This window comes from Prionailurus viverrinus, chromosome D1 (assembly GCF_022837055.1).
Source record: "Prionailurus viverrinus isolate Anna chromosome D1, UM_Priviv_1.0, whole genome shotgun sequence".
In the NCBI taxonomy this organism is placed as follows: domain Eukaryota; kingdom Metazoa; phylum Chordata; class Mammalia; order Carnivora; family Felidae; genus Prionailurus; species Prionailurus viverrinus.
Window position 1 is genome coordinate 94,224,583 of NC_062570.1, and position 144,179 is coordinate 94,368,761.

At 37.4% G+C, this 144,179-nt stretch overlaps 1 long non-coding RNA gene and 1 pseudogene across 1 annotated transcript; one reads left to right on the top strand and one right to left on the bottom strand.

The window, feature by feature from the left end:
- Window positions 1-14,569: 14,569 nt before the first annotated feature.
- Window positions 14,570-74,726, bottom strand: LOC125176994 (uncharacterized). The gene is made up of 3 exons (XR_007156453.1): window positions 74,657-74,726; window positions 16,944-17,029; window positions 14,570-14,972 (listed from the first exon to the last, which is right to left on the bottom strand). It is a non-coding gene; the product is annotated as an uncharacterized LOC125176994 (long non-coding RNA).
- LOC125147265 (uncharacterized) lies at window positions 67,462-67,561 on the top strand (annotated as a pseudogene).
- Window positions 74,727-144,179: the final 69,453 nt, after the last annotated feature.

Genomic DNA, 144,179 nt, shown 5'->3' on the forward strand with positions numbered 1-144,179 from the left:
TTTTGAGTCCTTTATCCTTTGTGGTCAAATTATACAACTAACCCCTACTCCTCTGTACAGTAATAACTCTCTTTTCTGATCTCCCACAGCATTTTATCAACAGATCACCCACACAGCACATTCCCCTCTCATCTTTGTACTGAGACTTGTACTAACACTTATCTTTATCCCGGTCATATTTTTCTTCTGGCTACTAAAATAATTGTCAGGAAAAAAAATTACCTGGCAACAAAATAAATACATTTTTAACCTTCTCTTCTAAAGATGTAGATACTAAAAACTAACATTCATGAAAAGGAAGGTGAATGAGCAGATGAATAAATTCCAATTTGAATAAGCGAGCAGTGTGGGAAAGGGGAAATGTTCTAAGACTTTAAGTTTAGCTTTAATTCCTTTCATTTATTTATTTATTTTTTCACCTTGAAATAGTTCTTGAAATTTCCTAGCATATAATAACTAACTAGTTATTACTGTATAACTAACTGTATATAACTAACAAGTTACCTGTATAATAACTAACAAGTTACCTGGAGACAGTTTGTCTTTTTATTCATCTCGAAAGCTCTCTGGTATCATTTTGTGATGACTACAGATTTATAGTAAGGATTTAAAATCCTGAACTTTTGTTCCTTCACACTGCACATATAAATCAAGTACCTTCTATGTGTGAGACATTGTACTGGGTGCCATGGACACTAAAGTGAACTCTTCAGAGGGAACATGGATCCTCCTGGGGGAAGAATACCCCAGTCAGAGGAAATAAGTCCAAAGCTCTGAAAAGGGACTTGGCTTGATGCATCATAAATAAAGAAGCTGGAATGACTGAAAAATTGCAGGCAATAGGGAAACTATTTTGTAATGAGTTTGAAGAGTTGGGTGCTGGAATTGGGTTGGGTTTGGGAGGCCATTGTAAGCAGTATTGAGTTTTATGCAAAGAACAATGGGAATCTATGGAAGGGATTGAAGAAGTGACATACCCTGAGCCAATTTAGGCTTTGGAAATTCAATTCCATTAACTCAGACTACTGCCATGTAGGAAACACTTTGGGCAGAAGCAAAAGTGTAATCGGAGAGAGTGGCTGGTAGGATATTGTTTTAATTCAGGTGAGAGATAATGGTGGCTTGTACCAAGTGGAAGTGTAGGAGAAGTATATAGCTATAAGATGTATTTTGTGTTTAGAAGTAACAGAATTTCTCTGTCACTTACTAAGAGAGAAAAATGCTCTTTGATGGGCACTAACATTATGTTTATGTGGCTCTGAATAGTATCACGGACACTAAGACTGAGAATCCAGTGACCTAGATGGCAGCTTTCCATGACAGAGAGGCTATAAATGCATTGTGCAAAGTTCCAGAAGGTATGGACTTTATCTCACTGGTCTGTCCAGTATTCGTAACAGTGTTTGGTATATAGTTGACACTCAATAAGCCTTTGTTTAATCAATAAAACAGAGTTTACCAATGACCCATGAGAACATGGGTTAACTCATCAGATGGGATATGGGATTAAGACATCAGATGGGAGGGGCGCCTGGGTGGCTCAGTTGGTTAAGCCTCAGACTTCAGCTCAGGTCATGATCTCATGGTTTGTGAGTTTGAGTCTAGCATCGGGCTCTGTGCTGACAGCTCAGAGCCTGGAGCCTGCTTCAGATTCTGTGTCTCCCTCTCTCTCTGCCCCTCCCCTGCTTGTGCTCTGTCCCTTTCTATCTCTCAAAAAATAAACATAAAAAAAAAAAAGACATCAGATGGGATACTGTATTATCTGGAGTTGTCAGATAACTCCAAATGTACTTATATTAGCAGTTAGTGTCAGGGAGGCATTCTGGGTGGCATCAAATTATAGGGGGGATACAGTGTTTGGAAGCAGTCAAAAATAATTTTGAGTAATAATTTTATCACTTAATATCTCTGTAGCCATGAAAAGTTTACTGAACCTCTCTCAGCTTGCATAGTCATCTGTAAATTGAATATACTATTACAATCTTTGAACACATATAGTGAGGTCCAATTGCATGTAGATACATGAAAAATGCCAAGTATAGCAGCACTTAATAAATCATGGTTCTTAAAATGAGTTCTAGAATCCTTGCCTACAAAGAAAGCTGCAACTAAAGAATTACTTCCAGACTAATTTCAGGTATTTCCTCTAAGACAATGTCTCTCAGAAATGAGCCTTTGACTACTTTCATTAGACTCACCCTGAGAGTTTGTAATAATTTTACACTCTAGAGTTTCTCCCAGCTTAATGAGTCAGAATCTCTGGACCCCTCTTTGCATAAAAAAAATAAAAAGATTTCCAACCTCCCACAAAATATCATGCATCCTGAAGCTTGGGACCATGGTTTCTTGAGCTGTTAATAAAAATCTACATCCTCAGTTCCAAAAGTCCTCTATTGTTCTACCTCATAAAGATCTCTTGAGACAGTTAACATGTAAACGTTGGTATTTTACTGTTAGAGATAATCTTTCACTAGGTAATGGTACACTTCCTTGCATGTTTGGATTACAAAGAAGTGAACAATGAATACAATATCAAGTATTTTATCATTACGATTAGACTTACTAAATCCTATTCCAACTCATACAGAAATGGAAGAAAGGTAATTCCACTTTTACTCTAACTTCTAAATCCCTGAAGCAATCACATGAATCACCCAACTATTTCTATCACAAATGATTCAGTTTACCAAAGAGCACATCTGGAAGGTAGCCCCTCTAAGAATTTCAGGGCAGGAAAAAACAATCAATTATATTCTAATAACCTGTTTTGTTTTGTTTTTATTTTTTAGCTGGCACCTACAATACCTTCTCAAGCCATGCTCTTCAGAGACAGTCTGAATTCCATTCTCGTCTTTATTCTTTTATGATGATCAGCTTTTAGATGTTGTGATTCTATGATTCTCTTACCTCTTTTCTCCCAGGACAGTTTCTCTAGCTGTGTTTCTCTGGCCTGCCTGGATCTCTTTGTTAACTGTCACTTTGTCTTTCTCATTTACTCTAAACCATTGGTCTCTTCATCACTGAATCTTTCTCCTCTTTCTTCCCTTAGGCCAATAGCATAGCATGCTCTAGTATCCAACAAAATATACATTAAAAGCAAAGAAAGTTAAATTAATCTTTCTAAGATTATCGTGTGTTAATTGTAGCTCAATAAGTTTTTTAAATTACATTACACAGAGACAGAGGAAATTATAATTAATTAAACAATTTTCAATCCTTAAAATACTTATTCAAATCCTCTAGACTCTACTTTGTATTGGGAAAGAACATCAGAAACCACATATACCTTGGACCAAATATTGTCTCTGAGCACCCACCTACCCAGCCTTTGTCTTCTGTCTACCCTACCCACTATGAGTAATACAAACAATTACAACAATTAAAAGGGTAAAAAAGGAGAATAATGGAGAGGTCTGAAGGAATATTACTTCCTCTGTTTAAAATACATAGCTTAAAATTCTATAAAACTGTAAGTAACATGAGTCCTTCACAGAATAACTTATGGGCTAAATTCTGATTGAGTTCAAGTGCAAGAAAAAAAAAATCTCTTCTCAGTTAGAGTCACACATTCTCTTATCCTAACTTGTCATCTGCATAAGGAAACTTGATGGCCAAAGACCTTAGAGCCAAATTCAGTGCCCTACTTTCTGCTCATTTCTTTTTGGCATCTGGTATCATCTATTCCATCTGTTTCCTTTAATGGTCTCTGTTCACTTTCATATCTAAAAGTTTCATTTTGCTCAGTATTTAAGTTGTAAATCTAGTCAATTTCTTTAGTTCTAAGCATGTTTCACTTCTTAAATTATTAAAAGAAAAAAATCTCATTTCTACACTATGCTAGTTCTCAAATGCCAATCTGAAAAATGGTGAAGAACAGAGACTAACTTTTCACCACTCTGTAGTGGAAAGAGAGAAACAAAAATCTGTAATTTTAAAATAAAAGTATATTTGTTAAAAAGGGGTATTCATTATTCTGAGATTTTGTCCTTTTTATTTGGTGTTTGATCATTCTGTTTAAGAAACTACACTAGCTTTTTGTTTTTCTTGTACATATTTTTTAGTGAAATAAAAGTTGGCAATCCTATATGAGTTCATTTTTCTTTTTTTCTCTCTTCTCAACCAAATTTTACCAATCCATGAAATCTAATTCTAGTTACTTCTAGAAACACACATTTTTAATTGAAAATTTGCCCCTCTGAAAATCAAGCAACATGTTTTTGGCTCTATTGGTTCAGAGCCATAAACCAGGCAAAGACACTGATTATTGTTTCATGGACCAAGCGTGGCAGAAGCCTGTAAGATGACTGTTAGTTTTCTCTACCTCCGGGTACATACACCTTTATGTCACTTCTCTCCTTGAGTGTGGGCAGGACTGTAAGTTTGCTCCTAATCAATATATTATGGCAAAAGTGAAGTGACATCACTCCCCCAATTTCATTATGCAAGATTAAATGCTCCTCTTAGTAGGACACTCTCCCTTGCTGATTCTGATGGATCAAGTGGCCATGATGAAGAGGCCCCAATGGCAAGGAACTGAGGGCAGCACCTGGCCAACAGCACAAAATTGAGACCCTCAGCCCTAAAGATGTCAAGAACTGAATTCTACCAATAACTGTGTGAGCTTTGGAGAGGATCGTTCCCTAGCCAAAGCCATATGAAACTCCTGACCTAGCTGATGCCTTCCTTGCATCCTTGTGAAACTCTGAAACACAAGACATGGCTAAACCAAGCCTGGAGTCCTGACCTGGAAAAATGGGGACATAATAAATGTATGTTTTCTAAATTTCTAAGTTCGTGGTAATGCTGTTGTACAGTAATAGTAAGTAGAAACTGAATGAATTGCAGTGACTTGGAAAGCCCTGAAGAAGTTCTAGAATAGAAAGCACTGTATTACTCAACTCAACAAAAGTTTAGGTTGAGGTGATTTTAAAAGGAGTTAATACAGGGCACCTGGGTGGCTCAGTGGGTTAAGTGTCCCACTTCGGCTCAGGTCATGATCTCTGGGTCAATGATTTCAAGCCCCGAATTGGGCTCTGTGCTGACAGCTCGGAGCCTGGAGCCTGCTTCAGATTCTGTGTCTCCCTCTCTGGGCCCTTTCCCTACTCACACTCTGTCTGTCTCTCTATCTCTCTCGCTTGCTCACTCTCATAAATAAATAAATAAATAAATAAATAAATAAATAAATAAATGAGTTATTATGTTTCTTTTTATATGTTTCCTATTTACAACATTCAAGTCTTCACAGTCTTAATAATGTTAACTCCAAAGAATATTTAGTGCATTTTAACTGAAATGGTTTTAAGCACAATAATTTCTGCTTGTCTCCTGTGTTGTGGGAAATACTTTGGTAATCCCAGTGTTGGGGAATTCTAGAACTTAATTGTCATGTTAAGTCATCTGCACTGTTCACTGAGTCATATAATAGCGTGACTGGAGCTACTCATTAGTTAAGATCAGAACAGTCATCAGACAAAAATGCGTGATCACAAGTATGAACTGCTAATCCAGTTTTGAATCATAGGTCTGAATCAAATCTCTTCCTATGCATTTTCTGATCCTCATTTGTTTTGGAACCATTATGAATGATTGATTATTCACCCCCAGTTACCCATTCCCTCATAATGACTTTTGACTAGAAGAGAAAGGAAAGCTATTATTTCTTATATTTTTGAGATGAGTAATATGACAATTGTCTGCAGAGAAAGAGATTCAATTCAATTTGATAAACATTTACCAGACAACTTATAAGTACATGGGAGGGAAGGTAGAAAACTTAACAGAGAACTTAATAAAACTTGCTCCTTATCAGACAAAAGATATTCAGAGAAAGGAGTTTTCAAGGAAACTTTTCCTGGTTCCTTAACTAATAAATCAAAAGCTTTTGAAAATGCTAAATATCCAGGGGTGGTGTTGGAAGATACTCAAATGTAACTATTTCTCACACCTCTACAGAGTCCACAATGCCAAAGTTGATGATTAAAATATGACCCAAAGAAACTACTTCATTTTCAATCCAAAGCCCTAAATAACTTGTGGTTTTAACTTGTAGCCAATGATCCAGCATCAAATCAATTAAAGTTATTTGATTGATTGTCTCTTCTTCTTTACATTCTAATAGAGATTTTGAACCTCTATTGTTTTTAGTATTTATTGTTTTAATCAAGGCCACTTTCTAATCTATAAGTAAAGGAGCCAAACTAAATTACTCTCAGTAGATACATGATTTGGGGTGACTTTATCTGTCAAGATGTGTGAAGAATAGCAAATAAAACATACTTTTAAGAAGACTGAAAATCTGCAGAAAAGCCCAATTAAAGAACTACTTTAAGGGAATTTGAAGTTGGTGTTTTTCTACTGTAATTTGGAAAGCAACTTGTCTTTTGGATTGATTGATTCATCTGGGAGGGAAGCCTGCCTTTTGGGATCAACAATGTGACTCAGTTAAATTTAACTCCATAAAACATATGGTTATCTTTTACATGCCAGACCCCGTGCTGAACACTAGGGATGTGGCCATGGACAGACCAGCATAGACCCTGTCCTATGGAGTGTATAGTTCAGAAGGATGGCAGATATAAAAATAATTACAAGTGTGATAAGTGTTGTAAAAAGAGAAGCACAAGATATTATGGGAGTGTGTTGGAAGGACATGTCACATGCTCTCATGTGTGAGGGAAACCCCACAAGGGAATGGCGAGTTTTGTTCATTTACTGAAAAGTCTGTCAGTGTAGGTACCATTCCAAAGACAAGGCTTCCTGTGGACACCACTAGACTTCCCATGCACCATCAGCACAGAGGGAATGTAATATTTTAGTTCAGGCCTTTTGTTTGTGAATCTAACTTTTCTCTTACCCCTTTTTAATTGTTATCAACTTTCCATCTCAGCCATCCCTTGTAGGCGTGGGACTATTAAACTGTACTGTGGGTATTCTTGGTGAGGAGCTACTGTAGATGAGAAAACTACAAATATGGAGCACGAATAAAAATTTATTTTTCCCAACTTGGATAGATGTTTTAGAATTTGGGACAGAGTCAGAGACTGATGCAGCTTGTAATTTTGCATTACATTTGCATGTGTGGAAAAAATAATGCAAAAGAAAAGGTATGAACAATAAATCTTGGAACCAATCTCCACTATATATTACCTGATCTGGCATCCAGTCACTCCTGACCCCTCTCCTAAAATCTATGATTTGATATACTTTTATTCATTGAACAGATAATTATTGTATGCCCACCATATGCTTCTAATTATACTGGGTGCTAGGAATAGCATGGATAATAAAAGAGACATAACTCCTGTCATCAAGGTACTTATACTCTAGAAAAAAAACATAGCTACTTTTAGGCTGGACAAGGACCTGGGATGACATAAGGGGATTCAAGTATTAGGTAAGTGAAAGAGCTTCATCAGGTGTTATAAAGTTTCCTCAGACCTAAAGATTCTATAGTTCTATGAAAATAAATCAACATTGATAATAAGGTAGATATAAATTAATAATATAGAAGGAGAAATGTGCTTCGGTTTTCCAAAGTGATTGGAAATACCCCAAATTTGACTCAGAATACCTTCTTGTTATTAATATATTCTTACGGTGCTTTAAGAGTATTACACAGAAATTAAGTGTTGAATTACATGGTTTCCTATGGGGAGAAATTAAGCTGTCATGTGACAAGTTGCTCTAATTGGTGTATTGTCTTTTCCTTCATATGATGAAAGTTTCTGTTACATATTTTAATGCAAATGCATTCTTTCTTTAACTGCTTGCCCACCAAAGCTTTTCCCAAAAGAATACATCAAAATTTATTGCACTAAATCCATGAAATCACTCAGCTAGGTACTGTGGAAGTACAATGATAAGCAGAAATCCATGGCCCCTGCACTCAAAGAATTTATAATATTAAGGGCAGCAGCCAGTATTGGGTTGAATAGAGTGTCCTTTAAAAAATCCTATGTGCCCAGAACCTCAGAATGAGACTTGGTTTGAAAATCCAGTCTTTGCATATGTAACTAATTAAGATGAAGTCAGGCTGAATTTGGATGGGACATGACCCCAATGGCTGGTGCTCTTATAAGAAGATAAAACAAAGGTAAACACACACAGACGGAAGATGGTCACATGAGTATAGAGGCAGAGATTAGAAGGCTGGTGCTACAAACCACAGAACTCCAAAGATTGTTGGCAACCACAGGAAGATGGGAAAAGGTAAGAAACGATCATCCTGCAGAGCCTTCAGAGAGAGATCAAGGGCCTATTGACACCATAACTTCAGACTTCAAGACTTGAAAACTATGAGATAATAAATTTGTCATTTTAATCCATCCAAGTTTGTGGCAATTTATTATGATGCCTCAAGAAAACCAATATGTAGCCCATAGCAATAGTTTAAAGCAGAATATATTCCCATATTTAAGAGGTCAGAAAAGGGGAATTAATCCTTGATGAGCACATCAGTGCTGTGTCAGGGAGTATGCCAGGCACATCATTTAAACAATCCTGCAAAGTAGACATTTCCCCCTTTTACATGAGAGATATTATTTACTCAGCAAATAACACTGCTAGGCATTGTTCTCAGTGGTGGGGATATAATACGAAACAAAATAAACATTATCCTTGCCTTAACTGAGCTAAGGATCTAGCTGAGAGTGTGAGAGGCAAATAAATAAGGATTCTTTCTTTTACTCATAAGTGCTAAGGAGCAAATCAAGTAATATGATAGGGAGTGATGGCTAGCATGCTATATCTCAGGGAGCAGGCCTGACAGATAGAACGGCCATTGAAATAAGCACCTTAGAGTGTGAGAACACCTGCCATTTTGAAGAACTAGGGAGGAATGCTCCAATTAGAAAGGAAAGGTAGGGGAAAGGCCCAGAAGAAAGCATAATCTTAGTACATTTTAGAAACAGAAGGACACCAACGTGGCCCAGTGGAGTAAATGAAAAGAGAATAGTGTCCAGTGAGGTCAGAGAATTAGTCAGGGAACAGCTTTGGAAGTCAAGGTAAAGAATTTGGTTTCTTTTTAATTCTATTAATGACCATTGGAAAACCATATGCAGGGAAAGAACATGATTGGAATTATATTTCAAAAAATTGTTCTGGCTGCCATGTAGAGGATGATCTAGGAAAGATCAACCATGTGATGGTAAGCGGAGGAAGAGCTGCTACTACCTTCGATTATAGTCATGGCTGTGGACAATGGGTGGGTTTGCAGATAGAATTGGCAGCTTTTGTGATGGACTAGAGATGGGTAGTGTGGGAAGGGTGTAATCAAGATGGCACTCTATATTATATAGTTGAAAAGACAATTCTCTGATTTATACCCAGTTGGTTTTAATTTTTAAGTCTCATGCTTTGTCTACATCCCTGCAGAATGCTCTTGAGGAAAAAAACAGTGTTTCGTAATTCTCAGGTGCTCAAACCAACAAAAATTGTTTTGTTTCTTTACTAATTCACCCAGACAGTCACCCAACATGCTGTAACATAACACTCATTATGAATACTGACAATGCTACAGTTCAGTCTTGAATATCATTACTTCTTGATATTTGAGAATAATCTATTCTATTTATTCAAACTCCATTCTTCTGGCTTAGGACAAAATCTCTGTTCTCTATTAAGCCTTCACTAAATTCCTATATTTCATCTGTTTTGGTTCATTGTGTACCTTTGAAATGTAAAGTAGCTCATTTGTGCTTGATAAATAGGAAATGGTAACAATATAAGAAAAAGTAATATTGGTCCATACGTGCTTCTTCCTGGCATGCTCATATTTGGAAGAGTACATTGGCAAAGCAGAATGTAGCAAGGCATGGAGGACTGTAGCAGTGCTGTGGATGTCTGTTTATTCCTCATGCTTCCTCTTGGCTTAGTTGACCACATGCTCTGGGATGGAAGTGCTTACTATATAACTCTCCCTGATTGTTATTCATTTTTCCTTAGTCTCCATAACTGCACAGCCTCACTCTTCCTTATATTTCTTTCTATCGAACAACTCCCAAACACTCACCTTCCTGCATGCTCCACATAAAATGTACAGTCCTGTATTTCCTATTACATTTGTTGAAAAGAAATCAAACATATTACAACCATTCTGATAATTTTTATTAGGATTGTTACTGTTTTTATGAAGTACTTTGATTATAGAATTGTTTGCCATTAGTTCTATGTTTTAACTACCCATAAATAGATTGAAAGCTTGTAGATCTTTAAGTAAAAAAAAAATGGACTGTATTATATGTACTTTGTAATTCTCACCATTTCTTCCCTTTCTCCCACTGTTTGCCCTTGGTGCCACCCTGGTATAGTATTGAGCATACAATAAGGGGCTTAAGAATATTTATTAAATGGAATTGAATAGTCCTGCCTCCAACACACTCATAATAAATAAGACCCATGGTATCTTGCTTTGTTCTGGTAATAAAACTTTTGCAGGGTATGTGAACACCTGTCCCATGGCATATGATTTTATTTAAAAAATACTACTTCAGTCATAAATAATGTTTAAAATATTACTAGAATTATTTCAGATCAGCTATCATTGATAACAAATTGCCAGGATTTTCTTTGACCTCAGCCCCATGTCTTAAAAATATATTATTTATGTTTTAAAAAGAAACGTCACAAGATCAAGAATCCTAGAGTGCTAATAACTAAAACCTCTCTTCGTTAAGAGACAATACATTTACTAACCACAGAGGCATGAAGGATGATAGATTTATATTTAATATGTGACTCTTCTTAAAACTCCTGAATAAAATATAAACAGAGATTGCTTCATTTTAAGGGAGCTCCTTATTCTTTTTTTTTTTTTTTTAAATTTTTTTTTCAACGTTTATTTATTTTTGGGACAGAGAGAGACAGAGCATGAACGGGGGAGGGGCAGAGAGAGAGGGAGACACAGAATCGGAAACAGGCTCCAGGCTCTGAGCCATCAGCCCAGAGCCCGACGCGGGGCTCGAACTCACGGACCGCGAGATCGTGACCTGGCTGAAGTCGGACGCTTAACCGACTGCGCCATCCAGGCGCCCCATGGAGCTCCTTATTCTTAATGAAATCATTTGCCTTGCCATTCTAGGCATGCAGGGATTATCTGCACTTGATTGTTCGTATTAAAATAAAGACTCCCAATTACTTCTCCTTAGCATTTACTCAGTCTTCCCCAAAGAAGAGCAAACCCTGTTTCACTTTCAACTCGTTTCTTAAATAAACAAGACATTTCATTTCCAACACTTACTGCCCTTACCACAGTCCATCAGAGGATGCAGATATTATAGGCAGAGCGTTGAGCTCAAAAGGCTTGACAAAATAATCAGTGCTTAGAGGAAATTGCCAGAAAGAACAGGGGAAATAGGCCATTTTAAATCCTTTCTGACTTACTGAAATACCAGTTTGGAATTACAGCTGGAGTTCATAGAAAGTCCTTGAAAACTCTGCAATTTCACAACCAACTCTCTGCTTGTCCATCAGCAATGACCTTCATTATGGAGTAGCATGATTTTAAACTCACAACCTTGCAGGTTAAGCTCATTTCAGGCACGGTTGTCCACAAACTGGACCAACAAACAAAAGACTTATAATGAAAGCCAATTCCCAAAATGGGCTTCAATAGACATGGAAATCCAAGTCTGGCCTTGGAGAAGAGAATTGTGCTGAGTGCTCCAGAATCTGTCTCTCCCCTCCATCAATTGTCAGTGAAGCCATGGGGATGCCAGTTTGCAGGAGGTATTTAGGCTCAAGAGTCACTTTGCTACAGGCTGTTCTCTTTACATTTCCTCCTTGAGAGAATCCATACCAGCAGTGAAGGTGAGAGTGACAACTGCCAATGGCTCTCATAAGTTTCTTCCACATATTTTCAACAACTTCAATTTTCAGTAAGAAAATATTGTTTTAATAAATTTACAGGAATGTGAATAAATAAAATGTGCATTTCCAGATGATAATGATAACAGCCAGGCTTTATTAACCTCTACGACGAGCCATTCATTCTCTCCCCTTTTTATCTTTTCAACTTTACCTACATGTAACACTAACAACATTACTGCCAAGTAAATATTATCATTACCTATTCACCCAGGGGCTTCTTTTCTGCAACTGTCCCTTTTAATTACACAATCACATTTTCAGGCTCCCCTGAACCATCATTAATATGCTATATGTTCCATCAAACATATTCATACCTGTTCAAAACTTGTCAAAAATCTCAAATCTCCCACAAGTCCACATTTCCTTCTAGCCACCATCTATTCAACTTTTTCCCCCCTCTCTATAGCAAAATCCTCCAAAAATTGTCTATATGCATCATCTGTCCTTGGTTCCCTAACATTCAGCCTTGCATGCACTCTAGTCAGGGTTTCAGCTTAAAGTTCTCAAAATTTTTCTTTTGTTAAGGCCACCAGCTTACCAACTCAATGGTTAAATATTGGTCAAAATCTTACTAAACATCTTAGCAACTTTTGAGTAAGTCATTCTTACCTTGTAGAATCACTCTTCTTGACTTGGGTTCAGGAACACAAGTCTCTCCTCATTCTCCTGTACACTTACTGCTCCATCCCAGCATCCTATCCTCTTGTCCTGATCCCTCAACATTGAAGCATCCTAGGGGGTAGTTTGAGGATCTCCTCTCTCCAAACTTGTGGGTGTAAATAGCGTCTATGCCACATTCAATCTGCAGTCTGAATCTAATGCCTAAGCTTCAAATTCTGATCTTTAAGTTCATACTCAACATGTCTACTGGAATATCTAATACACATTTGCAAAAAACATGTCTGAAACCAAACTCTCAATTTGCCCTTTGTTCCAAATTGACTTTCTACAACAGTGCCCATCTGAGGTATTGGCAACTCCATCTTTCTAGTAGATGAAGGGGAAAAAAAAACTTTTTTTCCCTCTCACATGCTATCTACAGTCCATAAGCAAATACTGCAGGCTGTATCCCCCACTATATTTCCAAAAGCTGACCAATTCCCACAACTTCTATTGCTAATAGACACATGTGTACAAACCACCATTATCCCTTGCCTGCCTGAATGCAGTCACCTCCCACTTAGCTTCTTGGCCCCCAGTATTTTTTCTCCTAGACAGTGAATTCTCCACTTGTCATCCAAGGTGATACTTCCAAAATATATGTTAGAGATCATTTCTTTCTCCCTATTCAAAACCCCCAACTAACTCCCCGACTTGCCAGAAATAAAACCCAACATCTTTACATGGTCTAAAAGGCCCATATGTTTGGCCATAAGCTATCTCCCTCAATTCATTTCCTCCTACCACATTTTGGTTATGTAGACACTTTGGTTATGTAGACACTTGTTTTAGAGTTGCAAGGAGACTCAATTATATATTTCCTAGAAAATAGCAGTATCTCCCTGAGAGAAAAAAGTGAGAGTGACCAGTCATGAAGGCAAAAGTTCAGAGTTTGGGCAGAAATAAGGTCCAAATATATGAAGGAATAGATATGTTTAATACTTAATTTTAAATTGTATTGTTCAACTATTTGCTAATTGAAGATTAAAAAAAATTCACAAATGTGTGGTCTACAGAAGAAAATGCCTTATGTGGGTGGTTTGTATAGAATATAAGGGCAAAATGATATGGAGCAATATCTGAATAGGTAAGTTCAGAAAAATGATTCCAAGTCTCTATCACTGAGCTATTCTCTACGAGTGAATAAACATTGTGAAGAGATCAGACCTAAGTAAACTAGAAAAATGCAATTTCCACCTCTTCCCAAAACTCTAGGGATATTGAGAAGGTCACTCAGTTCCCTCTACCCACAAATGAGATTGGGTTTGTATCCATTTCTTTTCAATGTATTGACCTGTTATCATTACCATCATCATCATCACATAATCATACTCATAGTGGACGTCATAGTGACTTCTGGTGTTCAGGGTTTATAACTGTAACTTTCTGTTTTGTTAATACTATATCCAAAATGATTCCAGAAGTTAACTTTAAAAGTGAGTTTATCATAAAGACAACACAATGATGTTAAGTTTTAGCAAGAAACAGTTTCATTGCTGATGATTCCCTTATAAATGATTATATTACCTTCATGTAAAAAATTACTATATAGGGGCACCTGGGTGGCTCAGTCAGTTAAGGGTCCAACTTCGACTCAGGTCATGGTCTTACAGTTCGTGAGTTCGAGCCCTGCTTCAGGCTCTGTGCTGATACCTTGGAGCCTAGAGGCTGCTTCGGATTCTGTGTCTCCTTCTCTCTCTGCCCCAACCCTGCTTGTGCCCTGTCTCTCTCTCTCAAAACTAAATAAACATGAAAAAAAGATATAAAAAAATTACTATATATATATACAGAGAGAGAGAGAGTGTGTGTATGTATATGTGTGTGTGTATATATACATAATTTTAAGGTATTTTCCTCTAAAATTATTATAATATTTTTAAACTATAATATTAAAGTTATAAATATATTAAAAAAAGTAAGTTTATGTCTGTAAATGCTACTGTGGAGCATTTATAAACCGCATTTCCAAAGCACCTTCTAAGGAACATATTACAGCTATCTCTATTCCTTTATTCTAGGTGGGGAAACTGAGGAGACAGGTAGAGTAAGTGACTAAACCAAATATCATAGTTCTATGACCATACTTGGCCCTCAAAATTTCTGAGAAGTGATCATCATCACCAAGTAAGGCTAGACCAGGAAGTGTTTGATTTTCTGCTCGTATTTGAGCTGTGACTTAGACAAATGTCTTTGCATTTAGAGGTATACTCCCCCCTATTGGCATTTCTTCGCATTTCCCCCTATTTTTTTCATGGCCAAATACTTCAAAAATTTTTTTTTTCGTTGTCTCCTTAGACAAAAATGTGACAACTTCTGAAGCTCTGCATCATTTCATCTTAATGACACATTATTTGCAACGTCTATGAGGCAGTAATACATGAATCCTCTTCCAAGTACCTTGGACACAGTTGCATTTTCTGAGGATTCCTGAAAGTAGTAATCATATCCTAAAATGAAACCAGAGGTCAAATCATCAGACCCTCAGCTTATTTGCAGACTCACAGGAAAGATACATTATTATCTCTGAATTATTGTATTTATCAGTCAAGTTTCTAAGTGGGAAGTTGTAATTAGCTATCAAATGAATCATTAATTCAAATGTGTCACCAAAAAAAGCAAGAAAGTGACCTTTGAACCAGAATACATGTGACGAATTCCATAGGAAACAGACCGCACTTAAAACTGCATTATTTTAATGGAGACAATATACATCTGCATGGAAAGAGATAATTGTTTTTATTTTACATAGACAAGATGACGCTGAATGAAAAGGTCCCACAAAAACACAGCAGAGAATCCACACTCAGCTATCCTCACCTCATACCAGCACATCCAAGCATAGAGATTACTTGCAGGTTTCAAAAGGCATGAATATCTGAGGAGCCATTTATGCCCGCGGAGCTTCTGGTTCTCTCTATGGCACATGCCACAGGGTAAGGAGAACAATCATGATTTCAGTTCACCTTATTATCTAACTATTGTAGGGAGACTTTGGCTTAAAATAATTGCCAAAGGGTTTTGTACCATTGTGATTCTCAATGTTTTTTTACAAAAATAAGTTGCACTTAATAGGCCTATGCAGAATAAAATAAAGCAATAAACAAAATGTGTTTTCATACACACACACACACACACACACACACACCATAGCGTATAGGTTCATAATTGTACACTATTTATTCTGAAGCTAAGACACACAAAAGTAACTGTAGAATCTGTCATTATAATTCAGCCAAGCTACTAGCTACCACTCAGTGTTAATTATGCATAAAAACCAAAGGGTGTTATTTATGGCTGCTCTGGGATAGATGTATTTATTCTGTACAGTCAGGGTCTCCCTATGGGCAGCTGTTTCATCAGTGTTCATTGAATTTAAAAGGCACTCTCCAGATTTATTTCAGGTGGGGGCCTCTGAACCCAAGGGCCACCTTGATTGAACTGGTCTCAATGGTCGCTGTCTCATCCCTTCAGAAGCCGCTGGCTTTGAGCTTGATTAGGCTCTGATTGATGTGTGCACCTTAAATCAGCTCCCAGGAAGTCCACGGAGAATGAAATGCCACAAAGCTACATGAGCTCAGATAAATGCATATAGTGGATTCAGTTCTCATGGAGATTCAGAGGCATGGTACATAGGATGTTGACGGGTGGGTCAGGCCGTTCCCCTGCTTGGCTTCTAAATATGCAATTGGAACAATATTAACATAAAGTTAGAGACTGGTTGAGGGGTTAGCAGCACTTGGGATAGCTGACCCTGAATGATCTTACAGACCGCAGTGTCTGCCAATCTACCACTCCCGATAACTCTCATGTCCTTCCTTTTCTAGAGAAAGTTAAATCTTACAGAAAGTTCCCATTGATGGAGTAGTGACTTTGTGCCAGGCATTGAACTAAGTTATACGTATGTGTGTACGTGTGTGTGTATATATATAAACACACACACATAACACCACTGAATTTTCACAATGGCATGAAACACTAGCAGGGATTATCACTAACATTTTGCGATGAGGAAAATAACATGAAATAATTTGCCCAAGGTCATATAACTAGCAAGTGACATAGCTAGCAATTCAGTGCAGGTGAGTCTGCTCCAAAGTTTGTGCTCTTACCTACTGCTTTATATATTTCTTCCCTGTTTATCCTTTGTGTTACTGTTCTGCTTTTTCTTCTTTGGTTTTCATATTCTGATATGGTTTCTTGTAATTTTTTTTTCTCTTTCCCTTTGACCTATTGCTGAATTTCTCCACGCCTTTCTCCCATTAAATATTCTCCTTGAACCAGAGGTCTCAAAAAATAGCTAGGTTAGGTGCTTATTATAGTGATAATATGTTTGAACAAAAGATAAAATCCCTTTTCACCAATGAGTGGTTTGGCTGCTAAATTATATGTTTTCTCTTTTGAATACAAAATGCCCATACCTCGTGTCTCAGAGCATCAAAATCGAACAAAGCATGAGAGAAAAGTCACATTGGTCTGCTGATGTTAGGGCACTTTTTTTCACCAGCTGTGCAAAATATAAAGAAATATGATATTTCTAAGCAAATTTTAAATGCAGTAACTATGTAGCAGTCTACAAAGAAAATCTTAAAGAGTTGACAATATCTGACAAAGAAATGCTGGCTACCCCACAAAGTGCTCTTGATCTGATTCTATTAGTCACTTTATTGCTCAACCTATAATTGCAAGCAGATTGGGAAGAGAAATATTTTATAGAAAGTGGTCAAATGCAATTTACATATCCACTAGCAGGTATGTTTGGAAATTATTTATCAAGGGAATTGTCATTGGTACCTTTCCCATGAAAAACTAAGCTTATAGATGAAATGTGATTAAGAATGTAGCACGGATGACAAATGTTTCACTGGCTTTAACTTACACTCATCAGCCCACCCGAAACGGTGCTTCCCAGTACCACATACTACATTTATGGAATCCTGCAGCATTCTCACACTCATTTTAAATAAGCAGCTCTGAAGGAAGATGCACTCTTTCCTATCATATTTCTGATTTATTCTTGGACCACCATGATGGCAAAATGAGACTTCTGTCTGGGTGGTGTGGTGGTCAATATACAACCTCTTAACGAGATACGATTATACCGTCAGGTTCCAAAGCATTGGACCATATGGACATTGTAGAGACCCCAATGGTACCAGAATTTTGACAAACCATATTAAAGCAGAGATAACAGCCATGTTTTTCCTACTTGCCTATTGTGACAAGATGGCAAGAGAGATTATAGACTGTCCAATTTTGGAATGGTGGGATGCATGCCAGGGGGAAAATGTAAGAGAATAAAATACGTACTTTTATTCAGTGAATCTGTAGAGAATATTTAAATTTGCAAGGTTCCTCACTCTCATGTGCTTTTGATGTTTGCAGGGTTGTAAACTCCTGAATATGTGTCCACATTTTCTTTGTGTAACCTCTCACGTATTCAGTGCAATAACTCACATATTAATTGATATGTACTGAATAACATTTTCCAAAGGAAAACATGGGGCTTGATGTGAGCTCATGCCTGTAGGGACTCCGTGGGTTGCCAAGGAACAAACATTATCAAGGGATCATCTCAAGACAAGAAACAGAGGGACCAGTAACAGCAAAGAGAGAATTAACCCCTTCTAAATGTGAACTAAAAGCACACACCATCTGGTGTAGTGATTAAGAAAAAGAACTTTGGAGTCAAAGCGATCTGGTTTCAAACCCTGGCTCTTCTTATTACTAGCTGTGTGATCTTGGACAAATTACTTAATCTCTGTGAGCCTGTGTCCTTGGCGGTCTCATAAAGACACAAATAGTTCCTGTCTCTTAAAGTTGTAAGGATTAAAAATCCTATATTATATTAGTGCTAAACATATTGCTTGGCAAATACACATCCTTAATATCACTGTTTTATTTCTGCTGTTGATACTTCCAGCCTTCTTCTATCTAAATTTTATATAATCCAAAATCAAAGTTTTTTTTTTCTAATTTATTTATAGCTTAAAAATAAAAACAGATTTTATCATTTGATTTAATCCTCATTTAAGTAGTTGAAACCTAAGCTTTTGAAAGGTTATTTAGAATTCCACACCAAAATGCTTAGCATACTGGTGAATAATCGTTAAAGTCCCAATGTTAGCAAAGATCAACTCAGTCATTTTATTTGCCTGCATAACACCCCAGACTTTAGCTTACCAGTCCAGTGTAATTATACCCTTTTAACTTTCAAGCGAGTGATGCTCAGGAATATTTCCACATGCACAAATGTAAATCAAGGTATCTATCCAATGCTCAAGAATGAGAACAACAAATACATTCTTAATTTTCAACTCCTCCTGAGCACTGATGAATATTTGGGGCAGGAAAAATATAAATGTCACATCATCTTCATCCCGGGCTCTCATGCTTGGCCCTCCAGCCAATCACCTTTGGACTTTTGGGGTGGGGGAAAGTTTCCATAACTAATCTCTGCCTTTTTTATATAAGTGTATCCCCCCTGCAATACTAGTACAAGTATTAATGGTGATGGTGGTTTCAATCAGAAGAGCTGATGTTGACTGACTGCTTTCTGTGTGCCACACATTCTTCTATAAGCTTTATATGCACAGGCTCAGATAATCTTCACCACAGTGCCATGATAGCAATTTATCATAACCAGGAAGGTAAGTCCTGCATATCAATATAGTATGAAGTGACCCAGTAGTTCCAAGTTTTTGTTGTAGAAGAGAAACTATTGGACGTCCTAACATGTATCATATCCATAGACAAAACAGTACTGTTATATTTTATCTTTTTTAAGATTGATGTCATTTTTTATACCTTAACATCTCTAAAATTAGTAAGCATTTTGGGGTACCTATGTGGCTCATTCATTTAAGCACCTGACTTGTGATTTCAGCTCAGGCCACAGTCTCTGTGCTGTCAACGCAGAGCCCAACATGGGGCTCAATCTCACAAACCATGAGATCATGACCTGAGTCAAAATCAAGAATTAGATGCATAACCGACTGAGCTACTTGGATGCCCCATAATAGTGTATCTTAAATTGATGATGTCTTGCTCTATATAAAATATAGTATGAACTTAGTAACATTTTGAAATTTAAATAAATAACATGTTCTGTAAGCATATAAGAAGCAGCAATATATTTATGTGAAGGATATTAGTCTGTCTATAGATAATACTTGGTGGTGCATAAGTCACAAAACTTTTACCATAACTCTAAGCACACAGTGATGACAAAATATTGAGAACTATTTATCTAGTAGGAATTTCACCAGACTTCTTTAAAGAGTAGGATTCTATGCCCAAGTTGACCACTTGTAAGCTGTGTTGCCCTGAAACAGTCATTCCCGTCTTTGTGTTCACTGTGTTTAGAGGATATTTAAAGGCCATTTCTTAAACCTATGATTCCATGTGCTCTTGTTCCTAAAATTTGCTTGAAGTAGAATTTATGAGTATAGGGATGCACTAAGGTGCAGTCACCTTCCAGAAAACCCAGGAGTCACCAGAGCCAGTATTTTCTCAACCTAAATTATTAAAGAGAATGTATCCTGAGTGACTTTAATTTTAAAACAAACAAAACCAACAACAACAAATACTTTAAACAGATTCATAAGATCACTGAAATATGGGCACCTGAACATAAAAAAAAGTACTTCAAAGTTCATTTTTCTTTCTAAAATACACATTTTAACACAGGATTGGAAACAAATTTATCATAATCCTCTTAAGCACAAATGAATGCAAAGTTGTAAATAATTTGTGTTTTCTAATAACCATTGTGAATGAATTATCTTAAGGAAACTCAGCTTCCAGAAGTGTTTTGTAGAAAGCAGGTAAGGAACAAAGCTGAATCATCATTTTTCAATGGTAGTTGAAAGGAATAATTCCTTTACAGAACCACAAAAAGGCCTGTGCCAATCACATATTTATTATATATATGAACATATAAAAATACACACACTTTTTTTGTTGTTAAAATTCGAGAGCGAACCATCTCAAAGTCCAAATCCTAGCAAAAAACAGTAACAACTCTGAAGTTCAAAGAGGCAAGAAGACCTGAATATAAATAAACAAATAAACAAAATATAAACATCACCATAAATATAAAGGGGAGTCTCAAGTGAAATTTCAACATTCCAAAATATCAAAAATACCAGTTTCCTTTAAAAAACACAGAAGGGATGGGACGCCTGGGTGGCTCAGTCGGTTGGGTGTCCGACTTCAGCTAATTTCATGATCTCATAGCTCGTGAGTTTGAGCCCCATGTCTGGCTCTGTGCTGACAGCTCAGAGTCTGGAGCCTGCTTCAAATTCTGTGTCTCCCTCTCTCTCTGTCCCTTCCCTGATCATGCTCTGTCCCTGTCTCTCTCTCAAAAAACAAACAAACAAAACCACACACACACACACACACACACACACACAGAGGGGCACCTGCATGGCTCAGTCATTTGAGAGTCTAACTCTTGGGTTCAACTCATGTCATGATCTCAGGGTTTGTGAGTTCCAGTCCCATGTTGGGCTCTGTGCTGACAGCATGGAGCCTGCTTGGGATTCTCTCTCTCCTTCTCTCTCTGCCCCTCCCCACCCTCAAAAATAAATAAACATGCAAAGAAATCTAAAACAAAGAAACACATGTCATAGCTGCCAATTAGTAGAGAGGTAAGTGTGACTATCCAGTTAAGAAAAAAGAAGCCATAAAGCAGAAGCATTGATAGAACTTAAAAGTCTTAAATTCAGAGATCTAGATCCATATTCTGGCTCTACCTTCTACTAGTTGTGTGTTTCAGGGAAAGCTATTTAACTTCTCTATGCCATCTAGAAAATGTAGGTAACTGAGTGCCTTTCATACAGTGTTGTTAAGAGGATCAAATCACATGTTACCTTGCAATGAGCACCAGAGTGCCTAATAGAGGCCACTGTTGCTCATAGCTATTACTATTATGCTCCAGGAACTGGAGTTGGCTGAGGCTCTGAATGCTGGGGAATATTTCCAGGAGAGCAAGGATTACCTCCCTGTGGAACTCAATGATGATCAGCAAACCCTGGGCTTAAGAGATTGTATCTCTACCCCATGTACTTTGTACCAGATTGCTAGCAGACTGTCTAGCTACAGAGAGTAGATGGTGGAACACAGACAAGCCCTTGAGAATATTTAGACAACATTAGACAACTGGCAATCTCAGTACAAAGTTGACTTCCTGTTTCATTATTGTCAAGTTACCTCGGAGGAAGGGAATCTTTTCCTTCAGAAGAGATATTTTAGGACACACCAAACAAAATGTAAACATGTCATTCAATTTTTTTACTACTTCTAAATTAAAAAAAAATGTTTCTCTGCTTTGTAAACTAAAAGACCCATTCTCCTCCAAACCAACAGTTTCTGAATCTTTGTATATCAAATCCCAAATTCCCCATGAAAGGAGTAAAACAGCATTTCGATTTCATTTTTCAATATATCAAAATGAACCATACACACAAACTAAGGCTTAGGTCTGATTTTCAATCTTTTGAAGAACGACAAATAGATAAATATCCATGATAAAATAAGTCTGCATTCCTCAAGTAAAATATCAAAGTTATTTGATTTGGCTGAAATTATATTACTAGTGTGCTAATAAAATACCATTGTGTTCATTAACATTCTGTTGGACACTAATGTGTTATTTGATAAAAGAACAGTAAAATCAAGCTGTTCCTACCTAATAAAAGTAGTTCTTCCAAAAAACAAACACTTGTGAGTCATGGGATTTACCAGTGAGAAAATGTGCTTAAACATTGTTATATGAGTTTTCAGAACTCAATTAAAAAAAAAAAAACTTTCAGGCCATATTTTATATAGAGTGCTACCTCAATTTAAATTATTTTTTTTCAACGTTTATTTTATTTTTGGGACAGAGAGAGACAGAGCATGAACGGGGGAGGGGCAGAGAGAGAGGGAGACACAGAATCGGAAACAGGCTCCAGGCTCTGAGCCATCAGCCCAGAGCCTGATGCGGGGCTCGAACTCATGGACTGCGACATCGTGACCTGGCTGAAGTCGGACGCTTAGCCGACTGCACCACCCAGGCGCCCCTTAAATTATTTTTTAAAAGTAAGCTTTATTTTAATTGGCTTTTTAGTGATTGGAAATATTTAGTTTAACTAATGATGAGAATAGTTACATATTCTGCGAGTGGATTATTTTTTCCCTTTGTGCTTTCTTAATCTGTTGACTTTATCTGTAGTTCTGAATCTATTTTAAGACAAACAGAATGAAGTTCAAAGCAGTTAAAAGCTACTATTTTGAATTCCATTCCCTCCATGAAAGAGTAACTTCACAAGATGTTATTAAAAGATTTTTTTAAAAAAAGAAAAAGGATGACTCTTAAATGCTCATCACTGGTGATGTGCAGAAAAAGCCAAACAAGATTAGTGAGTCTCCAGGGAAATAGAGATCAGTCTTTCTTGATCAGTATTATGAAACTCGCCAACACAGTTTGATCAGAAAAAAATGTTGCATTCAGTTTTTAAGACAGCGATAGGGGTACAAAATTCTCAGCACAATTCTACTCCTTTATTAAGGAGTCATTCCTTTGTCCAGAATATGTATCTCTGAACTATATACTCCATGAATACAGAAGAAATGGTATCAACATCAAACTACTTTCTCGAATCAGAAATATGGATGTTACTCTCCACTCGTTCCCTCCTCTCACTTCCAATATTAATCATCACTATTTCTTGAATCTTCCTCTCAAATGTCAGTCCCATTTTTGCATTTCTTTCCATCCCCACCACCATTGCCTAAACTGACACCGTGGCCATTACAACTTTACTTATGTACTATTCGACTAATGGGTCCCTGAACATCTAGACATGCTTGCACTTTAAACCATTCTCTACTCAGCAGTCAGAATGATTTTTTAAATGAAAATCTAATGTAGCTACTGTGCCCTCCCCTGCCTAGAACATTCAAACACACCCATCGACATCCCCAATGTTTCTACCTCATCCTAATACCTTGTGTATCTACTTCATCTTTATTAGAATCTCAATTTACTCTATGCTTAATGAGCATTTTAATAAATGTCTTCTTAGTGGTTTAACTGTTGCACCAGATCATCTGATTTCAAATGCTGTCTGAACTACAGTTCTATATAAATCCTCAAAAACTCAGTTTTCTCATTACAGAAAACGGAGAGTAATTCCTAATACATAAATGATTATTGACATCAAATATCACATTTCCAAATATCATTGGAAAAACTCTTAGATGCCTGACACATGGAAAATTATCAATAAAAATTAGCTATCTGTTATTTGGCTATAAGTTGACTGGGGGCATATTATTTTTTGCTCACATCAGTGAACAGGTAAGTGAAATAACTTATTTATAATATGGCTCTACCAAGTTGTCAGAAGGGTTCAGTTACCAAGAACAGAATTCACACTAGCCAGTTTTTAAGTAGTATTACATTATTACAAGTTGTTAAATGGCTTATAGAATCACTGGAAAAGTGTAAGAAATAGACCCCTTATGCTGTAAGAAATTACTCCTAAAGCTAGAACACAGAATCTGGACTTCAAGGATGCTTCTGAATGTTTAATAATCAAGAAGCTGCTTGTGAAATTGGGAAGTTCCTACTACAGCTGCTAGCTCCTGAAACACACAATCACTGCTATCATTGGATGTCGCTGATAATCAAAAAGATACCACAATCCTAAAGGAGCCACCACCAAGGAAGCTGCCATTATTCAGTGAACTGCAGCTGCTGATGTCAAACTACTGCAGTCTACATCCACAAAATGAATCCTCTACACCTATACCACCACTCAGTGCACAGTAGGACTAATGTCTCACTCTTCCCTTACAAACCTAATTGGAAAAATCTAAAACCACATCCAGTAATATTAAGGGAGTTATATAAAATCAGATATCCCAGATGACAGTTGGGATTTTTTTTTTTATTAGAGGAGTGGGTAAGTTGTTTGAATAGTAAAGGAATCAAAAGGTGAACCCAAATAGATGGTTGAAGGGATGGGTATGTAACTAAATGCTGAGTAGTGATCTGCAGCAATCATTCTTTCCTTCTATAGTAGAGAATACCTCCCCCCCACCCTTTTTCTAAAGGCTACATGGCTTCCTGGGAAAATTAAAAAGGCACACCTCAGCTTCTCTTTCACCTAAGGTCACAGTGTGATGTTGATGGTCATGAATCGAAGATCACAATGTGATGTGAGAAAAACGAATGTGCAGCTTTCAGGCAATATTGTTAAATTGAAGGGATTTATACTTCTTTCCTGCTACCAAGAATGTGTGTGAAATGATAAGCCATCATCAACCATATGTGGATGGCAATATCCTAGGAAAGATGGACCGAGATTGGAAGAATCTAGGATTCTAACTTCAGGAACCTGACCCTGCCTGGCCTAAACCACTATGTGAGATCGAAAACAAATTTTTATTTTAAGTCAGTTATTTGGCATTTCTAGTGCAACAGCTCAAACTTTTACCTTCACTAACAAGGTTGACAGTACACCAGTAGTTCTGTGGTAGAACTTCAAAATACTCAGGATATTTCAAAGACATCCATATGGCCAACCTATACCAAATCCTTCCCTCTTTCTTTAACACTCTAATTTGCTTAACAGATTTGTCTCTGAAGTGACTGAATTTCCGACTTCTGATTGAAAGTCTCTTGGAGCTTGCGAAACAACTTATTTTGAGAATACGTCTGTTCCCTCACATACCAGTTGTGAATTCCTAGCATTGACTTTCCACACTATTGAACTCCACCTCTCTTTTATCTTGCTTAGTAATTGGATAGCATTTGAAGTAATTATTGGTCCCTCCATTTGCCACAGTCTCCAAAATTAAGTGATAATGCTTCTCTATTACCAATGTTCCCTTGTGTTAGTAAAGAGCTCAATAAGAGTAACTGAAGGAGGTGACAGAACAAGCCATAAATAATCTTATGGGATAGGTAAATTTGTCTAATTCTAATAGCAAACCCATTGGGACTTCAATAATTACGCCTTTATAAAGTAAAACACAGACTTTATAAGTAATAAAGATAGCAATCTGGCTTCCACATTCTGCCTTTGCCTGATTTCTCAATTGGTTCTGAAACAGGTTAGAAGGAGAAGAGATAATTATTTAATCATTCAAAGGCACTAATAATCTTCTCCTTTCTTCTGTCTCCATTTATCCCCTCTATCTTGTTAACTAATGTTCAGTGGGTTTTTTTATCACACACCCCACTGTGCTTCACCCCACCCCAATCCACTCCTATTCTCTTTACTGCCCTGGAAGTTTGCCATTGCCTGCCAGATGTACTGCCTAAAGCTTCAGAGAGGTTGTGTGTGTGTGGCCTGTTTGGAAAGCCTGGTGATCCCTGAACCAAGGTGTGTTGGGGATCCCTAAGACCTTCCCCAAGTCTCATCATTTATTGGGACTCCTGGGACTCAGCATGTAGTCATACTCATGGCTATGATTCACTACAGTGAAAGGATACAAAGCACAATCAGCAAAGGGAAAAGGCACATGGGGCCAAGTCCAAAGGGAATAAGGGAGAACTTCCCAGCATCCTCTTCTAATAGATTCACACAGTATGTACTTAAATCACCTAGCAATATACGCTTGAGAAATGCTGTCTACCTGGGAAGCTCATCATAGCCTCAGTGCTCAGGGTTTTTACTGGGAAGATGATCACTTAGGTTCTCTCTCTCTCTCTCTCTCTCTCTCTCTGTCTCTCTCTCTCTACCTGGTATGTACTGAAATTCCAGACTCTCAACAAGAAAGCAGGTGTTCAGCATAAGCCACATTACTTGTGCAAACAGTGTAGGCACAATGAGACATTCCTCACAATTCTGAGAATGGTGGAAATTCTCCTGAAATCTGAGTTCAGGTGCCAGTGAGGAGTTAAATTCTCAAGTAAGCCTGCTGGGGACAGCAGTTCTCAATTCTGTTAACTCTTCTCTGCACACAGGATTTCTGTAGTCTAGAGAGACACATTTACTTTATTTATTTATTTATTTGTTTATTTATTTATTTATTTATTTATTTTTAAAGAGAACCTTCTAAAAGCTCTTAATCATAATTATTTAGTGAACACTTAATATCTTAGGACTGTGTTAGCCATACTAGAAAAACAAAGAAATTGAGAGACATCATTTCATTATCTTAGAGGGAAAAGTTGATCACTTAAGAAGCAGAAAATCATAGGAAGAAACAATTTTTTATATACTGATTTTAACTTCATTACCTCCATAATCTAATTATAATTACATTTACTTCATCAATTATTGAAAATCCCCATGAATTTTAAGTCACCATGACTTTATGAATCTTTTTATGATCATGGATACTCATAGTGCACTATATTTAAATTTTCCTTTATATGACTTTCATGATGAACAAATTAGTTGTCTGAAAAAAGGAGTTTTCATTTGCAGCCCATTCTAAAAACCACTTAGATGCATGATTTGGGGTAAGAATAACAACTTTCTTATTATTATGTGTGCCTTAGAAATACTATTTATTTCCATCCCTATAGAAACCTGTGTGATATATATTCTATGTGTTGTCAATAACATTAAAAAATAGAGGACCAGAAAAGTAATTTAGCTGAGCTCACTCAGCAAGTAAATAGCAAAGCAATTAGTCGACCAGGTCTAATTCTAAAGCAAGCTGTTAAATGATTCTGATTTTTCTTCATCTAAAAATAGAGCAATAATGCCTATTTCTTGTGGTTAAAAAAAAAAAGGAGCGTATATGTAAAACACTTAATATGGTGCTTTGACATATGTTATTCCATCAATAAAGAATGGTAATGGTCATTGGTCTGCTCCGTAGTCACTGACAACAACTACTACCAAAACCAATTTCCTCACAGTCACCAGGTGGCTTATTCAGGAGGGTGAACAAGTTTATAGGAGGCTGAAGCAGTAAGATTATCTTCAGATTTAAAATTTGGCTCAACTGAGTAATGTATGGAATTGTTAAATCACTACTTTTTATACCTGAAACTAAAATACATTAACAATACCAAAGTAAAAAAAAAATAACTGAGAGATGAAAATGTGGCTCAAGAACCATGCTCTATCACCAAGTTGATAATTTGAGGAAAAAAAGAAAAAAATATTAAACAGTAACTTTGAAGAGGACACTGGTAACTTATTGCTTGCTTTCCAGAAAGTCTAAACAAGTAATAATTTAAACAGGTAAGAGGAAAATGTATAGATATAAGAAAAAACAACTGTGACTAACGCTCAGTCTTGAAAGAGAGACTATCCACCACATGGAGAACATCTCTAATACTACTGAGCATTTGTTTGAGGGTGTGATTAGCACTAGAGTCTAGATAAGAAACCAACTTCTTTTTATCGCTTTTGGATTTAAAATAATGAAAAACTAGAAAACTTTAAAAGATTCATGTTATTCCCAAGCTAATTGCTACAATCTGGCTACCTACAAAATAACAGCCTCATGCAAACATACATCTTTGAAAGTAGTTACACAATCACCTCTTGTACAAGTATCCATATGCTGAACATGAAATCCCACATTTCTGTTAGGATTTAATACCATCTCAGGAAATATCCTTGGAATCCACAGAGATACAGAGATAAGGAATAACTACAGCCTAGATCCAGTCAGTATGGATTTTATACAGTTTCTCCTTCGCTTGCTGTGTGCAAAAATTTAAATATGTGGCTTGTATGTTTATATCCTAATAAATAGCATTTGATAATTATGGAGCTAAAAACAAGTAATTCTTCCAAATGGCCACTTGATCAGTAGCCAAAAGTAAACAATCAAGAAAAATAAAGCAAGCAAAATAGATCTTAAAAGTGCCAATTATTGTCATGGCAGCAATGATGCTTCCACAAAATCCATCATTACTCCAGTTAATGACTGGTGAGTAGGAGTACAGATGACTTTTGCCTTGGTCCAAAAACTCAGGACATTAACTGAGGAACTGACCATTAATCCCAGGTAATGCAAAGGGCCAGTTTTCAGAGGATCATTGCTCAAGCAATCTTCTATTCAAACGTAAGTGCAATTCCAATTGTGAAATCTATACTGATTTAAAAATATTGGTGCATTTTTACAAAGAAGCTTGGCTTGAACTCAGTAGATTCAATGTTCCCTTCATTAATACAACATCTAATATCCCTAGATGTACACATGACACATAACTTACAATGTCTGAGTCATAGATTTTTAGCTATTTCTTGTAACCTATCAATGTCCTATCCATCTACCATCTGAATTAACCGTAAATCATGTTAAAACAACAACAGATGTCCTGTCAAAGTCACTAGGGATATTGAAAGAAATGATATATTTCTTTGTTTTTAATTTTTTTCTTAATATTCATTTATTATTGAGAGACAGAGAGAGATAGAGCATGAGCATGGGAGGGGCAGAGAGAAGAGAAGACACAGAATCTGAAGCAGGCTCCAGGCTCTGAGCTGTCAGCACAGAGCCTGACGTGGGGCTCAGACTCACAAACCACAAGATCATGACCTGAGCCAAAGTTGGACGCTCAACAGACTGAGCCACCCAGGTGCCCTAGAAATGATATATTTCTAATATTTGGGTATATGAATAGTTATGCAATAAACATTATTTATTTATAAGTGATTACCTACAAATACAAATCTATGCTACTAGATACAAATACTACAATTAATAAGATGATTGCACACAAAATTTAATAATAGAAATTGATTAATGCATTCCCCCCCGCCCCCAAATTTTTCATGGGCAGGCTAAATGTCCAACAAAAGGAGCTTTTCTGCTACCTTTATTTAAGGGAATAGTATTTAGCAATTAAAAATTATACTGCAAGTGTAGACTAACTGGTTGGGGAAGATATCTGCAATACATTAAGCCATAATCCAGTATAAGAAGAATCTGCATAAATGGGTTATAGGGAGACATATAAACATATGAAGAGTACGCATGATATGAAAGAGGGAGATAGAAGGTGAAAGAATGGGGAAAGAGGAGGGAGAAGAAGAAAGAAAGAGAAAGGAATTGCATACAAGAATTATACACAAAGCTTATACATCTTGCAGTGGAAGAATTATACACAAAGGTTATATACATCTTGCAGTGTTCATGTCTGGGTTAAGGAATGATGTGTACTATTTTGTTCCTTTTTTATTATTCCAGCTCTTTTTAATTTCTTTATAATGAACATACACTGCTTTTTAAAAATTAGATAAACACACAAACATATCTGTAGCCTCAAAAAGATCTACATGCATGGGGCATCTGGGTGGCTCAGTCAGCTGGGCATCCGACTTCAGCCTAGATCATGATCTCGCCATTCCTGAGTTGGAGCCCTGTATTGGGCTCTGTGCTGACAGCTGGCAGCCTGGAGCCTGTTTCAGATTCTGTGTCTCCCCCTCTCTCTCTGTCCCTCCCCAACTCATGCTCTGTCTTTCTTCCCTCCAAAAAAAAATAAATAAACATTAAAAAAATTAAAAGATCTACGTCCTTAGCACTTGCCAAACAATAACTAAGAAATATCCCATCTCTGGCAGCACAGGACAAACTTACCTGACAAAACTTCTCTACCACCACTGCAGCTACACTGGCCTGGATACCTGCCATTCAGTAGCAAACATGTTAATCACTAATACTACAGCACAAGAAAGAATTAACCATGGGTGACCAGCTATTGGTGAGGGTCTTTTACTGTTGGTGAAAACTGATATGGCACATTGGTCAACCTTCCATATCAGGAGGACTAATAGTATTAGCTTATGGACAGTAGATGTAGTTTAGTCCTATGCATGTCCCATTCCCCCTATATGGAAGACAGGGCCTCCTAGGAATGCGCCTCTGGCATTGATAAGGAGAAACATCCATGTCTTGGGCTAACTACCAACACCAAACTGAGCCAGGGTTAAATAATTTTCCTAATGACACCAAGCAAGAGAAGGGCAGATAGAATTTGAATCCAATAATTTTTAATTCCAGAACTCTCGTTCTTCCATTCTTTTGTAATGACAAATGGAATGCCTTAGAGACATTTCTACAATTTGTTTCTCCTTTAAAGACAATGCACAACAGATCCCACACCATTCTCAACAAATGAAAAGTATAATTAGGCCACTATTTAAAAAAAACTTAGGAAAAATTCTAAATATCCCATAATAAGTGTGTAATAAGGAGAAACATTCATATAATGAGATCTCACGTGGCCATTAAATATGGCTAGTTTTTATTACTAGTAGCTAACTCTCTTTTTTAACACTAAAATGGTTCCAGGAATGTACTAAGCACCTTCCATGTATTATCTCTTTCAAATCCTATAAATGACCTGTGAGTTAGACCCTTCCATTAGCCTTACTCTACAGATGAGTTTAGTAATGTATACAAGTTCTCAGAATTGGAAACCAGCCAGACTTTGAAACTAAGGAGTAATAAATGAGTAGGATACACTATTGCCTATAAAGTATTATCACAATTGCATTAAATGTATACAATAAAGACTGGAATGAATTATGCAAGTATAATTATAATAAAAGATTCTGCATGGTGGGATTTTAAATATTACCTCCATGTTCAATTCTTTCAAGTATTTTCTCTTTTCTTACAATGAATATGTATGATAAGGTTAAATCTTTTTTTTTTAATTTCTTTTAACGTTTATTTATTTTTGAGAGAGAGACAGAGCATGAGTGGGGTAGGGTCAGAGAGAAAGGGAGACACAGAATCTGAAACAGGCTCCAGGCTCTGAGCTGTCAGCATAGAGCCCGACGCAGGGCTTGAACTCACGGACTGTGAGATCATGACCTGAGCCAAAGCCGGCCGCTTAACCGACTGAGCCACCCAGGCGCCCCTGATCAGGTTAAATCTTAAAAATATCCAGGGCGCGTGGGTGGCTTAGTCAGTTAAGCATCTGACTTCAGCTCAGGTCATGATCTCGCGGTTAGTGGGTTCGAGCCCCGCATTGGGCTCTGTGCTGGCAGCTCAGAGCCTGGAGCCTGCTTTGGATTCTGTGTCTCCCTCCCTCTCTCTCTGCCCCTCCTCTGCTTGTGCTCTCTCAAAAAAGAAATAAAATCATTTAAAAAATCTTAAAAATATTTTCAATATCATAAATGTGTGAATATTGCCATTATTGTATGCTGTGACCTAATTTTATGACAAAGATCTTCTATTTAAAGGCATGCGTGTATGAAATGTATGAGTGTGAATATACATGTGTATGAATATATATCCTCACACACATATACACACATTTAATAGAGATGTACATAAAGTATATGTGTTTATATACACATATGCACATAAAAAATTATATGCATTATACATCTATTTCTGAGTTCAAAGACCGTTGTGTTACCCTAGTGGCATGAGGTATTCAAGAATTAAGCAGCCCATGAGAGAGTAAGCTTTCCACCCCTTGTTACTATTACTAATTCCCCACAATGCCTGGTCAGTGTTCTGTGCCAGGGGTACTCAATCACTGCATTGAAAGGGCTGAAAATGGCACTACTCACTGCAGTAAACACTCAACAAATATGTATAGAGTGAATGATCCACATCTCATCTGGGCTCATTGCTTCAAGAGGTGATAGTGTGGGCTCTCTGAATCCATAGAGAGTAATCTTGGGCATTCTCATGAGCCACTGAGCTCTGGCATTCATTGGGAGAGAACAGTCGAAAGAAGAGGATGGTGCAGTTGCCTATAATCCATTCAATGTGCCAATGGTGAATTACCCCCCAAGTTTCTTACCAAGTGCACTGTCCAGGGTTTTTGTGCATAGCTCAGAGAGTAAAATTTCCTGCTGTTTAGTCTAACTATGAAATTATTGAACATGCTGACAGACCTATAATTAGTACAGTAGTGGTTCAGAGCAGAATAGAATGATGCTTATTGAGATGCCTTGTGGCACGTGCTTGCAATGATGAAATGCACTTTTTATTAACATGGAAATAACTTCAAAGATGTTCTTTTAATTCTAGAATACAGAAAAATAAGTAGCAGTGGGACTGGAGATCCCTGTGAAATTTTTGATACACATAAAGGTTACTAATGTACAAGAGTGTTTCATCAGTTTCTACAACATGGTAGGTGCCTGGATAAACAGTTATTAGTAGTGATATTATGCTACTGTGAAGTATATACACATCCATGGGGTAATCTTTTGATAACAGTGATTATCATTTATTCATCTAAGCGCCTCTGAAGCATGTAATATCAGCTCTGCAAAACTACTTCATCTCAATCAAACTCTGAAAATCTCTGTGCTTCAATCATTTTCCCATCCATCTTGCAAAGGAAAGAGAGGATAATTAAGAGGTTTGTCTAAAACTCATATATGTAGCCAGAGGTAGATGTACTACCCCTACTGATTTTTCCTCACCAGCAGCCAGCCTGAATATAACTCCAAAAGGCAATACTTTACTACCGTATTTGGGAAATGACCCGAACTTGCACCAGTAACTTGGGAACCAAACACAATGCTATCCCATTTATGGTGGGAGCACAGTAACTATTCCATGACTAATTGCCTTGAATTCTTATCATCTTTGAGGCTGTTCTTTTTTTTTTTTTTTTCCTTTTTTTCCCCTGTCTTCTCTAAGTGCCCAGAGGTAGAATATGTATTATACTCGCTCTTTATTGCTGCTTTTAGACTATGTCTCTATATAATCTTCTGAAAACACCAGGTCTTTTGAATGGCACATCATAGCACTACATTGTCCACAAATGCTTCTCGAATCCATATGCCATATTCTTCCCTACACAATTCTCTTGATGGAGTCTTGCTGCTTTCTTTCTGGCAGTGTTATGACCATTTTATGCAAGTATCCAGTGAGATTTTTTTTAATTTTATTTTTTAAAATTTACATCCAAATTAGTTAGCATACAGTGAAACAATGATTTCAGGAGTAGATTCCTCAATGTCCATGACCCATTTAGCCCATCCCCTCACCAGCAGCCCTCAGATTGTTCTCCATATTTATAAGTCTCTTCTGTTTTGTCCCCCTCTCTGTTTTTATATTATTTTTCTTTCCCTTCCCTTATGTTCATCTGTTTTGTCTGTTAAAGCCCTCTTATGAGTGAAGTCATATGATTTTTGTCTTTCACTGACTAATTTCACTTAGCATAATACTCTCCAGTTCCATCCATGTAGTTGCAAATGGCAAGATTTCATTCTTTTTGATTGCCAAGTAATACTTCGTTGTATCTATATACCACATTTTATTTATACATTCATCCATCGAGATATTTTTAAAACTATATTTGATCATTTTACTTTTATGTTCCAACCATTTAGTGATTTTATACTACCTTCAGGAAAAAAAATTGTTTTGTTTTGTTTTAAAATCCAGAGTACCAGACCTTACTCTTTTCCTTCTATTTCAAAAGTATCTAATTCTTATTCATTCTAAAGAGGCTACTTTCCCCTCACCAGTTAGTTTTTGCCTCAGAACTTGGCACTTGCTGTTAGCTCCAGTTGGAATGTCTGTCCTAGAACTCTGCCTTATTGACTTCCTCATTTCATTCTCGTTCCTGATCATATGTCACCTACTCAAATAAGTCTTCTCCAATGAGTTTATGTGAGTAGATACATACTTCCTCTCATTCTGTAACCCTTCATCCTACTTCATGCGTCTTCACTGTGTTTACTATACTAATCACTACTTAGCTTGTAGCATGTACTTTTCTCTTTATTTTCTGTTTTCTATAATAAAATATAAAGGCCATATGAGATCAAAGTAGTTATATCTCTGTTCGGAGGTTCATCTCTCTAACCTAGAATGGAAAGTAGTACATAATATATGTTCAGTTAATTTTTATCTATTGAATAAATAACTTTCTCAAAATAAATCAAAAACAACCAGCGCTTGTTACAAATGGCTTCCACTTTCTTCTAATTTATTCAGAACTCAAAGGTTAAGTTTCATAGTCTTAAAATACAACTTTTTAAAAAAAATTTTTTTATGTTTATTTATTTTTGAGAGAGAGAGAGAGAGAGACAGAGCATGAACAGGGGAGGGTCAGAGAGAGGGAGACACAGAATCTGAAACAGGCTCCAGGCTCTGAGCTGTCAGCACAGAGCCGGACGCGGGGCTTGAACTCACGGACCGCGAGATCATGACCTGAGCCGAAGTCGGCCGCTTAACTGACTGAGCCACCCAGGTGCCCCTTAAAATACAACTTTGACCTTTCTCTCGTATCTTCTTCCAAGTCCATTAAGAAATTTCAGATTTCCTTTTTTCATCACATTTCTGAGGAGGAAAATGGGGGCTATTTAATTCCTACTTCCTAAGGTTTCATAAACAAGAAAGTATTCCCTAGATGGGAAGGAACAAATCAGGTCTTCTTCACCAGAACTCTTCTCCATGGAAGCAGAAATGAACAGACTTGGGAAAAGAACATGGCTCCTGTAGCTCAGTGATTTCAGACTTCACTCATGTGGACCTCCTTTTTTCTTTTTTATTCTCTTTCTTTTTTTAACAATTTTTTTAAATTTTGATTTATTTTTGAGAGAGAGAGAGAGAGCCTGCAAGTGAAGGAGAGGCAGAGAGAGAGGGAGATACAGAATCCAAAGCAGGCTCCAGGCTCTAAGCTGTCAGCACAGAGCCTGACATGGGGCCTAAAGACACTAACCTTGGAATCATGACCTGAGACAAAGTTAAATGCATAACCAACTAAGCCACTCAGGCACCCCATGACCTCCCTTTTTCTAAAAAGTTCATCTTAGATGATCTCCTACAGAAGCAGAACCTATCCCCAGGCCTGGAGTAGAGGAGGGAGTTGGGTTAGAAGGTTCAAGAGAAAAATGTGATCATATCTCTGACAGAATAATTAAGTTTTTTTTTTTAATTCAAGGGTATAGGGTTTGCATTAGGAAATCACATTTTGGTTGCAGGTCAGGACATAGTCTCCAAATCAGTTTTATTAGTGAGAAGGACATTATTTAAAGTTCCACCTGTCTGACTCCTGTGTCTGAATTCTCAGCTGTTTCAGACCTCAGAATGAGGAGAGGACAATTATTAATTTTTAATCGTAAAACCCAAACACACTGATATTAACTCTCTCTGTGCAAAATTGTCTCTCACTATAAAGACAGCCACTCACTCATTCACTATTTAATGAAAGCCAACTAAGTACAGCTCCCTCCATTAAAAATTAGGGACAGGGGCACCTGGGTGGCGCAGTCGGTTAAGCATCCGACTTCAGCCAGGTCACGATCTCGCGGTCCGTGAGTTCGAGCCCCGCGTCGGGCTCTGGGCTGATGGCTCAGAGCCTGGAGCCTGTTTCCGATTCTGTGTCTCCCTCTCTCTCTGCCCCTCTCCCGTTCATGCTCTGTCTCTCTCTGTCCCAAAAATAAATAAACGTTGAAAAAAAAAATAAAAAAAAATAAAAATTAGGGACAAAATATAGGTTAGACACAGTACTGACCTCATGGAATTAATATTCTACGGGTCCCTCAAATCAACTCTAATTCTCATTGACCATATGATACATCTAGGGGCATGCTATTTTGAATAAATATGCAGAGCACAGGATTATTTTTTTCAAAAATTAGATGATTAATATTCTTTCCCATCTTGGGGTCCTTCACCTTATTACCCCATGCCTCTTAAGTCAAGGATGATAATGTCATTCAACACCATTAAATCTTGATATTATCCTTTCCTTTCAAAGGGGAAAAAAAGTACTCATGTAACAAATAAGCATGAAGTAAACCAGAAGCAGATACAAAGATCACTTCAGAGCCATCAATCCCATAAGAGAAGCCAGGAGATGAGTCATCAGTCAGATTTTAATCTGCAGCAACGGATGGGATGAAAAATGAGGAGCATTCTGGGGGTAATCTTCAAGACTATATGCTTTTTTCCCAGATCAGTTGTGTCATCAGAAGCCATTGAGTCAGTGTTCTATTGTGTTTATAATGAATGTTTTTTAAGAGAAACAAAAAAGGAGATAGGAGGGAAGGGAAGACAGGGAAAAAAAATGGTTGAGGAAGAGAATTAAGAGAGTCCTGGAGGGAGTGTCTGTCCAGTCCTCCCAATTTTGCATCGTTAAAGTGCTTTGCACATCTGCAATATAACCCAATCCCTCATTGCTTCCTTCATCCATGACAATGCATCTGCCACTACTTTAAACACTCATCCCTGTGATAAGCTACTAGAGCTGCCTTGGTTTTCCCAACATTTCTGAAAGCACAGAAGGCTCTAGACATGAAGAGGAAGCTGAATAGGGTGAGTCTTGCTTCAGGGTCCATATGCATACCCACATGGGGCTGTTTCTCTGCTTTCCTCCCTTCCCTCAATTCCCAAGTCTCCACTATGTGGGCACAGGCATGTGATCCTGGCGACGAAGGGATTACATAGTCTATGCACCAGGCCCATCAGGTTGACATCACCAGAAAGCCAAAGGACAGACGCTGTAGGATTAACAGAGGTTATTCAACATGGAGTCATATAGCAGAACTCAAAGTTCTCTGCAAATTCCGTAATGAAGTCTGCCTTCAAGTGTACCATGTTATTCCTTTTCTGGAGGGTTTTAGGCTTTTTAAATATTTCTTGCTACATCATGTCTACTAGGGTGAAAGCAACCATGGGTTGCTTTTCACCTACTAGGGTGAAAGCAATCCCAATCCTGGAATACATGCGTGAGTATCACGATCCCTCTATGATTTCTGTGCCTTCTGCAGTTCTGTGAGAAGTTCTGTCCCTGGCTTGGCCACAAGAAAACATGTCCCGTCATTAGGGGGAAAAAAAAGCAACATGCCTCAGTGGGTAGGAATGTGGGACTTTCCTTGGATCTAAGTTATTTATACCTTTATATATATCCTATTTTCATACCTTGGAAGACTACATGGAGTGTCAGATAGTTCTAGAAACCATCCTGGAAATTGTGTCTTGTTCCAACAAATATATTCTTCTTGATGCTGCCCAGGTGATCTTCACATACACAAGTTGGGGTACACCATTCCTCTACATGAGATCTTTCAATGGCTTCCCTTTGTTCTTTGGATAGAGAAAAACCCCTTGCTTTGGCTTGCAAAGTCTTACACGGTCTGGCTGCTGCAGACTCTAACACTCTTCCCCCAGCCCGCCTCCCCTTCTCCATAACACTCACAAATAAAACTGAATGTGAATTTCTGCTTGTACCCTAGTGACCCAAGAAAGAACTGGTATTGGTAAAAAACAAAAACAAAAACAAAAAAACCCCCCAAAAAACCTTAAGGCAATACATATAAATTAAATAAATAGACCAAATTTCTCTTCATTGAACAGGAAACTGGGTATTAGTCTATACACTCTCCCTTACAGAAAGAAGAAACATTCATTACTAATCATTAAGGTTGAATATAAGTCACTTTGAATATAAAGGGGTGTCTCAGTTGGTTAAGTGTCCCACGTAGTATCAGGTCAGGATCTAGCCATTTGGAGTTCAAGCCCTGCATTGGGCTCTGTGTTGACAGCTCAGAGCTGGAAGTCTGTTTCAGATTCTGTGTCTCCCTCTATCTCTCTCTGCCCCTCCCCCACTTGTTTGCTTTCCCTCTCTCTCTCTCTCTCTCTCTCTCTCTCAAAAATAAACAAACATTTAAAAAATTAAAAAAAATGTTTATTCTACTTATCATATTTTACATTTTGTGGGAAACACATGAATTGATTCAATCCTATAACTGGTATTTCCAGTCCATTACAAGTGTTCTTGCCCTGTGGCTGAATGTCCACAGAAGGGTAACATTTTTAAAAGAAGAAAAATTAAATGGCTTATGTGGAGCTTTGGTTTTTAAAATTAATTAACAAATAACTAATTGCTAATGCCACTCACAAACTCTTAGAGAAATATACTCAAGCAAACCATAGAATCTTGGGCTAAAATTTCACTTTTGTACTCCTTGAAAAATCATAATGCAGACCATGGAAGTAGAGCTGCCTGCTTGCAATTTTTGAGAAATGGTTGCTTTGGCTGCTGTAATAGTAAATGATCTCTGAAATGAGCTACTATATTTGGGTTATTCATCTCATTTCTCTCTTCCTCTAACATTTTAGATTGCAGGCAACACTTCTGACCAAAGGGCAGAGAAGAAGCACTGGATTTCAACAACCCAGTTGCTCATTTCCAAAATTCCTAATACAGCAGTGATAATTGTTTTGCCACATAAGTTAGAGCATAGGAAGAAAAAATGCTAATGTATCTACATCCCTATGCTTGATGCATGAAGCCTGAGTAATAAGGAAATTCGAAGTGTGTTAAGATAAAGGTCCTGGGGCACCTGGGTGGCGCAGTCGGTTAAGCGTCCGACTTCAGCCAGGTCACGATCTCGCGGTCTGTGAGTTCGAGCCCCGCGTCGGGCTCTGGGCTGATGGCTCAGAGCCTGGAGCCTGTTTCCGATTCTGTCTCCCTCTCTCTCTGCCCCTCCCCCGTTCATGCTCTGTCTCTCTCTGTCCCAAAAAAAAATAAATGTTGAAAAAAAGAAAAAAAAATTAAAAAAAAAGATAAAGGTCCTGACGACTTACCAAATGTAACTGGAACTCTTCAGAATTATATTCAATACCTGAGCGTCAATATAAAGGGAAGCCACCCATACCAAAAGTAAGGCATTAAAGGAGGTGTAATATTCTATAACAATGATGTTTATGAAAGTTGAAGATAGAGCATTATTTTAAACACGTACAACTCACCACCTTGAAAACATGCCCATCTCTTACATTTCTTTTATCATTTAATTACATTACCTGTCACACAGCAGTTGAGCAAAATATCATTCCTCCTACTACACTCGTCCCCCCTTTATGCTCCAGGGTAAGTTTCAAGACCCCCAAGGGGTGCTTGAAACTGCAGATAGTCCCAAACCCCACATGTACTGTGTTTTGATGATTTGATACATACACACCTAAGATTTAACTTACAAATTAGGCACAATAAGAAATGAACAACAATTAATAAAGTAGAACAATTATAAAAATATATCGTAATAAAAGTTATGTGAAAGTGGTCTTTGTCTCACTCTCTCAAAATATCTTATTATACTCTACTCTCCCTTCTTCTTGTGATGATGGGAGATGGTAAATGTCTACGTCATGAGATGAGGTGAGCTGAATGAGGTAGGCATTGCAATGTAGCATTAGGCTACTACTGACCTTCTGACGATATGTCAGAATGAGGATCATTTGCTTTGAGACCATGGTTGATTGCAGGTAAATGACACTTCACATAAGGATGGACTACTATACTGGTAAAGATATCTTACACCAACAAACAATCTTAGAATCAGAAGATATCCTAGAAAACAATTAGCACTTACTTCATCTCTATAGATGCAGAAACTGGCTCAGGGTAGCTCCTCACTTTGTCAAGGTCAAATACTAGTCTATCATAAATCAGGGACCAAAGTCAGGGGTTCCCATCTCCCAATCCAGTGCACTTTCTAACGCAGCTTATCAAATCTCATCAGCATATATTAAATAATTGCATTGGGTAGTCATAATGTCATCTTGCATAATGTGAATATTACGGCTTCAACAAACATATTTTGAAGCTGTACAATGTGCTAGCTGCTATGGATATAGAAATGAGTAAGACAAACTTCCCCCTCTAAAAAAGCTAACAGTCTGGTAGAGGTGATAAGCATTGCCTAAGGGATAAACCAATGTTTCTTAAAACAGCATAAAGAAAAGAGCCAAAACAATCTTTAAAAAGAACATAGTTGGAGGACTTAACACTTCTCAGTTTTAAAACTTACTACAAAGCTATGGTAATCAAGACAGTGTAGTACTTGTGTAAGGACAGACATAGATCAATGGCAAAGAATTAAGTGTTCTGAAATACACCTTTACATTATGGCCAATTGATTTCTGAGAAAAGTGCTAAAGTAATTTAATAGAGGGATAATAGTTTTTACCAAAAATGTTACTGGTACAATTGGATATCCACATTTAAAAGATGAAGTTAGACCCTTATTCAAACTATATAAAAAACATTGACTAAAAATAGATCATAGAGCTTAGTATAAGTGTTAAAACTCTAAGACTCCTAGAAGAAAGTATTAGGAGTAAATCTTTGTCTCTTTGGTTAGACAAAGATTTCTTACATCTGACATCAAGAACACAAAAAAAATATTAGAAAAATTTGATAAATCAGACACAAAAATTAATAGCTTTTGTATTTAAAAAGCTATCAACATGACAGTGAGAAAACAGACTACAAATTGGGAGACAGGCACATGGATGGCTAAGTCAGTTAAGCAACAGACTCTTGATTCCAGCTCAGGTCTTAACCTCATGGATTGTGAGTTCAAGCCCCACAGTGGGCTCCATACTAACAGGGCAGAGCCTGCTTGGGATTCTCTCTCTCCCTCTCTCTGTCTCTCCCCACGCTTGTGCACACAATCTCTCTCTCTCAAAATAAGCAAACATTTTTTTTAAAAATTGAGAGAAAATATATGCAAATCACATATCCAATAAGAGATTCATATGCAGAATATATAAATAAATCTTAAAAATAAGAAGTCAAATTACCCAATTCAAAAATGAATAGAAGATTTGAATAAATATTTCACCAAAGAATATACACAAATCACGAATAAGCACATAGTCTCAATATCATTAAATTAGTAGACAATATAACTTAAAAGTACAATGAGATACAACTTCATGCCTCCTAAGATGGATACAATCAGAGAGACAGATAAAAAAAATGTTGTCAAAGCTGTGGAGAAACTAAAACCCTCATATACTGTGGGTGAGAATACAAAATGCTATAGACACTTTGGAAAATAGGTTTTCAGTTTTGTTTTTTTTTTAATTTATTTTTGGGACAGAGAGAGACAGAGCATGAACGGGGAAGGGGCAGAGAGAGAGGGAGACACAGAATCGGAAGCAGGCTCCAGGCTCTGAGCCATCAGCCCAGAGCCTGACGCGGGGCTCGAACTCATGGACCACGAGATCGTGACCTGGCTGAAGTCGGACGCTTAACGACTGCGCCACCCAGGCGCCCCAAGTTTCTTAAACTATTAAATGTAGAGTTACCTTATGAACCAGCAATTCTGCTCCTAGGTATTTACTCAAGAGAAGTGATACATATGCCAAAAAAAAGAATTGCCCATACTTGTTCACTACAGCCAACAAAGTAGATACAGTTCATAATATCTATCACATAATGAATGTAGAGGTGCCTGGGTGCCTCAGTTGGTTAAGCGTCCGACTTTGGCTCAGGTCATGATCTCGCGGTCCATGAGTTCAAGCCCTGCGTCAGGCTCTGTGCTGACAGCTCAGAGCCTGGAGCCTGTTTCAGATTCTGTGTCTCCCTCTCTCTCTGCCCCTCCCCTGTTCATGCTCTGTCTCTGTCTCAAAAATAAATAAACATTAAAAAAAATAATGAATTTTTTCCATACAGTGGAATACAGTGGAATACTATTTGGGAAGAACAAAGTGCTGACTCATGCTACAATATGAATGGAGCTCAAAAACGTTATGCTAAGTGAAGAGCCTAGAAATAAAGATCACATATTGCATGATCTCATTTATATGAAATATCCAGAAAAGACAAACCTGTAAAAACTGAAAACAGACTAGTGGTTGCCTCAGGTTGGAGAGAGAAATGGGCAGTGACTACAAACAGATACAAGGTCCTTTTTCATTGTGATGGAAATGTTAACAAAAATTAAATTGTGGCGGGGCGCCTGGGTGGCGCAGTCGGTTAAGCATCCGACTTCAGCCAGGTCACTATCTCGCAGTCCGTGAGTTCGAGCCCCGCGTCAGGCTCTGGGCTGATGGCTCAGAGCCTGGAGCCTGTTTCCGATTCTGTGTCTCCCTCTCTCTCTGCCCCTCCCCTGCTCATGCTCTGTCTCTCTCTGTCCCAAAAATAAATAAACGTTGAAAGAAAAAATTAAAAAAAAAATTAAATTGTGGCAATGATTACTTAACTATGTACATTTACTAAAAACCATTCAACTATACACTTAAAATAAGTGAATTTTATGATATGTAAATTATATTTCAATGAAGCTTTTAAATAGAATTGAAGACTCTCCATTATCTGACCCTCATAGTTCCAACTTATTTGCAAATTTCTTTTCCCTTTATATTGCTTACATTTCTCCATACATTATGATCTCTTATAGCTTCATTCTTGATGATAAGACTGCTTGGAAGATACTTACCATAATTCTTCCCTTGATTAACTTATACTCACATTTCTAAACTCAGTTCATGTATCATCTTATCCAGAAAAATTTTACTGCACCCCAAAGTCATATCCCTCCTAGAATCTCCCATTAAATCTTATAAATATGGCTACCCACATACTCAGCTTAATATGCTGATGTATCTGTTTACCTTTCTGTCTTCTCATTAAACTGTAAGCATTCTAGGAAAAAAAGAAATGTGTGTCCTTTATCTCCATGCCTGTCCTCAGTCCTTAGCACATATATTGGCTCTTCAATAAACATTTGTTAAATTGAAATCTATATAGTAAGTTGTGATAAATGCAAGGTAAGTAGTAAGAACTAGATACAGTGAAGGCACAGAGACTCCACAGCTTTGCTTACGATGACTCAGAAAGTATGAATGAACAAAAGTTATCCAGGTAACTGAAGCAACAATCCATATTGATAACCACCTATAGTTCATCTACATATGGAGGGACTATGTTGGAAATTTACAGAGAAGTAGCTTCTCATTGCAAAGAAACTTTTAAAGAAACCATTTGTCCAAATTTGTCTTAATGTTTATTTTTGAGAGAGAGAGAGAGAGAGAGAGAGAGAGAGAGAGAGATTGAGAGAGAGAGAGAGAGAGAACGAGCATAGGTGGAAGGGGCAGAGAGAGAGGAAGACATAGAATCGGAGACAGGCTCCAGGCTCCCAGCTGTCAGCACAGAGCTCCATATGGGGCTTGAACTCAGAAGCCGTGAGATCATGACCTGAGCCAAAGTTGGACGCTTAACTGACTGAGCCACCCCAGGTGCCCCACAGTCTGTCCAAGTTTAAATAACCATGCAGAGTACTATGCCAAGGAAGGGGAATAAGAATATGAGATACCGTTCAAAATAAACCTATTAAGACAAAGAAAAAAAGAATAGTTTTAAAACATGGAAAGTCAATAATACCAAGAAACAATGTTAACATCTCCTTTTATAAAGCACCAAATAAAAGAATGTCTACAGGGTTTCTTGTACTTTTTTTGTGCCTATTGGGAAGCAGTGTGTATCCTTTTAAATTTTTATGATATATTTAACCAAGAAATATACCTAGCTGTCAAATTTCATCTTAACCACAACGAAAGAACTAGGGAGATAAAATTTCTTATCCAACATGACACAACAAGTCAGTGACAGAACTAAAGAATCAACTTTGGTCCCTGGATTCTTGGTCCAGGACTTTCTCTGCTTACTTTTATTTTACTCTTACCTTAATTATATCCTTTCCATTCTTGGTAGTATAAGTGTGTGTGTGTGTGTGTGTGTGTGTGTGTGTGTGTGTGTGTGTGTGTTGTAGAAAAGTGGAGGTGAGGTGTGGGGTATGGCATGGCATCAAGTACAGTTGTGATGCTTAATAATGCTAATGGCACAAGTGACTGTGCTCAGTATTTTACACACATTATATCCTTTGGTCATCACAGCCTCCTAAAACTTTATCTATGAAAGAAACTGTGGTTAATGTGAGTTAAGAAAATTGTCAACTGCCATCTAATTAGCAAGAGCTAGCATCCAGAACTGCATGACCGGAAGTCTATGCTGTTATATGGCATGTTGGACTACAATCCTTTTATCTCAAATTACTATGTGGGTTCTACTGCTTATATTTGTGGTCATCACCTTGTTTATATTCTTTTTAGTGGCATGTCTCACATTCCTGTGGTGAAAGGAACAGATATATCCAGGAATATTAATAAACACCTTCCAATGCAGCTACTTAATTGATAGCATTTGATACCAATTCTTGAAGAGTCATATATTAGACTTTTTCTAATAAAACTATAAAAAATAGTTTTTTAGATATAGAGGTTGGTAAATAATTTGGCTATAACAATAAATCTTAAAATATAAATTATTATACTAAGGAAATATATATAGCATTTGTGGCTTTTTAAGAAGCATTTACATTGTACTTCTGAAACAGAAGAAAAAGAACAGGGAGGCCTGGGTAGCTCAGTTGGTTAAGGGTTCAACTCTAGATTTTGGCTCAGGTCATGATCAAGCCCCATGTTGGGTTCTGTGATAACAGCACAGAGCTTTGGGATTCTCTATCCCTCTGCTCCTCCTGCCCTCCACCACTTGCTCTCGCTCTCTCTCTCTCTCTCAAAATAAATAATTTTTTTAAATAGAAGAAAAAGAATAAAAAGAATATATTACACTCATTAATTTGAAGGCCACTTAAATGAAAAGGTTCGATTATGTGATCAAGAAACTTAAGTTTACCATTATGGGATGAGGGCAAAAAAAAAGTGTTCTCTAAGACCATTAATTAAAAGTACAAACATAATTTCAGGGCAAATATTGTACATAACACTCGAGAATAAAATGTTTCCTCATAAGCATTAATGTGCCAGTTACAAGTGATTCTTATCAAGTAGAACAAATGTTGTATTATTATGCTGTATTTAGATCCTTTAAGCTTTATGCCCCCCACTCTGAGCTTCAGCTTACAAGCAATGTAGCCCTCAGAACATACAGACAAATGACTACACCCTTATTTTTTCACTTAGTCTTGAAATATTTGTAGTACTTGTGAGAACTTTTCTTGATATAGCCTAGCCAAACTCTAACCTACTTACCCATCCTCCCATTTAGAACCTTACCATAAATTGGTGCTGAGAATTAGAACTAATTTTTAATCTACAAACTATGCTTCCCTCATTGATTATGATCCAAATTCTGTCCATGGTGCTATTATCTCATATAAAGGCAGAGAAACATCTTTGTTCCTTTTTTCTCCAAAGAGTGAATTTTGGTGGCACTTCATTCTGATTTATACTTATTCTCTAAGAAGAACTCAGATAGCAGGCCCATTAAAATATCTACTTGTCAAATATACTATTGTTCATTAATTTGTATATTATGTGAAGTTGAATGTATAAAATGACATTTTTATAAAATTATTAGTACCTTGCTAATTCAGAAAGCTTTAACTTTGTCTGAACTATTGGTTCCTGATAGAATATGCTTTCGTTTTAAAAGGTTCTGATTATTTCCACTAGAAACATACATTTTAAATGCGAAGTAAACCTTTCTTGCATCCCACAATGACCCAGATCATTACCATGACCGACTTCCATAAAAATTAACAACCTATCAAGAATAATAGAAAAATATATTTACTGGATATCTGGTACACTTAATGCATGAGGAGTTGCTAGGAAAAATTAGCTTATCTACATTCATTGCCAAACTCATATTCAGAAAAAGTTGGTGAGCATGATATACAGGAACTCGGCCTCAAGCCCTTGCTTGGCAACACTAATTTTGTGACATGAAGTTCTCCCTTTTATTTGGATAATGAATTTGGTGGAAGTAGGATGTTTTTTTAATTCATCTAACTGGGATCTTTCTTAAGGCTTCTCCCTCATTCTTTCTTCATTCCTTCCCCACCTTGTACTTTTCTACCATGTGATTGGAGACAATTGTGTTAGAAAATGGTGAGACTGGGATTCAGAGGGAAAATGTTTACTGATAGATTTCAATGGATAAAAAATAATAGCTTCATGCCCTCACTATGCTCTTTTTAAAGCAAGTGCATATAATCACCAATCAAGCAATTTCTATAATTATGAATTGGAACCAAATGTCATGATAGAGATGGCTGTCAAAAAATAACGGAGGCTTGGGGCGCCTGGGTGGCGCAGTCGGTTAAGCATCCGACTTCAGCCAGGTCACGATCTCGCGGTCCGTGAGTTCGAGCCCCGCGTCAGGCTCTGGGCTGATGGCTCAGAGCCTGGAGCCCGTTTCCGATTCTGTGTCTCCCTCTCTCTCTGCCCCTCCCCCGTTCATGCTCTGTCTCTCTCTGTCCCAAAAATAAATAAACGTTGAAAAAAAAATTAAAAAAAAATAACGGAGGCTTTATTCAGAATGAGAATCAAAGCTACCAGTGAAGCCTGAAGCAAATTCACATTGCTTTGATCCCCAGAGTCACAACTCTGAGGTATCGAGGGCATTCAGTTATGATTCTATCAAGTTACAAACCCAAAATATTGGCAAGTCTCCTTCCCTGCTTTCTCAATATATCTCCTCTTTTTAATTTTTTTTTTGAGAGAGAGTGAGCGAGCACGAGTTTGGGGGGAGAGGGGGACAGAGAGACAATCCCCAGCGGTCTCCTGCCCAGCATGGAACCCAATACAAGGGCTCCATCACACAACTCTGAGATTGTGACCTGAGCTAAAATCAAGAATTGAAGGCTTAACCAACAGATCCACCCAAGCACCCCTCTCCTCTTTTATAGTGCACCTTTATACTGATACCTAGAAAAAATGTTTTAGAATATTGTGTATAACAACTACAGAAGACCTTATTAATTATCTAGTTCAACCATCACATCATCACCTTTTATAGATAAGAAAACTAGGACCAGGGAAGGAGATTTACCAGAGGAGTCAAACAGCTCGTCAAATCCTTCCCACAACACCATCTGTCCTCACTAAAACTCTTCTCCTACACTCCACCCAAAGTAACCCCCTTCATTCATCTCTTCAAGAACAAGCTCAAGGAAGGGGGTACTTCCCTCAAATTCAGGTATGCTTTCTTTGCTCCTCTGACATTGCTTATTTCTTCAACATTGGTTCTTGAGATATGGTCTCTAATCCTTCCTCTACCACAGCAGGATAGGCCAAAGACAAAATGCCATCTTCTCCCTGGGGAGAACCTTGTCCAATACTTCACAGCTGACTTTCCTGAGGCAACCCATTTATGATGTTTACTCCTCCAGGGGAAGTCAGAAATATCAATAACTATCTGCCCATATTTATTTAAAAGAACATCTCTGGAGAGGCACCTGGGTAACTCAGGCGATTAAGTGTCTGACTTCAGCTCAGGTCATGACCTCACAGCTCATGAGTTGGAGCCCCCCCCCGCCCCAGGCTCTGTGCTGACAGTTCAGAGCTTGGAGCCTGCTTCAGATTCTGCGTCTCCCTCTCTCTCTGCCCCTTTCTCACTCACACTCTGTCTCTCTGTCAAACATAAATAAACATTAAAAAAAAAAAAAGAACATCTCTGGAATTTGATCCTCAAGTTTGAATCCTCACTCTGGCACATAATAGCTGAGTGAGGTATGGCTTTTGTTTCACCCTCCCTAATCCTCAGATTCCCTATCAGTCAGATGAGGACATTAATAATGGTGCTGTGTGTGATTGTTGGGAAAATTAAGTGATTTAATAGAAAGCACAAAAACATGCTATTACTAACAGCTACTTTTTAAGAACAAATTTTTTGAGAACTGTTATTTACACTTTACATTTAATTCTTACAATAAACTTACATATATTTTGTTCCAATCTTCAAATGAGTAAACTAAGGCAAACAGAAGGCGAATAATTTACCCGATATTGGTGAGATGATAAAATAGAGGAATGGCATTTGACTCCTAAGCTGCACTCTAACAAGTTAATCTAAATTTTAGCTTTTGTTATCATCACTGATATTCCTGAGGGAATTAAATTAGTACACACATGGTTAGTACCTATAGCCTTCTACATGTATAATGCTGTGCTAAAAACTTTTTATTGTTACTTTTCACAAGTTTTATCCATCCATTATTCAAAATATCTTTTGGGGGCACCTGGATGGCTCAGTCAGTTAAGCGTTCAACTTTGGCTCAGGTCATGATCTCACAGTTCATGAGTTCGAGCCCAGCATCAAGCTCTCTGCTGTCAGCACACATACTTCAGATACGATGCCCCACCACTCCATCCCAACCCTGCTTGTGCTCTATCTCAAAAATAAACATTAAAAAAAATTAAAATACCTTTTCACAGTGCTGAATGTCAATGTTTTATATCTTCTTGACTCTTCAGTCACTTGATATCAATCCAAACATTAGGAAAAGTTCACTAAATATGCAAGGTCAAAACTGGTTTCTTTTTTAAAAGGGAGCATTTTGTTTCTTACTACCTTTTGATTACCTGCTTTGTTCTATTCCAGTGTTTTTTAAATGTTAGCAAGCATCAGAATGACCTGGAGAACTTTTTAACACACATATTAATGTTACTGGTTCACTCCCAGGGGTTCTGATTCAGTGGGTCTGTGTTGAAATCCAAGAATGTGCCTTTCCAGAAGATTCTCTAAGCTGCAGATGTTGACAGTCTGGGGACTACTTTGAGGAACACTGTGCTAGGAACTAGATTAATACATTTATGTTTTAACTCTAATCCTCATCTCCAATATAGGAGAAAGGGGTTATTTTTATTCACATTCTATAAATGAAGAAATTGAGGGATTGAGAATTTAAGTGACTTGTCCAAAGTAGTGAAGCTAATAAGAGGTGGCATCATGATTTAAGCAAAGTGTTCCAAACCCCTTACATACACTTCATAATTCCTCGATTCTGCCTCCTTGCAGCTTTAAGTAATGAAACTCATCATTAACTGACTCATAAGGTTGTTGTGAGAGCCCAGTTAGATATAAAAGGTGGATGCACACAGTGTGTTGGCCCAGGGAGGGACTCATTAATGCTGCTTTCTGTCAACACACTGGGATTCATAACCACCAGTCTCTCTGCACTTCCAATGACTTTAGATAAAAGACCAACTGCTAAATCTCCCCTAGGTTTTCTTTTATGCTACCAAAATTGGATTGGTTTTTCCAAATTTGACAAAAAAGAAGAAAAAAAAGGCAGCACAAATACACATAGTTGTTAAAAATGGGGGCAGAGCGATGAAAGCCTTTTCTTAAAACTTTGACGCATTAAAGAAAATTTGTGCCATTGTGCTTAGAACTAAGGGACTTGTAGTGGACACAGAGCACCTCACCTATACTGTACACAAAGCCTTAATTTAAGACGCTCAAGTCAAAGTGGCTTTTACTAGTATGGATTTTGCATACCTGATGCTGATACAAGTATAAAGCTCATAAATACCCTTGTTGCAGCCTAACTTCCATGATCAACTTCACAGAAAAATGTTCTGTCCATTGTAGATCCTTGAAATTTACCCAGATTCAGTGTTATTTCATCAGGTATCCGACACAAAATTTCCCTATTACAGGAGACGTGGTAACAAGGAACCTGGGAGGTATGATAAAAGTATTAGAAATATTTTGCTTATTATCGCTTTTTAAAGACAGATGCCCAGTGACCCTCACAAATATAAGCAGAAGTTCGTCAGACAAGGTTAATTTGTTACATTAACTATTTGGGAAGTAAATGAATCCAGGATGCCAACCACCAGGAACTGTCATGGTCCTACCAACTCTTTAGCAAGCTAATGTATCAAGATGTCACCTCTGCATCGGATGAGGTAAGTTCTCCACATCCTGACACTGATTGCTCAATGACAGAAAAAAGTTGAGCCTTTCTGCCCAGTTTCTAATCTCAGCATCTCCTAGAGAGCAGGCGCTTTGGCAGAAATCAGCATCTGCTTGACAGCCCCGGACAGGAAGGCTGAGATCTGAATGAACTAGAAGAATGTGTTCTTCCCTTGCCTTAGATGCTGTCTCTCAGGTGGGCAGGACAGCCTGGGGTTGTTTGTAGGAGGTGACAGATCTTTAATCTCTTTCCCTGTCAGTCTGCTGCTGTATTCCAAATTAAATCAGGGGAGTTGGAATAGTGGCTCTCAATCAAGGCAATGGGTATAGAGCAAGCCCTTTCCTTGTGTCTACAAAAATTTTATAAACAAATATGCATCTGTTTTTCTCTTCAGTGACAGGGAAACTACTGTAATTTTGTAGTTGTACTCGTGTTCTCTCTCCTTCCTGACTTTTGCATATCATCACATCATATATTTGGAAAGTCTTTTTTTTTCAATAGTCATACCCAAGAACTAATGTATATACGTACAGATTTTTCTAAAAGGCAAATAAAAAGGGAGACAGCTCATATCCCACTGCTTGAGATTGTGATGAGTTCTCATTGGACTCCAAAGAGTGGTCAGAAAGACACAGATATGAGTGTGTGTGTGTGTGTGTGTGTGTGTGTGTGCATGGACACATGTGCATGTTTGTCATGTGTGTGTTACTGTGCATATATGAATTAGCACATGTTGGGTTACAGTACACAGACACAGAATCAAAAGACAAACAAGTAAATTGTGGTTTGTATATACAATGGAATACTACTTGGCAATGAGAAAGAATGAAATATGGCCTTTTGTAGCAACAAAAGGATAGCAATAACTCCAGATGGAACCGGAGAGTGTTATGCTAAGTGAAATAAGTCATACAGAGAAAGACAGATACCATATGTTTTCACTCTTATGTGGATCCTGAGAAACTTAGCAGAAGACCATGGGGGAGAGGAAGGAAAAAAAAAAGTTAGAGAGGGAGGGAGGCAAACCATAAGAGACTCTTAAAATGAGAACTGAGGGTTGATTGGGGGTGGGAGGGAGGGAAAAGTGGGTGATGGGCATTGAGGAGGGCACCTGTTGGGATGAGCACTGGGTGTTGTATGGAAACCAATTTGACAATAAATTTCATATAAAAAAAAGAAAAACAAGTGAGTTTTCTGAAGGCTTTATTTGCCTATAGGTTCAGTCATATTATTATATTTTTAAATTTTGCACACAATACCTACTCATGATACCAATTTTAGAATTAATGAATATGTATATTTGGTGAAGCATAGGAATAAAGGGGACACTGGGGTGATATCACCTTATAAAAGTCAGTGTTTCTTGTAGGTTATGAATGGATTAATTTACATTGGTCCTCAGCTAATGAGCCAAGAACACAAGAAAAATGTCAATGGCATCAGGGCATCAGGTCCATTGCAAAGCCTCCTAATAAATATGAATAAGATAATTTTACTTCTTTATTTTTCTCCTGCTGCTGCTGATGGGGAAGATGACAGCCTAATCGTGTCTGCCCAGCACTGGGCTGTGAGTTTACATTAAGCTGCATGTGTTCTGTCATTACTGCACGGTTTGGAGGGATAACGGTTTTGTCTAAACTATACCACAGGCAGAGATGATTTCTGAAAGCCACTCAGCAATTCACAAAGGAGAAGATTTTCTGCATCTTTCAAATTTTGCTGGCATTATCAGCATAAAATAATGAGTCACTAGAGGCTGAGGAAGAGGGGGAAAAAGATATACCTATATGTATCTGTATCTATAGATATATAGATATAGATGTATAGACATATAAGATATATATATCTTATCCCATAGACCAGGTAACTAGAAGTTGGGATACCTCAAGTGTAATCTTTCTTTCTAGCAAGCAGCCTAAGCCTCTTGCCAGGTTCTGTGGCCCACTGGAATCAGCACCAAGGTTTACTGAGACTAGTCTCCCTTTAACTATCTATCCCATGCTGGCTTCTGACCATTGTCTCATGATTTAGACAACATACATGTTCTAGATCCAATAGCCAATATTCACCTTGGTCCCCATTTCTAAGTTTTTGTCTGAATTATCTGCCTGGTAGCATGAGCCGTTCAGACCATTGCCTACTGTTGTACTTGTTAGTTTCCTTCCTATTGATGTGAGCTGTGGTCCTGAAAGACAGCTGGAGCCTTGCTTCCTTTTTATGAACATGTTATTGATGGTGTTTGCCTATATCCCAGGCAAGATTTTTGTTTATGAGCCAAAAGCTTTAGGATCATCCTGTCCCTATTTATTAAGCAGTGAGTATGTGCGCACTCATATTAGATTTCAACAGATATGTACACGAATATAGAATATTAAGGGGAAAAATAAACACAGGGTACTTAGTACTGTTGGCTTTGGATTCAAATAAAAAGGATTAAAAAAAATTATTCAAGTCCCAGTTCCCCCGCCTGCATCCTGTGTGATATTGGGTGGGCAAACTACTTGGCCTCCTTAAGCTTCAGGCTTTTCAACCATAAAATTGGGATAATAAAATACCTAACTCACCAGGTTCCAAAGAGTCAAATTAATATATACATATAGAATTTAACGAAGTATAGGCACATAGTAATTACACAGTAAATGGGTGATATCGATATTCATTTATGTATCAATAATTTCTTTTAAATGAATGAGTTGTGATGTTTGGTTGATCACAGAGCAGAAAAAAAGCAACTAAAGGTAGCACCAAGTGCAGGACACCTGGTGACAAAAGCAAAATATAATAGTCATAATAATAATTCTAATATCATAATAATAGATAGTATCATTGAGCACTTATTGATTTCCAATAGTAACACTACATACTATATACATTTTGGAGAAAAGGCAGAATAGTCAGCGGGTAAAGAGGATGAGAAAACAACAGTTGCTGAAATGGAGGAAAATGACTCAAACCCATCTATTAACTTTGATGTTATCATAATGACACTCTTACCTCTCATTTATGATTCCACTCTCAGGAATTTATTTTAAACTTTTTACTGATGTTATTGACGTTCAGTAGAAACAAACAAAAGCAATAAGTACAATGATGTACGCTGAAATGTTAAATATGATAGAAATATTTGATATTCCAAATGTCCAAATGTTTCTACCCCTCCCTATAATCATGCCCTTTGCAATGCAACTTTGCAGCTCCAACATCAAGAAATTGAATTGTACTTATTTCCTCACCACTGGAATCTGGGTTGGCCTCAGCCCTTGCTTCAGCCAACAGAAAGCCATGAAAATGAGTTTGTCCAATTCCAACTCAAGCTCTTCCTTTTCCCTTTTGGAAGTGTGACAGCCACCATGGGAGCAAGTCCATGCTTAGCCTGCTGGAGAATGAAAAACTTGTGGCGCAGGGATTCTCGTTGCTCTAGCTGAAAACAAGCCAACTCCCCAAAGCAAAGTCATCTAGCTTATCTGCCGTTGACTACTGATACTGAGAGAGCCCTGCTGAGACCAGAACAGCTATCCAGCCACGTTCAGCTCAGATCGCTGACCCACAGTATTGAGAACTAAATAAATGGTTTTATTTTAAGCCACTTAGTTTTGGAATGGTTTATTGATAACAAATGTTTAGCAATACAACGAAATATTAGGCATCACACAACAAAGTAGTAGGCAAGCTTTAATATGACAATGATGATGTCTTAGTAAAATCATGTATATTTTATTATGTGATATTGAGTGAAAACAGCAGAATGTAACTATTAGTCTGTATACTGTAATTGGAATTGTGAAGTTATGTATGCAAGTAAAAAGTGCATGTAAAAAAGACATGATTAAGCATCATGTTGTCATTATTTTGTTTCCTTTAACATACATATATTATATATTCTAATGAAAATATTTGTAGGACATAAAGTCAAAGACATTCTCAAGTTATAGGATATCGTGCTGTGACATTATTAAATCAGTGAAAAGTACAAACCAAGCCTTTTGCCTTCCTTCCCCAAAGATTGTTATTATTGGGGAAAAAAATGAACAAAATGTACCAATAGAGATATTGTACAAATGGAAGGAAATCTCTTTATTAGTTAGGAATTAAAAGAAAATTCACGTTAGTTAATTTTACTCTCATTATCAGACTGTTGGAATTTAAAATAAAAATGGGGATTTAAATACTCCATGGATCATAAAACCCATTTTAACAGTGAAAGATATTGATAACAGCTAACTCTCATATGCTAAAAGTCAGCATTTAAATGTTAAAGGTGACTGACCCAAGATAAGGAAGAAACAATTTCAACAATAATTCTAAAAATCACTACTACTAGAATGGCTCATTCCTTTACTAAATGTAGATGTGCACATCATAAAAGCATTGCCCCAAGAAAATGAAGCTGACTTATGTGCAAAAACCAAAGAACCGCATAGAAATTCCAAAGGCATGTCCTTGGAAATTCACCCTTGACCAATATATCTCCTTAATCCAGTGGGCTGCTGAAGCACAATGCTGTTTTTCTAGCTGAGTGTGCATATTTGCTGCATCGAGAGGGATGCGGAACTTGGCTTCCTTCTTGCATTATGATGGCAATTTATTTTGACAGCTTCCTCAGCCCCCAAAAGTTGTCAGACATCCAACATGCTGCAGATTGAACTTTAAGCATTCAAAAGACCTGTAGTCTGAAGTTGAAAGCAGGGAGGTAGGGACCAAAGTCAAAGAAAGTAATGCAGAATTTGTGTCTTGCTCCTTTCTTACAAAAGCTAAGAGATCAGAACTGAATCTGTAATTTATTTTCATTTTGGTCACTGTCCATTCTTTTCTCTATCACCCACATTTAATTTGTCCTTATAACCCTTCAATGTTCTGTTATGACGACCAGTTCATTCACATCCCAATTGCTAAGCTCAGTTTCACCTTTCCTGCTCATCAGGCACTTCCACCAGCCAACGAGTAGCTTACCCCTCTGCTGAGAAGACAAAATAACCCTCCACCGATAATTCTTCTACTCTCTCTTCCACATCCAGAACCTCTTCCACTTGGTATGTAGCAGGATGCTGTCTTATTTAGTGAAGCAAACTGTATTGTGATGGCATTGACCTAGTTTGATGGTTGTGAAAAAATAAACAGCCCTGTAGAACTCATCACTCATTGTAAGGGTATTGTCAAGGACGTTGTTCATTACATCATACAGTGTCCTATTTATGAAGCCTTCTGAAAGAAATCCCTGTCTCATATTTATACAAATATACATAGTTGTACTTCTCATAAGTATTTGTGCTGTGTTTATTTCTTTTTGGTCGTTTACTTATAAGGGACACTGTGAACTGTGTCAACAATACAATATGTGGTTAACTCAAGGAAACTGTATAATTTATCATGACTCTAATAATTTATTATTGCCTATGGATCTTCTTTGCCTCCACACTTGCTTTTCTGTATTGTTTCAATGTACTTTTTTTGTTACTGTTGTGTATCCATGTAGCTTTTAGCTAACATTCATGGAGCAGTCCTTGTGTCTAGCAGTGTTTTTAAATATATTGCATGAATTAAGTCATTATAATCTCCTTTACAATGCATCAGAGAGCTACTAGAATTATCCCAATATTGCAGGTAGAAAAAAAGTGAGTAACTAGATTGAGTAACTACCCTAAGCTTACACAGCCAGTGAGTAGAGAAGTTACTTGAAGTTTAATTCTTTCTAGAAGAAGACACAATGGAGAATTTTTGCACTTGAGCAAGATTTGGGATGATTTGTCTAAAATGAAGTAATTCCACTAGGTAAGCAAATTGGCCTTAACACCTTAAGTGACAGAATGATTTTGCTGTTCTGTGCGATGACCTATTGGGGGATTCCCAAAATGTTATGCCACTAATAGGGCTCCCTAAAATCTCAAGAGATTAGAACAAACTCTAGATCTAATTTACAAGCTTTAGGGGTTTGCATACACAAATTCGAGGAGTAGCTCCACCAGGCAGTCTCCATGACTTTCAGGATCCTGAACCCTATGTTTCTTGTGAGGACTTTCATGTTCGATCTTTGGTAAGTTGATCTTGCCTCACTCAGATTAAATGCAATTATGCTTAACAGATCCCAGCTTTTGAAATAAGCAAGTTTTTTGCAAGTGGGCTGAGGATATTAGTTTCATTTGGCAATGGTGAATTTTCCATGTTAGCTGTTAAAAATCAACTAATGTAGGAATATATAGAAATTTTTGCTTTCAAAAAGATAATAGCAGCACCCTTTTACAGAGCTTTAAAGGGAAAGATAAATTTTGATCTGGTATCTTTGGGTCCTGAACAAATGTAAAAGATTTTCTTTTTGTTTTTCCATGCAAACAATGCTAACAAACTCTGGTGAACTTAAACAGGAAAGGCATTTATTGGAAAGAGGTGAAGAAATAGACACAATCAAGAGGGGACTGAAAGAAAGCCCTAAATGCCTGGATGGCTCAGTTGGTTAACCATCTGATTTCAGCTCAGGTCATGATCTCATGATTCATGGGTTCAAGCCCCATGTGGGGCTCTGTGCTGACAGTTCAGAGTCTGGAGCCTGCTTCAGATACTCTCTCTCTCTCTCTCTCTCTCTCTCTCTCTCTCAGCACCCCCCCACACTTGCTCTCTCTCTCTCTCTCTCTCTAAGTAAGTAAATATTAAAAAAAAAATTAAAGAAAGAAAGCCCTGAAAATTAGCAGAAACCAAGGGAAGATTGGTGCCGAGAAAAACAGATGGCTAGTGCCACCTTTGGATACTAGGAGCTGTTGCTGGTATTGCTACCACTACATCCACCTTGGACGCTACTGGCAAATGCTAGAATCAATGCTAAAATTTCTCTTCCTGATTTAAAGTCTCAGAGTATCAGATTGACCATGCCACTTAATGACAGACAATAGCAAATATCCGGCCTTTTTTTTTTTTTTAATTTTTTTTTTTTCTCAACGTTTATTTATTTTGGGGACAGAGAGAGACAGAGCATGAACAGGGGAGGGGCAGAGAGAGAGGGAGACACAGAATGGGAAACAGGCTCCAGGCTCCGAGCCATCAGCCCAGAGCCCGACGCGGGGCTCGAACTCACAGACCGCGAGATCGTGACCTGGCTGAAGTCGGACGCTCAACCGACTGCGCCACCCAGGCGCCCCTAGAATATCCGGCTTTTTAAGCTTGCCTAATGGAAGGAAGAGCCCTGCCATATACTAAGACTCATACAATTATAAATTGCTCATAAAAGTGGGTCCAAAGACCGAACTGCCAAAAACTGAGAAGCGTTCATAAAAATGAACAAATAAGTTACGTTTCCTTCTCATTCATTCAGCAATCCGTCTTTCCAGCCATCCAAGCCAGCCAGTCATGTATTCAACAAATACCTAGTGAGTTCCACATATGGTATTAAGTATTGGGAATTGTGTTGACTATCTTTTGTTTGCCTTTTTCAGTTCATTCCCCACTGTTCTCACTCTACTATGTGCCTCAGATGCCAGTTCATTATATATGGCCTTATTGGGGCTCCAGTGCCTCCTAGACTCTGGTCAAGTTTAGACAGTGGAGGCACTAGCAAAGATTGAAGGATGGGAGAAGAGAGAGCCAAGAATTCCTCCTCATGCTCCTCCCCACTGGACCACTGTTTGGCAGGGGCTGTATTACTCTATGAAAGCTATAGTTCCTATCAGACTACCTGGCCTCACCTGAAACTATAGCTTTTACACATTGTGGTAACCACTTGCTGTCTTTGCTCTTTTGGTCTAAGGATCAGTGCTTTACCATCTTCTGTTGGTTCTCTTCATCCAGAATTCCTCAGACAGATCCCCTTTTTAAAATTGTCTGCAAATACTTTTTTTAGATTGCCATCTGTCTGTTGTAGGAGATGGCTTTACAGGATACATTAGTCATTAAGAGAGTCGTTAATCTTATTGTACATATACCTTCACAATGCTATGACTTTTATGTACCCTCAAGCCCTCTCACATTGAAGAGAGCTTAGCAAGTAGTACTTAGCAAGTAGTACATATTCTACCTCAACATTCCAATCCTGAAATTTGAAAATTGCTACTTCTGTACTCAGGCACTGTGGCAAATTTCCAACACATACATGTGTACTCTTTCTCCTAAAATACTTTAAATTTATCTTTGGGTCTTCCCCTTCCCATTACCCGGTAGCCTTTACTACACAATTAAATGCTTGCTACACCACTAAATGTTACCTAATTCAACCTAGAATATAATCACATGAAGAAATGAATGTAAGCCAACACAGCAGAGTAAGTGCATGTGTATTTGTAATGAGGTTCTTTATTAACCTCATAATTTTATCTGACCCTGTCAGAATGAGATCACAGGATGGGGTTAGAACACACTGCTATGAGTGGTTAGCCACAAACTAGAGGGGATAATAGAAAGGAAGACATTGGGGAAGGAGATGGTACCAGAGTCATAAAACAAATACCGTCAACTCAGATAAGGGGGGCAGAGATCATGTCCAAGTAGGTCAGTGGTTTCTGGTTCTAAGCACCCAACAATTTAAGGAAAGTCTGTCTGAAAACTAAATAGCAGTAGTGTCAGCATCTGTACCAAATGGTCTCACCTAGAAAATCCTACAAAATGTAGGGGAACAACATGACCCAAAGCTGGCTTAAATGAGGAGGAAAGGCAGAACAATGCCAGACTGGTATGCACAGTGTAACAGTCCTCTTCTTCCTAGGAACCAGTGCACTAGGAAACTGGAGGAATGAAAAACCAAAAACAAAAACTCTGGTACCTGAGGGATGTGTGCTGAAGGAAAATAGCGAGGTGAGCTATCAGGAAAATATCAGAACACTCTGTACACATTTAGGGACTTTAGCTTTTAGCCAGGTGACACCTCCACCCTTCAATATATAGTTGAATGGGAAACACTGATTTGCTATTGGTTCTGAGGAGAAGTCTCCTCTCAAGGTTCTTAATAGTCACACCGACAGCTGAAATAATGCTGTAACTAACTGATACACTAAGCATCCTGGCTTATCTCATCTCTTCTCCCACCCCAAAAAGCTAGATTAATTGGGCTAAATAATGCAACCTGCCTTATTGTTTGAGAACAAGCAGTAACTATAATGTTAATTTATATGGAAGTTTAAAAAGAGGAATCTGCAAAGAAAACAAAAACTAATTTGTAAAGATATATGCATCTTTATGTTTATTGCATTATTTACAACAGCCAAGATATGGAAGCAACCTAAGTGTCCATCTTAAATAAATGGATAGAGAAGAATGAATATATATAAATAACGGAATATTACTCAGTCATTAAGCATAATGAAATCTTGCCATTCTTGGCAAAATGGATGGACTGAGAGGGTATTATGTTAAGTGAAATAAGTCGTACAGAGAAATACAAATACCATATGACTTCACTTATAGGTCAAATATGAAACCAAGAAAACCAGAAAGAAATAGACTCATAAATACAGAGAACAAACTTATGGTTACCAGAAAGAAGGGAGATTTGGGAGACAGGCGATTAAGAAATACAAATGTCCAGTTATTAAATAAATAAGTCATGGGGATAAATATTACAGCATAGGGAATATAGTCAATAATATTGTAATAATGTACGTTGACAGATAGTAACTATACATATCATGGTGAGCAGTGAGTAAGGTACAGAATTGTCAAATTACTATGTTGTATACTGAAATAACATAACATTGTATGTTAGCTATACTTCAATAGTAGAGAATTAATAAATAAGGAATTTGGATCATTTCTTGAGAAAATTATTCAGAATTTCCATATGTCCATACGGTTTCCTGTGGCAATAATTAGTTCCACAAGTTGGAACTAGAGATAATAAGCAAATAAATAAATAATGAATATATAAAATTGCATGACAAAATAAGTTAAGAAAAAATTGGGCCAAACATATTTAATAGGTATCTTTATTGTTAGAAAAAGAATTTTCAATCCATTAATGTGTATTGCCATTCTCTCTATAATACATGGGGCTCCCAAATTGTATTTTTATAGGTAGAGTATATTTTTAATGGAATTATATCTCTAGCAATCAGGATTCCATGAGTTTCAGAAAATGATGCTTTGCATATTCTAAATCTTTTACAGCATTCTGAAGTATAATAGCCACATGTGTATTGAAATGTCAGAAGAACTCCGATAAACACTCCAAAACACTTGGAAATTCTCACACAATGTAAGTGTTAGTGAAGGTCATACAGCTGCTCTTGAAATGCTTCCAAGGACAGTAAATTCTCTACCCAATTCTTTTCTTGCTCTCAAGCAACTCTAAATTTCATAAATGTTTTCTTATATTGAGTTATTATCTGGTGTTTTATAAATTCTACTACTGATTCTAGCTTTGTTTTCAGAGAAAGATGGAACAAATTTACTCAATTTTTTCCTGTGTGTTATCTTTTCTAGGTCTCCTCATAAGCCTATCAACCCCAAATCACTCTACCTTCAAATCCTTTAAAATGCTTTACTGAGAATCACACTATTGGGGGGTGTGGGGTTTGATCAAGGCACAGCAGTATGAGACTACAACTTCCCAAGTCATGCAAACTCTTTTCTTCCTGATAAGGCCAGAAATTTGCCATCATATCACACTGAGGATTCATATTAAGCTTGAGATCAACTCAATGCCCCAGACATTTTTATGTGAACGATTGCCACAGCATGTCTTCTCTCTCCTATACTTAAGCAATTGACTTTTGAAATCTAAATGCCTATCACTGGGCTTTGCACAGTTGTATATAGGAACAACCTACTGGCTTCCTTTGGTGAGTTAATATAATTTTACCCTCAGAAGAGTTCCAAGATAATAACAATGGCAATGAACACAATATCAAAAATGGTAAATTACATTTGAATGGCCTCTTAAGAGTTTAAAGAGTGCCTTAACACATGTTTTTTCACTTTATCCCCATAATCTAGATAGAGATCGTGGATATTAGCATCAATTTGGAGATGAAATGACTGAGGCATTAGACATACTGTCCTATGGTACTTATATGTGTAGTAAGTAAAACACAGGCTTAGAACTCTATCTCTTTCCCCCTAATCCTAACTTTCTTTGTATCCCAAATACTTTTCAGTAGAACATATAAACCATGTCCTATAAAGTCAAGAGTTTTGTTAAATATGCTCCATTCAATAGTGCCAGCGGGCCAGGGAACTGTCTTCTCTATTCTGCAGCATTTACTAATTCACCATGAACTTAACCAGAGTTAGGCATGCATGCCTAGAAGTGGAGACTGCTTAACAGCAAGCTCTTCTCAGATTCTACTGCTTCTTTTGAAATGCTTAAACAATGTAATTTTCGATGTGTGAACATAGGCATTTAGTCATTAACATGAACCCTAGTTGATCTATTTTAACAGTGATTATTTATGAATAAAAATATAATTTATGTGTTAAAAATCCAAGAAAAAATGCTCCCTCCATTCATTATCCCTTTCACTCAGCCTGAGAGTTTTCAAGAATATGGAAAATGAAAGCTGGAAAACATCTACACATTTGTATCAAGTCCATTTCTCACATGCCAGGGTGGACTTTGTCCTTAAAGTTTAATGAAGAAGAATTGGAAACAGATATATGATGTCTTTGAAATAATAAGTAAAGAGGTACTACAGAAACTTGGGAGTTGCAATGCAGGGCTAGATACCTGATAACATGAGACATGTGAAAAGATACATTATTAGCTTGAGGGCTGAGTGGTTATGTGAGGTTAGTGTATATATATTTTCCAGCTAAAACATTGAGAATGTCAGGGTATTTGCCCAGGACACAGGAACAAATGGAAATAAACTATTGTCTTAAAAACATAGGGAAAATAAACCACTGTATTTTCATTTCAAGTTTTTATTTAAATTCTAGTTATTTAACATATGTGGTAAAAATGGGTTTCAGGTATAGAATTCAGTGATTCGTCACTTACATATAACACCCAGTGCTCATCACAAGTCCCTCCTTAATACCCATCACCCATTTAGTCCACCCCCTACCTCCCTCCATCAATTTCAGTTTGTTCTCTATAGTTAACAATCTCTCATAGTTTGCTTTCCTCTCTCTCTCTTTTTTCCCCTTCTCCTATGTTCATCTGTTGTGTTTCTTAAATTCTATATATAAGAGAAATCATATGTTATTTGTCTTTGTCCGACTGACTTATTTCACTTAGCGTAATATACTCTACCTCCACCCATGTCATTGCAAATGGCAAGGTACTATTCCAGTGTGTGTGTGTGTGTGTGTGTGTGTGTGTGTGTGTGTGTGCATGTGCACATGTGCCAAATCTTCTTTATCCTCTATCCAGTCAGTAGACATTTGGGATCTTTCCATAACTTACCTATTGCTGATAAGGCTGCTATAAACATTGGGGTTTATATCACATCAGTATTTTTGTATTCTTTGGGTAAATACCCAGTAGTGCAACTGCTGAGCTGTAGGGTAGTTCTATTTTTAACTTTTTGAGGAACCTCTGCACTGTTTTCAAAAGTGGATGCACCAGTTTGCATTCCCACCAATAGTGCAAAAGAGTTCTCCTTTGTCCACATCCTCACCAACAACATTCTTGATAAAAATCCATCACAAAATAGGGATAGATGAAACATACCTCAACATCATTAAGGCCATATACGAAAAACGTATAGTTAATATCATCTTTGATGGGGAAAAACTGAGAGCTTCTCCTCTATGGTCAGGGACAATACAGAGATGTCCACTCTCACCATTATTATTTAACACAGTACTGGAAGTCCTAGCCTCAGCAATCAGAAAGAAAAAAGAAATAAAAGGCATCCAATTCAGCAAGTAAGAAGCCAAATTTTCACTATTTGTGGATGACATGATTCTCTATGTAGAAAACCCAAAAGATTCCTCCAAAACATTGCTAGAACTGATACACAAATTCAGCAAAGTCACAGGATATAAAATCAATGTACACAAATCTGCTGCATTTCTATCCACCAATAATTAAGCAGCAGAAAGAGAAACCAAAGAATTGACCCCATTTACAACTGTGCCAAGAACCCTAAGATACCTAACAATAAAACTAAACAAAGAGCTAAAAGATTTGTACACTGAAAACTATAGAATACTTGAGAGAAATTGAAGAGGATACAAAGAAATGGAAAAACATTCCATGCTCATGGATGAGAAGACCAAATATTGTTAAAATGTCTATATTATCCAAAGCAATCTACACATTTGATGTAATTCCTATCAAAATACCACCAGAATTTTTCACAAAGCAAGAACAAACAGTCATAAAATTTGTATGGAATCACAAAAAGCTCAAATAGCCAAAGCAACCTTGAAAAAGAAAAGCAAAGCTGGAGGCATCACAATTCCAGATTTCAAGCTATACTGCAAAGCTGTAGTCATCAAGACAGTATGGTACTGGCACAAAAGCAGACACAGATCAATGGAACAGAATATAAAACCCAGAAGGGGTGTCTGGGTGGCTCAGTCGGTTGAGTGTCTGACTTTGGCTCAGGTCATGATCTCATGGTCTGTGAGTTTGAGCCCCGTGTCAGGCTCTATGCTGACAGCTCAGAGCCTGGATCCTGCTTCAGATTCTGTGTCTCCCTCTATCTCTGCCCCTCTCCCGCTCATGCTGTCTCTCTCTGTCAAAAATAAATAAACATTAAAAAATTAAAAAAAAAGAATATAAAACCCAGAAATGGACCCATAACTATATGGTCGACTAATCTTTAACAAAGCAGGAAAGAATATCTAATGGAAAAAAGATAGTCTCTTCAACAAATGGTGTTGGGAAAACTGGACAGCAACATGCATAAGAATGAAACTTGACCACTTTCTTACAACATACACAAAAATAAATTCAAAATGGATGAAAGGCCTAAACTGGAGACAGCAAACCATCAAAATCCTAGAGAACACAGGCAGCAACCTCTTTGACATCAGCCATAGCAACTTCTTACTGGACATATCTCCAGAGGCAAGGGAAGCAAAGCAAAAATAAACTATTGGGACCTCATCAAGATAAAAAACCTTCTTCAACCTTGTTGAAGGAAATAATCAACAAAACTAAAAGGTAACCTATGGAATGGAAGAAGATATTTGCAAATTACATATCTGAGTCTATATGTATCCAAAGTCTATAAAGAATTTATCAAACTCAACACTCAAAAAAATAAACAATCCAGTTAAGAAATGGACAGAAGACATAAAAAGACATTTTTCCAAAGAAGACATAAGAATAGCTCACAGACACATGAAAAGATGCTCACCATCATCTATCAACAGAAACATTAAAAAATGAACGACTATTATACAGTCCCAATCATCGCCCAGAATTGCTCTGAATGATCAAAACTAACAAAGATGCACATGGGGGAGGTGGATAACTGAGGCCATCTGTCTCCAGATCCTAGCCTGTTAGGATCTAAAATGAAAACCAGAGAAATCAGATCATTTTTCTGATGATAACCTCCATAATATTATTGGTACAAGCCCATGCTGAATCACAGCATAAAAATATTAAGATGTAACCACATGAGGAGGATGTAAAAAAATTGTTGTTGTCCAAAGATACTCTTCACTTATTAAAACCAAGAAATAATCAGTAAACTCAGTAGTAATGAGATTTTCCAAGTTTAGCTTTTGCAAATAACTGTTTTTGTCTAAAACAATACTAAGCATGATGATGATGATGATGATGATGATGATGATGATGATATATAATGAGCAAAGAAACTAAAATTCTGTGCTTTTCAATGCCAAGCAAATGTTTTTCAAACATTTTCATTTCATTACTGTAACAACTACATGATAAAATTGGGGTAGATTAAAAAATTTAGTCATGCTATTTTGTAACTCCTGTCATCAAGATAAAATCTGCTTAGGCAAACATTAATCTGCCATAGCCCACTGAGTTGCTTTGACCAATAGAATATAGTAGACATGATGTATGACGGCAAAATTCAACACATTACAGGCAGCAAGGAGACTCTTTAGTTGAAATAGTAAGTGAAATAAGGAAATCACCATTGGAATTGAAAAAAAAGAAATTATAAAACCCTTGACAAACTTGTCACTTGCACTAACATGTATAATGGAAAACATGCCAAATGAATTTGTATATTTGGTTAAGGAAATTTTGAAGCAGAATATTGAAAATGTCATTTGACTTCTGTGAGCAACGTGGGATAAGGTAGGGAAACAACAAGTGCACTGAATAGAAATTCCTCTCATTTCAAATCAGAAGGTAGATAAAATATAAAAAAATATATAAAAAGATAAAAATATTAAAAGCAAGACCTATTTGGTTAGTAATATAAAAACCCGTTTCACAATTGTTTAGTCTCTCTCCCACAATCTCGAAAAGAATCTCAAATTAATACATAGGCTTCAGGATGGAGAAAAAGTGAAGAATGAGGTAGTAAAACTCTTTGTAAAACCTATGTAAGAGTTAAGGTGGTATGTAGGAAATCCTTCTCCTCAGTCTCTGAATCAAAAGGGGTTGCACTAGAGCAGCATTATCCACATCTGCACCTGAAGCAAATTACAAGAGTGTGGACATCAAGCCTGATGCCATGATTCATGGGACTTGGAGAGTTTGAATCTACTCAATGTATTTTGCATGGCAGGGCAGCAGGGGGAAGAAAAATCAATATGACAGAAGGTGGTCTGTAGTTCATTGTTGTAGAATGGTCCCAGAAGAATCATATTTCTTGGTATCTAAGCCTTTGTGAAGCCCTACCCACACTGGTTCTTGCCTTGGGCTTGTCATTTTGGGCCATAAGACATCAGCAAACATGAAACAAGCAGAGGTTTGATAACTACCAGCATACTGGGATCGCCATCTTGGAATTCTTCTACTACTAAATGAAGAAGCTTCAGATAAAAGAAAACAGGGAAAGGGAGAGACATTCTAGACATTCCAGCTGAGGCACCCGTTATATGAGTGAAATTATTTTAGATCATGTAGCTCCATGGCATTACCTAACATACCCTGACTTCTCCTTGCTTAGCAAGCCAAGATTCCGCTGACGGCCTCCCCTAAATTTGTTAACCTTACTCTCCAGTTCTTCTATCAAGACATGTTCTAGTTGGATCCTCTAAACTGCAGATTGCATTATTTCTATCACTGCTTATTACAACAGTCAAAAGGGAAAGCTTATTTGCCTTTGCTAAATTTGGGAGAGACCATCATGATTAGTTAATAGACTATAATCACTATCATTCTGGTCTTAAATTTGAATTTCCTTAGGACAAGCTATTTTATTATAAATGAGTTAAATAATTATGTCATCTCAGAAGTAGAGATACTTTGAAGTGTGTTATATATCCAATAGAAAAATCTCTTTCTATTTGGCACTCCTAAACTTGTCTAGCAGCCAAAGTGAAATAATTAAGCTTGGTAATATGATGAGTCAGCATAAAACCTCCAACTATAGGTGTTAATGCATGAACTGAACTGGCTATTTATTTTTTTATTCATACAAGATACTAAATTATATGAAAATGTATCTGTGTTTCTCAAAAGAAATGACAGTGTCACATAGTAAGAGCTCAATAAACAGTCAAGTCAATAGATGAGTTCCTCTTCTAGAATGTGCTTTGCTTTGACAAATTACAACTTTCCTGACAAATGGGAATGCTAGCAAATATTTAATGTATCTTAAAGGTCTAATACTGAGAATTCTGCCACTACTTTACTAAAGATTCATTCATGTGACCTCCTCACATCCGTAATGAGTATTTATTATTACCAAATAAAGACACTGAAGCTCTAAATGATTATAACTTTCTCAAAATTTGACAAATTAACCAATGGCAGACCAAATGCTTTCTAATTCTCTGAGTAGAACTTTTTTCTAAGCCAATGTTTCCCTGGCACCTGTCTTTTGGTGGCATTTTTGCTACTGTGAGGCTCTAACCCCATAATCTGTACTATAATTTACTGAGTTTATATTTAATAACCTCACATGTTTTATTTTTTCTTTAGTTTTCTTTAATCTTTATTTATTTTTGAGTTAGAGACAGCGAGTGAGCGGGGGAGGAGCAGAGAGAGAGGGAGACACAGAATCCAAAGCAGGTTCCAGGCTCCAAAATGTCAGCACAGAGCCTGACACGGGGCTTGAAGTCACGAACTGTGAGATCATGACCTGAGCCAAAGTCAGACACTCAATCGATTGAGCCACCCAGGTGTCCCTCACATGTTTTATTTTAAATAAGAGTTGATATATTATAATAATTGGACAGCTAATATAATTTACTATACATGAAAGACAATTATAAAATTAATTTAATTAAAGCAAATTATTAAATGTTTGCTACATATCATTGACTCATGAATGCTCTGAGATGGTGGCCCATTCTAAGATCAAAAGAAGTTAGCAAGGGGAAGATCTATTAACATCAAATGGGGACTTTCTCCTTGACATATTTAGATGGAATGATATAGAATGGAAAATTGGATTTCTTTGTAATAATGTGCCTGCTATTATTTAAGCATTATTTAAAATTAAATTTATTTAAGTACCAACCATATAGTATGTTCAACAATTTGCAAAACAATGAGCTAGTGCTTGCTTCAGTTGCACATATACTAAGATTGGAACGTTACAGAAGACTAGCATGGTCCCTGCACCAGGGCGCAAAGCAGTACTATAAGTCATATTGCTTCCCCAAATCTGGTGGAGTACATGCTCTTTATCCTATTTTTCTTTCCATATTATACTTGTGTACTGAATAGTCATATCCAGATATTTATACATAAGCTTCGCTCAATCTCTCTACATTATGTTACAAAAGATGCTGTTCCAATGGACTACCTCTATTCACATGACATTAAACCAGTCTATGTCAATTTTAGAGTTAGTGCATAAATGTGTTTTATTGTAACTGACTAATGAAATACATTTCTCAAGTCAAAATTTAGATAGGTTATTCAATTGCGGGCTTATCTTTCTCACTGTGATCGTTTCCTAAGACCTCTCCAACTCTTAAAAAAATTCCATTTCTCAAATTACTAGTTTTATTTTATTCTTAATTTTCATTGCAAATTTATTAAGGCCCATTCACTGACCCATTAATGACCCTCCCATAGACTCTTTCCTTAGTTCCTTGAAGACTCCCACCATTACATTAAAGCAATTCTCTAAAGTCACCAATAATATCTTAGTTGTCATATATCATAGATCTTTCCCTCTATATGTAATATTTAATTAATTTTTCCTACTTAACTGTGTTTATCTGTGAGAACAGGCTCACCAGGCTCACATTGTTTGTCATCTTAATCTTATAGTTTCAACTATCACCTTTCTGTAAATGAGTCCTAATTACCAAGCTCTGGATTCTATCTCCAGTTGTCTTCTATCCATGCATAGGAGATAAGACATTCTTGATTGGAGGGAGGGAAGGGGGTGTGTAACTCAAGCTAATCACTGAACAGATCCAAATGAAACTCAACTTTTATTGCCTCGATACTAGTTCTTCTCCTTCTTTGTTACTTTCATCCATCCGGTTTTTCAAACCTAACACTTTGGTATCATTTCATTCGCACTACATCTAAGTCCTGTGTTCTACCTGAACTCATCCGTTCTTGTCCTCATTCTGACTACCAGTAATCCAGGTCATAGTTAAGACTTACTTGCCCAATTTTATCAAACTCTTCACTATTCTCCCCACCTCTAATCTCTGACACTTCCAATTCATCTAGAACAAGATTGCCAGATGATTCTTCATGCAGAATGATATTCTTTTGTCATGCCACTACTTGGTCCCCAATCAGTCAATACCTTCCAAGTACCCCCAAAATAAAGTTCAAGTTTCTTAGTCTGTAATTCATATCTTTACATGATCCATTCATTTTTTTCTTTACTCAGTATGTATTTAATTTTCATCTTTGATTGGGCAATTACTTAAAAAGCAGGCTAGGGGCGCCTGGGTGGCACAGTCGGTTAAGCGTCCGACTTCAGCCAGGTCACGATCTCGCGGTCCGTGAGTTCGAGCCCCGCGTCAGGCTCTGGGCTGATGGCTCGAAGCCTGGAGCCTGTTTCCGATTCTGTGTCTCCCTCTCTCTCTGCCCCTCCCCCGTTCATGCTCTGTCTCTCTCTGTCCCAAAAATAAATTAAAAATGTTGAAAAAAAAATTAAAAAAAAAATTTAAAAAAAGCAGGCTAATTAAAATACACAATTTTAAAACATTTTGATCCAAGAAAAAATGCATAAATATACATTCATTTGTCAGTAATTTCATGTAAAGCCTAGGCTGTTTCTTCCCCTTCCTTCCTTCCTTCCTTCCTTCCTTCCTTCTTTGCTCTCTTTTTCTTTCTTTTTCTCCTCCTCCCTCTGTCCCTCCCTCTCTTACTATGCATTAATAAACTGTATAAATCACACATTTTTCTAGTTTTATTTTACTTAGAATGGAGTAAGTTCTTAGAGATACCTATGTAGCAGTTTGAATGCACAACCTTTTTACAGTTTAAAAATTTCCTCCAAACTTTTATATTTGACTTCTCCAACCACAAGTTCTGTTGTCATTTTAAGTGATTCAATGCATTGACTTATTAACATTCACAGAAAAAAAAAATAACCACCTTTCTTTTTGTTCTCTTTCTTTGGCTGACACACTCTTAAATTACTATATATTTACAATAACAAGAAACATTGCCATGAGAAGTTTTAGGAACAAAAGCAAATGACTCCTGTTAAGCACACAATTTGCAGAAGCAAAAATGTACAAATATGTTGCAGACTTGCTCAGCAGCCCAAGAGTTCAATATGCCATGAGCATCAGAATAATACCTTACAGAAAAGAGGGCAGACATTGGTAATTCAGCTACTTGAGGCTGGTTAAAGGAGATATGCTACACTTCTTATTCTCCATTAAAAATAACAGTCTGACCTTTGCTTCCTACAGCCTTCTCTCCACCAGCCCACTCAAATTTACAAGTCTTTTAAGCATACTAACCATAAGTTCCAACTCAAATTCTACCTTCTCCATGTTCAGTTCTTGGATGCTTTTACCTGAAGTATTTCCCCTATTTGAACTACAGCAACATTTGTCCATGTGAATTTTAGGATAATCTTTCCTCCTTTGAATTATAGTTATTGTTCTGCATATTTTGCTATTAAGTTCTTGGAATGCAGGTGTTGTAACTGAATTACCTTGGTATGCTCCACAAAATCTGGCATGAAGAAGGCGATATGATAATATCATTATCATATCTCCAGGCCAGCTCTCTCTGAGTACTGAGCCTTGGAGAAACAAGGGATAATGGGAAGACTTATACAAAATATTCCCAAGAAGTAGACAAATTTTAAACACGGGTGTTCATTCATCGTATATCTTACCTTGCAGTTTAATATATTTGAAATAGGTAATTTCTAAGGTTGTTGTTGTTTTTAATTTTTAAGTTACTATTAAAAGGAATTTGCTGAAACAGCAAATAAACTGATATACTCTAATGAAGGGATATTATGCAGTCATTTAAGATGCTGCTTACAAGGAGTCTTTTGTATAAGGGAAAAAATGTTTTATAATGACAAGTGAAAAAAAAAGCAAGACACACAATTGAAACTACAGTTTAAGCATAACTATTAAACTTTAGTGGGAAAATAGTGGAAATTAAAAGACAAACATGTAGAGCAACTGTGGGTGGTTTGTTTCCTTCCCTGTTTATTTTATTCAAATTTTATACCAAGAGTATGTTTTAATTTTATGCTCACATGTGTCTTGATATTTTTAAAGAAAGCTGCTCAATTTTAATAACTTGAATTTATCTCCTTTTATTAAGCAATTATTCTATTAATAGCTATAAGCAAATACAAAAAGGAGAGTGGGTAGAAGCAGAGTGCAAATAACAGCACTATTGTTAGTTCCTGAAATACATATGAGAATGCCAATAATTTATTTTCAAAGTAAAAGATGCCTGACTTTCAAGTTCTAATCCAAAGATTAGATTGACAAGAGAAAAAGTACATATGTGATTAAGATCACAATTTTTAATGTACCTCCTTCAGAAGATAACAATGCTATCTTTTTCCTTTAGGTAGGTGAGGGACTAAAATAATTTTTAGGTATCTGCTACTTAATCTCACAAAGTCTCTGGGAGATAAGAAAGAAAACTAAACACACTTAAAAGCAAAAGACTACGGCTTTTTATCTCTTAAATGTGACCTGGGACAAAAATTGTGAAAGATTAAGGCCAGCTCCATGACCCTTGACTAATGTATCTTCCCCGTTGGGCTCCCTCATCTGTTGCAACACTACCCTTCCAAGGTTGACAGCCAACCATTGCAGAGCAGCGGTTTCCAAAAAGCTTAGAGAACAGCTAAACAGACAGGAAACCAACGAAGGACCAACTTCAACGGAGCTAAAATTTCCGATCTTTTGAGAAGTATTTACAGTCCTCTTGAATGGGTTCATCCTAGTACTCATCCTCAGATCTCCTCCTTGGACTGTCAATAATGTCCCAAAGTTATTCATCTTAAAAACTAGCATATTAGTTCCCCAGAGCTACTGTAACAAAGTACCACAAATTGACTATTTTAAAACAACATAAACTTTTTAATCTCATAATTCTGGAGGCTGGAAGTTCAAAGTCGAGGTGTTGAAAGGGCTATGTTCTGATGCTCTGAGGAGAGGATCTTTCCTTGCCTCTTCTTACAAGATCACCAGTCACTGGATGAAGCACCTTCCTAATCCAGTATGATCTCATCTCAACTAATAACATCTGCAGTAGTCCTCCCAATAAAGGTCACATTCTGAGGAAGTGGGTGTTAGTACTTCAACTTCTCTTTTGGAGGGACTAAAATGCAACCCCTAACAGTTGGGTAAAAAAGAAAGATCCTCCAGCCAAACAATAACAACAAAATCAACAAACTGCCATGAACACGTCAGTCCATTCCATTCAGTAATGCATGTCTTGTCATTCAAAAGTTAGTGTGGTGGAGATAAAATTATCTCACCATGAAAATCAATAAATCAATGACTCACTGAGATATATGGAAAACAGTTTTCCATCATGCATGTGCATGCATATGCACACATACACAAATGTACTACTGATTCCAATCATACTCTGCGGCTCATTAACATGTACAAGTGACTGTAAGAATTGTAACTTCTTTATCTCTGTGTGACAGAAAAGAAAATAGCTTTTCCTTTCTTTCAACCTGCTAAAAATGTCTCATTTTGCAAACTCTTGCCTATGTCCCTTTTCTGTTTGGACTGGCAGTTTCTTTTGGGCCTTTGTGATCACAGAAAGGGGGAAGGGCAAAGCACTAAGAAATAGAAATGATACAGAAAGAACATGAAATTTAGCCACAAGACAAAGAGAAGAGAAAGAATGAGACATTTGGGTGTATACAAGGTATATGGAATAAAGAAAAAAGAAATTAATATTAACAAGTAGAGTTGTCAATTAACTATTCCTTTAATGAGTCTGAAAATACAAGTCAAACACTTGAAATATTTTAACATCATTTGTACTTTCTAGGAGATAACTTCAATCCCAGTGGCACTATATTTTGATGCACACAGATAACACATACATAAGTGTTATATATAGAATTAAAGTAATAATACTAATAATATATGCTTCATGATAACAAGAAGATTATTTATTAAACTCTGTAAGCAGTTCCTGACACATAATAGATACTCAATAAAATTACTAGCATATAGGTCTTCCTTCTACTGCTCTACGAATGTTTAGAGAGTGATACCAATAGACTTCTAATTACTCAGAAACATTTAGTGCCTCTTTAAGCTCCAGAGATAGAATCATTTTTATATAAAAAAGTCAAGAAACATTCTGGCTACAATATCAACCATATAATCAGAAGTATTAGATTTGATTCAATGAGTGCATGCCCTTTGCAGCAGATTCAATTTTAAGCTTTCATCTAACATGTAAAAAAATAACCATTTGTTGCATACACCATCCATTCATCCACCAATCCATTTATTCATCCATTAATATACCATTCACCCATGTATTCACTTATTCAACAAATACTTGTAGTGTGCCTGCTGATGTACCAGATAGTATTCTAGGAAGTAGATATACAATAAAGAACAACACAGACTCTTCCTTTGCTTTTATGGAGTTACAATTTAATGAGTGAAACCATCCAGAGTAAACAGATAAAGAAATAAGATGATTTATGATTTCTTGGCCTCTCTCCCAAGCACTGGAAATACATTTCTAGGTTGGGGACTCTACGTAGAGGTGTTCTAGAGTGGTCCAGGCTGACAAAAATAATTTTAAAAAAGAGGAAGAGGAAATGGAAAAGGGAAAAAGGAAAAAGATACACACACACACATACACGCACACACACGCACACACCCACTATGTGCAAAGGACCAGTAGTAAAATTCATGTTACATTGCAGGATAGCAACTCCGTCTAGATTGTACAGACAACTAAAAGGGGTGGGGAATGTCACACATGCAGTTAGAAGAGTAGGGAATATACAAGTTCTAAAAAGTATGTTAAATGATATCTTAGGTATCCTGACTGTATTCCAAGGCAACAGGGCACATTTGAAAGATGGTAAGTATGACATTTTTCATCCCTGTGTTTTAATGTTGTCTTTCTGACAACTGTTACTCAAATTTAAAGTTTGAAATGAAAACGTACTTATTTGAAGAACAACTTACTTGGACAGGGAGCCCTTTTCTATCCTGGCTTCTGGTTTTGGATGAAATTCTTGTCACATCATCCCATTTCTTTTTGGACCCAGGTTGCCTTTCTGGTTCCTGATTTTGCATATTTCTCTCTTCCCCACAATGCAACTATTGATTCAGCTTAGTTCCTAGATATAGCAATTTGCATTATGCATTGTCTATCAGGAATTATTGTTGCTTCAACACTAGCATGCTCTGCCACAAGCCAGTGCTCTACTTTTGAGTGCACCATTGGCTGGATTCATTTTGTGTCATAATAGGTGAGCCTGGGTGGCTCAGTCAGTTAAGCCTCTGACTTCAGCTCAGGTCATGATCTCATGCTCTCTCTCTCTCTCTCTCTCAAAAATAAATAATTATAATAAAATTAAAAACAAAAAAATATGGTTTTAATTGATAGTCTTTATAATTTTTTTTACATTTATTTATTTTTGAGAGACAAAGCACAAGTGTGGGAGGGGCAGAGAGAGAAAGAGACACAGAAACCGACCAGGCTTCAGGCTCTGAGCAGTCAGCACAGAGCCCAACATAGGTGTCGAACTCAAAAACTATGAGATCATGACCTGAGCCGAAGTCGGAGGCTTAACCAACTGAGCCACCCAAGTGCCCCATTTAATTGGCAGTCTTAAGGAGCTCTTTAAAGGGACCATCACAAATTGAATTCCTTCTTCCAAAAACCTTGCATACCCAGGATGGATGAGGGAAATGACCATATACTTAAAACTAGTATCACATACAATATTACACATTTTAAGGAAATAATCATATTCTGTATTATATGGCCATCATTTTTAACAACATCCATGGCACAAAAACTGTTTCTCCCTGATCACTCACACGCTTTTAAGTCATTTTCTGTTCATCTCCACCCACAACTCTAAGGAGACAATGACTTCACTTGAGTCCTGGAATAGCTGAAAAGAGTGTATTTCCCATTGTTAATGACACGGAAGAGAGGGTGCTACTGGGTGGGCATTTTGAGATTTAAATTAACTACAACCAAAATATATCATCAGAGCTGTTCAGATAAAAGGTGACTCTTAAAACCATGTGGAAGAAACAAGATAAATAAACTAGGTACCTACCAATGGTTCTGTTTGTAGGTGGATGTGGGCACTGACCGTGGTGGGACACCACAGGGAGAAACAGATGGTGAGTGGTCAGCAGTGCAATTACTGCAGGTGAGAAACTTTGAAAGCATGGTGGACTTACATCATAAAGCAATGGGGAGCTCTACATCATCTGATTTGAATATTGAAAAAGAGATCTAGGGGCACCTGGGTGGCTCAGTTGGTTAAGGATCCAACTCTTGATTTCAGTTCAGGTCATGATCTCATGATTTGTGAATCTGAACCCCAAGTAGGTCTCTGTGCTGGGTGTGGAGGCTGCTTAAGATTCTCTCATGTGTCTCTCTGCCCCTCCCCAGCTCCTGTGTGTGCTGTTTCTCTTTCTCTCTGTCTCTGTCTCTCAAAATAAACAAACTTTCAAGAAAAATTGAAAAAACAAAGAAATCTGGTTAAATAGGACATGCAAATGATATCTGAGATTTCTGATATTCCTGTAAACAAAATATGTATACAGCAATCTCTAGAAGTCATTTTAAAAAGACCTCTGTGAAGCCTAAACCATAAATATCCAATTGTACCAGATGTCAGTTCTCATGATTGTATCAATCTTCCTCCCTAAATAGATATTCTGAAAACCCACTGGGGACATATGCATTTCAATAAGTTCCAATGGGTTTCAAATACAAGCATTCTTTATCCATAAAAGAATTACTACAAGAAAAGACTATTATCATTATAAAAATACTATTCCCCAAGGGAGGACTAGAGCTTTTCTTTGTAATTAAACTTCCTTTTAAAACAAAACAAAGAACATTTTTAGAGAAAGCTTCTAAATCTTGAGAACACTTTGCTTCCTTCTAAAAGCCAAGTTAGATGTAAATGAATCCTTCTACATCTGATTATGTTAAGAAGCTATTTGGGACTGGTTTGCTTATTTTGTTTTAAGAAAGAGTATGCAACAGCTGCATTTATCTTCTGAAAAGGCAGGCTTGGTCCAAAGTCATATATAATACGCTACTTTTGTATTTGGTTGAGCGCATAAAACCTATTGCTGAAACTAAGCAAAAAATAATTACATAAACAAGATTTAATAGATGGAATCAACTCTATCTTTAAGAATAACAACCAGTGAGAACAATGGTTACAGAGGTAGAACTAATTCATAGTAACGTACTTTCATGCAATATAAATTTTGTCAATGAAGCTTTGCCTTTATTTACATAATATACTTGCTCATATCTGTAATGACATGGCAGCATTTGTTCTCTGGGACACAGTATTCTAGAACCTTCTGACTCAGGTGGGAGGTATCTATACAGTATAATGGCCAGGAGAAGAATGGAAAGATGGAGATACATGTATGGCAATGATAATGAGGGGATTGAAGAAATATAGGCAAGTAAGAAAGTTTAACTTTAGGAATAAATGAAAGTAGACCTAGGAAATTGAGTTTTGATCAATAGGTTATCCAAGCACCAAAAAGTCCATTAAACCTCTAGAATTTGGGACCCTAGCTAGCAGAATCCTCAAGTTAGTCTAAGAAATGTTTTGGGTCAGAGTGAAGCCTTAAGTTAATAGTTTGCAAAAAGGTTTTGAATAGTTGGATCCCTTTCTTTAACTGAAGTTTTAGACAGACACTTGGAATATCCAAACAGTTAAAGCAAAGTAGCTTTGCTTAGAGCAGGTGGGGATAGTGTCAGCAGCCTCCCCTTTGGCTATATTGATGACTGTGTTTGCTGGGGCTGGCTGGGGCAGTGGGACTAAGGGAAGCATAGTTCAAGTGACCTTGTTCTAGAGAAGTGTTTTCTGATTTAGGCAGTTCCAAGCTCCAGATTTTTGAGATGACCCTTTGGCCATCTCACTTATCTCAGTGTTTTCCATAATATTATAGTTGAGTGAAACCAGCCCCAATTTCAGATAAGAACATTCAGATTCTGGATGTAAATGTGATATTGTGATACCAAGCATATTGTTTAATCTTCAGCCTTTTTATAAAATGGCAAAACAAAACAAAACAAAACAAAAAACCGACTACTTTCACTTAATTAGGAGTAAGGAAGATGATGTATATAACAGATAGCAATGTTAAATTTTACCCAAGCCCTGTGATCCTAGAAAACAGTGATGGTTAAGAAATCTCATCTTCCATCCTTTTTGTGTTCTTGGAAACACCTTACTCTACAGAAGTACCCTTCTCCACAAGTTGTAGATAAGATTCAAGGATGCCCTAATGTTTACCTATGACAAAGTCAGACACAGATTCTCCAACTTACTTTTTTTTTGCCTCATAAATGATTAGCTGAACAGTTTTGTCAATACTGATCAATTGGAACAAAATGTTTGTTAACCAAACTTTGCTTAAGATTTTCTCCTTCCCTGGGTTCCCTGAATGTTGGTCCACCTTCAGACTGAGTCAGCACACAACTTTCTTTAACAACCACTGCCAATAATAGGCCCACTTCAGGATAAACTATTCCATGATTTCCTGTCTGAGCAGGCTACCTTCACCTGTTCACCTCATTCATCACATATCCCCCACCTAGTTCTTTATAGCCTTGTTTACTCCTTCCTGTAAAAGAAAAGCATCTTTCTGCTTAACTTTGAGATGCCTGCAGAGCTCATTGTCTGAGCACTTTCCCTCTAGTATGCCCTTCCTCTCCCTAAAGTCTTTCCTTACCTGAGGGTTTGCATTTTATTTGACACAAAAGAAACTACTAAGGAATTAACTAGGTAGGAAAATGTCCAGGCAATATGTTCTTCCATTAGTTGTTGGGGGATAGAAAAATTGAGGGAAAAACCCCAACAACGTATTTCTATCATTGGTACATTAAGGCTCTGAAAGTTATCAGGAATACTATCTATGATATCCATATTTCTAAAAGTAGGCCTAGTAGGGTCACAATTGACATGAACCATTGGTTATCAGCAACAGTTAAAAGTGATTTCAAAGCAAAAATGCTTTGCAACGTATAAAGCATTGTATAAATGCCAACTGAAACTGCACAGGTCAGAAAGTGTTTTTGTACTATAAGGTATTTTAAAGTATGTTTCTTTCATCTTTAATGACCCCAGACTCCAAGCCAAGACCATATAAAGTCTCCAATAAAGCCAACTAGAGAGTCCTAGCAATATCCTCACCGTGCTCTGAGCAGAGCCACTGTTTTAACTATTTAATATATAAAGCTTCTGGGCAAAATTTAACTTAAAGAAAAGGATCCAATTACTTAAAAAGCAAAAAAAAAAAAGTTTGAAAAGTATAACCTACGTCCTCAACCTACCTATATCATTCAGCTAAATGACAATAATTTCAATGTATCTCTGCATAATCAAATATGTTATTGGAAAATGAGTTAACTCATTGGCCATGGTTTAAGTCCAATATCAAGTCAAATATTAGTTGTTAATGATTAGTCTATTTATTAATATCAATATGAATCATTCCTTAAAATAATACCGCTTAAGGCAAGATTTACAAAAGATAAAAGCATTTGATAACAAATAATAGACCTTACATCATTCTTTGGTTTACCTGTAGAACTAACATTCATGGAAAGCCCCAAATTAGCTCATTCCTTATTTCTTGCCATCTTAAATCTTACAGGTATCAGCCAGCATTTTCCTGCTGTTAGTTTTGCAACTACTGTGATGGCATATAGGTTATTCCATTTATTCATCAATTCCCTCTTTCTGCTAGACATTGAGGGTACAGGAGAGATGGGGCAGGCATGACTCCTGTCTTCAGGGAGCCTGTAGTCTAGAGAAAAGCAATATAGTAGAATCACTCAGAGGGTTAAAAGCTAAGGTACTGGTACCCACTCTCTGAGTTTTCAATTTAGTAGGTTTAGGATGTTGCTCAAGAATTTGCATTTCTAATGAGTTTCTAGTTGATGTTGATGCTGTTGGTCTGGGAGCTACTCTTTAGGCACCAACAGTTTAGTGGTTCCTAGAGATGTTCTTACGAACTTGCTGACTGCATCTTTGTTAGAATGAGACAGAGACCTTCTATTCTTTGGAATGAGATTCCAATATGCTGTTGAGCTCTGTGCATACTCATAAAGATTAACTGCAGAAAGATTGCGTGGGTATTCTTGATAAACTCTGGATTACCTCTGATAACAAAAAAAAATGGCTCACAAATGAAAATCAATCAAAGTGCCATGTTTTGATGTAAAAGACATTAAAATTGAACTTGGAGAGCTGCAGCTATTTTGTGTTAAAATCATGTGCTTGTCAAAGTGCTAAGCTACTATGGTAATGTCTTATACAAATATAGTTTCACAAAAACAAGCATTTCCCCACTTACAGTACAGAAAAGAAGAGTTTTGTGTCATTTATTTCAGAAGCCATGAAATATGTTCTTATTATTGGTAGAATAATAAAATAGATCTTTTTTATAAGGATAATTTATATTTTTGTGTTTCAAAAAATTTAAGACCTATTCTTTTCTTATTCCTACCTTAGACTTTTTATTTTGGTTGCAGGAAGAGGGGAGACAGAGGAAAAAGTCGTAGATAAAGAAGAAAGGTTGTTGTGTCATTGACAATACCATAATATCTCTGACGCCAATGTGAAATAATAACAGGTTTAAATGACTCTGAGTCTGAACCGACAAAGGTGATAAAAATAGATGCAAAATTCAAAAAAAAATAGAATGCATGTCATATCTGATCAATAGGGAGGCATCCCTTTTAAATAATAGATTTTTCAGAACTAATAAGTAACAACTTAAATTAAAGGATCAGGAATGCCACCAACTCTGCAATAATATAAGTACGTATGTGACCTTAACTTCTTTTGGGAATAAAGCATGCTCTGATAAATACGTAACTAAACAAAAATTAAAAAGAAGGGCTGCTAACCTTCAATGTTAGCATTCAATGTTTTATTGAATTCAAACAAAAGTGAATAGATTGAAAACACTACAAACAGAGGCACCTCCAGGGATATTTCCAGTGCTGAAGATGAGATATAAACCCATCAGGAAGTTAGGAGATCTGTTCTCTAAAATATAGCACCCTAAAGGTAATCCCCAAAATAAAATTACCTAAAGGTAATCCCCAACTACACACTATGATTACCTGGGAAATGTTTAAGCCATAACGTCATTAATCTGCATCCTTAACCAGATTAATGAAATCCAACTCTATGGGTATGGAACCATTCAAATGTGTTAAAATTTTTCTAGTTGTTACAAATGTGACAAGGTTAAGAAGCACTAGTTGAGAGGCAAGACTAGTCTTTGTACCTCATATGTAATGTGCCCTTTTCAGGTTATTCTAGCATACCCTGGTTAAGGTTAGCTTGCAGACATCACTCCTAGCATTGCCAAATGAATTATTAACTTGTTTGAAACATTTTTTGAGTTCAATAAGCATACTTTCTAGAATTTGCAAGCATAAGAAATCTAAAAGGATGCCACTTGCTCAATGTCACTTGCAATCATCACTATTTCCAAACCAGAGGACACCCAGGGACGTTTCAACTTTATCGCCTCACCTATATCCCACTGAGGCATAAGGGAAGATGGAAATGATGTTGAACAAAAGTGAATGAAACCATAAACCAGAGCTGCTCAAGATGGAGTGTAATGTTCAGACTGCTCTGCTTTCTCTTTCAGCTGGGAATAGAATGGCTGTAAGCAAAGGTACACAGTGATTGCTTTCCAAGGTAGCCCCAAAGCAGCAAATGGGCATTGAAATGTGGTTCAACAGAGGACAAAACTCCAGACACCAGTTCAGAGTCCAAAGAAATAACACAAAAAGGAAACAAAGAGCTTATTCATAATTTCCCCCCCAAAACAGAACTATCCTTAACTAGTAACAAAAAAAAATCATTCAGGCATGTCTGCTTAAATAAATATCCAGACATGTATAGAGTCATATATGTACCCCACAACCACTGTATAAGCAGTGTCATGAATTTGTTGCATATCTCTTAAGTCTTTCCAGTGTATCCATACATTAATAAAGATAGATAGATAGATAGGTAGATAGATAGATAGATAGATAATATAAATATGTTACATAAATGGAAATAGATATATAGGGTCATGTAACACAAATTAATAGATACCCTGCTTTGTTATTCAAACTATAACACAGTCCTCTTCTCATGTCTCTAGCCATAGCTCTATCTCACCGGTTTCAAAACTTTATTAATAATATGAATGAAATAAAATGAAACCAAAGAATTTTGGTTACCCAATTCTTCATTTCTGGAAGTTTAGAGTTTCTAATTCTTTACACTTAAATCATGTGCACTTGTCATATTTTCTCTGGATAAACTTCCGGCTGTATAGTCACTGAAATATAAAGAGTGCACACATTAAATTTTGCTAACATGGGGCTAGTATGTTACAATGTGTGGAAGACGAAGAGTAGAGGCAGATTGCCTAGGTTCAAATCCTGTCTCTGATGCTTACTAAGCGAGCAACTTATTAGCAACTTGGAATTACAATTTCCTCTTTGATGCAATACTGGTAATAACATCGCCCACATAATGATTATAAGACCTAAAGGGATAAAAACGTATTGAGCAAAGTGTACAGTCATAGCAAGTGCTCTACACATGATAAAAGTTTTATTTACCTTTTGCCACATGGTTCTCACAACGAATTGCACACATTTAGACACTTTTGCCAATTTCTGTCATTGACACACTTTTGAACCTTTTACTCATCTGACGAGCAAAAACTAACATCACAAGGATGTTTACATTTGAATTTCTTTATTAGTGAAAGTGTGAAAGGATTTCAATCTAAAATGGAACCAAAGGTTATGAAATGGAAAATCTCCTGCATGTGCCTCAGAAAAACATAACTTAAAAACTGAGAGATGCATTTCCATTAAATGTTTGACTTATACAAGAGAGGCTTATTTCCTTACCAATGAACATCTACCAAGAATCTTTCCCCATCCTCAGGCCAATGAACTAATTGCTTGGACTCTGGACGGACCTCTCTCTTTTGCAGCCTTACCCATATATACAGCCCACCCACCTAAATCCTCAAAGGATTTGCCTGAAACTTACTATATACCATATATTTCCTGATTTGCAATTCCTCTGGTATTCCCAAATAAATTCAATTTCTAATTATTTGAGCTTGCCTCAGGTTACCTCTTTATTTAGGGTGACAAAGCTGATGAGTTCTTATCTACTGGGTACTTAGGTTTTTTTAATACTCATAATTAGTAACCAAATTTTCCTCCCTTCTTGCCTCTATCATGAAATTATTACATTCTATTTCAAGGACTGTCAAGCTACAGTCTATGGTCCAAATCTTGCCTGCTGCTCATTTTTGTAAATAATGTTTTATTGGAAAACAGTCATCCATTCATTATGTATTATCTACAAATTCTTTCATGCTACAATGACAGAATTAAATCATTCCTCCTAAAACTGTTATAGCTCCAAACCCTAAAATACTTACTATTGAACCCTTTACACACACACACACACACACACACACACACACACACACACAAAATTGTTGACCTGGTTCTATAGTAATTCTTCTTGTCCATCACCTCTTCTGTTTCTGGACTGTACATGTGTCTATACACACAGGGACAGTACTTTGATCACTGCAAGCCCTTTACCTAGCACAGTCTTTGGCACAGAGTTGGCATTAACTGAATGTTTCAATATGTCATCTCTGTTTCACTAAAAATTACAACATTTAGAAAATTTAAGTGAATGAAAAACATCAGAAAGTTTAATCCTGAACGAAGCCTTCTCTTTCTTTTACTGGCAAAAATTCTGGTCATCCTGGGGCACCTGGGTGGCTCAGTCAATTAAGCGTCCGACTTTGGCTCAAGTCATGATCTCACGGTTCGTGAGTTCCAGTCCCATGTCAGGTTCTGCACTGACAGCTCAGAACCTAGAGCCTCCCTCTCTCTCTCTGCCCCTCCCCCACTCATGCTCTGTCTCTGTCTCTCTCAAAAATAAATAAACATTATAAAAGAATTGTTTTTAAAGTCTGGTCATCCTTGAAGACCACAGTCAAATAACACATCTTTTGAGAGTATTCTTTAAATCTATATTCTTCACAAACAAGAAAACAACAAAATGCTTCCTCCTCTGTATATCACAAGACTTTAGAAAAAACAACGTTACAAAATTATAACTTATTATAATTAATAACTTATGATACTGTCCTGTCTAATAGGATACGATCTTTTTGAGACAAGATGTTCTATATTTTTATATACCCCCAGCATCCATCAAATTGTGGTCTCATATTAAATATTCATTAAATGAATGAATGAAAAATATGCTCATTGTTGGCCTTAGCCTGGGTCATTTAACTTTCTTCTTTATTAACTTAACCACCAAACATAATATTTCCTTATCAAGTCTCAAGGTTAAGAGCTCCATCAGTCCACCCCGGAGTCAGGTGCTTAATTGACCAGACTGCTTATGGATGACACAGACTCATTCCCTTCTAACTGCAGGCAACATTTTGCTCTAAACATCGGTGAACAATTTCCTTTACTGAATCTAGAATTCCTTTTTAATAAGGTGTCTGCTGCTAAAGAGAAAAGCAATGAACCCAGTAATTCCACTACTCTGATTCTTTGCATTGTTTACATGAGCAAAGGAAGGATATGATTAAGAAACCTGACCATTGGATTTCCTCAGCTTATTCACTTAAATATTTAACAGTACCTGATCTGAAACAAGCTATGTGCTAAATCCTGGAATACACCTGCTGCCTTCAAAAATTCATCCTTCCATAGTAGATGAACCAGTCTTGTAAAAAGACTTTTTTTTTTCTTTCTTTCCCTCAAGTAATGCATTTGAAAGAGTCCTGTCTTTAGGAGGAAAAAAATCAAACAAAAACGATAGCCAGGCATTATATGGCAATCTATTACATGACTAGCCCAAGGCCATATAGCAAGTTGATCCTTGGGGACAATCTTTTCATCTGTGGAAGGGAAATTCCATAAGACAAATTCATTAACTCTAAAATTTCCATTAGATCATGATTGAAAATGGATTCATCAAATTGAAGATTGTGTGGTCCCATGCAGACCCTTATTTTATTCTGTGTCACAGATCGTGGGTGATTTCAACTTTTAAAACAATTACTTAGGAATTGTCCTAAGGGGAATAAATTTGTGTTTTGCAGAAATTAGTGTGTTATTATCTTTCCAGTGTTTGTCATCTTCTGATTATGTATTTTCTTTTTTTTTTTTAACCAAGATAAACCCTCTGGGGTTTACTGTAATTCCCTAAATGATGTCATCATTAGTTAGATGGTAATGATGAATTCCTTAGCACTTAGATCCTTCACAGGAGCTCTCACTCAGAAAAATACCTTCAAAAGGGTTATGAATGCATTTAGCTAAATAAAAAGCAAGGACTGTTTAGCTCTATGTATCAAGGCCAGTGTTTGGCTGGTAAAATTGATGGAACAATATTATGCTTGAATATCAATCTATTCCATGTTTGGCTGCTCCTGTCCCCTGGTCTGGGAGAGAATCAGAGAAATAAAATCTTGAGATGAAAGATACATGATGTTTATAGTAGATCTTTCAGTGTTTAACCCTCCAGATGCATTGGCTTTAGACTATTACAACTTTAGACACAACAAGTACTTGGATGTTCTAAGCATGAGAGACTTCACCAAAAAACATGTACAGATGGAAAATAAGCCCATGAAAGATGCTTAAGATCATTTATTATTAAAGAAATACAAATTAAATGACATAACAAAGTTGATTTGGAGGTGTGGACTTAGGTGGGTGAGGAATGGAATTAGCCCTTAATAGACAGTACTGTCTAGGAAGCTTTGTTTTGAAATTTGTATGCAAAGTTATCAGAAATTATCTTGATCATCTTTATTTTCTTGTGAACTACCCATCATGGGTAAGCTACCCAAGAAGTAACAAGAGAACTTAGTGTTGGATAAGCTCTCTGGCCAATAGCAGGTGTAGCACACTGTGAAAGAGCTCCTCGAGTTGCTGTTTGAATTCTAATGCCATCACTTACTACTTTGTGACCTTCACAGAGTCTTTTCTTATCTGTAAAATGGGAATAATGACATTTACCTCACAGGGTTGTTGTAAGATTAAATGATGCATTCTATACAAAATGTGTCAGCCCAGTGCCTAGCACACAGTGATAATTATGCTAACTGTTACTATTATCCATGAAGTCAGACCATCACAGCATGAGCTAGATCTCCATCCCTCTCTGACATTGCTAACTCAGGTCCTGGTCTTATCCCAAAAGAATACATGGACAAATTCCTAAGTGATGAACCAAACTTCCATTGTTTGATGTCATTTCAACATAGCCCTCGGAAAGGTAAAATTGATCCCAGTTCAAAGAATCTTTGGGGTAAAAGGGCCTTTCTGGAGACATGTGGGATGGACAGAAAAGGGGTATGGGTAGAGTTTTGCTAGGTTGGCCTTATTCCAGTATGGAAATTTGTTGAAGGGAGATAGCACTCTATAACTTTGGGTGCTTGGCAGATAAAGGAGTATCAGAAGTGAAGAGAAAAATCAGGAAAAACTAAGCATAGTTAAAAAATCACCCTGACCACCTAGAGATTCTTAATTTAACTAAGATGAGGTCAACTGAATGTTTTTAACAAAATCATATAATTTTCTATGTCTCTGTGTCCTCTTTTCAACAGAGCAGATGTTAATTTCCTGTCTTCCTTTCATAAAAGGATATATTTAAGTCATCCCTAAAGAATGTATTTGTCTATACAGGGCTTAAAAGTCAGGAGTTATACATTTCATAACAGACTATACATATCTTAAGTGCATCATTCACTCAGAGGCAATCTAGATATGGCTTGCAGCCTTCACTCTGACTAAAGTACTCTTTCCTTACTCTGGCCACCAAAATCAGGCTTGAACTTCAAGTCTCCTCCCACCCCAAATGCCATTTTCCATTGACACACTCAGGAAAAATTAATTATGATGTTCTTTTTCATGTCATTCCACTTATTTGGAAAAACTGCTAGTAAAATACAATATTTGTCTACAAGATATAATGCCTACTCAAACTTTAGCTCTAGGAGCAAGCTTAGAGTAGGTTCTCAAAATAACTTTTTGATCAGAAAATGATATTATCCCATATTTTGAACATGGGCTCAATTATTTTTCAAAAACTAGAGATTATTTTCTCTAACTGCAATCTAAATCTCCCCTATTGTTTCTTGAGTATGTCCTCTGATTTACTTTATTCTGGTAAAAGTATAATTTAGAGTAAAATGATTTTATTTATTACTTATCCTCCTGCTAATAAAGCAAGGTGAGAGAGAGAAAGAATATATCCAGATAAAGAAAAAAAAGCACGCTTTACTCTAATTACTGCGGCACAAATGCCATTCATATTTTTGTGGAGACCTTTACAATACCCTGCCCACTTACCCCCCACACCAGACACACAATGAATCTTAATCAGTTTTACTATCATCAGTAAGTTTCATATGCACACCTTTTTAAATTTATTTTTATTTTTTTATTTTTGAGAAAGAGAGAGAAAGAGACAGAGTTTGAGTGGGAAAAGGGCAGAGAGAGAGAGAGAGGGAGACACAGAATCTGAAGCAGGCTCCAGGCTCTGAGCTGTCAGCACAGAGCCCGACGCAGGGTTCAAACCCATGAACTGTGAGATCATAACCTGAGCTGAAGTTACACACTTAACCGACTGAGTCACCCAGGTGCCCCCATATGCACACCTTCTAATAAAATATTTCTTTGTAGTTTGGGTGTCTGATATGTATCTGCTGATTTAACAAATTTCTGCTCTTCATTAACTCCACAGGAGACCCTCCTGTTAAGGAAGAGTCATGCTAGTTTCTCCTCAGCTTAGTTCCTCACCAACAAAATTATCAGCTAAATTCTGACTGCAGAATCTTTATTACTGCTGATTATATAAAGTACAGTGGGTGTTTCAGTTTTTAGATGGAATGTGCTACATTTGAAGGCATTAGAGAAATATCTTCTTGCCTAATATGATGAGTCACAATGAAGTGGACAGGACAAGGTATCCACATGAGGAGGAAAATGGACAATAAAGTGAACACACAGGGCCAGAGTTTGTGTGGTATGGGGCAAGCATGTACTCACGGAATCCCACAGGAAACACACAAGGAAGTGCTGATCTGCCTCCTTCCCTCACAATTGAAAAATCTGGCTAAGAAAAGTAATTAAATTGTGAAGGTCTCATAAACATAAAGTGATAGAACTTCACATTCAAATCCAGTCCCTTTGGGTATATACCGCATATTCTACAAGCAACCATTACACATGGATGCCAACAAGAATGTCATATACTTGGGATTCTAACAAAGATCTCCAATAGATAATTATGTAAATAGATAAATATAAATCCTTAAAAGGACAGAATTACACTAAAAGCTAAACATTTTTAATGAAAACTTTGGAAAGAAACTATGTCTATGTTATTTTTATAATGCCTAACATATAAAGGCCAGTGTAAGATAATTTACATGTTTATCTCATTATTCCTCATAGATTCTCAGAAAGTAGTTAGTACTATGTGGAGGACAGGTTCCATTTGCCCAGATATATCCATTATCTATCCTTCTCTATCCTTATCTGTGAACTTGTGTGTACTATGAGTCTCCTAGTGCTATGCCTTTCACTTGAGCTCAACCAATGAGAAAATTAGCATCAGGAGGAGAAAGGAGAAAAATGTCAGGGTATTTATATCCCTGGCTTCCTTCCTGCAGGAGTCACAGCTGGCTGAATCCCTGGATACAAGGTCTAGTTAGGTAGCGCTTTTCACAGAGTTTTCTGTGACTTCAGATTACCATTATATCACTCATTCTCCAGGTCCACAGGCAGTAAAAAGACTATTGAGGTCAGTAGCCCCTGTGGATTCCCTGTTTACTGCTCATACCTATGTGAAGAGTTGTTGACAATACCTACTACATTCTTATCCTCATTTACAGATAAGGAACTGATACTCAGATAAGATGACTTCTCCAAAGTCACAGAGGTAGCAAAATGTTAGAACTCAGATTTAAACCCAGGCTTATGCCAAATCACAGCCCACACCAGTCTGCCACATTGTGCTGACTCTTCTTCTAGCCTATAAAACCCAAACTTCAATCCCTGTTTTCTCTGAAGTCCTTGATAGCCTGATGGCCCACAGAGCAATGAAAGAAATTCAACTCCTGGATCAGTGGGAGGCATTAGTAATATCTTCAGCCACCAAAGGAGAAAGGATAATTTTATGGACCCAGGTCTCGTTAGCATAGAAAAAATGCTATAAAAACCATCTACAAAATGTACACATGGTAATTTACCTCTAAAATGCACCCATTTGTGCCACTAAATATTTTCAAATATGAGAGAATATTTCAAGAAATTTCCCTAATTAAACATTCCAATACCAAACCAAAGGATGCCTAGAGAGCCACCAGGGTTCATGAGCAGATAATATTGTACAAAATTAGAAAGCAGTGACCAAAGACAGACGATAATTCTATAGAATGGGCAGTGTTTGGAAGGTCACTTCATCTGAAGGTTATCGGTCTCCTTTACAGATAAAGGGGGAAAATTCTGATTATCAATAAACCAACACCACTAGCCAACCAGGAAAATAAGGTAATAAGGTTAGGTATGTCTTACACCATAATATTCAAGATTCATTCCTATCCAAGAAGAATAAAGTCTTTCATGTTCTCTTGTGCCTCCCTCTCCACCTTAATCTTTCACCACTGATTCCATTTTATACTGTAGGTGAATCAAGCTACTTGTACCCTCGCAAATCCATAATTCTTAGTTTCTGTGCCCATTTCTCATGCTGCTCCAACTGCCTGGGATTCTCTCCTATTCCAGGCTGTCTTGTAAATTCCATTACCCTTAAAGAATCTGATGAAACTCTCATCTCCATAACAGCACTTAAGATACACCAAACTGGAAGCTACCAGAGCACATTGTACATTCCTGTAGGCATCGCTTAAGTGAACTGAATACTCCTCCTTTTTTTCCATCCTTGCATCCATAGAACATAGTACATGGCTCACATTGTTGACTTAATAAATATGTACAGAATAAATTGATGAATGAATAATTAAAAGCTCAAGGCGAAGTGCAGGGAAATATCACCACTTAACTGAAGGAAAAACATGAGTAACCTCCAATGTTAAGTACAATGTTGAATCTATACAGGATTTGGAATAGAGAATGAATTTCTAGGAAGCAAATATGATACTGTTCTAGGCTAGGAAGAGCATTGTGTTTAACTACACATCATCATCACCAAATTAATTTACTAGAAGTGGTATCCTGTGGCATAGTATTTCTTTTTTCTCACTAACACTATGCCTAGTACCATAATAGTCCTATAAGCCTGTACTTTTAAGGTTTCCTTCTATTTCCATTGTACTGGGCTGAAAGGTGGCCCCAATGATATCAGAGCCTAATCCCTGGAATTTATAGATGTTACTTCATTCAGAAAGAGAGTATCACATCTTTGCAGATGTGATTAGGAATCTTCAGATGAGATCATACTGGATTACTGGCATGGGCCCTAAATGCCACCACAAGAGTCCTTTTGAAAGAGGGATAGAGGAAGATTTGGCACCACATAGAAGAGGAGGAAGCAATGCGATTATGGAAGCAGAGTTTAGGGTAATCTTGTGACAAACTGAGAAATGCCAGTGGCCACTAGATGATGGAAGAGGCAAGGAACAGGTTGTACCCTAAAGCCTCTGGAGGCAATGCAGCTCTATCATCATGTTGTTGTTAGCTCAAACTGATTTTGGAATTCAGGCCTCCAGAACTGTGAGAGAATAAACTTCTGCTATTTTAAGCCACTAAGTTTGTGGTAATTTGGGAGAGCAGCCACAGGAAACTAGCACTCCCATAAAACTAAGCCTTACCTTGACTTCAAAATTGACTTATAATTCTATAGTATGTACTGTATATCAGGCACTGTTCTGGATGCTAGGGATGGAAGAGAAAACAAACCTTCCTACAGAGTTTTTCCCTAGCCCATCTTCCTTCACCAGGTACAACTTTGATGACTTCCTCTGTACTATCTCTGGTCTTTATAATTAATTTCATTACGGTCCTTATCACTATAAATACATTATAATTTGTTTTTTGATCTATCATTCCTTGAGAATACCAATTTTTCATTAATTTCTCTTTCCCTAGGACACTGTACAGTGTCTGGTGGTGACACCATGTGCTCAGCAAATACCTGGTTTATTAAAATTAAATTGAATTATAAAGTTTAAAGTTTCAATAACATTTTGTCAAAATAATGAAGGGATCTTTTTATATGTGTGTGGCTCCATATAAAGAAAATTAAAAATGAAGACATTTTTTTTCTTTTTTGGGAGGAAGCAACGTTAATAACATTCTAGCGAACACTCAGACATTCAAAACTATGCACCAGGGAACAAAATGACATTATTTGCAAAAAAAGAAACAAGCCGTTATCATATTAAATGCATTAGATCATACAACGGCATGACAAGCTTTCAGGCATTCATCGGGACTACTATTCCTGTGGAAGGGGAATTCCAAAGGTCCAAAAAACAAAACAAAACAAAATAAAACAAAGCAAAAACACAGAACATGAAAGATTGGACATACAGAATTTTCTAAAAGTTTGAAGAAGGCATAATTTGATAGAATGGAATGAGGACATCAGCCTGGAGTCAGAACAGGTGAGAAGTGTGGTTCTGTAGTTTTTAGAAGAGGACAATGAAGAAGGCACAAAATGGTGGCAACAGTCCTTTTATTTGATTGTGTTAGAAGCTGCATTAAAAGTGTGACAGCTGGGTTGGGGTGCCTGGGTGGCTCAGTCAGTTGAGCGTCTGACTTCCACTCAGGTCGTGATCTCCCGATTTCTGGCCTTGAGCCCCTCATCGGGCTCTGTGCTGACAGCGCAGAGCCTGCTTTGCATCCTCTTTTTCCTTCTCTCTCTACACGTCCCCTGCTCACTCTCTCAAAAAAAAATAGAATAAATATTACCAAAAAAAAAAAAAGTGTGACAACCAATTCAAATGTGGCGACTTGGGTACAGATTAGTTTTGTCTTCTTTCTGAGCTTTAATTGTGGTGCATTGTAAGCCCTGGAGACCTGGTTACTACATCACTGCCAACCACATCTTTTGGGAACTCTTTGCTGGATTCCTCCCAACATCTTTGTAGAATGTATCTTACAAAGGCAAGTCATAGTTCCAGAATTTGTATTTACTGTGAACCCAGGGGTTGTGAGCTTATTGGAAATGGGGCTAAGTAACTCCACCTGACATTCCCTCATCAAAAACATACTTTACCCAGATTATATTTTGGGGGGATGGTGTTTATCTTGAAACTTCATTGCACAGTAAGCGTACTGCTTTTAACTTAATTTCACCTGGGGTGACATTTAAGGAGGCCGATGAAGATATATGGGGTTGTTTGACCTAAAATATATCAGGGATGCTTAACTCCTTCTCTCATTCCACAGCACTCCTAAAAACAGCTCCTTGCTCTCACTTCTTGAATGACAGATTCTTATCAGTTTAGAGCTTCTGGAGTAGGGCAACATGAGACAGACCCATTCCTCATCTAACTAAAGCAGCTATGCATGACTGCTCCCCACCCCCTACTATTCCTATTCTAATATTAGGCATTGCTCATGGATATTTTTTGGTTTTGTAAAAACCAAAATCTTTTAAGATACAATACCAGTGTGCTTATTATCACTCATCTCTCTCTCTTTTTTCATCCTAAGTTGAGAAAACCATTTAAGCTTTTTATGGCTTTCCAAATTAAAACCTGGTCTTTCTCACCCAATAAATGCTTCCTCCTTGCATGCACCCTTTTCAGGATAAAGGCACCATAAATCTGGAATTAAACAAATAAAGCCATCTTCCACGTGATGACTCAAAGACTGAGAAAAGCAAGATTCTGAGTCAGAGGAAGGATTTTAGCATTTTGTGGACAGATTTTTCTGTTTTGTTATTCAGCCTTGTGTAGGATTTAATGATCTGAATCGACTCTTTGTAAAACCCACGGATCCATCTACGCAAAGCAAAAATAAACAGACTTGTTAGAAAAGATCACAGCAATAGAAAGAACAGAGCACATGCATGTCTGCCCGAGCATCACTGCAACTACATGATGGAAGATCTCCTGAGATTTCTAAGCCGAGAGAGGACGTGATTATCCAACACAACCCCCTGAAATTAACCACAAATGGCAAGTACTATCACCTTAATTATAATATGTCACTAATTTTCTTGCCAATATGCCTGGGCATCGTATAAATATTTTACTTATTAGAAGAAAACAAAGATGGCTTGCCCCTTTAATATCTCACAATGCAGTGGTAGGGCTGGCACCACTTTCAACATTTTGATTGTCCTTTTCTACAAATCGTTTTTTTTTTTTTATCATACCTGGCACTAGTGAGCTGCTCATTATTCTACATGTTTATTCAGTAATTTGCAAATCAATTTGTGAACACTTACTGTGGGCCAGGCAAGATTTTAGGCACTGGGCGTACATCAACAAACAGAGCAAATGTCCTGCCTTTGTGGAGCTCATATTACACTGGACACAGTGAACAGGTGAAATGTCTCGTATGGTATATAAGTGATAAGTTTTTTTAAGTAAAGCAAAAGCATGGCAAGAAAAGGCAAAAAGACTTGTGGTCTCAGATGTAGTATTAAAAAGGGTAATCAGGATGGGTTTCACCAAGAAGGTGGGATCTAAGTCAAAGTTTAGGAAAAGCAAGGTAATTAGTCAGGCACATCTGGGGTGTATGTTTCAGATCAGGGAAGAGAAAAAGCAAAGCATTTATAAAGGAAGGATGCCCAATAAGTTCACAGGTCAGGTAGGAGGCTAGTCTGAATTGTTGAAAGAGAGGGGAGTTGTTGAATAAAAGGACATCAGAGAAATAAAGGAGGCCAGATCACAAAGGCTGTGGATATAGCAAAAAGCCAAATCAAATTCATTAAACACAAATATTCATACGTTAGTATCTGCACCTAACTCCATTATTTTTTCCTAAGCAGGATATGCTCTCCTTAAAGCTACTATTGGTGGGAGGTAACAAAAACAACAACAACAAAAATACATCTGGGCTCCTATAATCTTGCATCAAACGCCCATACATCTTGCAAAACATTCTGTTTATGACAACTATAACCATGGGACAGGGAAAATCATCATCTCAACAGAAGGGAAAACAAGCACACTGCTTTCTTCACTTCCTAACTGGACACTGGCAGGAGTTTTTAAACGTCCATGCTATGCTCTACATACAGCAAATGAAAATTCAAACATTAGATTAAAAGAGAATTGCCGCAGGTGGGTAGACTGAGTCTGGGGAAGTAGCCCCAATTCTAAAATCTCTTCAAATGAAAGAAAAGTACTTTTAAAAAATTTTTTCTTAAGTGGATTGGATGAGTGGTTGCCATATGCCAAGTACTGTTTACATGTGTTCACATATTTATTCCCACCATAAGCCTAGGAGAAGTATACTATTATCTTCCACCATTTTATAGCGATAAAAACAGAGACATCAAAAAAATCAGAAAATTGCTCAAGTTGACACCATTAGTAAGCATCAGATCCAGGATTTGTTCCCTGTCAGCCCAATTCCAGAGTCACTGTGGTTGTAGTTATCACATTATTTAAAAAACTAAAAGTTTGAAAGAATTGTAAGGGATTTCTGAAAAGTATACAAAGAAGGGGCAACAGACATCTTTACCTCAGGATAGAGCAGTGAGGCAAGGAAAGGAGCCATGAATGGACAGCCACCTCCACAAGCAGGAAAAAACAAAAAAAAAACCAAAAAAACCAACTACCATTTATTTTCCAACCCACCCCGCACCCAACATTCGTATCATCACACACTCTTAGAGGCAAATAAATTCATCAGCATCAGAGCAGTTATATTCCAATCTAAAGAGGGGTAGGCAATCAAGAATTATCAAGCACTGGAAAAACAATACCATGAAAATTATCAAACTCAATGCACAGGAACAAATAGGATGTGCAAGACCACAGAGCTAACAGAGCACACCAAAGATTTTTAAAGGGCTAAAATTATATTCTCCAATAATTAAGAGGCCGATCATATCCATAAGACAAATATAGTTTTTATAGAAAAAAAATTAAGGGGGCTGGGGGTGGCATGGGGAATTTGGAATCATAAGCAAGATAGCTGCATTTCAAAGCTCAATAGCTGGGCTGGATGACAGAATGGACAAGGCTGATAAGCAAATTAGGGAGTTGAAGAAGGGAACAAAACTGTTGTCCCAGAGTACTAATGGTGAGAGAAAAATTTAGAGAAATGGAAAACTGACTCTTATCTCTCTCTTCACTGCCTCCCTCATACTGTTCATTACTCTCATTACTTGGATGTAGTCACTTTTCATATGACACTTTTCTAGTCCTTTTACTTTCCATTTGTGTATTTGTGCATGCACACCTGTTTTATATACAAAGAGTCATACTGTATCTATGTATTTTCTGGAATTTTCTCTTCATTAATATATGACTAGAATTTTCAAATTCCACATCTTACTCTATGTATTTCTGTTATGAGACTTTTTAAGTAGCATTCGTCAAAATACAAACCTAAAATATACAATAAATTGAAGATTTTGTATACATTTTCTCAACATAGATTTTTTTTCAAATTTATTCAAAACTTTTAGCAACTCGAACTAGAGAATTCTATTCTGAATATGAGTTGCTAATCTGAGGAATAATGGCCACATGTCCCAACAGGGATTTACTTATTTATCTCCAATTAGTCTTAAAGTCTTAAGATGTAAATTGCATGTGTGTTTTTATTCACCTATTTGAATACTATTTTTGAGTATAGTGTAGGTGGCTTGACAGTAATAAATTTTAAAAAATGATGCATGGCATTTTCTCTCTCAGAATTCACTACCTAGCAGAGGAAACATATTCAAATGACTGTCATACAATTTTCTATGGGCATAAAAAGTTTGCACAAATTGCTATGGGAACACATAAGAGAAAATTCTAGTAGTATAAAGAGATAGTAAGAGTCTGAACCAAACAAAGGAGCATTGTATTTACAAAGAAAACTTCAGTTTCCTTTTTAAGATAGAATCAAGACAACATGGCAGCCAACCACATGGACTGGGGAGAGGAGGCAGGGTTAAGATGAAGGTAACTCAGATATTACCCATGCAAAACACCTCCTTGCTGTTTCCATTAAATGAGATTAGGGGAATAAAAGCATACTGTATTGGTTTTAAAGGAGTGGGGCAATTGATGATTTTGGTTTTAAGCATATTGTTTTCTTGTGCTATAGGTCAACTAAATGGAGCAACTGTCTTATAGAGCAATAATATACTATGGGTTTCATTGTTTATATAGTAAAGATGCAAGAAAAATAAATGCCCATGACAAATATCATGAGATTGCTTATTCCATGTAAACCAGTGCTTTGTGAGGTGTGACTCTTTAAAAAGACATTCCATGATTAATAAATTTAGAAATGCCCCAAGTTTGTGAGTTCAAGCCCCATATTGGGTTCTGTGCTCACAGCACACAGCCTGCTTTGTATCCTCTGTCTCCCTCTCTCTGTGCCTCCCCTGTTCACATGCATGCACCCCCCCTCAAAAATAAATAAATGCTAAAAAAATTTTTAAAAAAAGAAATGCCCCATATATCTTTCTTGCATATATTCAACGAACATTAACATAGTAAAGACTAAGAAATCTTGTAGCAGAGAAATTTGCTAAACCTACTTAATCACAGAGAGGGTCTCCTGCTTATTTTTGTTTTCCTAAGTACTGTTACATCCTCTAGAACAGGTTATTAGTAGAAGCTGAAAAATATTACAATATTCATCTTAAAGTACATAATGTTAAATCCAGATACTGGATTTAATGGGACCCTTATTTACTCTTAGGCATACAGTGATGTTAAGTATCTTCTGCCTTCATAAGGTGCCTATAGGCATCTCAATGAAAACCTTCAGGTATAAGATACCTTTTAATTAAAATCCTACCATGAATACTTGGAGTTACCTATGAAAAATTCTGGCTGTGAAAGTTAACCCTACTGAAATGCTGGGTCAAAAACTGGTTTTACATCACATTGCTGTCTGTGCCCAAAGCTCCTGATTACCTGTATGTAAGACAAAATAACCAGGGTCATTCAATTGGTATAGAGGCAATTGATCATTAAAATTAAAGCAATAATGTTAACTTTTCCAACCTGACAGGGCTACCTGAGCATCTGAGAGCTAAGCAACAACAAACGCCACCCTTCGACCTCTCAGTCTGAAATGACACCAGGCCGTGGCCAGTCCCTCCTGACTGCACCCTCTTCCACTGGCCCTCATGTCGCTATTAGTCCCTGGCACTGTGTGTACCTGAGGCCTCCAGTGTGATTTGTATGGGATATTCCCTTCTCACCCATCATTGTGCCTGTCCTCTTAAGTGTCCCTGTAGCCCCATCAGTGGCCAGACTGCAATAGCCTATAAGTCAGGCCTGCAAGATGTCTCTGAGATAGAAATGATAGGAGGTCTGTGTAGGGCAGTCTGGTGGCCCACCCTTCTCCCTTTAGTCTGAAACATGCCCACAAAAGCACGGATGAGGGGGACATCCAGTGCCAAACACTGGTGATATTGGTTGCCACTTGAAGAACTTGGGCAATGAACTAGCAGATGACTGAACTTGAATCTGAGGTCAGAAGTGAGAAGCTCAGGGTGATGCAAAGCCACAGGGCAGAGAGCCGAACACACAGATGGTCTGCCAGCCTGGGACAAAAGGTAAAAGAATGAAGGTGCTCAAGTTAACGGAGCTTGAGGGGAGGGTCTTCCTTGGGGGCTGCACATGTTTCCTTCACGAGGGGTTGGCACACAGGGCTAGGGGTCAGATAAGAGGTGTAGTAGCAATGTCATGTTTTCACACCAGACCCTTGACCAGTCAGGAAGGACGTTTATGCAGGTGGTTCTAGTCTCAACTCTGGAGGCTTCAGGAGTCTCATGCATGGTGGTCTCGCCAATGGGACATTAATCGAGAAACAAATAAAAAAAACACATCATGATTGATAGTGAGGGGAATGCTCCTCCTGACGCTACAGGATAGAAAGTCAGTGCAACATTCATGGGTTCTCTGGACCCCCTTTAACCACTAAATGTCTTGTGAAATAGGAGATTCATATGATTGCTAAATTGAAATATAATAAAATGTTTGGCCTTTACTCTTAGGGAGCAAATCATCCTCAGGGAGAAGGTGTTCCTCTGCTCCTTCATGTGCATTTTACCCATCCAGCAATGTCTTTGGACAGTTAAGTCTGTCTAGTTCAGTTAGCATGCCCATTGGCTCTCAGACTAAACTGTGTTTGTATTTTCTGGTCTTGTCTGTATCACCTGTGAAGGAATTACTTAGTTTTCCAAATGCATTAATATTTTCTCTCATTTTTTAAACATAATTTCTCAATACAGAAGCTAGGCAGAGAAGAAGGACATTATTTACTGTAGCCCTTCAATAATCCCCATAATTTTAGGAATGATTCAGGGATGTTGCTCTATGAAGGATCTCACAGAGATTTCTCTCAGAAAACTCAAATGGTTGGGTAGATATAGAAAATGACACTTCCTTTGTGCCAAGTAGTGCCCTTAGCATGTTACAATATTTCATCCTTATAACCTACGGATGAGGGTAAAAATTATTAATATTGCCATTTGAAAAGAACTTGAGGCTCAGAGAGTTTCAATAACTGGTACCATGTCATGCAGCTTCTAAATTCCTTGCTCCACTGCCCAGGCTCTTCCCCATCTGTTAGTTGGAATTTTTATGAAAACTAAATAGCATACCTTCTCTCCCTGTGATGTTTAACCTAGCTGAGGTCTGTGCAAACCTGTAGGACACTGGATGTCTAGTGGTTTGGAATAGCTTAATAGTTAATGATGAAGGTTGCAAAGCCTTTCTAGCTTTACATACAAAGCTATATACAGCTTTGTCACCTTGGACAAATAACATATGGACTCTAAGTCTCCATTTTTTGGAGTACTCACCAACATGAGGTGAAATGAGATGCTGCATGTAAAGTTTTTAGCACAGAGACTGGCATGTAGAAAGCATTTAATAAATCTGCTTGGTTCTCAAAGCCTGACAGTGAAGCCAGTGTGCATAGCTATATTTTCTCTAGTCCCTAAAGTAGATGGCATTGCTGATCTTCAATATGAGGAAACATGATGAAAATATTTCATTTACTTGTCATGCCAATGTCACTGCTTAATATAACATGCATTTCTTGGTCACAGAACCACTTGTAATCATACCATGAAGCTTCATGCTTTGATGTCCAGCACAATGCACATGAAATTGTTATTGGTGGGTGGGTATGCCTCCATTAAATAAAAATAAGATTTTTGTTTTTGAGAAATTCATTTACTCAAAGGTGCCTTTAGCTTGTGCCTTCTGCTAGAAATGCTTTTTCCTGAGCCTTGCTCCTCCTTCTTCTGACTAACTCCCCAACTCCAGCCCCATATTCCAGAACAATGGACCCTGAGTCCACTTGCACTGTGCTCATCCAGCACGTTTTCCTTTTGTCTTCATGTGTTCATCATAATTTGTTAGTCACCCCCAGGCCTAGAGTCATGTCTGTCGTGTCAGGCACTCTTTCCCCAGCATCGAGCACAGTTATATGGACATAATAAATATTTGTCAAATTTAGTTGATTGAATATGGCCCACCTCATGTCAGAGAAATGATGGCAAGCCAACATGTGTAGGATCCTTACTTCATACTAGGCATTTTACAGACACGATTGTAATTCTTCTTTAACAATGCCATGTGATGCCCAATATTACCCACCCTCTACCCACAGAGGACACTAAAGCTTAAGAGTGGCTAAGGGTCATGCCCTAAGTTTGTCAGTTGCTTATTAACAACAAATTCTGCATTCAGAGCCTGATATGGTTTATTACAATGCCACGACTTTCACCACTATGTGATGAATGCAGCAAAACCAATGAAATACATTTTCCTCTGATAGATAGGTAGGTAGGCAGAAAGATAAATGGATATAGATTTTCTTTTCTAGAACGAAATTTGTAACTCAGACATTTGAATAGCAAGATCACTTAATGTCACCCAATACTCTATTATATCTTTTAAATAGCCAAGTGTACAAAGTTGTTGGCATGCTTTGGATGAAAACAAAACCCTTTTCCAGCACTACTACCCAACCCAGAAGGTTAATTCTGCTAATTCCTGTGAGCAGGCTCTAGCTCTTGACAGTGCTTTCCCTTTAGGACAATGGCTGTGATGATGCACCTGAATGTCTCATTCGTTTGCAGAGAATACAGGCTGCCTCCAGCACTAGCAGAACAGCACATTTCATTATCAAATAATATAGCAGGAAATGGAAAACATTTACTCTATCACCTAACTCACACCACGCCTCCCTGGGGTGTGTTGACTCCAAACCTTTGTCCAATCTGGCTTTTACAAATCAAACTGTGAGGAACCACTTCATCACCTAATCAACTCCACAACTGGAAACACTTTTCTGACACCCACAGCTAATTAACAGTAATAATAAAACTAATGTGGTGGTACTGATACTTTGGCCAAAATACAGACTAGTGTCACCAAATTAAGCTAAGCAGAAGCTTCCCACTACCTGCCCATCTTTCATCTCAATGACCGCCAATAAAAAATCATGAGCCTCACACTCCCCAGTTGTGATGCTTTTGCAGTCAATTTGCATAATGAACAGCAAAATTGAAATAAACACTAATTATGTACTGAATGGGATGTGGAGAGGTGATTCAAGTAATTTGACTGGCTAATCAACAGGAGATTATTTCTCAGCTATGACTTTAGATACCAGAAATTTATTCTCTGTTAAAAATGCATATCAAGTGGTCCAGTGGTTAGGAGAGTGGCCCCAATGAACATGGACATCGGGACATCATGGTTCACTGACTGACAGGCTGTGGATAACACACTTACATTTCAGTGCTAGCTAACATTCATTGACCACCTATATGCTGCCTAGGCAATCCTCTAAGATATCCACAGAGTGTAACTAATTTATACATATAACCCTATCTTTAAAAAAATGAGATGGCAAAAGCACAAGAGAGTTTAAGTAACTTGGCTAACAGCTTACATTTGATGACCAGTAAATTCCAAAGTTGACCTAAAAGGCCTGGTTCCAAAATCCAGGCTTTCTGCTATTAAGTTAGGTTACCTTTCTCCATCTTTAAGTCCTTATGGCTGAATGTATGCATTCTCGGTTTGTTACAGGAAGACACCTGCCTCAAGGAATTGTATCTGATCATAATATCAACTTCATGACAATATTTGCATTGGGAACCATCATCAACCAAATGACTAAGGTAAACTAAAGGTAAGATAGGTCCTTGCATTTGCCTACCACTTGATCCAGAAATACATGAATCCAAATTTAAAGTGCTTGGAAGACTAAGGGAATGTTCAATTATACATCTAGGCTGTTTCATTTCAGAAATGAAATGACTAAGAAAGTCACTAAGATTTATTTTCACTTGGCTACTGTGTGGTGGGGTAGTTCTTAGTGAAACCATCAGCAGAAATGCCCCGTAGCAGTTGCTGAAGCAGGGAAATCTTAGTTTCCTAAGCCAATGGCTATCATAGGAGTTAAATACCTTCTCATCACTACAAACACCAGACCGCTGTTGAAATAAATTGGAGACAGAAGTTAAATGCCCCACATAACAATGCTCTATCCTGATACTTGACATGCATTATCACCATTCCTCACAAAGATATTATGAAATAGTATTATTATCTCTGTTTTGCAAACAGGAAAACGAACTCTGAGATGCTACCTAACTTGCTCAGTGTTAGAGCGTGTTTTCCAAGCCCTACTTATAAATCTTCTCCTAACAACCTCCAGATTAAGAGACTAAATTTTATCAATATATTCCTTATGCAATTTCTCCTTAATTCTTTAACATCTTTCCAGGTTGGAAGGCAAGCAATTAAAAAGAAAAGTCTCAAATTAAAACACAGCCTAAAAAAATTGCTAGACTCTGCCTTTTCTTCAAAGAGTTATATCCCATGATGATAGCAATTTCATTTAGTTCATCCACATGTAATTGCACACCAATCCATAGGAGGCCACTAGTGTCATAAAATACCAGGCTTGTGTTATAACCCAATGACTTGATCACATATTTGCCCCCCATGATAAATCTATAACATATGCTGGACAGGAACACTGAATATATCACTGACTATCAAGAGATTATGTAAAATAATTTAAGGCCAACTCTCCAGTTAGAATATTGGGCTGCATATTATTTTATTTAGCATGATTCAATTTGATCCATTATATAGCATGATGAGGAAAAAAAGCTTTTGGCATGATTTTTTTAATTAAAAATTATGTTCAACACCGAATGCAATTTACAGCAATAAATAGGACAAGATCATTGCCTTTAAAGAGATCCCAGATACCAGATAGCAATTGAAAAGTAGTAGGCTTTCTTATTTTTTATGTGACAAAAGTAAGTAAATAGTACACAGTTCAATGTCCTTTCAATTCTATCTTAAAATGATCATAGGAAAAGAGGGCTAGATATTTCAAGGAAAATAAAACACTACATAAGACTTGAAAATGTTTTTTTCAGTTCATCCATAAATGGTCAAACAGAAGACATTTTTCTCATAATTTAATATGAGGTAATTCTATCCCATGAAAAACAGGTACACGTATCCCAAGGGGGGATCATTTCCGGAAGAAATATGATCAAGAATACACTCCACCTGGGTGATCTCAACCATCTTCATAACTTCAAATACCACATGCGCTCCTGACTCCTTAATTGATAACAAGTTTCAGCTTTTTGGCTTAATTTCCAAACCCATTTATACACTACATATTTTTATCTGCATGACCTACAAGTATGTAAAACTGCACAGAGTAAAACATTCTAAATGAAACTGTAAGAAAATAGTTTTATTAAGACTTAAGCTGGTGGGTTTACTTGACTAAAATTATGCACGCACGCACACGCGCGCACACACACACACACACACACCACACATTCCAGTCTAGATGCTTCCAGTTACCAAAGGCAGTCTGAAAGGCCCCCTGTGGGCTTCCTTCCTGTCTCATTTACAACACTGTGAAAACCCACAAATGATCACCAGGCCAGGTGCTGGGAAAAACACTTGTGGCATCTCACCCCATTATGTCCAATTCTGACTAACACCCTCTTGAGGTACACTAAACTGCCATCTTACTGCCTGAAATGCATCCAGACCTGATACACAGAGGCAAAAGGCAGATGATGAAATCCCAACAACAGAGAAAAGGCACGAACAACTGCAATTACTCTGAAAATGACTCAAATTAGCCTGGTGTTAACAAAGGAGGGGTGAACCTGGTATACAGCCTTACTTGCTCTCTGGAAACATCATTCAGAGAAATAACTCAATGTGCTAAGCTACAAAAAAGGCAATTTTGCATTCATGTTCTTAATCAAAAAATGTCTGAATGCCATCAAATCAATTTTCACGGTCTGAAATAAAATCTCTGCCACATCTTAAATTGCACAACTCTAGCAAGCCCGTAAATTATTGCTCTGTAATTCCCTCTCCTGACCTTTATATACCACAAGGCCATATGCTTCTGAGGAAGTTGCTGATTCCTCAGGACTGACCACAATCACAAAGCCATTCTGAGAAGGCTCATGCCCAGCTCTTTCCTCCAAAGGTCACTTCTCCAGAGAGGCACTCCCTGCAAGGCGCAGTGCCCAGTAATCCATCCTGGGCCCCCATGCTGACAACATCAGATTCTTCCTGTTGTGCACTCACATAATCCCTGCAGTTTTCCTTTATTTGTTTCCAGCCCTTATCCCATTTATTTTTCACTCACAGATTATGTTTGGGCTTATCTCATTAAAGGGCACCTGGGTGGCTCAATCATTAAGCATCTGACATTAGCTCAGGTCATGATCTCAAGGTTCATGAATTTGAGTCCCACATTGGATGAGCTCAAACCCTTCTCTGGGTGAGCATGAGCCCTGCTTCTGATGAGCTCCACTTCTCTCTCTCTCTCTCTCTCTCTCTTTCTCTTTCTCTCTCTTTCTCTGCCCCTCCTGGGATTTTCTCTCTCTGCCCCCTGCTCACTTGCACCCAGCCCTCTAATGAAAGAAGAAAAAAAATCTCTCTCCAAAGGGCTACTGTGTGGCTCAGTCAGTTGAGCATTTGACTCCTGATTTCAGCTCAGGTCGTGATCCATGGACAGACTGCCCACATCCAGCTCCATGCTAAGCATGGGCCTGCTTAAGATTCTCTCTCTCCCTTTCTCTCTGTCCCTGTCCCCCACTCACACAATCTCTCTAAAAATAAAAATAAAAATAATCTCTCTCCTATAACCAGGATGTAAGCTTCATGCCTATAAAACTAATTCTGCTGTTTCTTTTTCTTCCCTGTTACATTTTTGAACCTAACAAAACGTGGCCTGAAAAGATGACTTATTCAATATATAGCTTCTATCATTATGGATATAATGATAGAATTATATCCATAGATATTATGGAGTATATCATACTCCAAGAGAATTAAGAGTCCCCAGGATAGTAAAATTGTATAATACAGAAGCTGCAGGACCTTAGATTTTTTTTTTCAGATTCTTCATGGTATAAAGTAATATAAATTATAAATAATATTTTAAATAGACTAAGGCTGAAATGCTGAGATGGGTCCAGAAACCCAAGTTCTCCCAACTACTACTTAGAGGCAGACACTAGACATTTGGGATGCAGTTCCAGGGTGTTTTCTAAGATAGCATTCTGCTCTCTGATATATATGAAATACCTATGGTTCCTACAACTTTTCCAGAGTGGAAGAGTCTCTTGGGCACCATCTTGAATTGATTTTAAATGAACTAGTGGGGACAAATGGGAAAACTAGCTCCTTCTATGAGAAATGTTGAAATTTCAAATTAATATAGAATCATGAAGAGTCATCTTCTTTACTATGCAGTGATTGTTTCGGACCAACTCACAGCTCTTTTTAGACTAGCAAACATGATTAAGTTGAAATTAAAAGCTATGGGTTTCAAAACTACCATTTCCACAATCCCTTCTCTGGAGGGAGGGGATCAATTTAAGTTTAAACGGAAGCTACCCTGAAATTTGGATTAGCACTTACATTTCCAGTCTCATTATTTATCACTCTACCACATTCACTGTTTCCATTGGCTCTACAATTCCTGAAAAGGACCAGCCATATTCTATTTTAGATCTTTTCCTGAAATTTTTACCCGAAATAACTGTGTCTCTTTATTTGTCTAGGTAGTTCACGCTCATCCTTTAAAACACAAATTGAAAATCACTTTACTACAAAGAACCTCCTACTTTCTCTAGACAGAATTAGTGGCTCTAACTCCAGTGCATGGCTTAATGTTAAAGGTTTTTATTTTTATTTAATAATCATTCCAGAGGATTTTTCGGTATTCTTATGAAGTGAGCCAAACCAATATGAATAAAGGAAAGTCTATTTTCAGAAACTGTCCAAATTTTAAAATTCACAATTTCTGACAAATATTTCTTTGAAATCACAACCTTTTGCATGCTTAAATGCTTATGAATAGTGGGTCATAGCTAATCATTGATTTATGAACTATAGAATACCTGAACATCTCATCGATATTATTTATTCCCAAAAGATGACAAGCAAAACTAAATTGACAATTTTGCCTTGCTTATGGTAGGCACCAAAACAAAACAAAACAAAACAAAACGTTCTGAATGAAGCGGCAAATAAACTTATCATAATAGCAGCATCATAATTGAACTCATTTTGTGGACTGAGTTTATCAAGTTATTTATGTATGAGCTATGCAATATGGATAAGCTTATCACTTAAGTCCCTTGAAAATAATTAAATAGGAAGAATAGTTTATCTGCAGTGAAAATTCTACATTTTATTTCCTGGCTACTGATTCAAATGACAGAATAAAATAAAGATGCAAATATACTTCCTTATAGAAGTCACAGCTTAAAAATAGTAGACCATTAAGTTTTCTATCCTTGGAGAGTGAATATGTAATTTCTCTTCTAACTGTTCCAGTCTTTGGTGCAAGAAGAAGAACAAATCAAAAGGTAGGTATTGTTCTGGACTCCCCAATTCAGTGTTGGTTGCCTGCAATCAAATCTGATTTGGGTAATTTTTTACCTCCTTTGTTTCTTAGAATTATGTGGTCATGACATTTGCTGTCATAATGAATTTTCTTAGCAACTAAATAAGGCCATTCAGTGATATGCCCAATTGCATTTTGTCATAGAGTACATACTTTCAGGGTGATCTCATCTACAGCTATGGACTAAATTATCATCTATATCCTATATCTATGTCCTAATGTTTCAGAGATCTGTACTTTGGGCTTAAGCCTCTCCCCTGGCTCCAACTTTAGAACCTGTAGAGCTTACCTATACCTAGACTTGAATTTTGGACAGGCATCTAACCCAACATGTCTAAAACTGAACTAATTATCCCTCAGAGTCTCAAAGACTATATTCTCTTTTCAATGTTCTGCATCCTGCTGAATTTATGCAGTTACACAAGCCAGAAATTTGAGAATTCATTAATGCCTTTCTTCTTTTGTATCCTAATATCCTATCAGTCACCAAATTCTGTTGGTTCTACTGGCCAAATATATTTTGAATCTGTCCATTTTTCTCTATTCCTGCTATAGATGCCTGAAATTCTGCTCCCAGCCACCATTCTCCTTTCGAATATTTGTAACCTACATGTGATTCCTGTAACTTCTCTCACTTAGATGACCACAACAGCTTCAAAACTGATCTCCAGGCCTCTGTTTTTCTTATTCCAACCCATGTTTCTCACTACAGACAAAGTATTCTTACAAAAACCCAAGTCACTATATTAAATACTTGTTAATGGTTCTTTCATTATTCCCAAGAGTTTAGATTATTCTCTAGGAATGAACAATTCCCAAATGTCAGGGGCTTAACCAAATAAAACGTTACTTTGTATGCAAACTACATATCAGTTGTAGATTAGTAGGGAAGTTTCCCTTGTCAGTGGCACTCAGGGATACAGGCTGATAGGCCCTCAGTGTTCACTGCATCCGTGCAGCAGTAGGGAAGACTCTTAAGTACAGCTGACCCTTGAATAAGGTGGGGGTTAGAAGCACTGATCCCCTCATGCCATCAAAAGTCCACATAGAACTTTTGATTCCACATATAACTTTTGATAACTGAACTACTAATAACCCACTGTTGACTTCAAACCTTGCTAATAACATAATCAAATAACACATATTGTGTATGTTATATGTATTATGTACTGTATTCTTAAAGTAAGCTAGAGAAAAGAAAATGTTATTAGGAATATCATAATGAAGAGAGAATACCCTTATGGCACTATACCAGATATGGAAACAAACAAACAAACAACACACAGTTCAAACCTCTGTTGTTCAAGGGGCAACTGTTCTGGCTCCTAAATAAGGTGTCTGCCTTGATGCGAAGCATGGCACTTCCACTCACATTTAACTGACTAGAGCAAGTCAATGGCCACCCCTAATTTCAAATGGGGTAATGGAAGTAAATCTTCTCAAATGCTAAAGAAAGAATATTTGTGGATGCAGGTACTGGTGGAGTGAGCCCCCATATTTTGGGGAAGAAAATTTAGGTAGAGGAAACAGCAAGTCCCCTGAGGAGGGGCCATATTTTACTTCTAGCAAGGAGGGTGGTGTGGCTAGGTAAGAGAGAGTAAGTAGCAAGAGAGGAGTCCGTGTTCACTGTAGGGGGTCACCTGGTGCCAAAAGGATAAATTGTAGTTGTGTGGAAGTATTTTGTTGACTGACCTAAGACAAAATCAAAATGTGCTCTATTTAAAAAGGAGGGAGATCTTGCTTTCCCTACCTATGAGTCCTGAGCTGTCTAGTTTGGTATTTGCTTTGGTACCTCTAAAGAAGACAATAATATAATTCCTGTTGGCATGCTGAGGTCTTCATATGATTACAAGCAAACATGATGGAACTCAATGTTCTATACTGTCATCTGTCTGCATATGTGCTCCTTCCTCCCTGTCTCTACCACTGGATGGATATTTTGATACTTAAGTGAGTAATGTACAGAATCAGGGCCTTAATTTGGATGAGTCAAATCACTAATGATATGAAATGTTGATTCCCTTGCAATCAAAAGTAAGTTCCATCCCAGGCCCTCAAACTCAAACTAGAAATTCCAATTTGAGCACAATGATAATGACTTCCATTTATATAGTCACATTTATCCAGAAGTATTCCAAAGTGCCTTAACAATTATATATAGGCAATCACATCGCCCATCACTAAAACACAGTCATGTCTAGGGGGAAAATGCAGTCACTGTTTAATAACAAACAGTAACATAGCAAGAAATAAAGAAAAACAGTTTAGCAAATGCCACCACTAAATGTGAGGAATGGGAAAGAGGGAGATCAAGGAGCCAGATGTACCACAAACTGGGAATAAGTCAGGATATGTGGGTTTAAAGCCTGCATTTCTGCAGAATGGGTGCTCTCATGGTAGTGTTCAGTATTAAGTCTTCCAGTGTTACCCATCCCATTATACCACTGAAGCTGGCCCATAAGATATCTATCTGCCTTAGATTCAGCAGGGAAATTAATAAATGTTCTGATTCAGGGGACCCATATCAGACTTTCTAAGTCAAATTGCTCAAGAGGAAGACCCAGGAATCTGGTTTTAGTTGTTGTTGTTGTTGCTGTTTTTGTTGTTTTGGTTTTTTGTTTGTTTGTTTGTTTTTAACTGTTGTTTATAAACTTCCTACATAATCTACATGTACAGGGGTTGACAGATGAACACCACTGGTCCAACTAGGATGGAGAACTGAATTCATGGCCATGAAACATGCACAGTGAGGAATGAGAGAGATCATGGAAACATGGGCTTTTAGGAGCACAAGCAATTCCCAAGGCCTTTTATCCTTGGGTAGATGTGGTGAAAGCCCTGGAGTTTAGTTCTCTGTGAACTGCAAAACCATTCAGGGTACAAATCCAGTTCGCAGATGACAAAGATTTTAGAGTTTGTGTGATCTAACACTCAATGTACAAAATTGGAAACTGTGGAGAAGAGGTCACATGGCTCGGCTAAACCCATAACAGGAGCTTTAGATACATTATAATGGCCTTTTCACTAAAGCAATACATTTGTGGCCTGAGGGTCTGATCTGGAAATGCCAACTAGACTGGGTTTGTGTCCAGTAATTTCCTTATTTCCTTTCATTACCTCCTTAGTTCACCCCAACAACAGTCTTCTACCTCCTTTACTTTCTTATCATTTTGATTCCTTTTTCTTCTGCCTCTTCCCTCACATTCACTTAAAAGCCATACACTTGGTCCCTGCTTCACTTTGATAAGTTTTGAGCACTTCCAGGGAATAGGTATGCAATGATGTTCTACAATGCAAAGAATATGACTTCTGAAATCTAGAGAACTAAGCTCCAGTCACAATTGTGGCATTAATTACCTTTATGGCATGCATACCATTCATTCATTGGAAAATGATTTACCAAACATCTACTATATCTGTGGCACTGCTAGGGGCTGGGAAGAACACAGTCATGTTTTCTTCTCTCCTAGACATAGCAGTCAATGAAAAAAACAGACATTAAACAATGAATTAAATTAGCAACTATGATAAGAGATGTATAGGAAGAGTAAGGGCTGCTGTAGGACAAGCTTATCTATATAGGACAGGAAATCTAGGCAGGGGAGTCGGGACACTCTTCCTCATGGAAATGATAGTGAAGTGGAGATGTAAACATTGATTAAGAATCAGCCAGACAGAGGGGGAGCATGAAAAAATTCTGTGGATAGATCTAAAAGGACATGCAAACTTCCTGAGGTGGGAAATGAACTGAAAGATCAGTATGACTAGAGCTTGAGCAAGAAAGGGGCAGGAACCCCAAAAAGAAGTGTGTGGCCAGCTCATGATACTGTAGGTATTACTGAGTAAGATGGACATAATAGGACTTGCTACCAGGTTAATGCTGACATAACATGAGGAAGCTTTTGAGAAAAGAATTTAAGAGAAGCCAAAATAATTTTAGCAGCTATTCAAACAAAAAGCATTAAAAAAAATGATAGATTTAATGTATAAACTTGCTGTTTCCTCCCTACCTCTAGAAAAACTAACTTTGAATACAAGGTCTCCAGCAGAAAAAGACTAACTCCCATTTAAAGCAAATGAGTAAGACAGATCATTTGCTTCCATCCTCCCTTCCCAATCAGAAGCAAAATTTGAATTCAGGTGTGTATATGTGTGGTTTGTATATGTGAGTGCTTGATCTACAATGTCATTGACAAGGCTATAAAAATAACTAGACACTACTGATGACTAAAATCACTCAAGGGCTGAGCTGGCATCTTACAGTATCACAATTTTCCCATATTCCACAGGAACACAGTCCATGCACAGATCCTTGATCCAATGGCTAATTATTACTCTCATTATGCGACAGCTTCTGCTGTCAGAAAATGCCTACAACAAGAGTTAAAAAGGTGGTGCAATAATCACCTTCCTGTTTGATAAATTCAGAGGCAATGAGAAAAAATAATGGTTAGACCTTAGCTCAGCATCCTCATGAGTTAGTCATCATCAGCAAGACATGTTCTCCTTCAGACTCCGCTATCAGTCTTCTTCTTTGCAAGAACTTTTAAGAATGTTGGTCATTAATAAATTACAAATTTTAATACCTGGATAATTAACTGTTTCCCCACTCAATGAGCAATGTAACTTCCCCTTCCCATTCAAAATGTTTTCCTCTTTGACTTTGGCCATATGAAAAGCAAAACATATACCTTCTTATTGTCCGTTGGTAGGATTCTTCAGATTTCTACCCTTACCTTCTCTCCTCCAGCCACATACAGACAACCTTGCTGCAATAAGCTTTAGGATTTTTCAGGATTCTTTTTATAAATAATGAATTTGGAGGAAAGGAAATCTGATGCATATTGAAAGAGTGATCTCTGAAAGATCTCAGAAAAGACAAAGGCACAAAAAGCTATACTCTCAGTGTTCATCTGCTTCTCTGAACTACCGTAATTTTCACTAAATAACCCTCAGAAAATAAATTTCCCTAAACTCAAGAACCAACTGCTGCCATATAGCATTTCTGAGCTCTGTTTGGCTCCTTTAGGAAAGTATTCTTGGTATTAACCTACTAATTTAGAAAGAGAAACACTGAGCTTATCAGTTAAATTCTGAGGATCAATACTTGGCCTTAATAATAGATACCCTCAGAGTATTACAGTAAATTGGTAGTAAAACAAAAGAGAGTTAACTTAATATTTATGCAGTTCTGCTTGAGCCGTGACTCACAAATGAGCTACCACATTCTGACCCCTTTCCCTCCTTCTCTAAGATCATCATTCACTAATGAGGTAAATACATAATACTAACCAATCACTATCACTTAGCTGCTTTGCTGTTGTTCAAAGCAAGTTTATTTCTATTAGACTTTTATCTTCCCTGTAGACAAGCCCATTTAGCATGTTAATGAATTTCTTTAAAAAGAGCCTTTACTTTAATATTCTTTCCCTTTGAGCTACTACCTGAAAAACCACTCTAGCAGCTACTAGAACTTGTCAAAGAAGTTTACACAGTGATGGTTTTAGTAGGAGTGTAACCATCTTCCCTCCAAGTCCACAATCCCAAAGGCTCAACACTTACTTACTTCTGATATACTAAGTATTTTCAAATAATATTGCTACTTAATAAGTCATGCTGAAAACCCACTTAAAGCAATGATTCTCATAGACCAAAAAGACTGAATGAGCATCTGATAGAGAAGAAGGGGCCAATTGATACTATTCATATCACCCAGCTGACTCACAGTCATCACAATTACTTTGTAAACTTAACTATGAAAGGAATATCTGGTGGTGTTCATTCATAAACCACAAGACTTTAGAGATGAACTTTCATTAGAGACACAGAAAGTTGAATCTCTGTAATTTCAGGTAGTATAAATACATATAGCACTGTTTTCTAATATATATAGTATGCATCAAAGTGAGAAATTACCACATCCTCAAGTCAAAAAAACCCAGGTTTAAAACCTGACTCTAGCTACTACCTTAAGTGCATGGTCTTAAGTAAGCATGGTCTTAGGTAAGCAACCTAATCTTTCTGGGCCACCATTTCTTTATCTGTACATTATTGAAAACAATAGTGTCCTCCATGGTTCAAAGTACTATGGAAGTGAAGGTATCCTGGAAGGATTTCTTGAGTTTCTAATTAGACGTTGAGTAAGTTAGTTGAGCCATTTATTGTGATTTCAAAAAGTCCTTGTTGTGTACAATGCAGATATAATTTTCTATTGCCTGACAATTTCAAAATATGCTCAGCAACACTGACTCCCAGGATGTATTTAAGTATCATTATACACAGAACATTACAAATTTCATATTTTTCAGCAAGGGGATCAATTCCAACATGGGGAAGACCTTGTGAGCTACAGGAACCAAGAGAATTCCAGTGCAACTGGAATGCATGGAGAAAAGCATAAGTGACAGGAACTATGTTTGGAGAGTGGGGTAGAGGACAAGATCACATGGTATCTGCCAGCCATGATAAGCAGACTGGATTTATGTGCAAAGAGAAGGTTTAAGTGGAAGAATGATGTGATCTCATTTACATTTTTTAAATTTGGCTGCAGTGTTAAGATTGCGGCAGAAAGCTTAAACAAAGAATCGAGGAAAGGAAACCCAGTAGGAAGTTATTTTAATTAAGATAATGACCCGTACCAAGGTGGTGGTGAGGGATGAAGAGAAATGGACAGACACAAGGTATATTTTGAAATTAGAACAAGAAGAGGATAAAAGAAGGGGGTAAGAAAAAAAGTGAAACCGGTAACTAGGAAATAAACTCCCAGGATAACACTTTTTTTTCCAACCTTGGCTCTATTTCAGTTGTACCCAGCTAGCTCATGTTTCACTTCTCTAGAGTCACAAAGCAGCCCCATGGCTCCACACTAATGTGCTCCTTCTCTGAATGGCTCTAGTATTTAATGCTGGCCTCACTCAAGGCCTGTTTGTGACAGGTTAGGGGGCACTGCAGCTAACAGGTTCTTGAGTCTATTGTCCTATAATTACATTGCAAACAACAGAAAGTGGGGACCTTACAATCATGTATGAACATAGGCTCTGTACACTTGTAAAAACTGACATTGAGAATGATCCGTGTGGTCCTGATTCAATGCCGCTGACACTTTCGCAAGAGCACTCACTTTACATATTGTATTTATTTTTACATAAACGAGAAGGATATTATCCTCTCACCTTGCCCACTTGTCCCCTCTCTGACCCCAGGAGCCCCAGGTGGAGAGCAAGAGGAGTGAAGGACCAGAAAGGTGAAACACAAACTCACTCGTGAAATGTAAACAGCTTCATCTGCTAATGGCCATGAAAGCCTTATAATTAAGGCAAAGTGCTAAAGTAAACAGACAATTAGCTTGTCCTTTTGGGGTGTAAACAAGAAGAGAATCCAAACATTTACTGGAAGAACTCAGTAGATAGAGAACGCCTTTGGGCAGGGTATTATTCATCTTGTTTATTGTTGTAACAACACAGTGCCAGGTGCTTAGCATACTAAGTTTGTGGGAATGAATGAAGCAAGGAATGAATGAATGTCCTCCTCCGCTGTATTTATCATGGCCTAAGAACTGTGCAGATAGATTTCCTTGTCTGCACCGTTGTCGATGCATTGGCTAAACAACTTTAAAATGATGTATGCCTGACTGAGTGCATTTGTGTTGGTCCACACTTGCATACACAAAAATATATCAGCAAACCAGAAGCTCGATGTTTAAAATCTGAAATGATGTGGCACTGGTTTGGCTGTAGTTTATTTTCAAACATGCTGCATCTGCAGAATGTTGGGTAATGATGATGAAAGCCCTTTCAGAATAATTACAATCCAATCATTTAGCACCGAGCCCCTTCTGAAGCTCACTGTCACTTGCTCAGTGCCTCAGAAATTAACGTCTCTTGCCACGGTGAAGAAAGTACTGCAGCAGTAACTTACTGGTGTATATTCCAATAATGAGAATTTGAATGATGAAGTGTGATAGCATCAGCTGGCCTTGGCTCATCTGTCTTAATAATTGATCATTGCAATCTGTCTTAACCCCTCCCTGGCCTCTCTTTCCCCAGCTATTTTCTCCTTCAGGGCAAAGTGGTTTTATTCTCCAATCTGTACAAATTTATCTTAATAGTGCCTTATTCATTTCAAGAATATTGGTTTGCACTTAGTCTCACACATTATTTTTATTTTAAATTAGGGTAGACATAGCTAAACCACAGTTCCTTAGACCCTCAGTTTGCCTGGAATTTTCTCTAAGTTACACTGAGTGCCAAGAGCCTCTTACGGACTCCTTTATTTATGACATGCAAAACGTCCTCTGCTCTTTCACTGACCTCAGAGTTGACCAATTGTAGTAGAAGTCTCTTGGCCTGATAAAACATAGTCCTTTCTACCCTGCTACAAATTTAGCCAAATCCATCTTTTTTCCAGCCTATTGGTCATTCCTCAATGGAATTGTAAAGGAAAAGAAAATACCAATCCCTATCACGAACTATGTAGGGATCCCTTCAAACTGTGAATAAGCCAGACTTAATAAAGAACTTGGCAAAAATTATTGGTCATGCTAACCAGAGGATGGTCACAGAGGAGGTATAAGAGGGTTGTTTGTAATCTGAGCTCTGCATTTTAAACCTTAAGGAGTTGCTGCATTGAACTTGGGAGCTTTGGAACGGCTAGTAGACAAGAGGAGTCCTGGAATAGTCCCACCTACCTTCTGCATAAAGCACATAAGCTCTGCCTCTATCCATTTCCCTTCTTAATGCTTAAAATATGTTTAAAAAGGGTTCTGCAGCTCAAAATATGTAATCATTTGTCTGGGGAACAAACCCTGATTTTAGAATCAAGTACACAAGTTCAAGCCTTCCATGGCATCACCTCGATGTCTGACTTTGGAAACTACATCTAACACCAGTATGAAAGGAAGATGTTAACCCCCAATGGCATAGCCGAGTCTAAGAAGGTAAGTAAAATTTGCTTGATATATGTGTGTATATATATATATATATATATATATATATATATATATATGTATGTATATATATATGTATGTATATATATACACATATATATGTATATATATGTGTGTGTATATATATATATATATATATATGTATGTATACACACACACACATACACACACACACATACATATGACTCAGATCCTTGGCAGTCATTATTCCCTCAAACTTCAAATAGCTACATGGAGCTTCATTCATTTTATTCACATTTCTACTTCAGTATCAATTTATCAGAGGACTTTCATGGACATTCATCTGAAATAGCACTATCCCATGAGCCTTTGGTTATTTAGCTTGATTTATTTACCTCCATAGCACCTGACTTGCTGCACATTAATATTTGTTATTGGTTCATTGTTGTCTTCTCACACTTTCATGTAAGCTCCGGGAGGTCAGGGACTTGTCCTTTTTATTGCTTTATTACAAAACTGGAATAGTGCCCAGCACATAATAGACATTCAATATATATTCACTGAATGAATGAATATCTCTTATTCCAAAAAATTTATGTGGGGTTTATTACCAAATAAATGAAAAAGAGGGAAAAAGGGGTTTTAACATCTTGAGCAGTCCTGGATTCTAGTGCCACTGTTTTTAGAGCATTAAACTAACACTTGGTTAATCAGTTCATCTCTCTGGACCTTTTTGGACATACTCACATCACGGGAATTTGGGTGCTGAGATTATATGATTAAGATTATATAGAAATAAATCCCATTATCCTTTCCTTCTGGTTTTCACATCCTGTTTAATCCCCTTGAAAGTGGGTGAAACCTGTGATTTGCTTCTCATCCATAGTATGTAGCAAAAATGACAGAATATACATAACTACATCACAGGAGATCATAGTAACCATCTTGCTGGGGGACCCCCCCCCCTCACTTCCTTGCTGGCTTTAAGGATACAAATGACCTCTTTGGGAAAGCTCATGTGACAAGGAATTCACAGCTGCCTTCAGAGCTACAGATAGCAAAGAATGAGACCTTCTGTCCCACATCCCACAAGAAACTGGATGCTACAATCATCCATGTGAGTTTGGAAAAGGACTCTTCGCCAATTGATCCTCATATGAGACTTCAACCCCAGCAAAGACCTTGACAGCAGACTTTTAAGAAACAATCCTCAAGAAAGAGATCCAGTTAAGTCATGCTGGACTTCAAACCCACAAAAACTATGTATAATAAATGTGTATTGTTTTAAGTCACTACATTTAGAGTAATGTTGTTATGCAACAATAGATAACTGACATAGATACAAAATATTCTCTTTGCCATAATGGCGGGTTTATCAAACGTACTGAGCCTGACACCAATGAAGAGAAGGACCTAACAATGCCTCTCCCATCAGGGTTTCCAATTTAGATCACTGAGGAAGTAAGCTTCCTTAAGACACACACACAAATAACTGATGTTTCCCTTATCTACATTATCCCCACTTGATAACTGCAGAATGGGCAAAGATATATTTCAGACATAGTTTCTCTTTTGCTTTTCTATTTTTTTTTTGACAGGCCCCTCCATCCCTCCTCTCTCAACTTCATTTCCCCAGATATCAATCCTTCATCAATTTTTTCTTGTCAGGTTAGCAAAACAAATCACATTGTGTGAACATGCCCTTTGCAAACTGCTCAACAATGCAAACACTACTTAAATTATCCTTGTCAGAACTTGGCCTGGTCTTTTCAAAAATGCTGGCTTGACAAAATATAAACCAATAAGTAATCAGAATCTAGCCATTGAGAAAGGTGCCATTAATTAGTCCAAAGATGTAACTGTTTTAAAACATCAGAATTATTAGCACTCCACACAGTGTCAATTCTCTCTATGGCTTGACAAGTAGGGCACGTCTCAGAAACTCACAGCACATAAAGAAGATAGGCAGCCAGAAGATTTGCAGTTGTCTTCCTCTCTTTGACTTCAGGAGACTCCTCTGGATAAAGACATTTTTCCCCAAAAAATAAAATACATAGCTTTATATGAACTGGAAGGGAGGGGTGCCTGGGTGGCTCAGTTTGTTAAGCATCCGACTTTGGCTCAGGTCATGATCTCCTGGTTCATGAGTTTGAGCCCTGTGTCAGGCTCTGTGCTGGCAGCTTAGAGCCTGGAGCCTGCTTTGGATTCTGTGTCTCCCTTTCTCTCTCTCTCTGCCCCTCCCCCACTCACACTTTGTCTCCCTCTCCCTCTCTCTCAAAAATAAACATTAAAACAACAACAACAACAACAACAAAAGAAATGGAAGGGAGCCTTAGATGGACAATGAACTAAACAAGTTGTCTAAAAGTATAAAGGGAGCAATGTTTGTTTTGTTTACAAATCAATAAATCCTTTCTAGCGTCTTCCTATAAGTTAGAGTGTACACAGCATTAGAGTAGGAAATGCATCACATGTAGTAAATACCAAGCTGACTCTCTGTGTCAAGCCTGAGTTAACCAATTCAACAGTTATTTGTTTGAGGAGGAAGACAGAGGAAGAGAGTCTCACCTACTTTCTGCTCAGGGACTCCTTCCTGATAAAAAATCATTGATGAGCTAGTTCTCTGATCCTTCTTTCATCCTTTGAAATCTTTTGAAATGTATCCTAATCTGTTGCTTTCTTTGCTTATCCATGTTTCTTAGAATGGGCAATTCCAGCAGTTTTGTGTTCTAATCCCAGTTTTGCTAACACTTTATACTTTATTTAGACCTGCTAACGTCTCCAAGGTTCAGCTTCCTAACCTTTTTATGAAAGTCCTTAAATTAGATAAGATAATGCTAACTTCCGTAACAGAAGTTCCCTAAGACTCTCAGCAGCTTAACGAAATAAGTTTTATTTTTGTTCACCTAATAGTTGATTATGGTGTTTGGTGGATCCATTTTTATACATGACTCTGTTATTAAGTTCCTTTTATTTTGTATTTCTACCATCTCCTAGAGCCTCAGCTCCTTTATGTGTTGCTGGAAGATGAGGAAAGGAAGACCCTACACTTTTTACCCATTTCAGTCAAAGAGTGATATTCATGAGTTTGGCTCAAATTCTAGGCATAAGTCACATGGCCAGCTAGACTCAAGAGGGCGTGAAAAATAGTTGAAAGCTGAGCAGCCATTTCCATCCACAATCTGTAGTATGGAAAGGAAACTCAAATCTTTGGTGAGCACTTCATCACCTCCAGAGAGATGATCTCTGATGCTTCTTGTAGCTCTATATTAATGTGCTTTTATTATGTGAATCTTCTATCCTAATTTAAAGTATAAAAGATATAGAAGGAAAGCATAAAAAGCACAGAAAGGCAAAGTTTAGGAAATAAATCCTGCACAGATTTCCATTAAATGCAGATATGAAATATGTACCTTCATTAAAACAAATCTTTGAATGAAGAATCCACAAAGACACAATGATATACATGGAAAAATATTTATACATAATTTTATCATTATAAGTAATCTCTTAAGGGGGCTGCAATTCTGGCAATAATCTAGGACAATGAATCAATTTTTTACTAATTATCTACTATTTGGAAAGTGCTATACTCTTTACAGCGGTAGGAATAAGAGGCATGTAAATGCTTTATTAAGAGGGTAAAATATCTGATTGAAAGAGCAAAATAGCACTAATATAAAATAAAAGTATAACAGGGGTGACTGGGACGCTCAGTCAGTTAAGTCCAACTCTCGATTTTGGCTCAGGTCATAATCTCACATTTCTTGTGACTGAGCCCCGTGTCAGGCTTGGCACTGATAACACAGAGCCTGCTTGGGCTTCTCTCTCTCTCCTTCTCTCTTTGCCTTACCCCTGCTCACGTACTATCTCTCTCTCTGTCTCTGTATCTCTCTCAAAATAAATAAGTAAACATGAAAAATATAACAGATCAATGTCAGACACAAATATTTCCTTCAGGGGACATGTTCCCAAGATAATTTTTGTGAAAGTAGGAGTTTCAGCTGGGCCTTAGAATTCAGATGGAGTTTGAGGAAATGGAGAGGAGGGAAATTTCTCTCCTCAATGATAGGTCACACACCTCTTGATCTAGCTATTCATAAAATGCATCAAGGGAATAAGTCCCTTCCCATGGATATCAGGAAATTGTATATCTGTACATATATTTATTTTTTCTCTCACAGATCTGCTGTTTTCTTATTTGAATTCTCCAAGATGCTTTGATTTAACCATTCCATTTCAACCAGTTTTTTTTTTCCCTTGAGCTTTCAAAGTAATATCTGTACATTTGCTCTACATCCAAGTAATATTAACTCCATGACATTTGTAAATGGTGATCTGAACATTTTCAGAAGTTTCGGAAGCCTACCTGAAGCTTAAAGACATGTCTCTCTTAGGTGAAGTGCACATGTTCCTTGATGACCTAGGACATTTTGTTCAAAGAGAGGAACACACTTGAGGTTAGCAGCTACCTTTTGAGGGAAGAGCAGGAACAACAGCATTTACAAATAAAAACAGTTGTTAGAAATGAAAAGGATGGGCTGTTTCATTGTCTAGATGAGGAATAGGCAAGTTAAATGTCTTATCCAGAGACATTCAGGAACACAACGGTAGTGTGACAGTGGAAACCCATACCATAAACTTACACAGTGACAATTTGCAATTTTCAGGTTGAGTTCATTGAACTCCATGCTTAGGCCATAGTGGGGGAGATTGAAAGGTTAAAACCGCATTGTTAAGTGGAGGGTAAATCAATATTTGTTCACCAATGATGACCTAGCAGCTATTAGAAGGTCTCAGTTTGGGGCAGTACTATAACGAGTGAATGAATGTATAAATTAATGCAAGGATAAATAGATGGAGAGCTGGATGGCTGGGTGGATAAGATAACGCATGTCTGTTCATGTGATTCTCCAACATGTCTGAAGATTTTCTTTGGGACCATAACACAGCCTAAACAGGGACTGACATTTCACTTAAGGCCAGGATCCAATTAGTCATTCAATGGTAACAATTTTTTATTAACTCATGTCCCCAGTTTTCTTCAGGTAGAATATTAAGCATCTGATAAAAGACCTTCCTTCTCTTGTATCTAACACAGGGGGCTGAAAAGAAGATGCACATTAGTCTTAAAACTGATTTTTGTTTTTTAGCTGGAGATTCCTTCTGTGGTTTCCCTGGACTGACCCTTAAGAGTAAGAAGCTGAGCCACTGACCTGAAGCAAGGAAGTTCTGTGCATGGAGGTACCATTTTGCTGGGACAGCAAACAACTCACAGTTATTCTTAACTTCAAGTGGTATAATTGCAATCAAGTGAAGACTTTTGTTGTTATTTGGCAGTGGGTTCATCTACAGATCTCTATATACTCCAGCATTCTTCATGCATACAACACAGGACAACACTATTTTAGAAAATAGGCCCTTCAGCTGATAAAGCCCGGATTCAATCTTTCTATTTCTAGAAGATGCCTGAGGTGGTGGATCCTGACGTCTATCCTGACATTTGGGAAGAGAGGCTTATCATTTTATTGGGCTTTGCAACCCAGATGGTACCATGCTAAAAAAAAATAACTTCTGGAAAATAACAAGAAAGGAAAATCTGTTTGCTTGTCCTACACATCATTGTGTTCTGTTTCTCTGGAGGATTTGCAGGTGTGATATTATTTCCCAGAAACACTCAAAGAACATTGAACAGAAACTGTTGTAAGGAAAATCTGTAGGGCTTCCCAAAACTCCTTCCTAGCAAAATATAGAGCTTGTCTTTTTTTCTCCACATAGAGAAGGAATTTCTTTTCACTGACACAGGACACTTCCTTTTGTACCATTCGCCCTGGTACGTGCTGAATTCTCAAGCCATCACAGATGCTCATTGTTCTCCTAGACTCTTCCAACTTACTTTTCACAGGATTTATTCTCATCCGATCACTTAAGGAAATAGCTTAGTCACTCTAGGACTGAGTTTGCATGGATAAGACAGGGATAACAATACCTACTTCAAATATGACAAGTAAGCAGCTCATCACAATGCCTGGCATATAGTAAATGCTCAATATATGAGAATTGACATCAATAATATTAAAATTCACCACTGCCTCCAATGTCACTAGCATCTCTCTGCTGTTATCATTACCAGCATCTTGGCTTCAAGACAATTCTGTCATTCATTTTTCTTACTTAGAAACATAGAATAACTTTCTGTGAAAAAAAAATGGGCAGGATTGAAAATACTCATTAATTTAAAATATGTAATTAACTTTAAGGAATTTATGGCAGAAATAATGAAAGAATTGTAACAATTTGTAGGAATAAATGAGTACATAGGTGTTTGAATTATTAAACTTATACTATTCTCCCATTGTATGTGCCTTAACTGCTGTTGGATTTCTAGCAATGAAATGTTCATATACTATACATCAGTCTAAGATTCTTTTTCTTCCATTTAAAGCATAGCATTATGGCATAAATCTATATAACTATACACATGGCATTCATCCAGGTTAAATACATCATTCCAGGTGTGACTGAAAATCATCTTTTAATTTTTCAGGAAGTGAGAAATGAGAAAATATTTAAATATCTATTATCAATATCAATGTTTTCAAGATTCATAAAACATCAGTAATGCCAACACATTTTCGATGTAAAGTGAAGCATTTGCTTCTAGGAAAAGGTAATGCAAGCATTTGCGAATCTGACTACAAATTGGAATCTCTGCAAGTTGAGCCACTATGAAAAGAGCATTTAAACAAAATATATGAAGGGGAGTCAAGGGAAATAAAATGTCCAAGTTTGGTCTACAGGAAAGATGGTTAACTTCCACTGAGTTATTTTTCAAGCTACGCTGGCTGCTGATACATTGGTGAGGACTGTGATTTCATTAAAGCAATAAAAGCCTCTGGAAAACAAGCAGAAAACAAACATAGAGTTCAAACTTTATATAAGTATAAAGAATAGAAGCAAGTCTCCTGGAATCTCTGTATTTACTCAATTAGTTGTTGTTTTTTTCTCTTCCCCACTGTCACTTCAGTATTGAGAAAATCTAGAACTCATGTGTTTTAAGTACTGTTTTAGGCATTTCATCCCTTGACCAAAATCTCTCTCCAAGTTTAAGGTACTAGGCACCTTTATTTATTGAAGTATTAAGTCTTAATAAATTCATTTGATAAACAAATGCTCACTAGTCTGGATTTTATGTCTTTTCATGCCACTGACTCTATAACAATATAAAGGACAACTTTATCAGCTATGATTCATTTTGCAAAAGTATGAAAATTCTTAAATAATAATAAATAAACCCAGGATTTATGAAACCACCTTTTGATGGGTTCTCCCTTAGACAGTGAGTATAGCAGCTCTGAGCATTTCATCCTCACACTACCATGTTCAAAAGCAGGAAGGGATTGGCAGGCCTCCAATGTGTCTCTTTATCAGGACAACAATGTTCCCCTCTATTCTCTCATGTCTCACTGGCCAGAACTGGGTTACCTGCCAAGGTTTAGCAGCAAGCGAATACAGAGCTGACTGAGGAGCTGGCAAATTTAAGCACCATAGATGGGGAGGAGCAGATGGGCTCTGCTCAGAACAGAGGGGCTGGAAAAGGCTGTGTGGCTACTAACAGGGTTTACCATAGAATTCTTCTTCTGGACAGGCTTACAAACTGAACAGAACATTTCTGGGTACTTCCATGCACAAGACTTTATCTTAGAATACAAAGATCAATAAGACCTGAAGGCTATATTAAGGAGTTTGAATTCTATTCCAGCTAGAGAGAGTAGTGACTTTGGAGACTGGTCGGTTGAACATTTGCTTTGGCCTGTTGAACATTTCGCTTTAAGCACCACCTCCCATTTTAAAGATGAGTAAACCTGGGGCACCTGGGTGGCTCAGTTGGTTAAGCGCCTGACTTCGGCTCAGGTCATGATCTCGCGGTCTGCGAGTTCGAGCCCTGCGTCGGGCCCGCGTCAGGTTCTGTGCTGACCGCTCAGAGCCTGGAGCCTGTTTCAGATTCTGTGTCTCCTTCTCTCTCTGACCCTCCCCCGTTCATGCTCTGTCTCTCTCTGCCTCAAAAATAAACATTAAAAAAATTTTTTTTTAAAGATGAGTAAACCAAACCTCTGGGATGTACTCAAGATTATAGAGCCAATAAACCTAAACCTTCTCGCTCATTATCATCAACCTATTTACTGCTTTGAAAGTATATATAGAAAACCATGTTTCCTTCTGGAGTCTCCAGCCCCTAAATTTACTTTCCACTCTTCATAGGCTTCTCACTTGTGTTCAAATCTCTGACACCTACTTGCCAATTAGAATGGTAGGTACTTTAAATAATTTTTGGAGAAAGGAATGTATCAAGGAATTATTCTGAAATGTGTTAAAAATCAGGAAATTCCCCAGGAATGAAAAAACAGTGTTTTTATGATATAATGAGGCTTTCTACAGGTGTTTAAATCCTAGCAATTTGTATCTGCTTTCTTATGTCTGACTACTCTAGGATTGTATCTGGTTCTGTATTTTTCTGACGATTTGCTTTGTAGGTTTAGACAGAGATTGATTCTCCTCCAGAAATACAGGTTTTTTTGGACATAATTTCTCCTTTTATTTTATTTTTTAAGGTAGAGTTAACCTATTTATCCTGAAAAAAAATAAAGATATTTATAATACTAATATCTGCAAATACCTAGAGATAGGGCTTGCTTTACCTGTATCAGAATAGGTAGCCATATGAAAACTTTCTAGAAAACAGGGCATCACCATCCTTGGACTTCAAATCATCCTAGGGCTTCAAACACAATCACCTAGCTTAATTGTGCTGAATTTCTATTCTCTGTGGTTACAACTTTGCCCTCCCAAGTTATCTACTTTTAAAACATATTATTTTTGGAATTGGTGGAATTTGTTCCATGATTAACACTCCAATTTGTATAATTATATTTGTCAGATTCCTTCCTAAGTTAACCAAATGACTCAGTCGGAAGAAGAATGCTGGGGACCTGTGTGCACAAAAGGGGGAGAAGGGGTGCGAGGATGAGAAGTGAAAATGAAAACCAGTGGTAACTCCAGAATTTCCATGTATGGAACTTCTCTAGGGTGGCAATCAGTTGCATCCCTGCTGCAGTTTTTATAGTAAGAGTAAGGTTATTTCTCAATTTGTATGTTAATTTCCTATGTTCTAGGATGGGGGAACTGAAGGAGATTATGGGGGACATAACACTAAAAAAGGCCCCTCTCTCTCTCTCTCTCTCTCCCCCTCCCTCTCCAATTACAATGTGGCCCCATTAAATCAAACCTCCCCTATCTCAAAATCTACCTCCTGCTAGGCCTGCGTGGCAGGGTGAAAAGTTTAAATGGTTGTAAATACCTGTAAGACAAAGCAAAAGACTCCAAAGATTTGACATGTACAGAGTAAGAGTCTCTATTTAAAGAAACTGAACAGTAGCTGAAATTAACCAAGAAGGTGCCTCTTCTTGTTTGGAACCAATCAGTTAAGGAGCTTGTATTCCCAAAAGTGATCTCAATGTGACACCTAGTGGTGGCTCCAGGCTTACCCCTTCAGGTCCTGATGGAAATACCCAGTCTCCAAGGTATTCAAAATTTTTGTTCCTGGAGGCTCTAACTCCACTTCCGTGGAGGAAAACTAACTTCTTTCACAGGAAAAATTACTTAGAAAAAATTCTTTAGAAGAAAATTCTCAGGCATCATTTTGAAGATGGTATCCAAGTTTTGTTTTTTTGTTTTTTGTTTTTTTTTTTTTGGTCTTTCTGATGTATGAATTGTCTCTTCTTGAGTCTCTAATGAAGTCTTCTCCACCCCCACAAACCTTGGCCTATTTGCAAATTCAAAGAACTGAAGCCCTTTCATTGACATCCAAAATACTAATTTTTCTACTTTAAAAATTGATAAATACCTCAGAAGAAGACTATGCATTGGCTTTCTTTCAAAGATGTTAGCACTGGGAAATTTTCTTACAAATGTTAATTATTCAAAAGTGTTTATATAAAAATGAGTCATGTTGTTTTGTTTCCAAATGGAAATTTGTTTTTTTGTTTTTTATTGTTTTTTGTTTTATTTTTAGATCCTAAATTGAGTTTTTTCAAGCACCAGAGATGCTTTTGGCTACTAGACACACACACACACAGACACACACACACACACACACACACACACACCAGGAAATGTAGGGTAGTTTTTAGCCAAAGTGGGAAAAAAACAGTTTTGATACTCTGCCTTTTGGAAGCCTCCCTGCCCCATTAGTGGCAGGCCATCATCTTGGGCTAGAATTTGTTGATGTCCTCTTGGGCACTCCAAATCTTCCCTGAATGGACAATGTCCAATGTGTCATTCCTTCTCTCTCTCTCCTAACTAATCTGAGAGTCTGCATAAACGAGCTGATGAGAAGGTGTCAAATGCTAAGTTTAGAGATGAGTTGGACTTGTCCAAACTGGCCTTCTATAGACATTTACTCAATGTTTTCTATTTGACTCAGAGTAATAATGGGGAGAATTGCAGGAAATGATTTGGCTGGCCTTCCCACAATTTCTGTACCATCCATCCATGTAGAATTGTACTAGCTCACCAGGTACTTTGGGAGTTAATTCTGCTATTCCCTCCCAAGTTAACTATGCCTGAAACTAAGGATTTGGGTAATTTCTATATAATAATTCCCTTTTTAAATTATCATTTATTGAGCACCCTCTATGTATCAGACATGACACTAAAATAATTTTGCATATTTTCTTGGAAGTCCTCCGATAAGCCCTAAAACAGAGCTGTTGTGTTCCCATTTTAGATCTATGAAAACTGTGGCTTAGTGACTTAATGTCTTTTTGCTTGTAAATAGCTGCATTGAGAAATGCTTTTGTCTCCAATGTACTTTTCTTCAGCTTCTTTTTAAATACTTGGGTATTTGAAATGGAAACTTTGGAGTATAACAAGAATTTTCCCCCAAACAACTAATTAACAATAAACTGAGACTCTAAGAGACTCATAATATATACACATACGCACATAGCTGATAAAGTATCAAAGGAGTGTGATGTTATAATGCTTTGATCCTAAGTCACTGGAAACTCTTGTTTTGAAAACTGATCCCTTTTATCAGCTTCCTGAGCTGTCCTCACCATAGAAGACTGAATTCTTCAGAGGGTCTTAAATTCAGCCCCAGTCCAGTGTTGTCTCTTCTGTTCCTGCTGTCTCCATGAGGATGGGATACAGACAGATACTTGGACAGACAAAATGGGTGGTTTACTCTCTGTAGTTTTTATTCTGAAGATCATACATACTTGTAAGCCCTATAACAAAAATCTAAATGGTTCTGACTATAAACCATTTATTTTTGCAAATCTCATCCATGCTGATAAGGAAAAGACTGTTTCTTTGGCAACCAGGACTCAAACACTGGACAACCATAGATGTAGAATTATAATTACAAGACTGAAATTCTGCCTAAAAGCAAACAGGAAGCATTTTTTTTTCCTGAAGCTATTGGCTTTAGATGATTAATATGTTTTAAATAAAATTGCAAGCTTTATTTTGATATGTTCAAGAATGCCAATCCCACGGACCCAGATTCAGAAACAAGAGACAACAAAGCTACTGCCATGGAGAGAATAGACTGTAGTAGCTAAAAGCAAGTCATCTGAATCCAGATTATCCAGTTAACATTCTCAGCTCTATAATTTCATGAGTCACCTTGGGCATCACAACTGACCTCTCTGTGCCTTTTGCTTCATCTGCTGAATGCGAGGGTTAAGTGAATTAATATATGGAAAGCTCTTGGAATGGTGCCTGGGGTAAGCTAAGCAACCACAGCTGAGTATCAGGATCAGAAGTACTGTGAACATATCTCTGTGCATCTCTCTTCACAGCCCAGAAGTAGGAGGTATTTCACCAATTTTTTTTCCTTCTCTCTCTCTCTCTCTCTCTCTCTCTCTCTCTCTCTCTCTCTCTCTCATTGTCTCTCTCTTTGAGACAGCCACATACAATTGTTAGATCAGAATAAGTCTTCACATTTTTTTTCCCTTCAGATGATGGATGGCAAAACTAAAATAGGTCTTCTTAAGATAATGTTTTTGAGTGTCCAGCTGGTGGAGACAGGAAAAGCAATTTCAGTGAGACAAGAGAGCCTTCAGGAACAGATTTGGAGAGAAAGTATTATCTTGGCCTTCTAGAAATAGAAGTGCCATGATGCAGACTGCAAGGAATGAAGATTATCCACATAGTCATTTTGCAGCTCAGTAAAAGAAGAAATGATAGAAGATAGAAGATGGCCCTGGGGCACCTGGGTGGCTCAGTCGGTTGAGTGTCCGACTTTGCTCAGGTCACGATCTCATGGTCCATGAGTTTGAGCCCTGCATCAGGCTCTGTGCTGACAGCTCAGAGCCTGGAGCCTGCTTCAGATTCTGTGTCTCCCTCTCTCTCTGGCCCTCCTCCCGTTCATGCTCTGTCTCTCTCTGTCTCAAAAATAAATAAATGTTAAAAAAAAATTAAAAAAAAAAAAAAAGAAGATGGCCCTGCCAAATTCCAACTTGGCCAACCAGCCTGCTGACACTGATGCACACCTGATTAAGCATCATACCCTGCTTTGCACTTTTAACATCTTGGGGGTGGCCTGATTTTAGCAGAGGCAGCTTGGTGCCTCTTATACAGAGGACAAGCTCCAACCAGCCTAACACTTACCTAGTGGACAAGTCTGCTAGCCAAGAAATCTCTTTGAGAGAGACAATGGTTTCCTATGGGGAAAGAGAACATTCTCAGACTCAGGGCTTTAATAGAACTACTCCATTTTGACGCTGCAAGGTCTGTGTTGCATGGCATCATATGATTGTCAGTAAAATTTTTCTATTCAGTGATTAATCTTTGTCTTCATTATACTTTTTCTTTTTTTAGTTTCCCAGCTTTATTTTGATATGACTGACAAAAATTATACATATTTAAGATGTCCAACATGTTTTCTTTAATAGTGGTAAAATAGGGGCACCTGGGTGGCTCAGTTGGTTAAATGTCCGACTTTGACTCAGGTCATGATCTCCCAGTTTGTGGGTTCGAGCCCTGCGTCGGGCTCTGTGCTGACAGCTCAGAGCTTGGAGTCTGCTTAGGATTCTGTGTTTCCCTCTCTCTCTGACCCTCCCCTGCTTGCACTCTGTGTCTCTCTGTCTCTCAAAAATAAATAAATGTTTAAAAAATTAAAAAAAATAGTGGTAAAATATATTGAGCACCTTGTATGTGTTTTCATTCTTTCTTCTTGTTCTTTCTTCTTTCCTTCCTTTCAATGCTATTCATCAAAATCACTAGGTGCTAGGTGCTATGGAATAAAATGATCAACTCAGCCAAGTTCCTTGTCTGCCAGTATCAGGAAGAGTACTCCACAAGTAAACGAATGAACAAGATAATTATAAAGTATGGCAACGTATACTAAAAAGATGACATATGATGTGGATCACCCTGGAGGACTGCCCAATTTAGATTACATGGCAAGAAAGGGCCTTTCTGAGGAAATGACTTGTAGTAGAGATGTATGGCTGAAAAAGAGTACCAGGTCTTCTTAGATCCCAGTTTTTTTGTGAGCATGAACATGTACAAAAGCCCTGATGTAAGAAAGACTTTGGTATGTTCTAGGAACATTAAAAAAAAAAGAGCAAAAAGGCAAGTGTGATTGAAACACAGTGAACAAGGGAGTGTATGAGATACACTTGGAGATGTCAGCATGGATAGACTGTCCAGGGCCATATAGACCATGGTTGTAAGATCAGGATTTATTCCAAAAATGATACAAAGCAAATGAACATATTGAAAAAGGTAGTGCCATGGTTTAATTTATAGGTTCAATTATTTAGACTGTGGCATGGTGATTGAGTTGTAAAGGAGTAAGAATGGAACCTTGTACACCAATTGTGAGGCCACTGCAATCCTAAAGGTGATAGGTAATAGTGGCTTACACTTGGACATCAGCTAAGGAAGCTCATCGCACTTAAGCATTACACCAAATATTCAAAGGAGAGCTATGTCTTCCCCATCTCAGAGATGAGTTAACAAAGGCTACTAGCGATGGCTGCCTAAAATTACTCAGCTTCTAAGTGATAGAGTCAAGACTCAAACTCAGATCAGTATGGCTCAAAAATGAATTTCCTTTCCTGTAGACTTTGGACTTGTGCCTCTTTAGCAGTTCTTGCAAAAGAACCTTAAAATAGCCTTCAAAGATCCCGAATACTTAGTGATGCTTGCTATGAACAAGCAGTGTTCTAAGTGTTTTCTATGCATTGGCAAATTAAAATTTTTTTTAATGTTCATTTATTTTTGAGACAGAGAGAGACAGAGCATGAACAGGAGAGGGTCAGAGAGGGAGACACAGAATCTGAAACAGGCTCCAGGCTCTGAGCTGTCAGCACAGAGCCTGGGACACGGGGCTCAAACTTACGGAGTGTGAGATCATGACCTGAGCCAAAGTCAGATGGTTAACCAACTGAGCCACCCAGGCGCCCCTATGCATTGGCAAATTTAATTTCCACAAGAATTCTGTGAAGTTCATGCTATTCTTTTCCTCTTTTTACAGATGAGTAAGTAATTTGAGTCTTAAAGATGTTAAACTAGTACATGTCAAAGGCAAAACTTCAAACCAGGCAGGTTAGCTCTGTTGCCATGCATTTAACCACTAAGCAATTTAAGAATAATCCTTCTCTGCTGGCCAGTGTTTCTACACTCAAGTGGTATACTTTAAACATACCCGGGAAAATAGCCACCATTAACCTCCTTCCAAACTCCAATTAGGATAAGGATTTACACAAAACATAGAAAAGCTTTTTGTGGCAATTTCATGAAAATGCTAAAGATTAGACAGGCAGGGCTTCCCACACACCTCAGATGAGAATATGGGAGTATGTCGGAAAGAAAGTGAACAAAAGATTTGTCTTTTAACCATTCTGAGGTCTCAGAATCAACATTTCTACCAGGTCTGCTTTTTCTAATATAAATGTAGGAGACAGATTGAAATGCCAAACTAAACTGTTCAGTGTTTTAGAAAATGTGGTTTCTCATAGGCAGCCTCAATTCAAGACACATTTGTCTGATATCTTCTGCAAATTTTCAACAAGTTGGGTTTGTGGATTCTTAAAATTAATCACAGAAAAATCTCATATTCCAACAGAATGGGAGTGACCTAAAAAGGGCTGCCTTCATTCTCTGCTAGGGTTCTAACAGTATCCTCACAAAGCTCAAAAATCAACTTGAATAGCTAGAACTTTACTCTGAGTTTTCCCTAGTTACCTTCACTGTGACCTTAACCACTTGCTTTAGAATTACTCTGCTATTTCCATTTACCCCTTAATTGTCCCAGGTCTCATCACTTAGATATGTAAAATTTAGCTAATTTAGGCTTTGCAGGGACTCAACCTTGAATAGCTTGCTCCAAAGCTTGAAGATCTTAGTATACCATAGAAGAGAGAAACAAAATAGACATTTTAGGTTTTTTTCACATCTAATTTCTTTAACTAATGCTAATAATAGCTAGTTAATAATAGTTAACTAACTAATAATACTGATGGACAATATTTGAGACTTTGCATGTGTAATCTTATTTAATCTCATAACAAAGGAGGATTGTATTGTCATTCTTATTTTTCTTACGAATGTTAAGGCCATGTAATCAGAACCCGAGGTATCTGATTCTACACATTGGTTTGTTACCTTGTACTTACACTCCTAAGTATACTATAGTACAGACTATAAATGTATACATTCTGAAGTATTACATAATATAGGATATAGATTCAAAAGGACAACATACAGTATATATTCCTAAACATATTGTAATATGCTTACAATGCCAGTCCAAATCCCTTTCCATTTCCCCAGTCAGATTGACAATGTGCTCTGCAATGTGGATCCGGCCAACAGGGCCTAAACAACTTAGTCTCAGGTTTTCAATCTGATATGCAAATTCATAATCACACTGGGAGCTTTTGAAAAGTGCTGACTATGCCCTTTCCTGGCCTGGAAGATTCTGATTTAATTGTTCTGATCTAAGGCCTGGGCGTCGGTTTTTTAAAGTTCCTCTGGTGGTTATAAACATCTGGGGGTACAATATAACCGCTCTGAGCAATAACACTACCTGCACAGACTAAATGGTCTCCCCAAAATTCATACATTACAGCTCTAATCTGCAATATGACTGTGTTTGGAGATAGAAACTTAATTTAAGGAGATATTTAAGGTTAAAAGAGGTCAAAAGATCCTATCCTGATCTGATAGGATTGGTGAATTTTTAAGAAGAGAAAGGGACACCAGCAGCGGGTGCGAGGAAAAACCATGTGAGGACACAGCAAGAAGGTGGCCACTTCAAGCCAAAGAGAAAGGCCTCACCAAACTCAACCCTGGCCCCTTGGTCTTAGACTTGGACTTCCCAGCTTCCAGAATGGTGAGAAAATATATTTGTTAAGCTTCCCAGTCTAGGGGATTGTGTTACAGCAGTGGGAGCAGACTAACACAAGTGAGTGCTGTGGGCTGGTAAAGAGGCCAGCACCTGCATGTGAATAGAAAGGTGCTGGAGCCCTGAGCTGGTGGCATCCAACCCCCTTGCCCTTATGGAAGCCAGCCTAGGAATGGAGTGAATAGAGTGGGAAATAACTTCAAAGACTGGAAAGGACCTGAGCCTCACAGTTTATCATCTGTATACTGTTCAGTGACAGGAAAGAGCAGTATTTAGAAAAGACAAGGAATCGAACTCTTAAGATTGAGGCTTCCACTCTTCTTTCTTTCTCCACCGCAGGGTAAAGATAGACCATGCTCTCTTCCCTCTCTATCATCCCCTAGTGTAAGTCCTTACATCTCTCCAGTTACTATGATGCCAAACTACTCTTTACCTTTGTGTTTGTTTACTTTAAGGTATAACCAATGTGTGTGTAGGAGGGTGGGAGGGGGAGAGTAAAGGAGGGTTATAACTGGTCCTGTACCAGGAACAATTTTGAACATTTGAAGATAAAGCATAGTCTGTTTTTTTTTTTAATTTTTTTTTCAACATTTATTTATTTTTGGGACAGAGAGAGACAGAGCATGAACCGGGGAGGGGCAGAGAGAGAGGGAGACACAGAATCGGAAACAGGCTCCAGGCTCCGAGCCATCAGCCCAGAGCCTGACGCGGGGGCTCGAACTCACGGACGGCGAGATCCTGACCTGGCTGAAGTCTGACGCTCAACCGACTGCGCCACCCAGGCGCCCCAAGCATAGTCTGTTTTTGCACAGCAAAGTTTTCTAATCAAGATTATTTATGATCTTGGGCTTTTCCAGTGTCTTGACTAAAGAATGAATTGCAACCTTTTAAAAAACATAGGTGGATCAAATAAAATGTGAAGTTGACTGCAATACAAAAAAATTAATCAAGGTCTGAGAAACAATGATGATTCACTTTTCACAACAAAATCTAAAGCTGAATATCTTCCCAATGTCATGACAGTGTTTAAAACACGTGGTCTAAATTAAAAATGTAAGCTCTAAAATCTGTTGCACTGAATTGAAAATCTGCTAAGAACAAGCCTTCTGCCTGGGACCTTTAGCTTTCTTCTCTGGTGAAACGGAAATAATAAAGCTTACCTCCTATGATTTCTGGAGAAGTGAGTGTGTTAACATTCTAGAATCTTCTCACATAGTGCTAGAAAAGGGGCTTCATAAGTCTTATTTGATTTTCTTACTTCCTTTCCTAATTCTTACTTCAATACATTGGGTCACTAAAAAGTTAAAATCACTCTGATTCTCAGTTTCCATACATTGTAAACTGTGTTGCATGGTGACAGATTGTAGCTGTATGTGTGGTGAGCATAGCATCGCATATATAGTTGTTGAATTACTATGTTGTACACCTAAAACTAATATAACATCATGTGTCAATTATACTCAAATTAAAAAAAAATACGGGAAAAACATTTGCATAGGATTATGACAGGATATGTGTTAATTCCTCCATAAAACGGTTAACATATCAAGTCCTATGATAACATTTGTTTATACTAAGATAAAGTATGTAGGGATTTGGGCGTTAATCCCCAACTGGGATCTTTTCTCATACAGACATCTCCCTTTCGTAAATAGCTGTGAAGCTGAAGAAATGAAAACTGACAGAGAAAGTGTTAGCCCACTCATTTTAATTTAGTTTAAGCATCCATCACTAACCAACAGGTCACATGACTATCTATGTCTTCTCCCTGAATCTTTTCTGCTATGTAGTGAATGTGTCACAAACTACAAAGGTTTAGTGCTACAAATTTGGAGTGATCACATTACTTCTTTGAATGGCAAAGTTGCTGTCTCTCAGTTATACCAGATGAAATCATAACAGACTTTGCCTGTTAGGGTTGATACATCCATGCATGTTACAACAGTAAAGTACAGGATGGATAAACACTTCTGTACATACACTTGGTACCCTTCGCATTTCTCTTCTCTTTGAATTACTCAAGTGTTCTCCCAACAGCCTTAATGAAACTAGACATAAACTGAATTACATTCTTTTAAAACTGGAACAATCACACATCAACTTGCATTAAGTCCCTTCCCCGAGATCTAACTGGTGCATAGAGAACTGTGAAAGCACATTTTGACCTCCATTTGCTACTCTCATTTGTTTATTCTGGAATCAATTTGATTTGATCTCATTATAATATCCTTAAATGTACTAAATCTTGCATTAGTAAAAAGACACATGAAGCTTTTACACTAACCTGTTGTCCTATTCTCCATCCAGGGCTGTCAGTTTGTGGTCTACTAGTCTGTGAATGACCTGCCTGCTGCATTTAGTTAGATGAAGCCTTTAAATCTGTTTTCAATAAAGAAATAAATGGACTCCTCACTTTCCTCCAAATGAGCAGTATATGAAGGACATCTTCAATCACTGTTGGCCATGGGATTATAGGTGTCTAGTCCTATAATGAGTTATAATGACAGCAGTGACCCAGGTAAGAAGGCAAGAAGCTCCAGATTACCAGGCTGCCAGTTGGTAATTACTTCCTGGAGTATACATCCAGGTCCTAAAAGCTTGACCACTATACCAGGTATGTATCAATGACCACAAAAACTTTGCTGGTTCTCAATAAAAATGAAAAAAAAAAAATCTCACACTAGTGAATGGTTGGCAATCACCAATAATTTAAACAACAACAAGAATATTTAAGTAAATTGTGGTTCGTGTAGTTAAAAGATATTCTGAAGTTATTAAAAATATAAATGCTTCTAAAGAATATTTAACATGAAAAGCTTATGATGATAAATTGGTAAAGTCATGACTTCCCCATTCATTATCACCATTCCCAGTTTCTACCTTCTATTAATGAATATGTTACTTTTTCTATATGATCTTTATTAACATGTAACTCCCATACCAGAAAGTTGCTCATTCCAGGTGTATATTTCACCCCTCTCTTGCATTTTTTTGTTCCTTGGGAGGTGGGAGTGGAGTATATAATTCAGTGGTTTTTGTATATTCACAAAGTTATGGAATGATCGCCAATATCTAATTTAAATTACAACATTTCATCACTTCAGAAAACATTTTTTAATGTTTATTTTTGAGACAGAGTGTGAGTAGGGGAAAGGCAAAGAGAAAGAGAGAGAGAGAGAGAGAGAGAGAGAGAGAGAGACAGACAGACAGACAGAATCCAAAGCTGGCTTCAGGCTATGAACTGTCAGCACAGAGCCTGATGGGGGGCTGGAACTCACGAACCATGAGAACATGACCTGAGCTGAAGATCAGACACTTAACTGACTGAGCCACCCAGGCACGCTCATTCTATCACTTCAGAAAGAAATCCTATATCCATTAGCAATCATCGCTCACTGGCTCTTATCCAGGGGTTAGACATCAGTAATCTACTTTTCATTTCAATGGATTTGCCAGATTGGGACATGCCACGTAAAAGGAGTAATAGAATACATAGCCATCTGTGTTTACCCTCTTTCACTGCCCATGATGTATTCATGATTCACACATGTTGAAGTATGTATCAGTACATCATTCCTTTTTCGGGGCAAATGACTTTCTATTGTGTGATGTACCATATTTTGCTTATTTATTCATTAGATGATATACACTTGGGCTGCTTCCACTGTAGGGCTATTATGAATAGTTACTATGAGCATTTATGTACAAGTTTTTGTGTTCATGTATGTTCAATTCTGTTAGGTATATACCTATGAGTAGAATTTCTAGATCATATAGTAACTATGTCTAACATTTTGAGGAACTATAAAATTACTTTATAAAAGCTATACTATTTCAGTCCAATCATGTCATTGAAAAAAAAACAAAAACAAAAAAAAAAACCTCTTATACAAAATGACCTTAGACTACTTAATTTTGGCATTTTATAACTATGGGGGCTACAGATTTTTTTTTTTTGCCTTTTTAAAAAACAAAGTTCTCAGCTACAGTATTGCCGTCTTATTACAGCAAGATTTAGGCCTTGCAATTCTTCATTCAAAAATATTATTTCTACTTATTGCTACTATGAATTTAAGCAAAACTGGGGACCAGAGAGAGAATTAAAACGTTACAGGGAATTTAGGACACAGAGAAAATAGAGTAGGAAAGGTAGATAAGTAAAATACCCCGTAAGCAATCAACATTAACTTTGCATTTTTATGTCAAGGAGAAAAAAATGACATTGAGATAAACAACTTTGAGATCAGTGAATGGAAATCAGTAAACTCCCACATTAGGAGGTTAAAAATAGGCTTTGGGATAAAAATGATATTTTTCCCTTTACAGACATTCTTCGTGCAAATAGAGGTAGGTAGAAATTGAAAACAAATTTCACTAAATGCCAGTGCTTCTAACAGCCCAGCGTGTGAAAACCCAGCTGCTCTTTTCTGCTTCATACATTAGCAGGAATAATGGCAAAGACGATGACTTCCTTATTTGCTGACAGTTGTGTTGATGATGCAGGAGGCAAAATAGCATTTCTCTTCTGGGCAATGTTAATTATGGAGTGCTGACAGGAGTTCAAAAATAAATCCCAATCCTTCCAGTCAATGCCCCACATCAATATAATATGAAAAACGTGTAACCCACTGACAAGCATGAGGGAAAGGTACATTCTGCCTGCTGACACTTCTTTTTCAATAAATAAAAAGATTCACAGTAGATTTAAAAACTATTAAGAATAATAGGTTATGTAAGAATAGCAATTTAGAGATCTATTATCTACCTATTTTTATATTTATATTGCTCATTTGGTTCTTTGAAGCAGAAAGAAAATGTACACTTACGCTCTCTTTTTCAGATGATGATCCCGAGGGTCTGAGAAATTAAGTCACATAGGAAATAACTGGAAGAATGAGGATTTTATTCCAGGCTTCTGTCTCTTCATCCAATACTAAAACTTTTCTGTCTTCCAGACCAAATTTTGAGCACAGTCCAGCAATTTTAAAGTTATTTATATGGATAATGAGTCAGATTATTTTTTTTTTAAGTTGGGCCATATGATAAATTGTGTGTAACTACACCACATAGTTATTTAGGTCAGCACATTTCCTGTTAGAAATATACTAATGAGAGGTGCCTGGGTGGCTCAGTCGGTTGAGTGTCCGACTTCGGCTCAGGTCATGATCTCATGGTTCATCGGTTCAAGCCCCGCGTCTGGCTCTGTGCTGACAGCTCAGAGCCTGGAGCCTGCTTTGGACTCCATGTCTCCCTCTCTCTCTGACACTCCCCTGCTCTCACTCTGTCTCTCTCTCTCAAAAATACATAACATTAAAAAAATAAAAGAAATATATTAATGATGCCAACGTACAATATTTAGAACACTTGAATTTTATTGCCAAGGTACCTGTTGTCAAAAGTACAAGGGGGATTTAATAAATTTTTATTAACCTCTACTATAGTTTTTTTTTCTTAATTTTTTTATCTTTATTTATTTATTTTTTTTAATTTTTTCAACGTTTATTTATTTTTGGGACAGAGAGAGACAGAGCATGAACGGGGGAGGGGCAGAGAGAGAGGGAGACACAGAATCGGAAACAGGCTCCAGGCTCTGAGCCATCAGCCCAGAGCCCGACGCGGGGCTCGAACTCACGGACCGCGAGATCGTGACCTGGCTGAAGTCAGACGCTTAACCGACTGCGCCACCCAGGCGCCCCTATTTTTGAGAGAGAGACGGCATGTGAGCAGGGGAGGAGCAGAGAGAGAGGGAGACACAGAATCCGAAGCAGGCTCCAGGCTCTGAGCTGTCAGCACAGAGCCTGACGCGGGGCTCGAACTCACAAACGGTGAGATCACGAACTGTGAGATCGTGACCCAAGCCAAGGTCGGACGCTCAACTGACTAAGCCACCCAGGCGCCCCCTCTACTATAGTTTTTAAAGCAGCACTTTAAGTATTATGATCCTCATTTCTTTTTTTATTCTTTTTTTGAGGCAAGAAACTAATAGTTATGAAGGTTAAGGCAACTTACCCCTTACCTCATGTCAAATAACCAGCAAAATAAATGTTTATATACTGAATGTAACTTTTTGTGACCTCAAACCCCTACTCTTTGATAACGCTAGCCTGAGAAAATGTAGTTCTGTTTTACAAAAGTGCTTTTCCTTTGAGCCTGTAATTTCACATCTAGAACTGTATTCTCTAAGAAGAGAATGAAGGGCACATACTATGATTTTGCTAAAATGATATTTATATCAATGTTGTTTACAGTTGCCAAAAACTAGAAGTATCCTAATAAGGGCTCAATTAAATTGTGGTCTATCCACATCATGAGACAGTATGCAACCGCTGAAAATGTTGAAATAGAAAGTTACTTATTAGAAAAACAGTATTACAATGTATACTCTTCCTGGTAAACTCTGCTTAACTTGTAAAATTCAACTAGGTATTACATCTTTGGTGGAGGGTCTTCACCATTTCTCATTCCAAATAAAACTAGGTTGCCTCTTCTGTGTTCCAGTAAGTCTACACATATGGATATGATAGTATGCTTAGTTACTTGGGGTTCTGCCTCCCCTTAGGAGCTATGATTTCCTCAAAGTCAGAGAATGAACTTTAGCCACTTTGATTACCACAATCATAGCTAATTCACCCGTTCATAATTAATATGAGGTATTCAATAAACATCCACAAAAGAATAAGTGAATAATTCTTTACCACTGTGTTCAACCTATTTCATATTAAGGATCACATAGAAAATAAGACTTCTTTGACTTACTAGGGAGAACCGTCATGCTTGTTCACAATGGGAGGAGAAAGATCTTGAGGTTTAGTTGCCCTTGACCTTACCTTACTGTCTGAAAGCAGAAAGGAATTTATGACCTCAGCACATGTGTAACCCACTCACTGTATGCCATGGTCTTATGATGTACTAATTTCAATGGTCTGGCAATAAACTGAAACAATGTGGGGGTTTTAATGTGGTATCTAGACATTTCTATAGGATACATTAAAAGTCTTTATCAAATATATCTCTCAAAGTTATCTTTAATTTTCTATAGATTTTATTTTGTGTAAATACCTATTTTAAGAATAGAGTCCATTAGCATGTTTTGCAAAAAAAAAAAAAAAAGCCACTAGATCTAAAAGGTTTAAAATTCACTGAAAGGTGCTACCCTGTTTTGAGTATATTACTCTGACTACAAATCATCTTAATTTTAAATGTGTGCTTCATTTGTTAAGTCAAGATTTCTGTTTTTGTTTCCACTTTGATACTGGGGTGATCTGACTTTAACAAAGCCCACTAAAATGTAGTTAATGAGAATATTTGTTCATTATTCTTTTCTTGAGACATTATAGTACAGCAGAAATGCTTCTAACAAGACTACGGAAATTCCCCTGGGAATGAGAAGAGAAGGTTGCTATTTGGAGTTCACTGGGGATGAAGATCTGTTTCACCCTGGGCATCTCTATATAGTCAGTATTTTCACATTACCTAAAGAAAGTCAGAGAGAGGGTCATTGGGAAGAAAGTCAAATGGATAAGGGCCAGGAAAAGAAAAAAAAAAAGAACACTGGAGCAAATTTACAAAAATCAAAATCAGAAGACTGCCTTCAACTACTCCTCAAGAAATCTTCGCACCTTCTTGACGTTCAGTTGGATATATGCGTGCTTCAACAGAAAGGTGTAGCCGTGTTTACAACCACTACGTTTTCATAGCCTGAAGGAGTTTCTATTTATTTGTCATAGTACTGTTGGCCAGAACCGTCACACCCTGTGGCTTAATATTCTGCCTAAAGCCTTAGACTGGAAATGTTGACAAGGGAAAATATCAGATTATTATCTTACTTTGCTCATTCCATACTCTGATGAGTTGGGATTACATGCAGAGCTATGAAATTAGGGATTTATCTCATCCCTTCCTATTGAACATGTTTTTTTTCCTTCTTTTTGTTTCTTCTGTGCAGGGGAAGAAGTTATACAGACACAACAATGGATGATCTCCAGAGATGAGTATACTTTTCAAATCATAAACCATCCCCCCCCCACACACACATATCTACCTGTCTATATATACATACTTCTATAAATCTGGAAGTATGTATAATCACAGCATTTTAAAAAAATTATCTTGGAAATATTAGACCTTCCCATTGAAAACCAAATGGTTTGGATGTGGCAAATAAGAAAAGACGATCACCTTTTCCATCTCATTATATTCACACATAAAGAATTTGTGGTAGGTTAGTCTTTCCCTTCACTTCTGTTTTAATAAATATACATAACTAAAAGCAATACCTTCATAGTCCAAGAAAATTCAATGATTCAATTCAAATTCAATTCAAATGATTCAATAATTAATTTTCATAGCAAAAGAGTCTTCCTTACTTTCCTTATTCAAATAATAAATATTCATGGAGTGACAACTTTGCTCTAACTAGTATCTATGTATGGGGTATATACAGCAATTAGCAAAACAGATCACAGCTCTGACTTCAAGAACCTCATATTTGAAGTAAAGATGTTTTCAGTATTAAATTACTGACAATTTCTCTGATCTCAAGACATTTTATATTTATAAATTTTATAAATGTATAAAGTTGAACTGAGGAATACTGGAAAGAATGAACTTAGATATTGAGACATACACAAATAATATTCAATGTCACAAATAACCCTGTAACCACATAAATGACACAGATACAAGTTCTAAATATTATTAACTCTAGTTCAAAATCTCCTAAACCTACCCACACCCAGCACAGAAATCACAAACTCTGTATTTGGGCTCATTATTCCCTCAATGGAACCCTACCTCTTAGGAATTCCCCTGTCCTCATCCATCCTCATTCAAATCCCAGGGGATAAGTCTATCAATTCCATCGTCAACAACATATCCTCTTTAAGTAACTCATAGCCAAATTAAATCTCACATTCTAATGAACCGTAAAGTACCATAATAGTAAGTTATAAGGTCTAGCCATAGGTGAATACTACATAAATATTTCAAATTGTCCACTAGAAACGGGTGACAAAAAACATACAGCAGGAAAAGCATGTATGTACACTATGATGCTACTTGAAATACACATACAGATAGTTCTATCAAGTTTTTATTGCACATGATTTAATGCTGGGGACACTCTGGTATCAGACTAAAGTACTTGAATAAAAGTCCCACCATTTAATGGCTAGGTCATAGCCAAGGATTAATTTTCCTGACCTGGATACCCAGTACGCTGGCTTCTCAGAGAGTCATTTGCCACTCCCCCTCCTATTAAAGAGTGAGATCATTTGGAAATCAAACCCCAGAAGATATGGAAACTGTTTACAAATGAGTACTTCAGACAGACATTCTGCTAAAATGATTAGAGCTGAAGTTCAAAAATTTCCAACCCTATACAACTATAAACACAAAGGTTGGGGTATGGAATGTGATCACAATATGGGATAGGATGGTGAACTCTCCATTATAAATGTTAAGGTAGAAGATCAGGGTGGGAAGCTACAATTCTGCTACATCGTGAAACTGCAACCATAAAGTTTGGACCTCAGCACCAAACTGTCCTAGAGGAAGGGCTGATATTTCTCCAACCATGCAGCTTTGAGCCCCACAACTGAAGCCTGGGATGCCTCCCCAGTCTGATGTCTGGTGCTCCAGTTCCCTGTGCAACTGCCATTGAGAAGATTGCTCACCTGCACCTGTTCTCTGTAAGTTTTCCCCTCAGTGACAGTCTGTTCCCGGCGTCTGTGTGTGCTTTCGGCTCATTCACTTGTGATTACCCGGTATTAGATGATTTTGGACAAGTTAATTCTCTGTGAATCTCAGTATCTTCTTCATCAAATATGGATAATGATAGTAAACACTTCATTTGGTTTCTGTGAGGATTAAATGAGATAATCTATGTCAAGTGTTTATCACTGCACCCGCACATGGTGAACATCCCAAAATGCTAACTATTATTAAAATTTAGGATTTAATTCCAGGGGATTTTTAGCACAAATAAGGAGATCATATAACGTCTTAAAAGGAACTAAAAAATAAACTTGAGGGCTTTCATTAAGAGACATAGAGAGCCCTTGTTCTATAATCAGTGACTCTGTTGCCAATATGATAGGGATTATTTGATGACTGAGTTAAGTGTGGGTTTCAGGTCAGAGAAATTTATCATGAAGAAGAGACAAAGCAGACTTCAGCTTAGTCTCTAGATGCCTTTCAAAAAGGAGGAAAGAGAGGTGGTGTGAAGGAGAGATAGCCCAGTGCCTATATTTCTTCCTACACAATTACTCATTTATTTATTCATTAATCTATTCATTATCTCCTCATTCAAAAGTTATCCCTTACAAGACACTGTACTAAGCACCATGGAGAAATAAAAAGACAAATCAGGCCAACATTGAGAACTGGCTTGGCCAAAACTTACGCCTTGCCCTGCCAGTCTCCCAAAGGAGGATCTGGTCTCCTGAAAAGCATGTGGAAATCAGCTCCAGTAAAATGCTTAAGCAATCAGTTCTGGTAAGATGCCAAGGTAGTAGATTCAGCAACGGTCAAATAGGTCAAAGAGCTGGAACTCTAAGGCTTACCCAGCAGCACACTGATCCTGTTGGAGAAGAGGCTTCTGTTCTCACTACTATGGCTGTACAATTGGCAGCACGGGACTTGGAGCTAAGACAGTTGATGGATACCAGCTCTTAATCGTGCCAGGGGAGGGGCTACTCTTTCCTAATTTGTTTCTTAAAAGCCTCCTGGAGTCTAGCGCTTACATTTGCTAGAACCTTGTGTGCTGCCCCCAAAATACAGTGGGAAATTGGAGGGCAAAGACACCCACCACTGTGAATGTCTCCAATGTTCTTTTATCAATCCCAGTGTGTGAGCTTCTGGTGTTTTTTCCTGGTTTGATCAACACACTTGTTGTTCTTAAGAAGCTCATTATGTGAAAGAGAATGAGACTCTGAAGTATATTAAATGAATACAATTAATAGAATGAGATGCTATGGAAAAAAATAAAGTATGTGCCATGTCCAGAGGAAATCATCCATTTCCTTACATGATACATTCAGCTCTCTTGGAAGTGTTGGCTAGAAGCCAATCCTAAGGCCCTGACCATTTCCCTCACCAAAAGAAGAGGAATGGCTCTATTGTATAAGATCAGTGCACCTGTACCATCTGTTCTTGAAAGGTAAGAGGCAAGTTCTAGTCCTATATGCAATTAACTGGTTCTGTGCCCATACCTCTGACCATGTGCCCCAGGGTCCAGTTTTAGGGGCATGACAGGAAGTCTGATTTGACCTTATACACAACACTATTTCTCAGTACAACTTTCCTGACAATGACATTGATATTTGAAAGCCCGAGGAAGTCTAAACTTCCTTGTCCATTTTTAATAGGTTCTGAACTTGAAAGAGACATTTAATTCAATGTCTCTTTTAAATTTCATTTTTTAAAATTCAGAACTGAATTTGAATCCCAATTGACACTGGGAAGATTGAATTCCATCGTGAAATGTCAGTTGCACTCATTTCTCCATGGCCAAATCTATCTCATTGGGTTGTGTGAACATTAACTGAGATGATGCAAAGTAAGTATTCAGAAGTCTGCTTGTGTGATAGGAATAAGGAGAAGACATAAAGAGAAGTCCAAAGATCCTTGAGAGACTGATTAATGGAAGGGGGTTGATAATAGAAACTTTTAGCATTTTTCTCAGTTATTTAAAAACAGGAAATATGATTAAAAGTCGAGCAAATGATTAAAAATATTTTTTGAAAACTTCTCTAAAACTTTGACACCACTATTCAGAACCAAGTGTTTGAGTATTCCACCAATACCAGAGGAGGGCATGTAATAAATCACCGTGGAAGTAAAACCTCAGTCAATGCCCCTCCCCTCCAGAGGACATTGCTCTCCATGTGTCATTTAAAATGCAATTCCCTTTGAATGGGCACTGGTTCTATTACCAGACATGACTGCTTTTACTACTAGCAGTGGTTTAATGATTTTATGTCATCACAATAATAGAAACACGACATTCAACTGTGACTATAGCTTGTATGAATCTATTTTTGGAAAGCTGATTTTTTAGAGGACATGGAAATGTGCAGTTTTGGTTCCTGTTTATTTCCCAAAAGGCTTAGCCAGTAACTTTCGCACATCATCCCCTCTGTGTACCTTTCATGATTTTCTGAAATGAGTGTGGTCATTTGAAGTCTCAAACAATGATTGTTCCACATACAGAAAACCTCCTTTAGAGAAGAATTGGTTCTGAATCCAATATTTCCATCCTGTGAAACATCCCTCATGGAGGATTTCCATGCCTGAGTCTCACTCTTGATCGGAAGAAGCACACAAACAACAACAAAATAACAAAAAATGCCACATTCAACTGCCTCTAATCTCATAACAAGTGATTCTCACTTGCTTAAGGCCAACTCTTCCATCTTGGGTTCTTGATCCCAACCCCTCCTGTCCCTTCTAGGACTTTGATCCATCAGTGTTCTACCTTTGTTCCTATTTTTTCACATTTCCCCCCTCTCCTGGGTTTCTCCTTTCAGTCTGCTAACATGCCAAAATCCTTACCAGCATCACACACACACACACACACACACACACACACACACACACACACACACACACACACACTCTGTTTATCTCTAGTCACTGACCTATTTTCCTCCACGACCAAACTATTTAAAATAGTTCACATTTGCAGTCTCCAAGTTTAAATCTGTTTTTTTTCTCTTGCTTCTATAAATAAGTATATGATTTTGCCTTGCCTCCTTGTTTCAAACAATATGCTGCAAGCATTTCTTATCTGTCTTCTCTCCTCTTCAACCCATGCCTGCAGTCTTCTGTTCCCACCGATCCCCCCAGACTTCTCAGAGAAACTTCATCAATGACCTTGTAAGAGTTAAGTCCAATGGTTAATATCAGTAATTTGAACATTTTGCTTAGGTATATAACAGATAATACTTCCTTTTTTATTTAAAAACTCTCTTCTCCTTTGGTTTTATGCTGCTGCTGCCTCTTTATTCCCACCAAATTGCCATACATTAGATGCATTGTTTTCTCCAAGTACTACGCCATACACTTTTACATTCTTAAAACAACCCCGGAAGGTAGAGAATATTGTATTATTTTATACACATTTAAAAATTAAGCAAGTGCAACCCTAACAGGTTGAAGAACTTCACCCAAGTTACACAGTAAATAAAAGATATGGAGTAAGAACACAGTTTTATCTGTATATTTTTATCAAAAATATACATTTTTGAAACTTGTAACATAATACATAAAACAAAGGGTAACGAATACACCAAATAATTATAAGCAACAAATCTCACCAATCCACAGACTTAAATAATATTAATTATTTTGCTTTATTGGATTATTTTCCCCCCAGGATTGATATACTGTTAGAAAGAATAGAAGACCACTTTGCAATCATCCCCAATTTTACTCTTTCCTCACAGAGAAAATGATTCTCTAGTTCGTCTACCCTTCATGTCCACATTTTTATCCTATTATATTGACACAGTCTTCTTTATTCCTCCCCTTTTTCCTTTTGTCTAGATGCTACATATCCTTTTCCTTTTCTGTTAGTGTTCACTCATAAAATCTAAACATACATGCTTAAACATCTACCAATAATCAGTATGTCTTATCTTCTCTCAAATTGAATAGGGTTCATACTAAATTTCTTTCTATAACATACCACATTGTCTTGTTTGTGCCTTGTAAAATACCTTTTTTTAAATGACCAAGAAATTAGATGTGTCATCCATCACCCATCATCCATGTTACTTTTACAGTCCAAGTTTGCTTCCATTTACCTGTATGTTTATCAAAGTAGTTCCTCAATATCCTATCTTTATTTTGGAAAGAATGGGTTCAATTTCCTTTTAATCATTTTTTTTTCAGTGAGAGTATGAATGTTTAGCTCTCACAGTATGCTTTAGGGAGCATTTAAAATAATTTTTTAATCCACTCCTGAATTATACTTTGGTTGAGTGTAGAATTCTCTCTTAACATTTGCTTTTCATCCACCATTTAAAGTTATCATTCTACTTTGTTTTTTGTCCCCATATAACTGGAACAACTTCTGTAACC